Genomic DNA, 144179 nt, shown 5'->3' with positions numbered 1-144179 from the left:
CCATTCTCCCGAATTTCTCCCGATTTCCACCCGGACAACAATATCGGGGGCGTGCCTTAAAGGCACTGCCTTTAGCGTCCTTTCTCACCTATGGATAGCTCCGTTATCCATAGGTTTATCTATAACCCATAAAGTAGGCAGGCACGGAGCTATTTCTCAGCGTGTGTTTATTCCAGCCGGCACGTTAATACACTGACACACAACATCCGGATTCCCATCATGTATTGCTTCAAAACTACGGCAAGTAGTAATGTCCAAAAACAGAACAGAGACGATGCAGAAGAACGAAGAAGAGACAGTCATGGCGACGACGAGTAAGAAGAAGAAGTACGATGATTGGAAATAAGAATTTCAGTTCATCCAGGACAGCTCGAAGGGGAAGGGGTATGCTGCCTGCAAGATTTTTAACAAAGTTTATTCAATGTCAGGTTGTTAGGTGATTTGACCATTGAATTTTGGTCATTTTTCAACCAATAGTCTACAACACTGTCAAGTAGTGATGGGTCCGGCAACACCGATGCATCGGCGCATGCGTCGAGCTCATAGAGCAAAACCCTGTGTCGGTGCGCGTACCGCTTTTAGAAAGTCACGTGACCGATCATGAGCTGTTTTGGTCACGTGACCGATACGCGAACTGTGTCGCACTGACGCCTCCTCTGTGCCCTGTGAGCGGGTCTTTTCTACAGCCGGAGAAATAATAACTAAGAAGAGAAATCGTCTAAAATGTAATACGTCGGAAAAACTTTTTTTTTTTTTTTTATAAAAATGTGTAAAAAAAATAATATTAAAGAAATTCCCAGTCCACAATCATCCACAACACGTTCTCTTAGATTTCCATGTTATGATACATGTTCACATTATTTATTGACTGTATCTAAAAAAGATACAAATATATTTTTATTTAAATGAAGATATGAAATAATCCTAAATGAAATACAATGACTTGGTTTATATTAGCCCGTAAGGACCAGATCAGTCGCCCGCTGGCCTGTTCTAAAAATAGCTCAAAGAGCAGCACTTACCAGTGAGCTGCCTCTATTTTTTTAATTTTATTTATTTACTAGCAAGCTGGTCTCGCTTTGCTCGACATTTTTAATTCTAAAAGAGACAAAATTCAAATAGAATTTGAAAATCCAAGAAAATATTTTAAAGACTTGGTCTTCACTTGGAATAAGCGGTAGAAAATGGATGGATGGGTCTTCACTTGTTTAAATAAATTCATTTATTTTTTACTTTGCTTCTTATTACTTTTAGAAATACAATTTTAGAGAAAAAATACAACCTTAAAAATGATTTTAGGATTTTTAAACAAATATACCTTTTTACCTTTTAAATTTCTTCCTCTTCTTTCCTGACAATTTAAATCAATGTTCAAGTAAATTTATTTATTTTTTATTGTAAAGAATAATAAATATTTTAGCTTCTGTTTTTTCGACGAAGAATATTTGTGAAATATTTCTTCAAACTTACTATGATTAAAATTCAAAAAAATTATTCTGCCAAATCTAGAAAATCTGTAAAATCAAATTTAAATCTTATTTCAAAGTATTTTGAATTTCTTTTAAAATTTTTGTTCTGGAAAATCTAGAAGAAATACTGATTTGTCTTTGTTAGAAATATAGCTTGGTCCAATTTGTTAAATATTCTAACAAAGTACAGATTGGATTTTAACCAATTTAAAACATGTCATCAAAATTCAAAAATGTATCTTAATCAGGAAAAATTACTAATGATGTTCCATAAATTCTTTTTTTTATTTTTTCAAAAAGATTCAAATAAGCTAGTTTCTCTCTTCTTTTTGTCGGTTGAATTTTGAATTATAAAGAGTCGAAATTGAAGATAAACTATGTTTCAAAATTGTATTTTAAATTTTTTCTTGTTTTCTCCTCTTTTAAACCGTTCAATTAAGTGTTTTTTCATCATTTATTCTCTACAAAAAACCTTCCGTAAAAGGAAAAAAAAATGTACGACGGAATGACAGACAGAAATACCCATTTTTTTTTATATATATAAATTAATTTATTTAGCTATTCTTGTTTAAATCACACTTACGTGTAACTTACAAATGACAATATATTTATTTATTTAAGTGTGTATCAAACTGGTAGCCCTTCGCATTAATCAGTACCCAAGAAGTAGTTTTTGGTTTCAAAAAGGTTGGTGACCCCTGTACTAGGGCATCAAATCAGTGTCAGTTGAGTCGGTCCATAGGTTGCCTGTAGGGATTTTTAATGTCCAGCAGATGTCAGTATTTAGTGACACAGTATCGACACAGTATCAATACAGTTTTGCAATGTGTCGAAACGCTTCATGAGGCCTCATCAACCCATCACTACTGTCAAGTTATGTTTTGTTTGTTTGTTTTCTCCCCTAACTTGAAAAGGGTTTGACTTTTTGACCAGGGGTTTCACTGGGACTTCACTCTTTGTTTTAATCCAATGATGAGACAAATCTCTGTTTATCCTTTTATTTTGGACTTGATTGTCTCTTTTTTTTTCTTGAATAGATGTAAGGTGAAAAACCTTTGGAAAAAGGTGGACGAATACAAAAGCAATTAGGGACCAATATAAACAAAATTACAATAAACCATTTTTTAAAGTAAAAGTGTTTCCAAAAGTACACATAGTGACATTTAACAGCTTGGATTTGGCATTTAAACATTTAACAACCACTTGGCAATTAAAATAAATTCAACACATCAAATCAAAAACATCAAAATAATGTAAGTAATCTCACCGTCAGCCACCCTGGTCTCTTTAAACAGTTGTCTCTATTGTATTTGGCAAAATCTCATCGAGCAGTGTTTGTTGGCCTGAAGTCTGAGCTGGAGCTGCAGACTTAAAAAGAGTGGATTTGATTGCTTCAGGTGAGAGCCTTCCTGATTTCTGATGGTCTTCAGCTGTTGTAAAATGTTGTCTGTAATTCCAGTGCTGTCCTCTGGGGGGAAATGGGAGCCAAACTGACATTTGGACATGAGGCCCTTCTGCTTGGGTGAAGGCTTTGGCCTTATGTAGAGTTTGCCAAAACAAACACAAATACAACGTTGAAACAACACACTTTTTAACAACATTTATTCAATATCAGGTTGTGACGTTGATTTAACCATTGAATTTTGGTCATTTTTCAACCAAAATTCCACAACACAAATACAACGTTAAAACAACAAGCTTTTTAACAACGTTTACTCAACGTCAGGTTGTGACATTGATTGGACCATTGAATTTTGGTCATTTCCCAACCAATATTCTACAGCACAAATACAACGTTGAAACAACACACTTTTTAACAACATTTATTCAATATCAGGTTGTAACATTGATTTGACCATTGAACTTTGGTCATTTTTCAACCAATATTCTACAACACAAATACAACGTTAAAACAACAAGCTTTTTAACAACGTTTACTCAACGTCAGGTTGTGACGTTGATTTGACCATTGAATTTTGGTCATTTTTCAACCAATATTCTACAACACAAATACAATGTTGAAACAACACACTTTTTAACAACATTTATTCAATATCAGGTTGTGACGTTGATTTAACCATTGAATTTTGGTCATTTTTCAACCAATATTCTACAGCACAAATACAATGTTGAAACAACATGCTTTTTAACGACATATATCGAATGTCAGGTTCTGACGCTGATTTCACCATTGAATTTTGGTCATTTTTCAACCAATTTTCTACAACACAAATACAACGTTGAAACAACATGCTTTTTAACAACATTTATTCAATGTCAGGTTTTGACGTTGATTGGACCATTGAATTTTGGTCATTTTTCAACCAATATTCTACAACACAAATACAATGTTGAAACAACAAGCTTTTTAACAACGTTTACTCAACCTCAGGTTGTGACGTTGATTGGACCATTGAATTTTGGTCATTTCCTAACCAATATTCTACAGCACAAATACAACGTTGAAACAACACACTTTTTAACAACATTTATTCAATGTTAGGTTGTAACGTTGATTTGACCATTGAATTTTGGTCATTTTTCAACCAATATTCTACAACACAAATACAACGTTGAAACAACACACTTTTTAACAACATTTATTCAATGTTAGGTTGTAATGTTGATTTGACCATTGAATTTTGGTCATTTTTCAACCAATATTCTACAACACAAATACAATGTTGAAACGACAAGCTTTTTAACGTAATGTGGGCATTTCCCAACCAACAAGGTGGATCCAACGTTGGACACCAACGTTGCCTCAATTTAGAAATACAACTCATTTTGCAATGTCTTGTGCCTGCTGGGCAGCGCCACATTGAACATTATGTCGCTACTGGTCAGAGGTTTCCTAAAAATAATGTTACAAAACAACTTAAAGCCTTGTACTGACATATACTATTCATTTCTTTTCTACAACTTTTGCTGCAAATGAATATCGGCCTCCTTGACTACTAATAATTGGTATCGTATCGGTCCTTAAAAAACATATCCGTTTATCTCTAATCAGGAACCATCCCTACGTGTGTAACAGTTATAAAAGTTCAGCACATATGTTTAGAGTGTGATAACGTCCTTATCAGTCATTTGTCATCCAGTGTCTGCCAGGGTCGGTTTGACATTCTACTAAAGACAGCGCTAAACTTCTTTTCACTTTGACAGTTAAGACTGTGAAGCTTTGTGTTAAAGGCAACAAATCAAGTTATAGTAATACTGAATAATATATTTCATTATTATTTCATTCATATGTTTTATTTTCACAACATGCCGAACAGCAGGCTGAAAAAAAAAAGACATTCCCCGTCGCCTTGTGACATTTTGTCTTTGCTATTATTAAAGTGATGATTGTTTTCCCTGTATTATAGTCTTAATTTCAACATTTAATGCATTTTATTGCCGAGTTCTTTCTCACTGCCGGTTGGTTTGCATGGCTGACATAGAGTGGTTTCTTTTTTTTTTAACAAACGAGGACATTTTGTTGCCAAAATGAACTATTCTAGGATCTCGTCACATTTTAGCTCAAATAGAAACGGCCATGCTACATGCTTAAATAATAAAAGAAAACCTTGCAAAGGAAAAAAAAAAATCAGTTGATATTCGGACGCACTGTGCAGCAGTCTCAGCCTCTTCTAGCCGTCTTTAATTAAGTGTGTTTAATTTGCCGTGTCATTTATCACTTATGTAAGCGTGTGTCACCCTGTTGTGCCGCTGTCATTTATTTCTTCCAGCTCACTAATTTTCCCCGCCTGCATCTCTTCTTTCCGCCCGTTTCCACTTTTTCTGTTTGGTCTGCAGCTCGATGTGCGTTTACAGTCTGATTGTCACCAAATTAGCACTGCATGTCGAGTGGTTAAAACAACTATTTTATTATGTTGCATTTCAACGGGGGTGCCCAAAGTGCGGCCCGGAGCTCGTTTGTTAACGGGCCGTGGCACATTCTAAAAATACTGTTAAAAAAAACAAAAAGGTGTAATGTAACAAGAAAAAGTTGCAGTGTTGACTCTAAAATTACAAAGCTTCCATGCAGGCTGTTTTTTCACTTCAACGATGTCATTGCTCAAAAGTTAATAACGTATCAAAACCAATGTGATTATGAATTATTGACCTATTCAGGGCTCCAATTACATCACTTCAAATATTCCACTTTGAAATATTCTTTGGGGAAAATATTGCCAATTTTGTGTGTTTGCAATACAAAAAAAACAAAGTTGTATTTGACAAAAAGGGCATAAAACAAATAAATAAATATATAAACGTAGACAAATTATTAAAACGGATAAATCTGAAGTGGATTGGGAGACTTGAGTGTTTTATGAGTGGGGCCCTTTTGAATACAGAGAAATTTCAGTCGTTTTTTGTTTTTTTTTACTCATTGCTTAAAAATGTATGAATTATTTACCTATTTTAGGCTCCAATTTTTGATGGGAAAATATTGCATATTTTGTGTTTTTGACGTAAAAAAAAAAAGGATTTTCTTTTAGATAAAAGGGCATAAAATATCCACAGATAGACCTGATATATATATACAGGTATATATATATATATATATATATATATATATATATATATATATATATATTATTCAACGCTTAAATCTCTCTCTATATATATGTATATATATATATATATTTATATATATTATTCAACGCTTAAATCTCTCTCTCTCTATGTATATATACGCAGTATATATATATATATATATATATATATATATATATATATATATATACAGTATATATCTATCACTATTCTTCAACGCTTAAATCTCTCTCTCTCGATATATATATATATATATATATATATATATATATATATATATATATATATATATATTTATATACATACATGTGTGTATATATATATATATATACACATATATATATATATATATATATATATATATATATATATATATATATATATATATATATATATATATATATGTGTGTGACTTATTCTTAATATTTTTTTACTGAAACCCCTGCGGGTTCAGGGTCCAATCTTGAGAAAAACTCTATAGATTAACATACATACATATATATATATATATAAATTGAAGTTTGAAAATCAAAAATATAAAAAAAAAAAAAACTTTAATTTGTCAGTGTGTGGCCCTCTGTGGAAAAGTTGTGCCCCCCCCCCCCGCACTGGACAAAAATGCTTTGACAGAAATAATATATGAAGATAGAAAAGAATTGTATTCTTATTTCATATCCAGGCCACAGTAAAAACAATAAATAAACACATTTGTATGAGTTTAAGGAACATTTCTGGTAGTATCGCGTCTTCAGTTTTTGGGCTAGTGGTGGATATAAACAGACAATACACTTGCACAGAAGTATCTTAATAACAACATTTAAAAAACACAACAACTCAAACTGGAAATTATACATACCTAAAAAAATGGCTTGTCTTGTCTACTTGTCATTTTAAACAAGCTGTGGGTTTATTGTATTACTTTGCTGCAATTAAGAAGTTATTGCTTGACCTTATGTTGGCGAGGTGACACATTTTAGCCAACAAAATAAGACAAAGAAAATATATATTTTTAAATGAGCTAAATATGTTCATTGCAACCCATATGTTAAATACAGAGCACATGCACCGGAAGTGTTTCCAGCGCCGCGTTCAAGTTTCCTCGGAAAGTACACAACATATTGGCTTACCTTTCTCGTTCATTCGCCCATCGGAAGCAGAGTTACGAAATGTCACGAGTAAAATTCAGAAATAGTACATTAAATTACTCATTGTTATTAGGGGGCTTGTTTCGATAGGAAAAACATACCTGTGTTCATGTACAAATGCGCACGCGAGTGCCGTGAACGTCACATGCATTAAAAGTGTTCCCCAACGCCGTTAGAACTCAAAGGTAAACATATATATATATATATATATATATATATATATATATATATATATATATATATATATATATATATATATATATATATATATATATATATATATATATATATATATATATATATATATATATATATATATCCATCCTTTTTCTACCGCTTATTCCCTTTGGGGTCGCGGGGGGCGCTGGAGCCTATCTCAGCTATATATATATATATATATATATATATATATATATATATACATATATACATATATATAGTGTGGCTTTGTCATTTTACCACTCACATTTAAAGTTAAGATATACACACATATTATATTCTTATCTCAGAGGTTGACCAACTGTTTGAACTCTGAATTCCCGGTGCAACTTGAACGCACCATAAAAGCCAAAGGGGTTGTGCTAGCAACTGTTAGCTGTCAGCCGGTCCGAGTCGTCGTGTCAGGATGGAGGTGACACGCAAATGTAAGTTTCATCCTCACAAACTGTGTCTTTTTCCGCCCCCTTATGTTCACTAGTAGATATATTTAGGGAGGTCAAAGTAACATAGTGAAGCTTAAGAAGATGTGCGCGACTCCCTTTTGCTTTAGCGCGTGCGTATAGCAAGCTAGCATGCTAGCTGGCTAAGCTAGTAGCAATTAAAAAAGGCGAAGGAATTACTGCATCGATGCACTAACCTCCACTTTTTGCATCTTCAAGGTTTTAAGGACTGTTTAAACTTCGTGTACACTGCAATAGAGGAAGCTGACTTTCTTGCCATCGATGGAGAGTTTTCAGGTAAATGTTCCAACAATGCTCGCTGGAAGGGATCCACTGCTGATGTGCACGTGTGGTAGTTGTGTGCACGTGTGGTAGTTGTGTTGGTGTGCACGTGTGGTAGTTGTGTTGGTGTGCACGTGTGGTAGTTGTGTTGGTGTGCACGTGTGGTGGTTGTGTTGGTGGGCACGTGTGATGGTTGTGTTGGTGTGCATGGTTGTTTGTGTGCACGTGTGATGGTTGTGTTGGTGTGTGCATGTGTTTGTGTTCATGTGTGATGGTTGTGTTGGTGTGTGCATGTGTTTGTGTTCATGTTTGATGGTTGTGTTGGTGTGTGCATGTGTGATAGTTGTGTTGGTGTGTGTTTATGTGCATGTGTGATAGTTGTGGTGGTGTGTGCATGTGTGATGGTTGTGTTGGTGTGTGCATGTGTTTGTGTTTATGTGTGATGGTTGTGTTGGTGTGTGCATGTGTTTGTGTTCATGTTTGATGGTTGTGTTGGTGTGTGCATGTGTGATAGTTGTGGTGGTGTGTGCATGTGTTTGTGTTCATGTGTGATGGTTGTGTTGGTGTGTGCATGTGTTTGTGTTCATGTTTGGTGGTTGTGTTGGTGTGGGTTTTTGTGCATGTGTGATAGTTGTGGTGGTGTGTGCATGTGTTTGTGTTCATGTGTGATGGTTGTGTTGGTGTGTGGTTATGTTCATGTGTGATGGTTGTGTTGGTGTGTGCATGTGTTTGTGTTCATGTTTGATGGTTGTGTTGGTGTGTGTTTTTGTGCATGTGTGATAGTTGTGGTGGTGTGTGCATGTGTTTGTGTCCATGTGTGATGGTTGTGTTGGTGTGCATGGTTGTTTGTGTCCATGTGTGATAGTTGTGGTGGTGTGTGCATGTGTTTGTGTTCATGTGTCATGGTTGTGTTGGTGTGTGCATGTGTTTGTGTTCATGTGTGATGGTTGTGTTGGTGTGTGCATGTGTTTGTGTTCATGTTTGATGGTTGTGTTGGTGTGCATGGTTGTTTGTGTCCATGTGTGATAGTTGTGGTGGTGTGTGCATGTGTTTGTGTCCATGTGTGATGGTTGTGTTGGTGTGCATGGTTGTTTGTGTCCATGTGTGATAGTTGAGGTTGTGTGTGCATGTGTTTGTGTCCATGTGTGATAGTTGTGTTGGTGTGCATGGTTGTTTGTGTCCATGTGTGATAGTTGTGGTGGTGTGTGCATGTGTTTGTGTCCATGTGTGATAGTTGTGTTGGTGTGCATGGTTGTTTGTGTCCATGTGTGATAGTTGTGGTGGTGTGTGCATGTGTTTGTGTTCATGTGTCATGGTTGTGTTGGTGTGTGCATGTGTTTGTGTTCATGTGTGATGGTTGTGTTGGTGTGTGCATGTGTTTGTGTTCATGTTTGATGGTTGTGTTAGTGTGTTTTTGTGCATGTGTGATAGTTGTGGTGGTGTGTGCATGTGTTTGTGTCCATGTGTGATAGTTGTGTTGGTGTGCATGGTTGTTTGTGTCCATGTGTGATAGTTGAGGTTGTGTGTGCATGTGTTTGTGTCCATGTGTGATAGTTGTGTTGGTGTGCATGGTTGTTTGTGTCCATGTGTGATAGTTGTGGTGGCGTGTGCATGTGTTTGTGTCCATGTGTGATAGTTGTGTTGGTGTGCATGGTTGTTTGTGTCCATGTGTGATAGTTGTGGTGGTGTGTGCTTGTGTTTGTGTCCATGTGTGATGGTTGTCAATGTGCACATGTCATGGTTGTGTTGGTGTGCATGATTTGGTTTGTGTGAACTTGTGATGGTTGTGTTGGTGTGCGTGTTTGTGTGTGCATTGTTGTTTTTGTGTGTGTACTTGTGATGGTTGTGCCTGTGTAATGTGTTGGTGTGTAATGGCTGTGTTGGTTTGCATGGTTGTTTGTGTGATGGTTTTGTTGGTGTGCATCGTTGTTTGTGTGTGTATGTGTGGTGTTTGTGATGTTGGGCTGGTGTGAATGTGTGTTTGTGTGTGATGGTTGTGTTGGTGTGTGATGGTTGTTGCAATGTGCACACATGATGGTAGTGTCGATGTGCACATGTGATGGTTGTGTTGGTGCGTGATAGTTGTGTTAGTGTGCATGTCTGATGGTTGTGTTGGTGTGCATGATTTGGTTTGTGTGTACGTGTGATGGTTGTGTTGGTCTGGATCAGGTGTGTCAAACTCAAATACAGAGTGGGCTAAAATTTAAAACTGAACAAAGCCGCGGGCCAAGGTTGAACAAATTAACCTTTTAATAGGGACCCAAATAAGTTTTGCATTAAATATTGAACAAGCAAGGCTTATATAACTTTATAGTGACATGCAAAATCGAGTTTCAAATAATAATAATAAAAATTAAAAAAATATCAATGGCATATCAAATACAATTTAAATAAAAATTGAATGCCTCTTTTCTATTTGCAGCCTTCTGAGGTAAATATCCACATTAACGTTTTCCACAGGCTAATAAATTTGAAACTAAAATAATGAATAAACCAACCATTCAGGACTTTAAACGGCTCAGTTTGCAACACACTGATCTAATCTGATGTGCCCAAGCCAGATACCTGCCATCTTTTCTTGGATGCTAGTTCATTAACGTCGGGGCTCAGGCTTTGAGCTGAAGCATCTTTCATTGTCCAACGAAGGTGTTCATCAGTCATTATTTCTCGTATTCCACAGTCTTGGGGGCGTGCCTTACATGCACTGCTTTTAACGTCCTTTACGAGCTGTCGTCACGTCCGCTTTTCATCCCTTCTAACAACGTGCCCGCCCAGTCACAAGATATGAGCGGCTCCTGTACGGACACACGCGTAAATGCGAAGCATACTTCATCAACAGCGATACAGTTTACACTGAGAGTGGCCGTATAAGGAACTTTAACATTGTTAGAAATATACGCCACACTGTGAATCCACACCAAACAAGAATGACAAACACATTTTGGGAGAACATCCGCACCGTAACACAACATAAACACAACAGAACAAATACCCAGAACCCTTTGCAGCACTAACTCTTCAGGTGTTGTGCTGGATAATGCACCCCCGGCGTAGAATGGACCCCCTGGCGGGAGTGTTAACAACAAAAGCCCACACTTAAAGTTTCCATGTGCAAGATTAAATCTATTTAAAAAAGTTATTTAATAAGAAGCCAAAAGTGCAAAAACAATAATGTTCGTGTTGGAGGAGTTGTGAATGAATGAAATATGAAATCCGTGCTGCAGTCGCTGCTGGGCCACAACATTAGGTACACCTGCAGACTGCAGCACGGATTTCATATTTCATTCATTCACAACTCCTCCAACACGAACATTATTGTTTTTGCACTTTTGGCTTCTTATTAAATAACTTTTTCAAATAGATTCAATCTTGCACGTGGAAACTTTAAGTGTGGGCTTTAGTTGATATAACACTCCCGTCAGGGGGTGCATTCTACGCCGGGAGTGCATTATCCGGCACAACACCTGGACGCTACAATATACAGCCCCGCTACCTCCAAACCCCTGATGGTTGTGTTGGTGTGCATGATTTGGTTTGTGTGTACGTGTGATGTTGTGTTGGTCGGGATGGTTGTTAGTGTCCACATGTGATGGTTGTGTTGGTGTGTGATAGTTGTGTTTGTGTGCATGTCTGATGGTTGTGTTTGTGTGCATGATTTGGTTTGCGTGTGATGGTTGTGTTGATGTGTGATGGTTGTCAATGTGCACGTGTGATGGTTGTGTCAATGTGCACGTGTGATGGTTGTGTCAATGTGCACGTGTGATGGTTGTGTCCAAGTGCACATGTGATGGTGTGTTGGTGTGCATGATTTAGTTTGTGTGTACGTGTGATGGTTGTGTTGGTATGTGATAGTTGTTGGTGTGCATGGTTTTGTTGGTGTGTGATGGTTGAGTTGGTGTGCGTGGTTGTTTGTGTGTGCACCTGGGATTGTTGTTGGTGTGTGCGCCAGTGATGGTTGTGTTGGTGTCTATGGTTGTTTTTGTGCATGTTTGATGGTTGTCTTTGTGCTGCTGCAGGAATCAGCGATGGCCCCAGCGTCAGTGCACTCACCAACGGGCTGGACACGCCCGAGGAACGCTACACCAAGCTCAAAAAGGTAGGAGACGAGCACTTGCATGAGCAACAGTGATGTAACAGTTTTGTACATACTGCGGTATTGCAGTTACAAAATCTGCAGCTAATGGGAGCAATCCACTCTGGCTCTAAATCACTTTAAAAATGCATCCAAAAACCGCCAACAATACTTCATTTACGTTTTGTAACCTGTATAATAACTAGAGATGTCTGATAATGATATTCCGATATAGGTGGGGAGATAGGGGGTAGCGGGGGGTGTATATTGTAGCGTCCTGGAAGAGTTAGTGCTGCAAGGGGTTCTGGGTATTTGTTCTGTTGTTTGTTGTGTTACGGTACGGCTGTTCTCCCGAAATGTGTTTGTCATTCTTGTTTGGTGTGGGTTCACAGTGTGGCGCATATTTGACATAATAATGTCAAAAGAATTAGGGTAGTTTACACAGGCTTGAACAAGAAATAGCTTTCTTTCTTTACTTTGGCCGGGTGTCAACTCCAATCAGGTGCTGTTTTTGTTTCCAAAATAAAGCACTGAGGAGCAGTTTTGAGATTTGAGATGTTTTTTAAACTTATGATTAATAGTACGTAAATAATAGACTATATAGTACATCCATTCATACAATATATTACTTACATTTGTATTAATTGGAGAAAAAAAATGTTTTCATCGAAAAAAAACTTATGTTGAAGGTGTGGCGCCATTTATCTTGCAGTGGCAGTGCGCCACGATCATTTACATGTTGGGGAAACCCTGCCTTAAGAGCAGCGCTGGACAGTGAGTTAACAGCCAGGACCTTAGGTTGATTGGATAGCAGTGCCCGACTTAATAAGTGACTCTCAATAAATGGGTATGGCGACCACTGCTCTAAACATTTGGTGTCTTCCTTCTTTGTTCTCAAAAGCATTCCATGGACTTTCTGCTCTTCCAGTTTGGACTGTGCACCTTCAGCTATGACCAGAAAGAGTCTAAGTAAGTGATTTGTGTCGAACAGTCTGAATTCTTAGGTGCTTTTGTGTAGGAAACCGTCTGATGGGATTTTATAACTCACGGGTCAGTTCATTAGGAACACATGGACAACCGAATGAGAACGCAAGAACTGCATCAAAATGATATGCCTTGTACAAAATAATAATGTTACCTCTGAGGTATTAATTTAGCATTGTTTTTTTATTGTTGTTGTAGAAGTCTGTGTTAACCATGCATGTATTGGTGCTCATAAACACATAATACTCCTGGTCTGCTAGAAAATAAGAAGACAGAGCAGGAGGGATCAGTGTTACAATGGAACCTCGTAAAGTTGAACACAATTCGTTCATGGACGGTTGTTTCCATTTGGAATCCATTTGTCTTCATAGATAATAATTTAAATGGGAATAATCAGTTCCAGGGTCAAACTGTGGACATAGGCAACCTTTTTTAACTGCACCAGGGGTGTTCTAAAATTACATTTTACCCTTAAAGGGGAACATTATCACAATTTCAGAAGGGTTAAAACCATTAAAAATCAGTTCCCAGTGGCTTATTTTATTTTTCGAAGTTTTTTTCAAAATTTTACCCATCACGCAATATCCTTAAAAAAAGCTTCAAAGTGCCTGATTTTAACCATCGTTATATACACCCGTCCATTTTCCTGTGACGTCACATAGTGATGCCAATACAAACAAACATGGTGCATAGAACAGCAAGCTATAGCGACATTAGCTCGGATTCAGACTCGGATTTCAGCGGCTTAAGCGATTCAACAGATTACGAATGTATTGAAACGGATGGTTGTAGTGTGGAGGCAGGTAGCGAAAACAAAATTGAAGAAGAAACTGAAGCTATTGAGCCATATCGGATTGAACCGTATGCAAGCGAAACCGACAAACGACACGACAGCCAGCGACACGGGAGAAAGCGAGGCCGAATTCGGCGATCGTCTTCTAACCAACGATTGGTACCGTATTTTCCGCACTATAAGGCGCACCGGATTATTAGCCGCACCTTCAATGAATTACATATTTCATAACTTTGTCCACCAATAAGCCGCCCCGGATTATAAGCCGCGCCTACGCTGCGCTAAAGGGAATGTCAAAAAAACAGTCAGATAGTTCAGTCAAACTTTAATAATATATTGAAAACCAGCGTTCTAACAACTCTGTCCCAAAATGTACGCAAATGTGCAATCACAAACATAGTAAAATTCAAAATGGTGTAGAGCAATAGTAACATAATGTTGCTCGAACGTTAATGTCACAACACACAAAATAAACATAGCGCTCACCTTCTGAAGTTATTCTTCATTCGTAAATCCTTCGAATTCTTCGTCTTCGGTGTCCGAATTGAAAAGTTGCGCAAGCGTGGTATCCAAAATGGCCGGTTCCGTCTCGTCGAAGTCATCGGGAGTCAGTGTCGCTGTTGTTCTGTGAATCCTGCCTTCCGGAAAGCTCGGACCACAGTTGTGACCGAAATATCTGCCCAGGCATTTACGATCCACTGGCAAATGTTGGCGTATGTCGTCCGGCGCTGTCTGCCCGTCTTAGTGAAGGTGTGTTCGCCTTCGGAGCTGTGTGAAAAAAGCCACCCGGCCTCTTCGCGTAAACTTCCCTTAACCACTCGCTCATCTTTTCTTCATCCATCCATCCCTTCGAGTTAGCTTTTATGATGACGCCGGCTGGAAAGGTCTCTTTTGGCAAGGTCTTCCTTTTGAATATCACCATGGGTGGAAGTTAGCATGGCAAGCTAGAACCACAGTGAAGGATGACTTCTCATTCCCTGTGGTGCGAATATTCACCGTACGTGCTCCCGTTCCACAGTGCGGTTCACAGGAATATCAGTTGCTGTGAAATACGGTAGTAATCCGTGTGCGGATGGAGAGATTGCGTCTTTTTATGAACCGGATCCTTTTCGCTTAGTAGGAGCCATTTTGTGGTCTTTACAGATGTAAACAGGAAATGAAACGTACGGTGATATCCGCGCGTTTTTTCTTCTTCTTCCGGGGGCGGGCGGTAGCTTACAGTAGAAGAAGAAGCGCTTCCTGTTCTATGGGGGCGGGTGCTTACCTTGGCGGTTGCTTGCGTAGAAGAAGAAGCGCTTCCTGTTCTACCGGGAAAAAAGATGGCGGCTGTTTACCGAAGTTGCGAGATCGAAACTTTATGAAAATGAATCGTAATAAAGCGCACCGGGTTATAAGGCGCACTGTTAGCTTTTGAGAAAATTTGTGGTTTTTAGGTGCGCCTTATAGTGCGGAAAATACGGTATGTGTTTGTTTGGCATTAAAGGAAACTAACAACTATGAACTAGGTTTACAGCATATGAAATACATTTGGCAACAACATGCACTTTGAGAGTGCAGACAGCCCAGTTTTCATCAATTAATATATTCTGTAGACATACCCTCATGTCAGCAGGCCAGGGAAGCTAGGATCGATATTCTTCTCTTGATCATCTTCGGTGGCATAAGGGACGGTGTGAGCCAAGACATCCAGGGGGGTTTAGCTCGCTCGTCTGCGGGAACAAACTGCCGCCATTGCTTGCCGTGCTACCGAGCTCCTTTGTCCCTGAATTGCTCACACACTCCGGCAGATTCAATGGGGGTCTGGCGGCAGATTTCTTTGACTTTATCGTTGGAAATGCATCTGCTTTGAGTGTCGCAGGATATCCACACATTCTTGCCATCTCTGTCGTAGCATAGCTTTCGTCGGTAAAGTGTGCGGAACAAACGTCCAATTTCTTGCCACTTTCGCATCTTTGGGCTACTGGTGCAACTTGAATCCGTCCCTGTTCGTGTTGTTACACCCTCCGACAACACACCGACGAGGCATGATGTCTCCAAAGTACGGAACACAGTCGAAAAAACGGAAAATAACATAGCTGATTTGACTCTGTGTTTGAGAAAATGGCGGATTGCTTCCCGATGTGACGTCACATCGTGACGTCATCGCTCCGAGAGCGAATAATAGAAAGGCGTTTAATTCGCTAAAATTCACCCATTTAGAGTTCGGAAATCGGTTAAAAAAATATATGGTCTTTTTTCTGCAACATTAAGGTATATATTGATGCTTACATAGGTCTGGTGATAATGTTCCCCTTTAACTGTCACACACGTGTACAATCAAGCCAACCACTGTTAATATGAAAGCATGAAAACAATGTTACACTGTCTCTGTCTGCAGGTACATCACAAAGACTTTTAACTTTTACGTTTTCCCCAAACCATTCAACCGAACATCTCCCGACATCAAGTTCATCTGTCAAGTAAGTCGTCACGTCTTTTTTTCTCCAGGCTGCCATTTTACAATCTCATTTACAATGTCGTTGTTACAGTCGGTCCCTTTATGTAGATAACCCGTCAGTGTAGACAAACTCATCAAGTCCCAGTCCAGTGTGTTCTTCTTATCACTAAAATATTTAGTTTGTTTGTTAGTTTTGCTTATGTCGACGCCAGTCTGAGGGCCCTCACTATAAACGTGTTCCACTGTATTATTATAATTATTGTTGTTATTGTTATTCTCATTGCCATTATTAAGGGTATTCCGGTCCGATATCTGCAAAAAACAAGTATCGCATTGTTTGGGCTTGCATCTAAAATCTTTGATATAATCGCTGCGATACAAGCAGTCCTGCAGTTATTTACTTGACAGCCAGTTAACATCTAAATGTCCTCCAATTGAAGACAAAATTTGGTCTTTTCTTCTATTTTAGTCAAGTCATGTATTCTCGCAGCGACACAACAACTTAGCGCACAAGCCAGGCATATGAACACAAGACAAGAATGACTGTGCATGTGAGCTGTGTGCTTGGTATTTTTATGTATTTTATGTATTTTTATCTGTTATGTGTTATTATGAATTTGCACTAAATTAGTTTTGCTTACAATTTCGTTGTACAATGACAATAAAGATATATTCTATATATAAGTGCCCTTAATTTAACAATATTGCAGTCTAAAACAGCACAGTTGTCAATATGAGTATCAAATAATTACAGTTGCATATTACTTGCAAGTACAAAGTCTACTAAGGTATTAGAAAGTGTCCAGTAACAAACGTGTCCGCAGCATTCTATTTACTGTGTCATGATCTTAACCTAATTAATTGGACTACTAGGTTTCACTAAACCAATTACCACCCCACTAGGGCTGCAAGATTTTGAGAAAAAGACTATTTGCAATTGCAATTCAATTTGCTATTTTTATATTTCATACATTTAAATGCATAAAACTGCAAAAGTAACAAGTGAAGGAATACAGGTTACTGATAAGCTGTCAATTAAGGGCTGCAAATAACGATTATTTTGAAAGTCGATTAATCAACGATTATCTTAACGGTTAGTCGACTAATCGGATTTTGAATTAAAATTTATAATAATAATGCAAGTAACCATTTAAAATTATATAAACGTTTATTTCTCATTACTGTAGAATTGTATACCATTGTACTGTAATTGGAAGGTAAATAACGTTATCTTAAAGAAATACACAAAAAATAAAATGGACAAAAATGTAACTTAAATATTGAACAACTTAAAGTACTTTTTTTTATTTTTTCAGTTCGAAATACTATGTCGGGTAGTTACCATCACATGATCCCGGCATTCTCGCTCATTCGCCCGTGTTGATGGGCTCATATTGCCCATCCGATTTTGAAGCTGAAATGTTCCCACAATGGGACATTTGGCTCTGTAATCTTATTTTTTTCCTCTTCATTTTTGTTACTTTGCGGAACTTCTCAGTGAGTTGCGAGGAGCAAAGCTCTCTGTACGTGCTTCCTGTGTGTGTAAGCAGGCAGTCTTTCTCTCCGCCCACCAAGACAAAGATTGTGAATGACTGAGGAGAGGACTCACTGCGTTTAGTTAATTCTACTGTGAAATACACGTTTGACTAAGACAACCAACACATATGTACATAGCAGTTTATCGAGGCCGGCAAAGTATTTCGACTTAATTTTCTTTCTTGTTCGAGTGATTGACTTATTGACAATTGGCTCAGGCCTAGTCACCGTTAAAACCTTTTCCAAGGAGCTAGTTTGTTATTGGCGTACTGGCTGCCTCCACTGTAGCACACACAAACCCGCTGTTTCCTTAAACCCTTTTGATTGGCCAGCAGAGAAAGGACGCAAGTTGTTTCCAGATGGTTAATAATAAATATTTACCTTTCGTTCTTGGTGTGACTAATTCCACTAAATCGAACCTTTTCTAACGTTGCACACTACAGAATAATACAGTATGTATGATTCCTGTTGATATCGTATCGACCAATACTCACGGCTCAATTATCGGTATTGTAGCGGAAGTTAAAAAATGTCTTATTATTTGTGGTGATGTTATTTTATTATTTTAGAGTTCCAGTATTGACTTCCTGGCCAGTCAAGGCTTTGACTTCAACAAGGTCTTCTGTAACGGTGAGTAAAACTTAGCCGTTCAGCCACATTTGTTCCCATTTGGTCCAGCTCAGTTCAGTTTGGAATGGTAAATCAACACCAAGTACGCCAATGCGATTGTGCTAAAAAGTGTTTTTGCAATAGCAAACAAGTAACCCCTTAAAGTTGTGTTTTTGGTCCAATATATCTCCCCTTAGATCATATTAATGGGCATTGTATCGTATACTGTTGGAAAGCATGAATAGTCACAGTCACGACTAGGGATGGTATCGTTCACATTTGAACCAATATGGTTCCAATTCCCGATACCTGGGAATCGATACCGAACCAATTTTTGGTACTTTTGTGTGTGTTAGGTTAAAGTTAAAGTACAAATGATTGTCTCACACACACACTAGGTGTGGTGAAAATTTGACCCATCCCCTTGTTCACCCCCTGGGAGGTGAGGGGAGCAGTGAGCAGTGCCCGGGAATCATTTTTGGTGATTTAACCCCCAATTCCAACCCTTGATGCTGAGTGCCAAGCAGGGAGGTAATGGGTCCCTTTTTTTTTTTTTTATAGTCTTTGGTATGACTCGGCCGGGGTTTGAACTCACGACCTACCGATCTCAGGGCGGACACTCTAACCACTGGGCCACTGAGTAGTAAATATTATTTTTGATGATAAAAATCTATTTTTTTTATTGCAACATTTAAAACGAGTTGACTATAACTGCTGTCCAGTTTTATTGTATAATTTGCAAGTACAACATTAAGTTGCAGTTGCAAGTCCAAGAGCTAAATAGGCAGTGGTATATAGTTTATGGTGTTTTTCTGTTTTCTGTTGCACCCTAAAAAGTGTTGATACTGCAAGTATTGTACTTATTATGCACCAGCAGTTTGAATGTAACATTAGTTGTTGTTTTCATTATCACAATTGCAGGTGTTGAAATCGCTAATGCTAATAAGTAGCATGTCGGTAGCAAAGCCAATGTATATTAGCATCAAGCTAGCACATTTTTGGAAAAGTAGAACCTTACTTTACCTCGGTGGAGTGTTTTTTTTAGTTAATCACTGTATTGGTATTGAAAATTGCAACATTACCTGGAGGAAGTTTGGGCCAGGTCGCTCTCAGTGCTGCTGGAGTGATTGCCAGGGGCCAAAGTGCGATGAGCAGGGCGTGACGTCACGTGCAACCCAGGTACCGTAACATGGCACCGTTGGATTTTATGTGAATCGGTGGGATTCGATAGGTGCCAAAAATGTACAGGATTTGGTACCCATTTTTAGTTCCAACTACATGATCGTGTTTCTGTTGATTAATCAACGTGGGTAGTGCCCCTCCTGAAAATATGTGGCAAAATACTATTTATTATTTACTTTTGAGTCAAAATAACTGACAATGTCTGTTTTAGGAATTCCATACCTGAACCAAGAGGAAGAGGCCCAGCTGAGAGAGCAGACCGAGGAGAGGCGGAGTCAACAAGCTAACGGCGTGGGAACGCCCTCCTTCATCTCGCCGTCCTGCTCCAAAGGCCCCGCCCACATACCCGAAGAGCACAAAGACTTCATCAACAGAGTAGTGTAAGTTTGGAATGCGCAAGGCGGAGGCTCTGTTGCTTAGAAAGTCTCATTGCAGAAGGGATGTTGTCTTTTTTTTTGGAATAATGAAGTGCTTTTCCCAATTCAGGGAGAAGGTTGAGTTGCTTTTCTCAGGTGCAGAAAAGACTGTGGACTTGGAGTCATGCACCGGGTAAGATAACTGCCCTCTAATTGTACTAAATGAGAAAATCTAGTTCATGTCCCGAGTGATGCGTTGTGGTTGTCTACCACCTTGCAATTGTTTTCTTTTTCGTTGAATGTCTTTCTGATTTTTGGCAGTTTCCAGAGGAAGCTGATATACCAGACACTCAACAGGAAGTGAGTGTGCTTTTTTTCACCCCCGCTTCTGCTTAATTGGTTCGTCGGTTGTTTATTCCTCCTTTCTTGTGACTGACAGGTTTCCCAAGGGGCTCCATGTGGAAACCGTGGAAACAGACAAGGTAGGAACTAAGTATATAGCTGGAACTATTTTCTCATAATACAGCAGAACCCATTTATGTCAACATCCCTCGGACAGGTAGACTGACATTTACGTCATCTTAGCTTTAGGGATTGGTACTGAACCCGGTACTTTTATGGAACCAAACAATTCACGTAAAATCTAATGGTGCCATCTTTCGGTACCTGGGTTGCGCGTGATGTCACACCTGGTCGCCGACTTTGCACTTCTCTGTCACTCCAGCAGCACTGAGAGCTTAGACTTAGAAAATCTTTATTGTCTCCGAGGGGCAATTTGGTTTGCAGCAGTAGTCATTAAAGGGGAACATTATCACAATTTCAGAATGGTTAAAACCATTAAAAATCAGTTCCCAGTGGTTTATAATATTTTTCGAGGTTTGTTTCAAAATTTTACCCATCACGCAATATCCCTAAAAAAAAAAAAGCTTCAAAGGGCCTGGTTTTAACCATCGCTATAAACACCCGTCCATTTTCCTGTGACGTCACATAGTGAAGCCAACACAAACAAACATGGCGGAAAGAACAGCAAGCTATAGCGACATTAGCTCGGATTCAGACTCGGATTTCAGCGGCTTAAGCGATTCAACAGATTACGAATGTATTGAAACGGATGGTTGTAGTGTGGAGGCAGGTAGCGAAAACGAAATTGAAGAAGAAACTGAAGCTATTGAGCCATATCGGTTTGAACCGTATGCAAGCGAAACCGACGAAAACGACACGACAGCCAGCGACACGGGAGAAAGCGAAGACGAATTCGGCGATCGCCTTCTAACCAACGATTGGTATGTGTTTGTTTGGCATTAAAGGAAACTAACAACTATGAACTAGGTTTACAGCATATGAAATACATTTGGCAACAACATGCACTTTGAGAGTGCAGACAGCGCAATTTTCATCAATTAATATATTCTGTAGACATACCCTCATCCGCGCTCTTTTCCTGAAAGCTGATCTGTCCAGTTTTGGAGTTGTCAGCAGGCCAGGGAAGCTAGGGTCGATAGGGGGTTTAGCTCGCTCGTCTGCGGGAACAAACTGCCGCCATTGCTTGCCGTGCTACCGAGGTCCTTTGTCCCTGAATTGCTCACACACTCCGGCAGATTCAATGGGGGTCTAGCGGCAGATTTCTTTGACTTTATCGTTGGAAATGCATCTGCTTTGAGTGTCGCAGGATATCCACACATTCTTGCCATCTCTGTCGTAGCATAGCTTTCGTCGGTAAAGTGTGCGGAACAAACGTCCAATTTCTTGCCACTTTCGCGTCTTTGGGCCACTGGTGCAACTTGAATCCGTCCCTGTTCGTGTTGTTACACCCTCCGACAACACACCGACGAGGCATGATGTCTCCAAGGTACGGAAAACAGTCAGAAAAACAGAAAATAACAGAGCTGATTTGACTCGGTGTTTGAGAAAATGGCGGATTGCTTCCCGATGTGACGCCACGTTGTGACGTCATCGCTCCGAGAGCGAATATTAGAAAGGCGTTTAATTCGCCAAAATTCACCCATTTAGAGTTCGGAAATCAGTTAAAAAAATATATGGTCTTTTTTCTGCAACATCAAGGTATATATTGACGCTTACATAGGTCTGGAGATAATGTTCCCCTTTAAAAACGAGGTACAACAGTAAAAACAGGGTACAAATACATAAAATACATACAACATACAAACCATCATGAAGGCATTGAGCTAAAAACTAAAAACATTTGTAATACAATAAAAACTAATCATCACACGTCGCTTCCCACTAAAGTGACTGCGTAGCAGCTAAGCTTGTTTAAGAAGCTCATGTATAAAGTCAACAGCTGAGGGAACAAAGGATCTTATGTATCTGTTGTTTTTGGTATTTCTATTACTGGGGGGGCGTAACTGCATCCTGAGGGCAAGAGTCTAAACTCTGAGAAGAGAGGGTGCTGAGGGTTGACCAGAATGGCCTTTGCCTTCTGGATGACTGACCTGATAGATCTGGTTCAGGGGGTTCAAGGTAGTGCCTATGGTCTTTTGGCACACCTTGATTACACCCAATTATACCACCTAGTCTGTTTTTATTGGCCCCACTGAGGTTACCAAACCAGGAAGTGATAGAATAAGTTAAAATAGACTAGAGAGCAGACTCTGCTGAGCTGCCTCTAGGTAATGTTGCAATTTTCAATGCCATCAAAGAAACTGAATCAAAAATCGCTACAACGTAAGTAAAGTAAGGCTACACTTTTCCAAAAATGCGCTAGCTTGATTCTCATATGCATTGACTTTGCTATTGACATGCTACTGTTTAGCATTAGCAATTTTACATGTCGATTTTGACACCTCCAAGTTTGTTAATGATAACTACAGCTACGTTACAATCACAAACAGCTGGTGCGTAATAAGTACAATACTTAGAGTAATAACACTTTTAAAGGCGCAACAAAAAAACTAATCACATAAGCTATACACTACTGCTATCTAATGTCTTAGATTTGCAACTGTAACTGTGGTATCTCTTCTAACTCCATGCAAGTTACCTGATTGGCTGGTAGCTTGTCACTCCCACTCATCAGCAGTGTTGGGACTAACGCGTTACACAGTTACTGTAACGGCGTTAGTTTCGGCGGTAACTAGTAATCTAATGCGTTATTTTTTATATTCAGTAACTCAGTAATCGTTACTACATGATGCGTTACTGCGTTATTTTACGTTATTTTTTATGTAGTATCTGCTAGAAAAAGAAGATCTGAGTGTGTTTTATTGGAGCGCTGCAGTGTCGTCCTTCTGAATGTTCTTGTGTCACAAGCCGGAGGCGCGCTCTATGTGTGTCTGGGTGTGGGTGTGGGGAGGGGAGGGGGGGCGTGTCTGTGTTTACTAACAACGGAGCGGAGTGTCTTAACATGGAGATATTCTCACTTTTTTTTTTGTCGAGCACAAAGAAAAGAACATTTTAGTTAAATGTAAGTTGTGTCTTGGATCTAAGATCCGTCTACTGCCCATAACAACAATTCAAATCTGCCTGGTTAGGCTTTGTGTATGTCACGTGTGCCTTTCTTGGCTGAAGCCAGGTTTACAGCTATGTTGTTATTATGCTGTTTGTTACTTATGTATGTTATGTAGCAGCTATTTAAAATAGTTTTGTGAATTTGTTCTGGCCTGAAATAAATTGGGCCTTTGAAACATATCTTTGTCTTTGTGTATTGTATGTAGATCACATTGCTTTGCAGAGTTCAGTGATGCAAATGCATGTCAACAGATTGTATTAGTCTCCAGTGCAGTAACAGTACTGAAATGAAGGCTAAAAGGGCATTAATGGGAGATTTTTTTTTTTTTAAAGAAGGAAAAAAAAGGAACTAAATAGTTACTTTTCACAGTAACGCATTACCTTTTGGTGTAAGTAACTGAGTTACTTTTGAAATAAAGTAACTGTAACTAGTTACTAACCCAACACTGCTCATCAGTGATCACTTCCTGCGTTGCTCGGTTACCAGAGAGCGAGTGCCTTTGTTCATGCAACCGACCTTGCTTTCCAACTTCCGCTCTCTTCCGATGACCAAGAAAAAAAAGAATAGCGAGCGTTTTATCGAACACATTTTTTATTGATATCGATTTGTTTATTGCGATATATGTTGATATTGTTTTATCGCCAAGCCCTAACTAATCTTACTCTTCAGTTTTACTCATTTTCAATAATTATATCTAATCTACTTACAATTGAACAGGTGTAATCTTTGTCGAATTATATGAAACCATGCCTTAATCACAAAGATTATTATTTAACACGTAAAGCAGCACATACAACATTGCAAACAAGGATTAAATCAGGCTTATTAAAAAAAATCTAATATATAGCAAAAGAAGGGACTTCGATGAAAAATACGTTTGCATACAATTATTAATAATTTTTGTGCTTAAAGTGGAACTGCACTTTTTAAAAATGTTTGCCTATCATTCACAATCCTTATGTAAGACAAGAACACGTTTTCTTTTTTAATGCATTCTAAATAGTAAATAAATGCGATCAAAAGTCTGCTTAAAATGGAGCCTTTGGGAGTCCCTCTATTCTGCCTACAAAACTCTTAAAACATCCAAACACCTTCATTAAGGTTTCATGCTTTGAGTGTATATGTAATGCAGTAACATGCACATTCATAACGTAATATTTAAAGTTTTTTTGTAATATTTGGATAATTTTAAGCATTAATTTAAAAAACGCATCACGAATTTCACTTTTTTTTTTCGACAAAATTATTACTCACCACAGACTTCATGAGAGCCAACAACCATGATAAAATATCACTTACTGTACAAGGTCTGCTGTCATTAGGATGCCGACTGATAGTCTTATTATATTCCCATTTTTGATGAAAAATGACTCATAATCCTCGCTAAAAAAGGGGGGGTGGAACCTTTTTCGTGTCTTTCTCGCCATTCCAGGTCTAAATTGGCTGTCAAAGTGTACCAACTTGTCAGATTACGTCCTCATCTTTCTGCTATCAAAGTTATAGACATTCATATAATATCGGCAGGCTGATATTATCGGCCAATAAATGCTTTAAAATGTAATATCGGAAATTATCGGTATCGTTTTTTTATTATGTGTATCTTTTTTTAAATTTTATTTATTTATTCATTTTTTATTAAATCAACATAAAAAACACAAGATACGCTTACAATTAGTGCACCAACCCAAAAAATCTCCCCCATTCACACTCATTCACACAAAAGGGTTGTTTCTTTCTGTTATTAATATTCTGGTTCCTACATTATATATCAATATATATCAATACAGTCTGCAAGGGATACAGTCCGTAAGCACACATGATTGTGCGTGGTGCTGGTCTACTAATAGTACTAACCTTTAACAGTTAATTTTACTCATTTTCATTAATTACTAGTTTCTATGTAACTGTTTTTATATTGTTTTACTTTCTTTTTTATTCAAGAAAATGTTTTTAATTTATTTATCTTATTTTATTTTATAATCATTTTTTTTTAAAGGACCTTATCCTCACCATACCTGGTTGTCCAAATTAGGCATAATAATGTGTTAATTCCACAACTGTATATATCTGTATCGGTTGATATCTGTATCGGTAATTAAGAGTTGGACAATATCGGATATCGGCAAAAAAGCCATTATCGGACATCCCTATTAATTATGGTCTAGAATAAACTTTCACCAGCACCGAGATGAAGAAGCCGCTTACCAGCGGATGTCAACGTAGCCACACAAGTTAGTGATCATGGCGCCGCAATAGTTTGTCTGCGTTAGCGCTTATAATAACAATATTGCTAATACTTGGTTAATATTCAAGTTATGAAATGTAAATGGAGTTTTTTTGGCGGTTTTTGGATGTTTTTTATCAGGTTTTATGGACGGAATAGAGGACCTCCCATTGGCGGACTTTTATTTACGAGTAAAAAATGCATTAAAAAAAAAATTACATCCGTCTTTCATAAAGATTGTGAACGATCGGCAAAATTCCAAAATAAGTGCCGTTCCCCTTTTAACACATAAACCCGCACATACAACATTACAAACAAGGTTTAGGTCAGGCTTATTAAAACAAATATACTGTAAAATAAGGAACTTTGATGAAAAATGCATCTACGTAAAATTACCGGTATTAATTTTTGTGCTTGGGGAAACTTCTCTGACTTTTTCTCCAGAAAGTTACTGAGTGTCTTAAAGGGGAACATTATCACCAGACCTATGTAAGCGTCAATATATACCTTGATGTTGCAGAAAAAAGACCATATATTTTTTTAACCGATTTCCGAACTCTAAATGGGTGAATTTTGGCGAATTAAACGCCTTTCTATTATTCGCTCTCGGACACAACGTGACGTCACATCGGGAAGCAATCCGCCATTTTCTCAAACACCGAGTCAAATCAGCTCTGTTATTTTCCGTTTTTTCGACTTTTTTCCGTACCTTGGAGACATCATGCCTCGTCGGTGTGTTGTCGGAGGGTGTAACAACACGAACAGGGACGGATTCAAGTTGCACCAGTGGCCCAAAGATGCGAAAGTGGCAAGAAATTGGACGTTTGTTCCGCACACTTTACCGACGAAAGCTATGCTACGACAGAGATGGCAAGAATGTGTGGATATCCTGTGACACTCAAAGCAGATGCATTTCCAACGATAAAGTCAAAGAAATCTGCCGCCAGACCCCCATTGAATCTGCCGGAGTGTGTGAGCAATTCAGGGACAAAGGACCTCGGTAGCACGGCAAGCAATGGCGGCAGTTTGTTCGCACAGACGAGCGAGCTAAACCCCCTGGATGTCTTGGCTCACACCGTCCCTTATGCCACCGAAGATGATCAAGAGAAGAATATCGACCCTAGCTTCCCTGGCCTGCTGACATCAACTCCAAAACTGAACAGATCAGCTTTCAGGAAAAGAGAGCGGATGAGGGTATGTCTACAGAATATATTAATTGATGAAAGTTGATTGGCAACACTAAATTGGCCCTAGTGTGTGGATGTGAGTGTGAATGTTGTCTGTCCATCTGTGTTGGCCCTGCGATGAGGTGGCGACTTGTCCAGGGTGTACCCCGCCTTCCGCCCGATTGTAGCTGAGATAGGCTCCAGCGCCCCCCGCGACCCCAAAGGGAATAAGCGGTAGAAAATGGATGGATGAAAATTGGGCTGTCTGCACTTTCAAAGTGCATGTTGTTGCCAAATGTATTTCATATGCTGTAAACCTAGTTCATAGTTGTTAGTTTCCTTTAATGCCAAACAAACACATACCAATCGTTGGTTAGAAGGCGATTGCCGAATTCGTCCTTGCTTTCTCCCGTGTCGCTGTCTGTCGTGTCGTTTTCGTCGGTTTCGCTTGCATACGGTTCAAACCGATATGGCTCAATAGCTTCAGTTTCTTCTTCAATTTCGTTTTCGCTACCTGCCTCCACACTACAACCATCCGTTTCAATACATGCGTAATCTATTGAATCGCCTAAGCCGCTGAAATCCGAGTCTGAATCCGAGCTAATGTCGCTATAGCTTGCTGTTCTATGCGCCATGTTTGTTTGTGTTGGCATCACTATGTGACGTCACAGGAAAATGGACAGGTGTATATAACGATGGTTAAAATCAGGCACTTTGAAGCTTTTTTTAGGGATATTGCGTGATGGGTAAAATTTTGAAAAAAACTTCGAAAAATAAAATAAGCCACTGGGAACTGATTTTTAATGGTTTTAACCCTTCTGAAATTGTGATAATGTTCCCCTTTAAGTCACTCAGTAACTGACGCATTACTGCCACAAGTGGTGGAAAAGTGTATTGCTGCTGAGTACGGTTGCAGTCTATTCGAACCACAGCTGAGAAAGCGATATTTTTGCAGCCCAACAATAGTTAAGAAACATTGAACTACACATCACATACATGTTGGCAGCATGAAATGCTATATGAATGACATTAGTTACTAACAAATATTTTCTTCGAGTTCATGTGGAATACTGATTGTCTTGTGCAGAAGGAGCGCTTCATCCAGGTCAGTAAGATGGATGAAGAGGAGAGGAAAAAGCGGGAGCAGCAAAAACTGGAGCGAGAACAGGTCAGTAGAAAGAACTTGAGATGAGGACTGATTGAAGTTTGTTTTGACTTTTTTTATTTTTTTTTATTAATTAATTAATTTTTTAACTTTCTTCAGGAGGAGCTAAACGACGCAGTGGGTTTCTCCCGGGTCGTCCACGCCATCTCCAAGTCTGTAAGTCAGGTGCCTGGCGGTCCTCACTGCCTTTTAAGAAAGTGATTTCAGTCACATTGTTGATCTGGATTTTAAATGTCCTCTCACTTGCAGGGTAAGCTGGTGGTGGGCCACAACATGCTGTTAGACGTCATGCACACCATCCACCAGTTCTACTGCCCCCTACCTGATGTAAGTGCGCCTGCGCTCAAACAAAATGTTTAAACAAAATGGTTTGCATTATTTCCCCCCCCATGCTTTTTTCTCCAGGATCTTCAAGATTTTAAAGAGGTCACGATGTGTGTTTTCCCTAAGTGAGTTTGTTTGCCCTCATCACATGCTTACTTTTAAACATGAATTAGTATAATTTATGCATCTGCTTGCAGGCTTCTGGATACAAAGTTGATGGCTTCCACTCAGCCCTTTAAGGTAAACTGTTCCACACGGCTATGGAGCATCGGAAAAAAATTATTGATTTTACATTGTATTTTAAATTTCACGAGCGAAAAGCAAGGTACATTCTGGACAAGTCATGTAAACAAATTGTAAAATCACTTAACAAGTTATTAAAATGAAGGTACAAAAATAAGGAATACGTTAGAAATGCTTAATAAAGTGTAAGAAAATAGTGCAAAGTGTGAAAATGTAAACAGAGAGAAACCGGAGAAGAGCTATTTTCTGCAGGTTTAGTGACAGGAAGTTACGACTGTGCTCTAAAGGGTAAGCTTGGCTAAGGTGGTGTAGTATTACCGGTCTTGGTGGGGACGAGCGCCTTGCATCATTTACAGACCACATTGGTCTGACTACGGTCCATTTTTACAAAAATCCAAAAAACTGCCATACTGTCGACGTGACTTTTCCCGTTTTATCCACAGTTTCTTCATTTTGACTTTCTCTTTTCACTCCATGCAAAGATTCAACCGCCAGACAACAAGATGGCGCAATCAAACGTGATAGTTGATACTGTTACCTGATTGGCTGTTAGTGGGTCACTCCCACTGATCGGTGATCACTTCCTGTGTTGCTCGGTTACCAGAGAGCGAGTGCCTTTGTTCATGATCGCAACTTACACTTTCTTCCGACAAAAAAGAAGGGGAAAAAAGTATCAAACGTTTTATTGAACACATTTTTTAATTGATATCGATTATATGTTTATAGTGATATATATTGATATTGTATTATCGCTAACCTAGCGACATTGAATATTGACATCCGGTGTCTAAAATACTGTACTTGTCAGACAACAATTGCTTTCACCATAACAGCGCTGGAGAAGCGAGCTTTGTGTGTTAACCTTCCTGCTACTCAGACGCTTCTCCTACCTCAGTTCTAATTCTGATACTACCTCAAAAGCTGAGAAATTGACCCAAAAAAATCGATCATCTGCTAATAATGTCCATCCCTAATTTACATTAGGTTGAATTTAGAGATGTCCATGCCGATATTATCGGCCGATAAATGCTTTAAAATGTAATATCGGAAATTATCGGTATCCGTTTCAAAAAGTAAAAATAATGACTTTTTAAAACGCAGCTGTACGGAGCGGTACATATCCGGTAAAGTACGGACGTAGGGCTTACTTGCCAACCCTCCCGATTTTCCCGGGAGAGTCCCGAATTTCAGTGCCCCTCCCGAAAATCTCCCGGGGCAATCATTCTCCCAAATTTCTCCCGATTTCCACCCGGACAACAATATTGGGGGCGTACCTTAAAGGCACTTCCTTAAGCACCCTCTACAACCTGTCGTCACATCCGCTTTTCCTCCATACAAACAGCGTGCCGGCCCAGTCACATAATTTATGCTGCTTTTACACACACATATGTGAATGCAAGGCATACTTAATCAACAGCCATACAGGTGACACTGAGGGTGGCCGTATAAACAACTTTAACACTGTTACAAATATGCGCCACACTGTGAACCCACACCAAACAAGAATGACAAACACATTTCGGGAGAACATCCGCACCGTAACACAACAGAACAAATACCGTATTTTTCGGACTATAAGTCGCAGTTTTTTTCATAGTTGGCCGGGGGTGCGACTCATACTCAGGAGCGACTTATGTGGGAAATTATATCATGGAGAAGTTTCTTCAGCGCAGGAATTATGACTAAAGTGGTGAAACTGTACTTTTATCTGCACTTTGATTTTATTGACAATTTAGTTAAAAAACATATTTATTATTAATTTAGTTTATTTAACGTACATCTATTTTTTTAATCAGTTATTTATGAGTCCTTTTTTATGCAGTATATTTGGTTAGTTTTGTAATCAGCCTGACCCGTTGGATAAAACCTTCGCCTTTTTTTAATGAATACTTAGGCCTACTACGCTACTGTATTTAATATTATCAAATACATTTCCCCAAAAAATGCGACTTATACTCCGGTGCGACTTATATATGTTTTTTTCCTTCTTTATCATGCATTTTCGGCCGGTGCGACTTATACTCCGGTGCGACTTATACTCTGAAAAATACGGTGCCCAGAATCCCTTGCAGCACTAACTCTTCCGGGACGCTACAATATACACCCCCGCTACCACCAAACCCCGCCCGCCCACCTCAACACCGCCCTCCCCCCTCCACCACCTCAACCCCTTCTCCCGCCCCATCTCCCGAATTCTGAGGTCTCAAGGTTGGCAAGTATGCTCTAGTATACTCTAGACTGAAGCTGTGTGCATTCATTGTTTTTTTGTAGCTGTTGTTTTGAGGCATGTTTTAAAAAAAAAAAAAGCACTTTGTGAAAGTCAAAGTATAGTATTTCCCAAAGTTGTAATGGGTATCAGGATTATCTCAGGGAGAGCATGTCCCAAATTCCAAACAGTTTTGAGGCATTTAAAAAAAAATAATGCACTTTGTGACTTCAATAATAAATCTGGCAGTGCCATGTTGGCACTTTTTTCCATAACTGGAGTAGAAGTTCTTCTCTTATTTTGGAAAACCTTGTTTTTGATTGATTGATTGAAACTTGTATTAGTACGGTAGATTGCACAGTACAGTACATATTCCGTACAATTGACCACTAAATGGTAACACCCGAACAAGTTTTTCAACTTGTTTAAGTGTGGGTCCACGTTAATCAATTCATGGTAAAGTTACATTGTTTAATGCATCCAGCGGGGCATCACAACAAAATTAGGCATAATAATGTGTTAATTCCACGACTGTATATATCGTATCGGTTGATATCGGAATCGGTAATTAAGAGTTGGACAATATTGGATACCGGCAAAAAAGCCATTATCGGACATCCTGAGTTGAATTGTATCTTTTAGCTGATCAGTTGTACTTGTTGTATTTCTACCTTCCAGGAAATGATTAGCAACACTTCTCTGGCCGAGCTGGAGAAGCAGCTGAACGAGAGCCCCTTCAAGGCTCCTCGAATTGGTGTGTAAACACGCGCGTTTTCAAAAAGCACAACGTGTTTGTCAATGGCGATTGTTTCGCTCTCAGAGGCGGCAGAAGGCTTTCCCAGCTACAACACAGCCAAGGAGCAGCTGCACGAGGCCGGCTACGACGCCTACATCACAGGCCGCTGCTTCATCTCCATGGCCAACTTCCTGGGTAGTTCATTCACACGTTTCCATCCAATGAAAAGTCTTCTAACTGGTTCTCTCTTTTCAGGCTCCTTCCTGACTCCGCCCAAAGCGTACGTCTCAGCTCGCTCCAAACTCATCGAGCCGTTCTACAACAAGTAAGCAACATGCAGCTCTGCTTGTCTTTGTGTCGCTAGTCCAACCCTTATTCATCGCCATCTTTTTCCTTTCAAGGCTGTTCTTGATGAGAATAATTGATATTCCCTACCTCAACATCACAGGACCAGATTGTGAGTATTTTAGCATCCGACAATAGAATAGAGCAGGGATATCCAAGCTTTTTGACTCAGGGGTCACAACAAGAGTAAAGCGGCTTGTGTGATGGGTTTTTATACCCCTATAAATAGTGCCATCAAAGCCCTTCTCATTTACGTCGCCATTTAAAAAACAATTCATTACAATTTAAAGCAGACCGAAAAGTATTTCAAATATCAGCGCGTGCGAATACTTCCAAAGTATTAAGCTAATTCCGACTACTAGATGGGAGGAAAATGTGTTGATGTTCTAATGGACCATCTCTGCTGTCCCAGTGCAACCCAAACGGGACAACGTACTCTATGTCACCTTCCCTAAAGAATGGAAGACCAGCGACCTCTACCAGCTCTTTAGTGCCTTCGGTAAGAATCCCTCATGTCACGTCATGTGAGGAATTGTACTGTTTGTGTTTCGCTCACCTTTCTTGTCGCCTCGCCGTCCTTTCAGGGAACATCCAGGTCTCATGGGTGGACGACACCTCTGCCTTCGTGTCCCTCAGTCAAACGGACCAGGTTCAAATAGGTGTGTGTCTTTTTATTTACAGTGCCTTAAGTGCAAAAAGGACAGGGCTTGAGTTGAAAGTACTTGTGTATAAGAGGTTCATTTTAGTAACTCAATGATTCGACATACATTAGAATGAAGACAGGACACGATGTTATGTACAGCGGGTCCAATAACATCAGAAAAAATGCTAAGTTTTTTTATTTAGATTTTTTTTAATGATTTACAGAAGGGTTTTTTTTTTAACCTTTTTTGAACTCAAAGCCCAACTTTTCCACTACAGTGGGATCTGGGACCCATTCAAATATTAACAATTAATTAGTAATCTTACTCTTGGTTTTGATAGTACTCAATGACTCTTTAACCCACTTCGAGTTTAACAGGATAAGCATTGTCAAATGTTACGAAACCATGTGTTAATCGAAGATTAATATTTTTTTTTTTTATTATTACCGTATTTTCCGCACTATAAGGCGCACCGGATTATTAGCCGCACCTTCTATGAATTACATATTTCATAATTTTGTCCACCAATAAGCCGCCCCGGACTATAAGCCGCGCCTACGCTGCGCTAAAGTGAATGTCAAAAAAACGCTGCGCTAAAGTGAATGTCAAAAAAACAGTCAGATAGTTCAGTCAAACTTTAATAATATATTGAAAACCAGCGTTCTAACAACTCTGTCCCAAAATGTACGCAAATGTGCAATCACAAACATAGTAAAATTCAAAATGGTGTAGAGCAATAAATAGCAACATAATGTTGCTCGAACGTTAATGTCACAACACACAAAATAAACATAGCGCTCACCTTCTGAAGTTATTCTTCATTCGTAAATCCTTCGAATTCTTCGTCTTCGGTGTCCGAATTGAAAAGTTGCGCAAGCGTGGGATCCAAAAATGGCCGGCTCCGCCTCGTCGAAGTCATCGGATTCAGTGTCGCTGTTGTTGTGCAGCAGTTCTGTGAATCCTGCCTTCCGGAAAGCTCGGACCACAGTTGTGACCGAAACTATCTGCCCAGGCATTTACGATCCACTGGCAGATGTTGGCGTATGTCGACCGGCGCTATCTGCCCGTCTTAGTGAAGGTGTGTTCGCCTTCGGAGCTGTGTGAAAAAAGCCACCCGGCCTCTTCGCGTAAACTTCCCTTAACCACTCGCTCATCTTTTCTTCATCCATCCATCCCTTCGAGTTAGCTTTTATGATGACGCCGGCTGGAAAGGTCTCTTTTGGCAAGGTCTTCCTTTTGAATATCATCATGGGTGGAAGTTAGCATGGCAAGCTAGAACCACAGTGAAGGATGACTTCTCATTCCCTGTGGTGCGAATATTCACCGTACGTGCTCCCGTTCCACAGTGCGGTTCACAGGAATATCAGCTGTGAAATACGGTAGTAATCCGTGTGCGGATGGAGAGATTGCGTCTTTTTATGAACCGGATCGCTTAGTAGGAGCCATTTTGTGGTCTTTACAGATGTAAACAGGAAATGAAACGTACGGTGATATCCGCGCGTTTTTTCTTCTTCTTCCGGGGGCGGGTGAAGCGCTTCCTGTTCTATGGGGGCGGGTGCTTTCCTTGGCGGTTGCTTGCGTAGAAGAAGAAGCGCTTCCTGTTCTACCGGGAAAAAAGATGGCGGCTGTTTACCGAAGTTGCGAGACCGAAACTTTATGAAAATGAATCGTAATAAAGCGCACCGGGTTATAAGGCGCACTGTCAGCTTTTGAGAAAAATTGTGGTTTTTAGGTGCGCCTTATAGTGCGGAAAATACGGTAAGGCTAAGGTCAGACTGATTACAAAAAATAAATACTAATCAAATAGAATGCAAAAGAAGGTAGTTATTAAAATGTATTTAAAAAAGTATATACAATTACGCAATGCTAAAATAAATTCTAACTACCGTATATTTTTCAGTATTTTTCACCCATTAAATTTTAAAAGAAAAAAAAAGCCACATATATATACTTTGTGAAATTAGTCATTTACACAGAAAGATTTGTGAATGTTTATTTACATACCTGAATTGTTTCCAAACAGTGCCAGTAACACGGCAGTACAACGGCTGATCAAACAAAATAGAAGTCGTCATCATCATGAAGCCACTAGCTGGGGAGGCTAGCTTTAATAATGCAGACACTTTTAAACGTGTTAGCTTATTCGCTAATGCTAACAATGCTAGCTTCATTACAATATGATAGCACGTACAAATATGCATGAAAACACTCCTACAGACATCACACAGGGGACGGTTTAGTAAGTGAGAATAGTTTTAGTTATATTGTCAAACTTACAAACATTGCTTGGAGGGATGAATAAAGAATCCATACGAGTAGAAACGCTATGGACGTCTATAAGGCGGAATGGCACTTTTACTTCCTGTTGAAAGCTCAGTCTAAACAGAGGTGCACTGCAGAACTTACAGTGAGCGGATTTGTCCAAAAGATGGCGCCATAGCACAATCAATAACCCACCTTTTCAGTGTCTTTGTTTTTTGTTTTTACTATTGGCATTATAGCTGTCGGTGGGGGAAAAAACCCCATAAATTAGCCGTACTGTTTTATAAGCCGCAGGGTTCGAAGTGTCGTTAAAAAAAGTAGTGGCTTATAGTCGATGATAATAAAGGTTATCTGTCAATAAAATTAAAGTACAATTGAAAATACAACTGCTCCACTTGAGTCATAATTTTTGCGCTTAAGAAACTCCTCTATGACTTAAGCTCTAGATTTATTTTTGTTTGATATTGTCATTACTGCCACAATTGGTGGAAAAATGTATTACAACTGAGCACCGCTACGACCCATACGGACCACAGCTGAGAAACATATTTTTAGCGGCCCAACAATGGACTAAACGTGTTAGCTTATTCGCTAATGCTAACGATGCTAGCTTAATTACAATATTTGAGACTTTTGTGATTTAGGGCTATATAAATAAACATTGATTGATTGATTGATTGATTGAATATGATAGCACGTACAAATATGCATGAAAACACTCCTACAGACATCACACAGGTGTGGTATGGTTAAGTAACACTGATCTACGGGGCACTAACTATATGAAAAGTATCCATATTGGCATCATATTCTCTGTCAGATGGCTTCATGTTAGAGATGTCCGATATTATCGGCTGATAAATGCTTTAAAATGTAATATCGGGAATTATCGGTATCGGTTTCAAAATTATCGGTTTCAAAAAGTAAAATTTATGACTTCTTAAAACGGCGCTGTGTACACAGACGTAGGGAGAAGTACAGCGCGCCAATAAACCTTAAAGGCACTGCCTTTGCGTGCCGGCCCAGTCACATAATATCTACGGCTTTTCACACACACAAGTGAATGCAATTCATACTTGGTCAACAGCCATACAGGTCACACTGAGGGTGGCCGTATAAACAACTTTAACACTGTTACAAATATGCGCCACACTGTGAACCCACACCAAACAAGAATGACAAACACATTTCGGGAGAACATCCGCACCGTAACACAACATAAACACAACAGAACAAATACCCAGAATCCCTTGCAGCACTAACTCTTCCGGGACGCTACAATATACACCCCCCTACCAAACCCCGCCCACCTCAACCTCCTCATGCTCTCTCAGGGAGAGCATGTCCCAAATTCCAAGCTGCTGTTTTGAGGCATGTTAAAAAAAAATGCACTTTGTGACTTCAATAATAAATATGGCAGTGCCATGTTGGCATTTTTTTCCACAACTTTAGTTGATTTATTTTGGAAAACCTTTTTACATTGTTTAATGCATCCAGCGGGGCATCACAACAAAATTAGGCATAATAATGTGTTAATTCCACGACTGTATATATCGGTATCGGTTGATATCGGTAATTAAGAGTTGGACAATATCGGAATATCAGATATCGGCAAAAAAGCCATTAACGGACATCTCTACTTCATGTGATAAGTGTTGGAACACAGTTACGTTGCCATTTACTTTACGGAGATGGAACTAAAAGTTTCATTCACACATAGTCAGTCCCATTATAATGTGTTTTTGAGCAAAGGCAACCAATTGCGCCCAATGTGTTCTTGGTGGTCAACGTGTATCCGTTGCGGGCTGCCACAAATTAGACTGTCTTCGTCTTACAAAAGTTTTTTCTTTTCTTTTTTCTTCTTCTTAAAACAAAAGGTTGCCCACAGCCAGGGCTGTTAATAGAATCCTCCTGACACCGCTTTGTAGACCAAGCGCCGGGCAACAGTTAATTGGCGAAAGGTGTTAATTGGAGCCATCAGGACAGTCGCATGAGGTCTTATCTTTGCCGCTGTTGTTGTTGTGTTCAGCCATGAACACCAGCCGCTATGCAGAGAGCTACAAGATCCAGACGTACGCCGAGTACATCCGAGGCAAGCAGCAGGACAAAGACAAGATGGCTCACACTTCCAAATTCTGGAAGGAGGACTGCTGGGTAAAGCCTCACTACACCCCCTCTGGATACTCCCGGTATGACACCTTTTTTAAACTGATTTTCCACACAAACGCATGACTTGTAATCATGCTCCAGTATTTGTTGGTACTGTGGTCCATTGTCATGGAGCAAAACAAGCTGATGCCCATGTGTGTGTGTGGTCCAGGGCTCTGAAACGAAGCATCAGTCCCGTTCAGCTGGAACAAGGTGAAGCTGGCGCAGTTGACGGCTGGAGTAACTACTCTTACTCGGACAGCACGGCGGGCAAGAAGATGAAAACTGACGGTGTGTGTTTGTTTTTTAAGCCATTGTTGGCCATTGTCACAAGGTAAAGGCAAGAAATAGAACTAATCAGTTCCATGGTCAAACCTGTCGCCGCTATAGGTGTCTTGATGCAACTTTTTCACTACCGATAATGATACAATATCAGAAGGCATCATGCATACTTTTATTTTGTAGTGTGGAATTTAGGGGTGTGAATCTTTGCGCACCTAATGATTTGATCAAATTCCGATTCCTGGGGTGACTGTTCGATTCAGAGTCGATTCTCGATTTGACACGATTTTCGATTTGAAACCGATTTTGGTAATGTATAATAATTATAATGAAACTTCTTTCAGAACAGGTTACAGATTAGAAGAGCTCCTTCTGGTTGCATGGAGATGGCCTAAACATTTTTTTTTTTTTTTCAATTAAATCTCATTAAAAATAATTTTAAAAATTATATTTATATATATATATATATATATATATATATAATCTTTTTTATTTTATTTTTATTTTTAATTAGAAAATTATATATTATACATATTTTTTCAATTAAAAAAAAATTATATATATATATAATTATTTTTTTTATTGTTATTTTTTTTCAATAATTAGAAAATTATATATGTATGTATATATAAAAAAAAAATTTATTGAAAAAATATGTATATTTTTTTGTGTATATATATAAATATATATATGTATATTAGAGATGCACGGATAGGCAATTATTTCATGCGCAACCGCATCAGAAAGTCGTCAACCATCCGCCATCCACCCGATGTAACATTTGATCAGAACCGCACCCGCCCGTTGTTATATATCTACCGTATTTTCCGCACTATAAGGCGCACCGGATTATTAGCCGCACCTTCAATGAATTACATATTTCATAACTTTGTCCACCAATAAGCCGCCCCGGACTATAAGCCGCGCCTACGCTGCGCTAAAGGGAATGTCAAAAAAACAGTCAGATAGGTCAGTCAAACTTTAATAATATATTAAAAACCAGCGTTCTAACAACTCTGTTCACTCCCAAAATGTACGCAAATGTGCAATCACAAACATAGTAAAATTCAAAATAGTGCAGAGCAATAGCAACATAATGTTGCTCGAACGTTAATGTCACAACACACAAAATAAACATAGCGCTCACTTTCTGAAGTTATTCTTCATTCGTAAATCCTTCGTCTTCGGTGTCCGAAGTGAAAAGTTGGGCAAATTTACGATCCACTGGCAGATGTTGGCGTCGTCTGGCGCTGCCTCCTCGTCTTAGTGAAGGTGTGTTCGCCTTCTGTCTTCCATTGTTCCCACGCAGTTAGCAGTCTAGCTTCGAATGCCCTGTTGACACCAATATCTAGCGGCTGGAGGTCTTTTGTCAATCCACCCGGAATGACGGCGAGTATTGAATTAAGCGCGTAAGCGTGTCTCTCAATGTGCTGTTATGAGCTAGCAAATATAACAACTACACTACCCAGCATGCAACGATAGTTACGAGCATGCGCGGTAGCCCTGAGAAGTTCCCACGCAGTTAGCAGTCTAGCTTCGAATGCCCAGTTGACACCAATATCTAGCGGCTGGAGGTCTTTTGTCAATCCACCCGGAATGACGGCGAGTATTGAATTAAGCGCGTAAGCGTGTCTCTCAATGTGCTGTTATGAGCTAGCAAATATAACAACTACACTACCCAGCATGCAACGATAGTTACGAGCATGCGCGGTAGCCCTGAGAAGTTCCCAAGCAGTTAGCAGTCTAGCTTCGAATGCCCTGTTGACACCAATATCTAGCGGCTGGAGGTCTTTTGTCAATCCACCCGGAATGACGGCGAGTATTGAATTAAGCGCGTAAGCGTGTCTCTCAATGTGCTGTTATGAGCTAGCAAATATAACAACTACACTACCCAGCATGCAACGATAGTTACGAGCATGCGCGGTAGCCCTGAGACGTTCCCACGCAGTTAGCAGTCTAGCTTCGAATGCCCTGTTGACACCAATATCTAGCGGCTGGAGGTCTTTTGTCAATCCACCCGGAATGACGGCGAGTATTGAATTAAGCGCGTAAGCGTGTCTCTCAATGTGCTGTTATGAGCTAGCAAATATAACAACTACACTACCCAGCATGCAACGATAGTTACGAGCATGCGCGGTATCCCTGAGAAGCGTTGTTCTATGCTGGGAGTTCGAATGTGGTTATGAGCACGCTGTGAGAAAACGTTGAGAACTCAGTTAACACGCCTCGTCTGCATTATTTATAATTAGACAGACAACACACTTAATAGGAGCCATTTTGGGGTCTTTACATAAACACACAAATGGAAATGAAACGTCACATATCCCAGCATGCACCGCGCGCTTCTTCTACGGGGAAAAAAGATGGCGGCTGTTTACCGTAGTTGCGAGACCTAAACTTTATGAAAATGAATCTTAATATTTATCCATATATAAAGCGCACCGGGTTATAAGGCGCACTGTCAGCTTTTGAGAAAGTTTGTGGTTTTTAGGTGCGCCTTATAGTGCGGAAAATACGGTAATATAGACGATGCAAGGCATTAGTGAGGTTATAAAGCTTTTGCCTGTTAAAGAAAGGAGACTGATCCAATGCAGCACAGACATTCGCGTGCCACACTGTCACGACCCAGACGCACACCAGTGCGCAATCATATGGGAGCCGCGCTGAGCGCACCTCCAAGCACGTCTCGCTGCTGTCTATATCAACCAGGGTGAGCCCCACCCCTTTCGTGAGCGCACTGCGCGCGGAGTGACCCCTGTTACGCGCCCCCGGCAACAGGGGTGGCGGGCAGGTAAGCTGCGCGGGCGGAGCGCGCGGAGTGACCCCTGTTACGAGCCCCCGGCCACGGGGGTGGCGGGCAGGTAAGCTGCTTACCTGCTGCGCGAAGGCGGACGAGGCGGGGTGTCGGTGCGGTGGGCGCGGTGGTGACCCTGGACGTGCGTCGGGTCCTTCTTGCGGATCGCCTCAGCTACGGCTCCCGGTGGGGCCCTCTCGGGGGAAGGGGCCTCGGTCCCGGGCCCCGGCGTGGCGTCCCTTCTCCGCTCCGTAAAAGTGTCCATCTCTTTTTTTTTTTTTTCTTCTGTTGTGGCATATGCTGCAGGTGCCTGCTCGTTTTTCGTATGTGGGTAACAACATTTAACTATGTATATATATTTCCGAATTGGTTTAACTGCCACCCGCCTGAATCTATTTAAAATCTAATTTTTTTTTATTTCAACCACCCGACCCGCGGATAAAATCTAATTTTTTTAAATTTCATCCACTTGATCCGCGGATAATCCGCGGACTCCGCGGTTGTGCCCGCAAACCGCGCATCTCTAATGTGTGTATATATATATATATATATATATATATATATATATATAATTGTTTTTAATATATTTTTGAAAATTATGAATCGATTTAGAATCGAAATTTGAATATGATTTTTTTTAGTGGAATGCTAGAAAAGTTTTGATCAAGTGAAATCTATCAAACCGAGAACAATGTTAGGTATGAAAAACCCTAAACTATTTATTAACCTTCTGGAATTGACTTATGCTGTCTTGAAGTTGAAGTGGAGTGGTAATTGTTGTTGGCCTTACCTGGTGGCCACGATAATTTATGACGTTTAAGCCCACGACACAGTGAGCTGCATAATGTGGACACGTTTGTTACTGGATACTTTTTAATGCGATTCTGCCTTGGAGACTTTGCATGTGTAATTAATATACAACTATAATTATTTGATATTTGTTTATACTGACCAATGTACTGTTTTAGACTGTACCATTGTTTAATTAATTATTACGTATGTATAGCTTGTGTGCTTAGCTGTTGTGTAGCTGCCAGCTTTTTTCTTCTTCTTTTTTTAATGACTGAAATAGAAGAAAAGACCAACCTTGTGTGCTTATTGGAGAACATTTACATGTTAACTTTCTGTCCATCTTTGCACAAGCGCTTATATCGGATATTTTACATGCAAGCCCGTATAATTCAACGTTTTTTTTGCTGCTGTTGGACCAATATTGAATCGGGAAACCCCAGAGTCATAACACCGTTCAGGCGATATGGTAACATTAGGATTCAGATGTTTTGGAATATGGCCTTAATGTGTGCGCTTGGACTCTTTTGTAGAAGTTGTGGAGAGTAAGACATCAGAAGGATGGCTCAAGACCACGTAAGACACATCATTCGCCTTCTTTTCGTCTTGTTTTTTATTTTTATTTATTTATTTTTTTACTTCCATCTTGACAACCTGTCTCTCTCCGCGTGCGCTGCATCCTGCAGGGAGGCATCGCAGTCCCCCGGGTCGAGTCCCGTCCCCGAGGAGGACAGTCCCGGTACTCCGGATCACGCGAAAGACGCCGAGGGGACGCTCACCTGGCAACAGGCGGCCGCCGTACCTGGGCGCAAAAGTCAAAAGAACAAGAAAAAGTCTGAAGGTATGTTTTCCAGACTACAGAGCGCACCGGTATATTCCACACACCCACTAAATTTTAGGGGGAAAATATTTTTCCATATATTAGCCACACCGCAGATATATATGTTGTCAAATGAGTTATTTACAGAAAAATATTCTGTAAATGTTTATTTACATACCTTAGTTGTTTCCAAACGAGGTCTGTAACACGGCAGTAAAACGGCTGATCAAGCAAAACAGAAGTCATCGTCATGGACCCACTAGCTGTCGTAGCTAGCTGTCCAATCAGTTGAAAAGACTCAATAACTCCACGGTGAATTTTTTGTGAATTTACTGAGGAATTTGTGAAATTGAAACAATACAAAAATAATGCCATTGTAATGTAATAATACTAACACAGACCCTCAGTCAGAATAAGTATGGGGGAATACTTACCGCAACACAATTCATCCTTTGATTATATTACAGAAAAGAGCAGTGTGGATCATTCACAACGTTGGTTATTTAGAACATACTCATAATCTGTTTATGCAATCAAAGTTGCTCAAATTTGATGACCTTGTTAAATATAATACATTAATAATCTTATATAAAGCATTTAACAAATTATTGCCGCCTATTGTGGAATTAAATTATGGAATGGATTTAGCAAAGCAATCAAACAATGCACTAATATGATCCACCTTAAGAAACTCTTCAAACTTAAAGTGTTTACAAAGTACAAAGAAGAACCATGATAAACATTCAGAATTTATTTCATCCATCCATCCGTTCATTTTCAAAATAATCTTACTTATCTCACCATATGAAATGTAACTTACTTCACCGAGTATTTATTTCTTTATTTATTTTTATTGTGATTACTTATGGAGTATATTGTGAATAAATTGAGAACAGGAAGTGAACTAAATTTTTAGCAACTGTTTTGTAAAAGAAAAGGGGTAGGATTAAATAAGCTCTGCTTCTTCCTACTCCTTTTCGAACATGTTGAAAAGAGAAACTGGAAATTGTGATGTATCATGTTGTATGCTTGCATGTTCGAAATCAAACTCACACTCATAAAAGTGTTAGCATATTACCTAATGCTAACGACGTTAGCGTCATTACATTACGATAGCGCGTAAAAAATATGCATGAAAACACTCCTACAGACCTCACACATGGGACGATTTAGTAAGTATTAACAGTTTTAGTTATATTGTCAAACTTAGAAATGTTGCATGGACTGATAAAGGAAGAACCTATAATAGAGTAGAAACGCTACGGACGGCTAAGAGACTGAGCGGCACTGCACTTCCGGTTTGAGCAGATCTGGGCAAATTAAGGCCCGGGGGCCACATGCGGCCCGTTAAGCTTTTCAATCTGGCCCGCCGGACATTCCCAAATCATTTTTTTAGACCTTTAAGATGTAAAGTGTAGCTGCCATTATGATGTGCAGTGATGTTTTCAAATGACCGTAAGTCTTGAACTATACTAAGTATTTCAATGGTTGGAATCTGTGCTTTTGCATGATATACTAGTTACTATGGTCATCTAATTAGTTACTATGGTAATCTAAGTGGGCTTCACGGTGGCAGAGGGGTTAGTGCATCTGCCTCACAATACGAAGGTCCTGAGTAGTCTTGGGTTCAATCCCGGGCTCGGGATCTTTCTGTGTGGAGTTTGCATGTCCTCCCCGTGACTGCGTGGGTTCCCTCCGGGTACTCTGGCTTCCTCCCACCTCCAAAGACATGCACCTGGGGATAAGTTGATTGGCAACACTAAATTGGCCCTAGTGTGTGGATGTGAGTGTGAATGTTGTCTGTCTATCTGTGTTGGCCCTGCGATGAGGTGGCGACTTGTCCAGGGTGTACCCCGCCTTCCGCCCGATTGTAGCTGAGATAGGCTCCAGCGCCCCCCGCGACCCCAAAGGGAATAAGCGGTAGAAAATGGATGGTAATCTAAGTCACAGCAGCTCAGACGAGGCACTAAGCAGTGTGGGTGGGGAGCCTGAAATGCGGGTGTCGGACAGACGCTGAAGGAGATTTTTACAACAACAACACCCTTTGCGTTCATATTTCGCTGTTTTGTTGCATTTTTGTTGCATTTCGCTTCATTGTAAAATATGTTGATCGCGAGGGGGTGTGACGTTCATATATTGTCAATATTCAGTGTTTTATCGTTCATAGTTAATATTGTAAATCCCACATGCTTTATTGTCATGTACATTCTGGGTGTCTCATTCAGTAAAAAAACGTAAAATTCCATTCCGTTTTTTTAAGGCGGACTGTCATAACGTTTTTAGCTTTCAATCAGACATTATTGTGAGGTTTTGTATTAGTGTTCCTAAAAATCAGACATACCGGCCCCAAGGCACATTTTTTTCTCTAAATTTGGCCCTCGAGTCAAAATGATTGCCCAGGCCTGGGTTAGAAGCTCTACCGGTAAACGGAAGGACACTGCAGCAACTGCAGTGAGCGAACTCGTCCAGAAGATGGCGACATATCACAAACAAAACACATTCTCAAATGCAGTTGCTTGTTTTTTGGTTTCATATTATTTCCACCAGCAGGAAAAAAAATCTTTACATTAGCTGTTTCGTCTTATAAGCCTCAGGGTTCAAAGTATGAGAAAAAAGTAGCGACTTAATGTCCGGAATATGAATGAATTGTAGTTTTGATGGCTCACTTGACACTTGACATCAAAATACAGGCAATTGTTCCCTTTATGTGTTTTTTTGTTTTTGTGCAGCTGCTGGAACATCACCACTCTTTGAGGTTCCTCAGGTGTGGTAGCAGGAAGAAGAGGCGTGCCGCCGCCGCCGCTCTTAATGCTCCCCCCCCCCCCGAAGCACTTGGACTCTTCTGCGAGGTCGTTACATAGCTGGGGGCCTCCTCTTGGGCAGGTGTGGCCTGGTACTACTACTCAAATCAATACAAGCCATATGTGACAAGTCTTCTGGTTTAAACACACAATCTGAAATTGAAAATCATTTTGTTTTTCCAAGTTATTTTATACGTTAAGTGAGAATACTGGCATCGAGCGCCACAGCCCACGCTGGAGTCATTTTTATGGCGCCGTCCCCTTTTGACTCACGGTGTATTTTACTGTGTGCGTGTGTTCACACGAAAGATGAGCGTTAATGTGTGTGTGTTTGTTAATTCCATAAGCTGCCACTCGACAAGTTATGTAGTTTACAACATCAGGGTTTATAATGTGTATTTAAAAAAAATTCTTTTTTTTTTTTTTTTTAGAAAAAATGTAAAACGATCAACTTCTGTTTTATCCAGCATATATATATATATATATATAAATGTATCAACAATAATGTGATAATTTATTAGAGCTGTAATTTCACTCCTCCAGAGGTGCTTTTGTTTGTTTTTGTACAGATGTTTGTTTTTGTAACCAGCGTCTATTGAAAACGTGTAAATGTATGTTCTTTGGTAAAACATGTAAAAAAATCTCCTTGGAAAAAAAGGGGAAAAAATTAAAGAATTTTCTTACTATTTCTGCCTCTGCTTTATTCTGTGTCACAATAGCCTTAAATATGCACGGGTTATATTCGATAATATTTTATTGGAAAAGTGTTACTAATATTTTTCATTTTAATGTGTATTTTTAAACATGTACTTCCGGCTCGTGTGTGTGTATATATACATAAATACACACACACACACACATGTATATATATATATATATATATATATATATATATATATCTCATACTTGCCAACCCTCCCGAATTTTCCGGGAGACTCCCGAAATTCAGCGCCTCTCCCGAAAACCTCCCGGGACAAATATTCTCCCGAAAATCTCCCGATTTTCAGCTGGAGCTGGAGGCCACGCCCCCTCCAGCTCCATGCGGACCTGAGTGAGGACAGCCTTTTTTCACGACGGGAGGACAACAGGGTGACAAGAACTAAATCATCCAGACTAGAAATAAATTGTATTATTATGTTTATCTTACCTAAAAATGAATATATTTATTAATTTAAAAAAAAAGAAAAACTAAATACATTTTTACTATATTTTGCTAAAAACATCAAAATCAATTGTATTTTTATTTGTATTTTTTCTGACTCCTTATTACATCCAGGCATTAGAATTGTACATTAAAATAAACATATTTGAAATAATTAATTTTAAATTATCATAATTCATTTAAAATGACCATATTTAATTATTAAAATAATTGCTTGTTTATCAACAACTTTAGCATTTTATTCATTACATTTTGAAGCTCTCAGAAGCCAAGTTATGTTATATTCCTTAAGATTTATTTATGCAAGTTTGAAGTATCAATTATCCAAACACAGTTTTGTTTGCATATTTTCAGGATGTAGATATATATATGTGTGTGTGTATATATATATATATATATATATATATATATATATATGTGTGTGTGTATATGAAATACTTGACTTGGTGAATTCTAGCTGTCAATATACTCCTCCCCTCTTAACCACGCCCCCAAACACGCCCTGCCCCACCCCCGACCACGCCCCCACCTCCCGAAATCGGAGGTCTCAAGGTTGGCAAGTATGATATATATATATATATATATATATATATATATATTTATCATTATATATATGTGTATATAAGTGTATTACATTTTAAATGTAATTTATTTTTAGTCCTTAACTTTGTAGCACTCAAACGCGCTATGTGTTGGAAAATGTATACCTAGCCGCAAAAGTTTATCCGCCATTATTAGCCTACATGCTAAGCTAGCATTGTTGCTAACTCCTGTCGAGAGGACATCCAGCCGACTAGAAGAACTTTGATTAATATTCGTTTTTGCTTAGGTTACCTGGGGCTACACTACACGGGAGGACGTATTTCCTTTTTCACGGTGAAGATTTACGTAATTGGGCTCTTTTAGGAATTAGGATAGGATAGACTTTATTTATCCCGCAATGGGAATATTATGTGGTTGCTGTGCAGATTCAAAAAGTCCACCAAAATCAGCTGAAAACAAGAGGCAAACATCAAAGGACATGATTTTACATTAAAGGGGAACTGCACTTTTTTTTATTTTAGAATGTTGTCTATCATTCACAAACATGTAAGACTAGCACACTGTTTTCTTTTTTAAGCATGCTAAGTCGTAAATAAACGTTAGCAAAAGTCAGCTAACAATGGAGCCAATATATATATATATACAGTACAGGCCAAAAGTTTGGACACACCTTCTCATTTCAATGTGTTTTCTTTATTTTCATGACTATTTACATTGTAGATTGTCACTGAAGGCATCAAAACTATGACACCTGTGAAGTATAAACCATTTCAGGTGACTACCTCTTGAAGCTCATTGGGAGAATGCCAAGAGTGTGCAAAACAGTAATCAGAAACTAGAATATTAAACATGTTTTCATTTATTTCACTTTTTTTTTGTTAAGTACATAACTCCACATGTGTTCATTCATAGTTTTGATGCCTTCAGTGACAATCTACAATGTAAATAATCATGAAAATAACGAAAACGCATTGAATGGGAAGGTGTGTCCAAACTTTTGGCCTGCAAGTACATACTGTAAATATGTAATGTAGTACGAGGAACATTTATAGTTACGTATTTTGTGCATACTGCGACGCATCACAACATTCGCTTTTCCCTTCAACAACACTATTAATCATGGCAGACTTGATGATGGACAACAAATACTACTTTGGGACAAATTATGATCCAGAACCCTATTTTTTTATTTTTTATTAGCCTGAATACAAGCGGGATGAGCGACAGGTTTTAGAAGCTGTGCGCTAAACAGTTCCAAAGTTAGTGAAACCATGAATTAATTAACGTGGACCCCGACTTAAACAAGTTGAAAAACTTATTGGGGTGTTACCATTTAGTGGTCAATTGTACGGAATATGTACTGTACTGTGCAATCTACTAATAAAAGTGTCAATCAATCCCACTAAGCATCATGTAGTAGTATTGTTAAGTGCTAAACAAGATATACAAAACTACGAACATAAACCAAACACTTACTGTACAATGTCTGCACGCATTGGGTTGCCGACTGATGGGATGTTCATATCTTCCCGTTTAGATGAAGATTCAATCATGCAGGTTTAATAAAAGAAAAGAAAAAAAGAAGGGGCCTCATCAAGCGTCTTTTCGTGTCTTTCTCGCCATCTCTGAGTATAAGTTGAATGTCAAGATTGACCAACTTCTTGGTTTATGTCCACATTCTTCTACTATCCAGCTGAGAGGCGTGATTTATAATCTAGAATGAACTTTCACCAACTCAGAGGCGATGCAGCATCTCACTAGCTCAATATGTCAATATAGCAGCTCTCTGTGACCACGGCGCCGCTAAAAATAGACCGTGGGCTTAAGCGCTTATAATAATATCGCTAATAATTGGTGTGGAGAATGCATATATGTTTAAGAGTTCTTTCTGTATTCATAGCCATGTTTATATCATCTAGTACTTTTCCTTTGTATATTCTGTATACCAGTTTCTCTTTGTCTTCATAGGTCTGTTTAGTGTCTTAGACATTGGAATATGAATACATCCCCCCTCCTTGCCTTATCAGTGTTGGGAAAGGGAGAGGCATTCCTGTTCTGGGGGAGGGGGGGCCTGCTTTCTTCTTTAAAGAGTAGTTTTTTCCGTTTGAATGTTAGAACAAATTTAAGAAGTCGGTATGAATGTATTGGTCTAGGTGGTTCTCCTGAAATTTCAGTAAAACTTGATAATATTCCTATTCTGTCTTGATGGTCCTTCTTACTCAGCATATATGTCATCGAAAGAACTTGGGATTGACCAGTAACTTAGATTCCCTGGGAGGAAGAGCTGGTCGATGCAACATTGGTTAATATGCAGGACGTAAATTGAGTATTGTTGTTTTTTTAGAGGGCTTTATGGGCACAATAGTGTACTCCCCATTGTTAGCCACCTCCTATTTTAGTATGCATAAAAAAAATAAAAACGTGTTCCCGTCTTACATAGGGATTGTGAATGATGGGAAACATTTAAAAAAGTGTAGTTCCCCTTTAAAAAACACAGAGCTAAAGCACCATCTGCCACTTCAGTGGCGCAACAGCTACAAAAGTAAAACTACAAAAAATGAGCAATAAATAATACATATTGGACAAATAGGATTGTACCATGCATAGACAAACAACAAAACATTAAAAAACACACAATTTCAACACCTACATACACCTTTGGTGGCCTCTGCGGTGCTCCATGCCAGAGACAAGATCAGACCCAACTACGTCCTAGGCTGCCCACTAGCTCTCGGCCCATGTCCAGTCCGCGCTGATGAGCGAGAATCTCTCCAGGGAGATCAAAGTGTCCGATACATGCTCATGCACATAGGGCTCCGTGAAGTTCAACGCCAGCTCCGCAGCCCAGACTCTTCCTCTGCATCTCTGCCAGTATTTCCGCGCCGACTTTGGTTCTGCAGAGAGCCAGCAGCTGGTCCCTGGTGCAAGCCTGGCCCTGGGTAAAATGCTCCCTCAACCGAAACAGATCCAAAAGTGCACAAAAAGGCACCAAAAAAGCCCCACTGAAGTCATGAGAGTGCCACCACTTGTTGCGCGGTCCTGATAGGGGCCCGAACCATAAGGCAAAAAACCACATGAAAGCAGGAGGGAAAAATCAAGAACCGAAAAGAGCACGGAGCTCCTGCAACCAGCAGCCACTATAGCAGCGCCATATCCCCAAAAATGTATGTAATTTTGAAAATTATGAAGGTGTTAAAATGTTTATTGCTTCATCGAATTTAGCACATGTATATTTTAAAGTCTGTTACTATGCAAATGTTTTTAGAGATGTTACAACAGTAACGTGTCCCTCGAGTCTTTTATGAACACTACACGTGATAAAAATGAATCATGTCTCAACTTATTTGCTCGCTTTTGAAATTGCGAATTAAAAAAAAAGAAGTTTTTTTAACACAAACATATATATATATATATATATATATATATATATATATATATATATATATATATATATATATATATATATATATGAATAATAATAATTCAAAAAAGAAACTTTTGATTTTAATTAGAGATGTCCGATAATGGCTTTTTTGCCGATATCCGATATTGTCCAACTCTTAATTACCGATTCCGATATCAACCGATACCGATATATACAGTCGTGGAATTAACACATTACTATGCCTAATTTTGTTGTGATGCCCCGCTGAATGCATTAAACAATGTAACAAGGTTTTCCAAAATAAATCAACTCAAGTTATGGAAAAAAAAATGCCAACATGGCACTGCCATATTTATTATTGAAGTCACAAAGTGCATTATTTTTTTTAACATGCCTCAAAACAGCAGCTTGGAATTTGGGACATGAGGAGGTTGAGGTGGGCGGGGTTGGGGGGGGGGGGGGGGGGGGCGGGGTTGGGGGGGGTGTATATTGTAGTGTCCCGGAAGAGTTAGTGCTGCAAGGGGTTCTGGGTATTTGTTCTGTTGGGTTTACGTTGTGTTACGGTGCGGATGTTCTCCCAAAATGTGTTTGTCATTCTTGTTTGGTGTGGGTTCACAGTGTGGCACATATTTGTAACAGTGTTAAAGTTGTTTATTCGGCCACCCTCAGTGTGACCTGTATGGCTGTTGACCAAGTATGCATTTGCATTCACTTGTGTGTGTGAAAAGCCGTAGATATTATGTGGGGTCGGCACGCAAAGCTAGTGCCTTTAAGGTTTATTGGCGCTCTGTACTTCTCCCTACGTCCGTGTACACAGCGGCGTTTTAAAAGTCATACATTTTACTTTTTGAAACAGATACCGATAATTTCCGATATTACATTTTAAAGTATTTATCGGCTGATAATATCGGCAGTCTGATATTATCGGACATCCCTAATTTTGATTAAAAAAACTATCCTTCTGAGTGGACATGATACCTCCTCTGACCCGCCCCTAGCTAGACAAGCCCGCCCCTTGTATAAGCTCATGTATGTTTGGGAAATTACTTTACCAAAAATTTAAAAATTGCAAATGGAATTAAAAGGGAAAATAAAAAAAAACATAAAATATTTAACATTTGCAGTTGAGAGATGTTTCATGAGAGCAGAGTGTGTGTGTGTGTGTGTGTGCCTTTAAAAGGCAAATGAGTTTAGCTCAGCTGTGTATTACATGTTGTTTGCTGTGTGATGTTGCCTCCTTCTATTTGATATCACGTTCATTTTAGTGTGGTGCTGCTTGTCGCTTTCATCGGTAAAAACTTACTTCCTGCATTGAACTTGCTGGGCTTCCGACGCTGTCATGTTGACATACAACCGCAACAAAGTAGCATGCCATGTTACATTAAACGTATCGGTAACGGCGTTGCAACGTACCTAAAAGTCATTAATTCGAATACTTGTGACTAGTAAACATAACAGTGTTAGTAACACCGTTATTATAAACATTGACGGCCCCCCCTTTTTTAAATGCAAGCTTCGCTACACATCTTAAAATAAAGCCAACAGACCTGAGCCGTAAATTTGATCATGTTTTACTTTTTAGCAAATATTCATGACATTAAAATGTCAATGCAATGTTAGCACTTGAGCTAACGTTTGTGTACTCCTGTCCCACTTAATTATATTATATAATATTACATTGTTATATGCAATATTATGACATCTATTACATTGGGCAAGTGCACAGTTACAGTGTACATGTAAAAAGTGGATCTCAATAGTACGAGGGCTATGGTACAAAAGACTGTTTAATCGTACAATCTTACATCAACAATGTGCTGCTAATTATTTGCACCAAATTCCTTTTTGCATAATTCCATGACAGAATTGTTCAGAAACTGCTTAAAAATGCCTATAAAACTTCGGACGACTTTTGCTTGTACTCCAAGAAGCACAAACCAGGCGAAGAGTTGTGAGTGCTGAAGGAATAGAAGGGAAAAAAAACATCTTATAAAAACACACAAACGCCAGTACGGACGTGGCAAAGGTACGCACCTGGGATTTCCGAGCAGAACCACCGCAGACAAGGTGCATTGTGGGAGAGACGCGAATACTTTCCCCAGGCGGCGGTCCAGCTTCTTCATCATGCTCTCCTCTAGCTCCACCTCCTGCGAGTCAAACAAACAGGGTTCTTATTCTTACTACTTTCAAAGTCAAACTCCAGCCACTTGTGTCATAATACGATCCGTTTTCTCCCTGGTGGCTGCGAGGGGTATTGCGCTCACAAAAACGAATTTGGGTTAAAATATTTGCACAGTAACAAATAGGGGTGTAACGGTACACAAAAATTTCGGTTCGGTACATACCTCGGTTTAGAGGTCACGGTTCGGTTCATTTTCGGTACAGTAAGAATACAACAAAATATACATTTTTTGGTTATTTATTTACCAAGTTTGTAAACAATGTCATAACATACATATACACATTGCCAGGGTTAATGTGGTATACATATATAAAATAAAAACTAAATAAGATAAGGCTCAGAATGGTTTCTTAACAAAACCTTTCTACATATAAAGTGCTTTTTTAAATTAATTGATTGAGACTTTTATTAGTAGATTGCACAGTACAGTACATATTCCGTACAATTGACCACTAAATGGTAACAACCCAATACGTTTTTCAACTTGTTTAAGTCGGGGTCCACGTTAATCAACATTAAACTGCCTCAAGTTGTTGCTCAAAACCTTTCTTCTACATATAAAAAGTGCAACATTAAATAGAATAAAAGAGGTGGGGAAACTAAAGTTTCGAGCAATAAAAACAAACCCAGTTTGAATGATAAAAATAACAATTTTTACATGCTCCTCTTCGTCAGCAGCCCATGATGTCATGTGGGGCGGAGTCAGCGATGGACAGACGAGGAAGTTTTCCCTCCAAAGTTCTTCTGAAGCGCTGATGGCCACACCTTTCCCCTCTGGACTCTCAAACTCTATTAGGTAAAAAAATAATATTAATATTAAGAGTTAACTTCTTTTTACACTTGTATGACAGTGGTTGGAATGCTAAAACGTTACATAAGACATTGGCTGTACGCTTAATAAAGGTTTTAGGATGGCCGCAGCTTGACTCTGCGACAGATCATTCTAGTGTTTACCGTTTGTTTGTGGTGGCTACTTGCTCATAAACACATTATGATTAGAGATGTCCGATAATGGCTTTTTTGCCGATATCCGATATTCCGATATTGTCCAACTCTTAATTACCGATTCCGATATCAACCGATACCGATATGTACAGTTGTGGAATTAACACATTATTATGCCCGCTGGATGCATTAAACAATGTAACTTTTCTCGTTGAGGGGGCCGTGGTTTGGTGGTAGCGGGGGTGTATATTGTAGCGTCTCGGAAGAGTTAGTGCTGCAAGGGGTTCTGGGTATTTGTTCTGTTGTGTTTATGTTGTGTTACGGTGCGGATGTTCTCCCAAATGTGTTTGTCATTCTTGTTTCGTGTGCGTTCTGTCATGTCTGTGTGATCATGTTTTGTTTTTGGACTTTTTGTGCACTTTTGTTTTGTTTTGTCACCATAGCAACCATTAGTTTTCACCTGTCACGTCATGCACCTGTTTCACGTTTTGAGTCACGCACCTGCTTTCACTAATCATGTCTATAGTATTTAAGTTCATTGTTTTCAGTTTGTCGTTCTGGCGACATCCCGGATTCATACCCCTGTCACACTCTGTTTACCTCTGCGCACTTCATAGTCCATGCCAAGTAAGTTTTTGTTTATTAATGCCACAGTTAGTGTTTTTGTTTAATTGTTCACAGTTTCTGCCTATGTGCAGGTTTTGTTTTCAATAGCCTAGTTTTGTACCTCCGCCATTGTGCGCGCTTTTCGTTTGTTCCTTTTTGATATATAGTGTTAAAATAAACCATGTATTCACCTTCACGCCATGTCTGGTCCAAATCACTTGCAACTCGGGAGAACAAACCACGCCATAGTCCAAGTCGTGACACGTTCACAGTGTGGCGCATATTTGTAACAGTGTTAAAGTTGTTTATACGGCCACCCTCAGTGTGACCTGTATGGCTGTTGACCAAAGTATGCCTTGCATTCACTTATGTGTGTGTAAAAGCCGCATATATTATGTGACTGGGCCAGCACGCTATTTGTATGGAGGAAAAGCGGACGTGACGACAGTTTGTAGAGGACGCTAAAGGCAGTGCCTTTAAGGCACGCCCCCAATAATGTTGTCCGGGTGGAAATCAGGAGAATGGTTGCCCTGCGGGATTTTCAGGAGGGGCACTGAAATTCGGGAGTCTCCCAGGAAAATCGGGAGGTTGAAACCGATACCGATAATTTCCGATATTACATTTTAAAGCATTTATCGGCTGATAATATCGGACATCTCTAATTATGATGGGACTGTCTCTGAATGCAGCTTGTAGTTACCACATCATACAGCGGACGGCATCATAACTCTGCTTCTTGACAAAGGTCTGCCAGAGAATAAGAAGATGTAGCGGGAGCGATCAGTGTTGCCATATTAGCAACTTTATATATCTCTTTTTCAAAAAAGGAACTAGCGACACGTCTTCGTTTGGTCTCACTTGACACTTTTTGAGACTTTAACATGAAAGCATGTACCGTATTTTCCGGACCATAGGGCGCACCGGATTATAAGGGGCAGTGCCGATGAATGGTCTATTTTTTATCTTTGTTCATACAAAAGGCGCACTGGATTATAGGGCGCATTTAAGGAGTCATATTATTTATTTATTTTTCTAAAGTGAAAACACTTCCTTGTGGTCTACATAACATGTAATGGTGGTTCTTTGGTCAAAATGTTGCATAGATGATGTTTTACAGATCATCTTCAAGCCGCTTTCTGAAAGTCGCTTCCGGATGCGCCGTTTTGTGGGCAGTCATATTTACATGGCTCACCTTCGACAGCGTCTTCTCCCCGTCATCTTTGTTGTAGCGGTGTAGCGTGCAAGAACGGGAGTGGAAGAAGTGTCAAAAGATGGCACTAACTGTTTTAATGACATTCAGACTTTACTTCAATCAATAACGGAGCAGCATCTCCTCATCCGTGGCTCACTAGTGCAACAACAACAACACTGGAAATGTGTCCCGTGAAAAAACGTCCGACCGGAACTCTCTAAGTTCCTTGGGTGAATAATGTAAACTCACTACACCGGTATGTTTTAGCGCTTTCATGGCGAGTTTACTGACAGATATAAGTAAGAACTTTACACTACTTTATATTAGAAATGGCAACAACGGAGGATGAATGTCACTTAACAAGAAGATAGAGAAAAAGAATAAGCTTATCGACTACGGCGTCGCACGGACTACAATGGCGGACACGCGCAATTTTTCAGGATTTATGCAGATCCCAAATACTGATCAGCAGGTACCAGAAGGTAAGAAAAGTTGCTTTTGCATATTATTGTGAAGCAAAACGCCAGATAACACGTCTTACCTTATTCACACACCATAATAATACTCCTATGTTGAAGCACATCAAGCGGTGCGGCTTCATTGCTTACCAAAGTCGTACTAAAACATTTTGATAGATTTTTGAGCGCGGTGTAAAATGTTCTAAATTTTCAATGGAACATTTTGGTGTTGTTTACTTGAGTCATCTTGCAGTCTACACCTATCTCTTATGTGTGACTGCCATCATATTGCAGTTTACATGTATTCCTTATGTGTGAATGCCATCATATTGCAGTCTACATGTATTCCTTGTGTGACTGCCATCATAACGCGGTCTACACGTACCTCTTATGTGTGACTGCCATCATATTGCAGTCTACAAGTATCTCTTATGTGTGACTGCCATCATATTGCAGTCTACACGTATCTCTTATGTGTGACTGGCATCATCTTGCAGTCTACACGTATCTCTTATGTGTGACTGCCATCATCTTGCAGTCTACACATATCTCTTAAGTGTGACTTCCATCATATTGCGGTCTACACGTATCTCTTATGTGTGACTGCCATCATATTGCGCCCTACACGTATCTCTTACGTGTGACTGCCATCATATTGCAGTCTACACGTATCTCTTATGTGTGACTGGCATCATCTTGCAGTCTACACGTATCTCTCATGTGTGACTGCCATCATCTTGCAGTCTACACATATCTCTTAAGTGTGACTTCCATCATATTGCGGTCTACACGTATCTCTTATGTGTGACTGCCATCATATTGCGCCCTACACGTATCTCTTACGTGTGACTGCCATCATATTGCAGTCTACACGTATCTCTTATACATGACTGCCATCATCTTGCAGTCTACACGTATCTCTTATGCGTGACTGGCATCATCTTGCAGTCTACACGTATCTCTTTTGTGTGACTGCCATCATCTTGCAGTCTACACGTATCTCTTATGTGTGACTGCCATCATATTGCAGTCTACACGTATCTCTTATGCGTGACTGCCACCATCTTTCAGTCTACACGTATCTCTTATGTGTGACTGCCATCATATTGCAGTCTAAACGTATCTCTTATATGTGACTGCCATCATCTTGCAGTCTACACGTATCTCTTAAGTGTGACTGCCATCATATTGCAGTCTACACGTATCTCTTATGCGTGACTGCCATCATTTTGCAGTCTACACGTATCTCTTAAGTGTGACTGCCATCATATTGCGGTCTAAACGTATCTCTTATGTGTGACTGCCATCATCTTGCAGTCTACACGTATCTCTTAAGTGTGACTGCCATCATATCGCAGTCTACACATATCTCTTATGTTTGACTGCCATCTACTGGTCACACTTATCATTACACCATGCACCAAATAAAATTGCTTCGAGGTCGGTAAGCAAAACCAGAATTATTCCTTACATTAGGCGCATCGGTTTATAAGGCGCACTGTCGAGTTTTGAGGGGAAAAAAATACGATACCTCAACAGTTGCCCTTCCCGCATCTAAAAGCTTCGTCTCGCTTATTCCAAAACCAGAACTCTCTTCGTCTACTTACGTATGCACGCGTATCTTGCTCGTCTTCCAGGTTTAGCGGTCGTAAAGATTCTTTCCACAGCACCGAAGCGGCTGAATGTCTGCGTGAGCGTTTCCTCACACAACTCTGAAGAAGTCTTGGCAGGAAGGGACGCCGATGCGCCGCCGTTTATCTTCGCATCGGAGCGCTCCAACGTGTGTCCGTCACGCTTCCCGGAGACGCTGTGGGCAAAGAGCGGGTGGAGCTTGACCGCGTAGAGTCGTCGTGTGTTGAGTACGTCGCTCATCAGAGCATCCAGAGTCTCGTCAAAGTCCAGCGTCGACTCGTTTACTGGCCTTTGTACCTAAAAAGAGGCAATGAATATTAGGGCTGTCCCGAGCCGATAATGATATCGGTCCAATATCAGCAAAATAAAACAAGTATCGGATTATATCAGCTTGCATATGAAATGTTAAGTACATACTGTAACTCCACATGTGTTCATTCATAGTTTTGATGCCTTCAGTGATAATCTACAATGTAAATAGTCATGAAAATAAAGAATGAGGAGAACGCATCGAATGAGGAGAAGGTGTGTCCTTTTGGCCTGTACTGTGGTATATATATATATATATATATATATATATATATATATATATATATATATATATATATATATATATATATGTATATATATATATATATATGTATGTGTGTGAAAAAAATCACAAGACTACTTCATCTCTACAGGCCTGTTTCATGAGGGGTTCCCTCAATCATCAGGAGATTTTAATGGAAGCATTCACATACCATGGTTTATATAAGGCACAGAGTGGGTGGGTACAGGCTGGCGTAGGGGCGTGGTGATTGGCTCATGTGTTACCTAGGAGGTGTTTCCGTCTGTGGCGGCATGCTGATACAATTTCGCTGCGCTTGTTGAGGGATGACAGGTCTGGACGGTATATAATAAACAGTTTCTCTTTCAAGCATAGGTTGCATCTTTTATTACCACTATTGTAAGGTGTGCTGGATGCAAGAATTTGCCATGTTATTGAATATTCAACATTATTGTCTTTGAGGTCCCAAATGTGTTTGCTGAGTTCTGTGGTATTTCGCAGGTTTTGGTTCCTGAAAGAAGCCTTGGGATTGTTCCATCTGGTTTTAAACTCTCCCTCGGTTAATCCTACATATGTGTCGGATGTGTTAATGTCCTTGCGTGTTACCTTAGATTGGTAAACAACTGATGTTTGTAAGCACCCCCCGTTGAGAGGGCAATCAGGTTTCTTGCGGCAGTTGCAGCCTTTGTTGGTTTTGGAGTCGCTCTGCTCGGGGGCCGACGGCTCATTTGTAATTGTCGGCCCCCGAGCAGAGCGACTCCAAAACCAACAAAGGCTGCAACTGCCGCAAGAAACCTGATTGCCCTCTCAACGGGGGGTGCTTACAAACATCAGTTGTTTACCAATCTAAGGTAACACGCAAGGACATTAACACATCCGACACATATGTAGGATTAACCGAGGGAGAGTTTAAAACCAGATGGAACAATCACAAGGCTTCTTTCAGGAACCAAAACCTGCGAAATACCACAGAACTCAGCAAACACATTTGGGACCTCAAAGACAATAATGTTGAATATTCAATAACATGGCAAATTCTTGCATCCAGCACACCTTACAATAGTGGTAATAAAAGATGTAACCTATGCTTGAAAGAGAAACTGTTTATTATATACCGTCCAGACCTGTCATCCCTCAACAAGCGCAGCGAAATTGTATCAGCATGCCGCCACAGACGGAAACACCTCCTAGGTAACACATGAGCCAATCACCACGCCCCTACGCCAGCCTGTACCCACCCACTCTGTGCCTTATATAAACCATGGTATGTGAATGCTTCCATTAAAATCTCCTGATGATTGAGGGAACCCCTCATGAAACAGGCCTGTAGAGATGAAGTAGTCTTGTGATTTTTTTCACACACATACATATATTGCGCTCTACCACGGTATCGAGCACTATTTTTTGGATAACCTTATTAAGACATATATATATATATATATATATATATATATATATATATATATATATATATATATATATATATATATATCCAAACTTTCGGCCGGTACTATATATATATATATATATATATATATATTATTTTATTTCATTGTATTGAAATAAAATAATTATTTAGGAGGACATGTCAAGGAACCGTGTGGTGGTCTTTACCTTCAAGGTGTGTCCTTGCAAATGGATGCCATTTAAAGCTTGCAGTGCCAGCACGGCGCCTTCCAACATCTGGAACCTTACCAAGGCGTGAACCTGCGCAGGAAAACATCCCAAAGAAGTCAGCAGGGCAAAGACGAGGAGGTCCTCCTCATTCCGTGTCGTTCAACAGAAGAAGAAGCTGGAAGGAGGCATGTTGCGACACAGGCGTACCCGGTGTGTCCCGTTCAGCATTTGGACAGTCCGAACGTGTCCACAGCAGCGGAACAGTCGCCTCACTTCTCTCTCGGAGAAACCCCCAGGAAGTGGTCCAGCGAAAACCGCGCACATGTCCCGTAGGTGGGCACTCGCCTACAAGAACAACACACACATGGTGAGCACGACACACACACACACACACTTTGATCCATAACTCAAAGTCTTCACCTCGTGGTCCAGATTAAGATGCAGGTTCTGGGACTGCTTTGAAAAGGAAGACAAGTGAAGCACGGAGAAGAACGGAACCTTGGCCTGCCTCCTGAAAGTGGCCACGACCTGGAGAAGCAGCAAGTAACGATCGTATTTATTATTATTATTATATCACATTTTATTTGACTTTTTTACATTTTTTATGCAGAACAGGATAAAAGTGCAGATTTCTTTGGTTCATTTTGATTCTTTTGGATAGTTACCGGTACAGTCCGCTTGCATTAGGCAGACAGTGGCAGTGACCCAACAGGCTCCTGTGTTTGGGGGTGATGCACTACTACCACCTACAGGACTGGGGTGGAACTGCACTCTTCTAAGGGGTTAGTCTAGATCAGTGGTTCTCAACCTTTTTTCAGTGAATTACCCCCTGCAAATTTTTTATTAATTCAAGTACCCCCTAATCAGAGCAAAGCATTTTTGGTTGGAAAAAAATAGATAAAGAAGTAAAATACAGCACTATGTCATCAGTTTCTGATTCATTAAATTGTATAACAGTGCAAAATATTGCTCATTTGTAGTGGTCTTTCTTGAACTATTTGGAAAAAAAGATAGGTTTTTATTTATATTTATAAAGGATTTTTGAATTGTTGCTATTTTTAGAATATTAAAAAAAAATCTCACGTACCCCTTGGCATACCTTCAAGTACCCCCAGGGGTACGCGTACCCCCATTTGAGAACCACTGGTCTAGATCAGTGTTTTTCAACCTTTTTTGAGCCAAGGCACATTTTTTTCATTGACAAAACATTAAAGAATTAAACTCCGCAGCCGATATAGACAATAAAAAGTAATTCTCGCAATTGTTGGATATGACTAAACCATCACCAAGCATGCATCACTATAGCTCTTGTCTCAAAGTAGGTGTACTGTCACCACCTGTCACATCACACCCTGACCTATTTTGATTTTTTTGCTGTTTTCCTGTGTGTAGTGTTTTAGTTCTTGTCTTGCGCTCCTATTTTGGTGGCTTTTTCTCTTTATTTGGTATTTTCCTGTAGCAGTTTCACGTCTTCCTTGACCGCTATTCCCCACACCTGCTTTGTTTTAGCAATCAAGAATATTTCAGTTGTTTTTATCCTTCTTTGTGGGGACATTGTTGATTGTCATGTCATGTTCGGATGTACTTTGTGGATGCCGTCTTTGCTCCACAGTAAGTCTTTGCTGTCGTCCAGCATTCTGGTTTTGTTTACTTTGTAGCCAGTTCAGTTTTAGTTTCGTTCTGCATAGCCTTCCCTAAGCTTCAATGCCTTTTCTTAGGGGCACTCACGTTTTGTTTATTTTTGGTTTAAGCATTAGATACCTTTTTACCTGCACACTGCCTCCCGCTGTTTCCGACATCTACAAAGCAATTAGCTACCTGCTGCCACCTACTGATATGGAAGAGTATAACGTGGCACATTCTTAAAATATTTTTACAAAAAAAAAAAAAAACATAAAAAAGTTGAATAAAAGAACATAAGGAGAAAAAGTTGCAATATTGACTCTATTAATACAAAGCTGTTTTGCATGCTGTTTTTTTTCTTTAAAACTGTTATTATTCAAAGAAATAATACTGAATTGAAATCACTGTTGTTATGAATTATTGACCTGTTGAAGCTCCAATTAAATCACAGTGAATATTCCATTTTCAAATATTTTTTGGGAAAATATTGCAGATTTTGTGTGTTTGCCCTAAAAAAAATAAGTTTTCTATGACAAAAAGGGCATAAAACTAACTAAAAAAACTTCTTCTTTTTTTAAAAGTATAATCGGCAGATAGATCTGAAGTTCATCTAGAGATTCAAGCATTGAAAGTTTAAAAAAAAAAGAAAAATGAAGAATAATCTATGATCTAATTTTAACAGTGGGGCCCTTTTCTCTCCCTGAGAATCATTGATCAAAAAATATTAATGCATCAAAGTCAACGAATTATTGACCTATTTAAAGCTCCAATTATTTTTCACGTCAAATATTGTACTTTGAAAAGTTTTTTGGTGCAAATGTTGCATATTTTGTTTTTTTTAATATAAAAAAAAAACAAGGTTTTCTTTAACAAAAAAGGCATACAAAACAAACAAAAAAAATATTAAACTTTATATCGACAAATCTGAAGTTGATCTATCCATTTTCTACCGCTTGTCCCTTTCGGGGTCGCGGGGGGTGCTGGAGCCTATCTCAGCTGCATTCGGGCGGAAGGTGGGGTACACCCTGGACAAGTCGCCACCTCGCCACAGGGCCAACACAGATAGACGGACAACATTCACACTCACAATTGATCTAGAGATTGAAAAAATATATATAATTTAGGACTTTTAATAAATATATATATATATTATTGAGACCCTTTTGGGTCCCCGGGATTTCTATAGGTAAAAAAAAAATTATATAGGGTTTGATTATGAAAAAACTATCAAAATGCCCCACCGCCCCATGCTTTAATTTTTCAGTGTGTTTGGACACCCCTAGTCTAGTTTTTATAATTTATTTTGTATTTCCACCATAAAACATTGTGTTATCTGTATCATCCCATTCTTGGTAGCCCGGTGAAGTGGTAGTGCGCCCAAGGAGGCGGAGCTAGATACTCACTTCTTTGTCAGAGGGCAGCCACTGCTGATTGGCCGGGTGTAAGGTGATGTCAGAGCGCTTCCCGAGGTAGGAAACAGACCTGCCGAGTCGCTGTAACACGTCAGGAAACCTGTGCGAAATGAAAATAATGAAATAAAATAAAAAAGTGATGAAAACAAAGTTAAGAGTAGACGATAACTAAACAAAAGCAAAAACTATTATCTGTTGCTTAATTAAACCCTTTGGTTCTTGCCCTCAAAAACACAGGGAATTATTTTCAGAGTTTTTAAACATTGACAGTAACGAAAAATATTGACCTAACCACTCAGTGGCCTAGTGGTTAGAGTATCCGCCCTGAGATCGGTAGGTCGTGAGTTCAAACCCCGGCCGAGTCATACCAAAGACTATAAAAATGGGACCCATTACCTCCCTGCTTGGCACTCAGCATCAAGGGTTGGAATTGGGGTTAAATCACCAAAAATGATTCCCGGGCACGGCCACCGCTGCTGCTCACTGCTCCCCTCACCTCCCAGGGGGTGATCAAGGGTTATGGGTCAAATGTAGAGAATAATTTTGCAACACCTAGTGTGTGTGTGACAATCATTGGTACTTTAACTTAACAATTATCGATAGTACACTTAGTTACTTAGCACTTATTTATTGGCGTTAAAAGCTAGCTCAGCTATCAGCTGTTATTTGGTGTGTAAGATAGCCTCGTCCTCCAGTGATAATGCTACTTGATGATACTAAATATATGAAGAGATGCAGTTTATTTACCGTAATGAAGGGAATTCTTATAAGCTCAGCGGAGCAATTCCAAACTGTGTTTGGAGACACATGGTATGGTATGGCTATGTTCTCTACTTTTGTGTGTGTTAATAAATATTAATTGTTTTTAAAAAAAAGTATTTTTTAATGTAACATTCAAAATAAGATGATTATGATTAGAGATGTCCGATAATGGCTTTTTTGCCGATATCCGATATTGTCCAACTCTTAATTACTGATTCCGATATCAACCGATACCGATATATACAGTCGTGGAATTAACACATTATTATGCCTAATTTTGTTGTGATGCCCCACTGGATGCATTAAACAATGTAACAAGGTTTTCCATAATAAATCAACTCAAGTTATGGAAAAAAATGCCAACATGGCACTGCCATATTTATTATTGAAGTCACAAAGTGCATTTTTTTTCCCAACATGCCTCAGAACAGCAGCTTGGAATTTGGGACATGCTCAGAGAGCATGAGGAGGTTGAGGTGGGCGGGGTTGAGGTGGATGGGGGAGGGGGCGGTAGCGGGGGGGGGTGTATTGTGGCGTCCCGGAAGAGTTAGTGCTGCAAGGGGTTCTGGGTATTTGTTCTGTTGTGTTTATGTTGTGTTACGGTGCGGATGTTCTCCCGAAATGTGTTTGTCATTCTTGTTTGGTGTGGGTTCACAGTGTGGCGCATATTTGTAACAGTGTTAAAGTTGTTTATACGGCCACCCTCAGTGTGACCTGTATGGCTGTTGACCAAGTTTGCCTTGCATTCACTTGTGTGCAGTGCCTTTAAGGTTTATTGGCGCTCTGTACTTCTCCCTACGTCCGTGTACCACTCCGTACAGCGGCGTTTTAAAAAGTCATGAATTTTAGTTTTTGAAACCGATACCAATAATTTCCGATATTACATTTTAAAGCATTTATTCGGCCGATAATATCGGCAGTCCGATATTATCTGACATCTCTAGTTTAAATTCATATCCAACAATTGCGACAAAGACTTTTTATTGTCTACTGATATTCATTCTTTTATGATTTCTGGTGGTTGTGTGCCGCCGGATTTTTTCAAAGAAAAAAATGCGCCTTGGCTCAAAAAAGGTTGAAAAACACTGACCTAGAGACACATAATGACCTGCTAGCCACTTGTCTAACGTACCTTTTCACAAAAATCGGCCATTGATCGATCTCGGTAACGTTAACTAAACAATGTACATACCTGCTACTCGCCCTCGGCTCTGGTTCAGTCTGCGTGGACTCTTCTTGTAGTGTCAAACCCCAAAGTTCCTCCATGTGATTCTCAACAACCTGACACACAAGACAACGTGCACGTCACTTCTTTAGTACACCTGCACACTCTCTGAGCTTCAATGCAGGAAGTGCACAGTAGAACCCGCTCAAGTCGGTCCTGCTTATGTGGCCCACACGTCCGTGAGAGGCTCAAAATATCAGAAACTGTGATACAGTCAGAATTACACGTGTTGTATTGCATCTCTTTAGACCAGGGGTTTCCAAACTTTTTCCACACTAAAAAAATTAAACGTGCCAGGTAAAAAATGATTTTCAAGGTAAAAACAAAATTTCAAGGTAAAAAATGATTTTCAAGGTAAAAGTAGATTTTCAAGGCAAAAACTGATTTTCGGCTTCCGGTTTGATGAGGTAGAGGGCAGACGTGCGAGAGGAGGGCTCCGGTCAAACTTTTCATTTACTCTTTAAAGTCTAACTACTTTACGGTGTTTTTTTCTGGCTGACGCATCCCTTATTTTTGTGCGAAATAGTGTGGTTATTGAGACATAATGAGCAACTCGAAGACAAAACCGACAACAACAACAACTCGAGCAGCGAGCGTCTCAGCTAAGTTAGCTAACATGGCGGCCGCAGCAGCAGCTTCAGGGTCTGAAGATAAGAGAGCCGAACTCGAGGGTCAATCTGACCCAGTCACCAAGAACGACATTGAGGGTCTCCTCAATAAACAGCGAGATAGCTTCAAGGCGGACATGGCTTTTCTGATTCAACAGTCGACTGAGTCCCTGAAGCTGTCAGTCGATTTATTAGGACAACAGGTGACGTCATTTAACAGTCGTCTGACTAAAACCGAAGTCACAGTGGGTGAAAACTTTGAAAAACTCACCGAGATGGAAGCTGCTGTGAAGTCTTTACAGTCCCAAACTACGGTGCTCCTGGAACGAGTGGACGACCTCGAGAATCGGTCCCGCCGCTCTAATTTGAGGATTATCAACATCCCAGAGGGAAGCGAGAAAGAACAAGATCCGACCAAATTTGCGTCGGACTTACTAAAGGCGATAACGGGTCCTGATGTTTTCACCAGCCCACCGGAGATAGAGAGAGCTCACCGCTCCCTCGGTCCCAGACCACTAGATGCTGGCGCCGGAAAACCGCGGACTTTCATCGTTAAATTCCTCCGTTTCCAAGAGAAAGAAAAAGTACTCAGATGGGCCAGACAACATAAATTGGATTACCGCGGCACCGAGCTGAGAGTTTACCCGGACATCAGCCCTGCTTTGGCCAAGAAACGAGCTGCTTTCAACCCCATCAAAAATGCGCTCTACCTGAGAGGAATTAAATTCCGCTTGCTGCACCCTGCCCGTCTCCAGGTCTCCTTCAGAAATGAAAACTTGTACTTTGATTCTCCACAAAAAGCCCAGGACTTCTACGACGAACGCCTCGCTCCCACAGGTTAGTGGAAGATGACTTTGTATGGAAGACGTTTCAGGCCAAAAATACGTTGAAGAGGACATTAACGGGTGCGTCAGAAAAACAATGGACATTGTTTATCCAGGCTTGCAGGCAACTAATCATCCTGTTGTGCAACTTATTTGAGGTATGGTTATAACTGTCGGTCAATTTCTGCACTGCAACCTTTTTTCTTTCTTTTTTTTTTTTCTCCTCTTTCCCTTTTTTTTTTTTTCTTTTCTTTTTTTTTCCCCCCCCCTTTTTTGTTTTTTTTTGTTTTTCCTTCTTTCCCTATTTCTTAAAAGTTATGACTTACTTAAATATTGTAAATTGATATTTTTATTTCTCTATTTTCTCTAATTTTTCCAGTTTGAAACTGACACTTACCAGGGGTTACTTGTGTTATTATTATTATTATTATTATTATTATCATCATTTATTTATTTATTTATTTATTTTTTCCCCATTATTATTTTCTATATATAATTCTGTTGCCAATATGGTGCTTATTTCTATTTAAGTGGCACCCACTGTACATTATAGACACATTTGCAGATAAAGGAGCCCTATCCGCTCGGTGATATTAGTTCACGGATTAATGTCGTACGGAAGTAATAGAGTTTATGGAGTCCCGCTGCTAGTTCTAGTTCTTAGGACAAGCTTAGGGTGGTTTAGGAGGGTTTATTTGTTCCTCGTTTCTATGGGTTTTGTTTTGGGGTTTTTGTGTGTTAGGTCCTACAAATTTGTTTTTTCTTTCAGTCCTGTCTGTATGTTAATACCACTTCCTTCTACAAGGCATTGTGTCATCTCACCATATTTTTTACAAATGTGACTATGGCTAATACAAACAAAAAAGGGTTATCTTGCTTGAGATTTGTTTCTTGGAACGTTAAAGGGATCAACGGCCCAGTCAAAAGAGGTAGAGTATTTTCCCATTTAAAACACCTTAAAACTGAAATTGCTTTCCTACAAGAGACTCATCTGACCACTAAGGATCACCATAGATTAAAGGCCGCATGGGTTGGACAATCTTTTCACTCAAATTTTAGCAGTAAAGCAAGGGGTACAGCTATTTTAATACACAAAAGAACCCAATTTAGCCCAACAAATGTCATAACTGACCATCAAGGTCGTTTTGTAATAGTCTCAGGTTCTCTTAATAATATGTCTGTTGTCCTGGCCAACCTTTATGCACCCAATTGGGATGATGAAGCATTTATTAGGAAAGTGTTTTCATTTTTGCCAGACCTCAGTTCCCATCGTTTAATATTGGGGGGGGACCTGAACTGTGCAATAGACCCGTTGCTAGACAAATCTAGTCCAAGGCAGGGCCCCCCATTAAAAATGGCCAAAACAATTTCAAAACTCATGGGTCAAATAGGAGGTGTGGACCCGTGGCGTTTTCTTTACCCAGATAAAAAACAATTCTCTTTTTACTCCCAGGTTCATAAAACTTTTTCAAGGATTGACTATTTTTTCATAGATGATAATCTCCTTCCGGCTGTCGACAATGTAGAATATTCAACAATAGTGATATCTGACCATGCTCCATTGTTACTTGATCTTTCGTTTACACTCTTAAAAAAAACGCAGACTCCATGGAGGTTTAATTGCATACTACTCAATGATGACGGATTCTGCAAAACAATTTCCAAAGTGATAGATGATTTTCTTGTCACCAACAACTCTACTCCCATATCCCCGTCTTTACTCTGGGAGACATTAAAGGTGGTAGTCCGGGGAGAGATTATTTCTTATTCAGCAAGACAAAACAAATCGAGAAGACAAAAACAGGAACAGCTCATGGAAAGTATAACAGAATTGGACAGACAGCTATCAGTATCTCCACACCCTGAACTGGTTAAAGATAGACAAAATCTGCAAATGAACTATAATTTATTGTCAACACAAGAAACTGAAAAATTACTCTTACGATCGCGTGGCTTCCTGTACGAGCACGGTGAGAAGGCAGGGCGCCATCTATCACGCCAAATTAAAAGTCAGTCAGCATCTCGGCAAATTCGACAAATTAGAACCCCCACAGATGATCTTACAGTATTTCCTTCAGTCATTAATGACACCTTCAAATCATTCTACTCTGAACTATATACTTCACAATGTGCTGCTGATAAAACAATCATGATGAGTTTCCTGGATAACTTGAAATTCCCATCCATAACTACTACTCAAGAGAGCGCTTTGGATCAACCTTTAGTAATCCGGGAAATTGTAGATTCAATTAAACTAATGCAGAGCGGCAAGGCCCCTGGCCCAGATGGCTATCCTATAGAGTTCTATAAAAAATTTTCAGATAAACTGACTCCTCTCCTTTTAAATATGTACAATGACTCTCTGGACCGGGGTACCCTGCCTCGAACTCTCACCGAAGCGTCAATAACTTTATTACTAAAACCGGGCAAAGTAGATTCCGATTGTAGTTCTTATCGTCCCATCTCTCTCTTAAACGCTGACTATAAGATTTTAGCTAAAGCACTGGCCCTTCGCCTTGAATCAATTTTACCAAACATCATATCACCTGACCAAACTGGGTTTATGAAAAACCGGCACTCTTTTTCCAACATTCGTTGCCTTCTTAACATTATTTTTTCTCCAGCATCCGAGGAGACGCCAGAAGTGGTGGTCTCTTTAGATGCGGAGAAAGCTTTCGACAGGGTGGAGTGGGGATATTTATTGGAGGTCTTAAAGAGGTTCAACATTGGGTCCAAATATATATCTTGGATAGCACTTCTATACTCTTCTCCTAGGGCTGCTGTAAGCACAAATGGGATGTTATCCCAATTTTTCACACTTGGCAGAGGTACACGCCAGGGGTGCCCTCTAAGCCCATTGTTATTCGTTACTGCAATCGAACCCTTGTCCATTGCCCTTAAAACGGCTGGCATCAGTAAAGGAATCCATAGATGCGGTCTAGAACACACACATTCTCTATACGCTGATGATTTACTATTGTTTATATCTGATCCAATCTCTACCATTCCAAAGATTATTGAATTGCTAAACAATTTTGGATCATTCTCTGGCTATAAACTCAATTTCGCTAAGAGTGAATGCTTCCCTGTGAATAATTTGGCCCTTGAGATCCCTGATGGATATTTCCCATTTAAGATGTCCAGGAACAGCTTCAAATACTTAGGTGTACATATTTGTCGTAAGTTACCAGCTCTCTACAAGGACAATTTTCCACCTCTAATCGACAAACTTAAATTAGATTTGGAAAGGTGGAATGATTTACACATAACTATAGCTGGCAGGGTAAACTGCATCAAAATGAATGTGCTTCCTCGATTTTTGTACCTGTTTCAATGTTTGCCTATCTTTTTACCCAATTCCTTTTTTTGCATAATAAACAAACTAATTTCATCCTTTATATGGAAAGGCAAGAATCCCAGGATTAGGAGAGAGTTCCTGCAAAGGCATAGGTCCGTAGGTGGTTTATCACTCCCTAATCTAAAATACTACTATTGGGCAGCTAACATATACAAAGTGACTCTCTGGATCCAAGAACCTGAATTAATCTGGTGCAAGTCTGAAGCTAGTTCCTGTTCTACCTCTCTCCTGGATCTGCTTACATCAAAATTACCTTATCGACCATCCCAATTTACTTGTAGTCCAATTGTCATTTCTACCCTTAGAATCTGGTCTCAATTTAGAAATACTTTCGGCCTGCAGGGCTTATCCAACCACAGCCCCATTCATAATAACCACCTCTTCCTCCCTCCCAACACAGATGTAGCGTTTTCTCTATGGAAGCAGTCAAGCCTTAGCAGGCTAAAGGACTTATATATTGGTGATGTCTTCGCTAGTTTCAGTGAACTGTGTGAAAAATTTGACCTACCAAAATCTCACCTATTTCGATACTTTCAGGTTCGTAATTTTGTTAAATTAAATAGTTTCTCTTTCCCTAATACTCCACCTAATTCGCTAATTGACTCAATCTTAGATATTCCCACAAATCAGAAAGGCCTAATCTCCAAAATCTACATCTTAATATCCCAGTTTGGTAAAACGTCTCTTGATAAAATCAGAGGGAGTTGGGAAGAAGAGCTTGGCAGATCTATAGATGATGGAGATTGGGATTCTGCCTTAACCCAAATTAATAACAGTACATCCTGTTCAAGGCTTAATTTAATACAATTTAAGGTTGTCCATCGTATTTATTTTACTAATTCCAAACTCTCCAAAATATACCCCAATATCTCGGATACTTGTAACAGATGTTACATGTCACCTGCAAATATGACGCACATGTTTTGGTCTTGTCCCCATTTGCTGGATTATTGGACAACTATTTTCAAACACCTTGCTAAGGCATTGGATTTAAATCTGACACCATGTGCAGAAATGGCTATTTTTGGGACGGTATCAGATCCCCAAATAAGGAGAAAATGTAAGGATAGTATCGCCTTTGCATCCTTATTAGCACGTAGGAGAATTTTGCTGGAGTGGAAGTCACCAGTCTGCCCCAAAGCCTCCTTATGGCTTAAAGACCTTATGATGTATTTAGATCTGGAGAAAATAAAGTTCAATCTTAGGGGGGCACCTGGGAAGTTTTATTCTGTTTGGGGCTGTGTGGTTGACTACATAGCTAAATTAAAGACGCTACAGGACACATGAAAAGTTCACCTTTCATAAACCAGCTTCCTTTTTGGTAGTTTTTTTTTGTTTTGCTTTGTTTTTATTTATTTATATTTATTCTGGGTGTATATTTACTATCTGCCTATGTTGAGAAGAAAGTGATGTACTAATTATTTTCCATTTGTGACTGTACCTTTAACTTACTGTATGTAGGACCTGGGGGAGTGGGGGCTATGTGTGTATGGGGTATGTGTCGGGTTGTTGTTCTTGGAAGTGGGTGGGAAAAAAAGGGGAAAATGTGACTACTGTTCTATTGTATATTGTAATACCTGTCAAATTTAATAAAAACATTTATTAAAAAAAAAAACTGATTTTCAAGGCAAAAACTGATTTTCAAGGTAAAAAATTATTTTCAAGGTAAAAACTCAATTTTAAGGTAAAAACTCAATTTTAAGGTAAAAACTGATTTTCAAGGTCAAAGTTGATTTTCAAGGTAAAAAATTATTTTCAAGGTAAAAAATTATTTTCACGATAAAAGTTGATTTCAAGGCAAAAACTGATTTTTAAGGTAAAAACTGATTTTCAAGGTAAAAAATTATTTTCAAGGTAAAAACTAAATTTCATGGTAAAAGTTGATTTTCAAGGTAAAAAATGATTTTCAATGTAAAAGTTGATTTTCAAGGCAAAAACTGGTTTTCAAGGTAAAAACTAAATTTCAAGGTAAAAAATTATTTTCAAGGGGAAAAGTTACATTTTCAAGGCAAAAAATGATTTTCAAGGTAAAAAATGATTTTCAAGGTAAAAGTTGATTTTCAAGGTAAAAAATGATTTTCAAGGCAAAAACTGATTTTCAAGGTAAAAAATTATTTTCAAGGTAAAAACTCAATTTTAAGGTAAAAACTGATTTTCAAGGTAAAAGTTGATTTTCAAGGTAACAAATTATTTTCAAGGTAAAAAATTATTTTCACGGTAAAAGTTGATTTGAAGGCAAAAACTGATTTTAAAGGTAAAAACTGATTTTCAAGGTAAAAAATGATTTTCAAGGTAAAAACTAAATTTCATGGTAAAAGTTGATTTTCAAGGTAAAAAATGATTTTCAAGGTAAAAGTTGATTTTCAAGTCAAAAACTAAATTTCAAAGTAAAAAATTATTTTCAAGGGGAAAAGTCAAATTTTCAAGGCAAAAAATGATTTTCAAGGTAAAAAATGATTTTCAAGGTAAAAGTTGATTTTCAAGGTAAAAAATGATTTTCAAGGTAAAAGTTGATTTTCAAGGCAAAAACTTGAAGGTAAAAATGATTTTCAAGGTAAAAAATGATTTTCAAGGTAAAAAATGATTTTCAGGGTAAAAGTTGATTTTCAAGGCAAAACATGATTTTCAAGGTAAAAAATGATTTTCTAGGTAAAAAATGATTTTCAGGGTAAAAGTTTATTTTCAAGGTAAAAACTAAATTTCTAAGTAAAAACTGATTTTCAAAGTAAAAACTAAATTTCAAAGTAAAAAATTATTTTCAAGGTAAAAGTTGATTTTCAAGGTAAAAACTGATTTTCAAGGTAAAAACTGATTTTCAAGGTAAAAGTTGATTTTCAAGGCAAAAACTGATTTTCAAGGTAAAAAATGATTTTCAAGGTAAAAAATTATTTTCAAGGTAAAAACTAAATTTCAAGGTAAAACCTAAATTTCAAGGTAAAAACTGATTTTCAAGGTAAAAGTTAAAAATGTTCAAGGTAAAAAATTATTTTCAAGGTAAAAAATTATTTTCAAGGTAAAAGTTGATTTTCAAGGCAAAAACTGATTTTCAAGGTAAAAAATTATTTTCAAGGTAAAAAATTATTTTCTAGGTAAAAGTTGATTTTCAAGGCAAAAACTGATTTTCAAGGTAAAAAATTATTTTCAAGGTCAAAAATTATTTTCTAGGTAAAAGTTGATTTTCAAGGCAAAAACTGATTTTCAAGGTAAAAACTGATTTTCAAGGTAAACAATTATTTTCAAGGTAAACAATTATTTTCAAGGTAAAAACTAAATTTCAAGGTAAAAAATGATTTTCAAAACCAAGGCAATATATCGAATTTATTAGCCTTTAGAACTCCGCTCAAGTGTGGCCCCAAGGACTCGAAAGGGTGTAAGTCAGAACAATGTTAAAAATAAGTCATATGTTTTTTTTAAATTATGATTATTATTATTCAATGGTTAAATCTGTACATCAGTTGTTGTCACCAAGTACCACCTTGGAAAACACTTGGCTCTTCAAGTACCACCATAATGACCAAAATGTAAATACAGTAGCGTAGTAGGCCTGAGTAGTCATTAAAGACAAGGGAGAGGTTTTATTTAACAAGTATATTACATTTTTGTTGGCCACAGTAACATTACACATAGTTTGAACAGTAACACTGTGTTTAAACCACTGTACTTGAATCAAGTGAGTGATTCTTCGGTGTACCACTAGATGGAGCCCGAGTACTGCAGTTTGAGAATTAGTACTCTAGATCAGTGGTCCCCAACCTTTTTGTAGCTGCGTACCGGTCAACGCTTGAAAATTTGTCTCACGGACCGGGGGGGAGGTTATGGTATTTTTTTTTTATTTTTTTTTGTCAGAAAGAAATACAATCATGTGTGCTTACGGACTGTATCCCTGCATACTGTATTGATCTATATTGATATATAATGTATATATTGTGCTTTTATGTTGATTTAATAAAATAAAAATAAAAAAATATTTTTATTTTTTTATTTTTTATTTATTGTGCGGCCCGGTACCAATCGGTCCACGGACCGGTACCGGGCTATTGCCCGGTGGTTGGGGACCCACTGCTCTAGATCAACTTGAAGATCTATCTGTCAATATAAATTTAAAAATACCCTTTTTTTATGGCAAAATCACAAAATATGCAATAATCCCCTTACCCCCAAAAATGTCAAAGTGGAATACTTGATGTGAAGTAATTGGAGCCTGAAGTCATAACAACATTGATTGAATTCATTATTATTTTTTGAGTTTAGACAGTTTTTTAAAAATCCTACTAAAATTTTTGGCGATCTAAATAAATCCTCTAAATAATACTAATAGGCCTTTTTTATTTTTTTTATTTCACCCCTTAAATCTCTGGATCAACTTCAGGTCTATCCATCACTATAAAGTAAAATAAAATGTTTATGTTTTACGCCCTTTTTGTCAAAGAAGATCCTATTTGTATCACAAAATAGCACAATTTTACCCCCAAAAAATGTAAAGTGGAAAATTGTATGTGATGTAATTCTTTAAAAAAACAGCCTGCATGGAAGTTTTGTTTTATTAGTGTCAACATTAAAAAATGTTCTCGTTACATTTAATCTGTTTGCTCTTTTATTCCACTTTTTATGTTTTAATTTATTTTTTTGGAACAATGACAATTAAAAAAAATCTTCAGCATCCAAATGGGCCACACTAATCAAAGTGTTTAAAGCTTTTTTTGTTTTTAACTTTCAACACGTAAGTCTTGAGATCAACTTCAAATCCATCCGTTGATTTTAAGGATTTATTTTTTTTATAATTTTTTATTCCTTGTTTGTTTTATGCCCTTTTTGTCATAGAAAACTACATTTTTTATATGGCAAACATAAAATATGCCATATTTCCCACCAACATTATTTCAAAGTGGAATATTTGATGTAAAGTAATTGGAGCCTTGAATAGCCCAATAATTCATAATAACATTGTTTTTGATTAATTATTATTTTTTGAGCAATAACAGTTAAAAAAAAACAGCCTGCATGGAAGTTTTGTTTTTATTAGTTTTATTCATTTTAGATTGTGTCACGGGCCGTTAAAAAATTAATTGCACACTTTGGACACCCCTGCATTAAATTGTACAGTTTTTTTGTTTTTTACATTTGAATAGAAAGTGTTGTTACCTGCAGAGGTCCACTTCTTATGAAGTACTGAGCCAGCTGTAATGCCGCCAAAGCGTCCTCAGTAGGGTCGTGACCATTCTTCTCACCCGTTTGGATCTGCCTCCTAATGCAGGAGTAGGAATGATGACGGAAGCAGGAAATAAATGACATAACAAATATTAACAAGCGACCTACTGGAGCACGGTCCCGGCCAGAACCTTCAGTTTGAACATCTGTCCGAACTCTCTCCTGTACAGCAGCGAGGTGTCAATCACGTGAGGGTGGATCAGCTGCAACGGGGACGATCAAAGTGGGAGCTCAGAGTGTTGCCACGGCAACGACATGAGAAAGTACTCGACCAACTTTGAGGGCCTTCAGGTCATTATTGACGGAGTGCCCCACCAGGACCGCGTCTCTGGGCAACAACCTCCTCAGCTCAGCTTGGACATTGCGAAGCGTGGTTCGGACCGGCCGCAACATGGCCGCCGTGATGCCGGAAAACCTGCACGCAAAATATTACCGTAGTCGTTGAGATTGGGTTTTTAATCCCATTTCTGAATCAATATTTTACATTACATTCCAGGGCACTTTTTAATTGGTTCTCGTTAGGGATGTCCGATAACATCAGACTGCCGATATTATCGTCCGATAAATGCTTTCAAAATGTAATATCGGAAATTATCGGTATCGGTTTCAAAAAGTAAAATGTATGACTTTTTAAAACGCCGCTGTGTACACGGACGTAGGGAGAAGTACAGAGCGCCAATAAACCTTAAAGCATAAAAAGTGGAATAAAAGAGCTGTCACCATCTTGAACTCTAACTTATAATAATAATTCACCCCTATACAATAGCCTACCCTAATACCCTACTGTGCAATATTACCCTTCGAGTGCAATACATCCGACACTGATTGTTATTCATTACTCCGGTACTCTTGTCTTGTTCTGTATATTGTACAGTATTTTGTATTTCTACAGTGTTTTGTATATTGTACAGGATTGCTTATTATTTTTATTGGATAGTAGTCTGTTTATTTCAATTGTTAGTTCCCACTACCGCACCTTAAGTTGGAGTCCTTAATCTCGTTAAATGCAAATATAATGACAATAAAGTCCATTATATTCTATTCTATTATATTGTATGTAATTGTTAAGTGCCCAAAGATTCACCCCCCTAAAATGTAACTATAAATATTTGATAATTGTTTATATTGACAAATGTCTGTTTTGTTCAAGTAAGGACACTTACAAATTTCTAGCTTGTGTGCTATTGTGTGCTTAGCTGTTGTGTAGCTGCTAGCTCCTAGTAGCCTATAGCCTAGCACATTTACCCTTTGTAAATAGGGACGGCGTGGCGAAGTTGGTAGAGTGGCCGTGCCAGCAATCGGAGGGTTGCTGGTTACTGGGGTTCAATCCCCACCTTCTACCATCCTAGTCACGTCCGTTGTGTCCTTGGGCAAGACACTTCACCCCTTGCTCCTGATGGCTGCTGGTTAGCGCCTTGCATGGCAGCTCCCGCCATCAGTGTGTGAATGAATGGGTGAATGTGGAAATACTGTCAAAGCGCTTTGAGTACCTTGAAGGTAGAAAAGCGCTATACAAGTATAACCCATTTATCATTTATTTATTTAAATGACTAAAATAGGTGAAAAGACCAACCCTATGTGTTAATTGGAGGACATTTAGATGTAAACTGGTAAACAGGTAAACACTCTGCTTTATTAATATCCCATTTCATTAAAATTGTTTTAGACTGCCATAGCATTTATTTGACTTATTCTTGTTTTCATTGTGTTTCCATTTATTTTAACAGAGTTATTCAACTTTTTTTTTTAGCCCATTTTAGGCACCCGGTAGTTTTCGTTTAATGGATGATGTGTGCTTACCGCGTGACGTAGTCGAGTATTTTGTTGTCAGGTTTCACCAGCTGGTCCAGCACGCACTTCCCCTCCGAGTCCACCAGGGAGACTCTGGTCAGCTCGTTGCCTCGCACTGTGCAACACTGCCGACACCAACAGTGAGGAAACACCAGGAAGCGGGGGGGTTAAACACAGGAAGTGGTCTTTGCCATCTCACCATTTCGCAGTCCAGTCCAAACAGGGGACTGGCGTCTGTGACATGGTCATCGCTGTCGGTGCAGGTGAACTCCTCGAAGCCCGGCATGCCTGCGGCGAGAGGCGAAGAACGGGAAGTGAGAGGTTGACGGTGATGACGAGGAGGAAGAGGAGAAGAGGCTTTGACCTTTGACCGGGTAACGTCGCTTGATCATCTCCTGCAGTGGGAGCAGGTAGGCCGTCAGACCGAGCCTCAACGTCCCAAACTTGGTCACAACCGGGTGAGCCATCATCACTAACACACAAACAATAAATAGAATGAGATGTTTAAGGGTTCGCCAGCAATGTTAGTGATGTTGAAGTGTAATGATCATCTCTCATCTTCTCATTTACCAACAATAATGAGCGCTATTAATCGCTCTCATCATTTCACAAATGCTCTTAATGTGCGGGGGTAAATGTGTTGGAACACTTTTCAAGCAAAAATGTCTGCAACTTGTGGACAACACAGCAGACAGCAGACAAAAAGGAAACCTTTGGTTGTGTTTCTTTCTGTAATTTTTAGTTATGAAGGGTGGAAAGCCATCTCTTGCCCTATGTGGAGGAGTTCAAGTACCTCAAAGTCTTGTTCACGATCGTGAGATCGACAGGCGGATCGGTGCGGCGTCTTCAGTAATGCGGACCGCTTTTTCCCACTAATTTTGGCGGTTCTTGAACTCACCGTAGTTGGTTTACGTGTCCGTGTACGCTGCCACAGAAAGACGTGTTTTATGCCACTCCTTCTTTGTCTCATTTTGTCCACCAAACGTTTTATGCTGTGTGCGAATGCCCAAAGGTGAGCTTTGTTGACGTTATTGACTTTCGTGGAGTGCTAATAATCCATGCTAACATGCTATTTAGGCTAGCTGTGTGTACATACAGTTGTGCTCATAAGTTTACATACCCTGGGAGAATTTATGATTTCTTGGCCATTCTTCAGAGAATATGAATGAAAACACAAAAACCTTTCTTCCACTCATGCTTAATGGTTGTGTGAAGCTATTTATTGGCAAACAACTGTGTTTACTCTTTTTATATCAAAATGACAAAAGAAAGTACCCAAATGACCCTGATCAGTGACTTTGATCTGATAACATGCACAAAAAAGCCAGCATCTGTGATGATATGGGGGTGTATTAGTGCCCAAGACATGGGTAACTTACACATCTGTGAAGGCGTCATTAATGCTGAAAGGTACATACAGCTTTTGGAGCAACATATGTTGCCATCCAAGCAACGTTACCATGGACGCCCCTGCTTATTTCAGCAAGACAATGCCAAACCACTTGTTACATCAAAGTGGCTTCATAGTAAAAGAGTGCGGGTACTAGACTGGCCTGCCTGTAGTCCAGACCTGTCTCCCATTGAAAATGTGTGGCGCATTATGAAGCCTAAAATAGCACAACGGAGACCCCCGGACTGTTGAACAACTTAAGCTGTATATTAAGCAAGAATGGGAAATAATTCCAGTTTAAAAATGTGTCTCCTCAGTTCCCAAATGTGTACTGAGTGTTGTTAAAAGGAAAGGCCATGTAACACAGTGGTGAACATGCGCTTTCCCAACTACTTTGGCACGTGTTGCAGCCATGAAAAGTTCATTATTATTTGCAAAAAATAAATAAATAAAGTTTATTAGTTTGAACATCAAATATCTTGTCTTTGTAGTGCATTCAATTGAATATGGATTGAAAAGGATTTGCAAATCATTGTATTCCGTTTATATTTACATCTAACACAATTCCCCAACTCATATGGAAACGGGGTTTGTATTAAGTCTCACCTTCGAGAAACTTGCTGCTCTCTTTCTCTGCTCTGCCCACACAGGATCCATCCAAAGTAGCGACGTCACTGCTGAATATCCCAGAAAGCAGGTTGCTGTTGGACGGCGTGAAGGTGACTCTCTGAAGCAGTCAGCCGGAAACATTGTAAACAAGGCGCTACATTATGTCCATTTGCACTGTAAGCTGTACTTACAGTGGTGTAGTTGGTCCTCAGGCGCCTCAGAGTGACGTAGTGTTTGTAAAAGTCACTTTGGGTCACGCCCTCCACCACCACCACATTGATGCCTTCAACATTCCCGGACAGACGACACCAACTAAAAGGGAGACAAATAGGTGAATTAATTAGCTCATTGGCTTTTGCAGGTTTTACAACAGGGGTGCCCAAACTTTTTCCACTGAGGGACTAACAAATCAAATTACCCGGGGACCATTTTGGTATTTTTCACCTTTAAAAACCAGTAAAATATATAGATTTTTTCCACAAACGATTAATAGTGCCTAACTTATTTTTACACTTGTCTGACTGTTAAAACGTTTTATGACGACAATGACAACTAGCTTATTTCTTGCAGATGAAGCAGGCGATGATAACCTGGGCTGTTTTATGCTGTTTGTTCCCCGCAGAGCAGCGTAATGCAGTAGCTCCGTCAGCTCCTCCCCCGAGATAGGACGCTGGAGGTGGTCGGGCAGCACGGACATCGGCGGCCCACGTTCCCCATTTTCACCAACTTCATCTCGCCTTCCGTTTAGCCTCTTAGCCGACCCATGGCGTGTGTTGCTTTTCCTTTTCTGTCCCTTTAATGGCGCTGATGTTGAGGACTCCATGTTAGAGCAGGCCCTTGTGCTGGATAGTAAACACAATATTTATTTGCAAATAATTTAATTTAATGCAATAGCATGCATAACTTTTCAGCTACCAATATATATATATACCGTATATATATATATGTGTGTGTATGTATACATCCATCCATCCATTTTCTACCGCTTGTCCCTTTTGGGGTCGCGGGGGGTGCTGGAGCCTATCTCAGCTGCGTTCGGGCGGAAGGCGGTGTACACCCTGGACAAGTCGCCACCTCATCGCAGGTCCAACACAGATAGACAGACAACATTCACACACTAGGGCCAATTTAGTGTTGCCAATCAACCTATCCCCAGGTGCATGTTTTTTGTATATATATATATACAAAAAACATGCTGTTTTTCTTGGGAATATATATATATTTTTAAATATATATATATATATATGTGTATACTGTATATGTATATATATCTATCTATATATATATATATAGATATATATATATACATATACAGTATACACACATATATATATATACATATATATATATATATATTTAAAAATATATATATATTCCTCCCACCTCCAAAGACATGCACCTGGGGATAGGTTGATTGGCAACACTAAATTGGCCCTAGTGTGTGAACGTGAGTGTGAATGTTGTCTGTCTATCTGTGTTGGCCCTGCGATGAGATGGCGACTTGTCCAGGGTGTACCCCGCCTTCTGCCTGATTGTAGCTGAGATAGGCTCCAGCGCCCCCGCGACCCCAAAGGGAATAAGCGGTAGAAAATGGATAGATGGACGGATATATATATATATATATTTAAAAAATAATAATAATAAAAAACATGTTTTTTTTTTTAATTTTGAATTTTTTGTTTTTATGTACTTTCATGTTTTTTTATTATTTGAAAATTAATTTATGTGTGTATATATATATATATATATATATATATATATATATATATATATATATATGAAAATGTATTTATGTGTGTGTATATATATATATATATATATATATACACACACACATAAATTAATTTTCATATATATATATATATATACACACATAAATTAATTTTCAAATAATGAAAAAACATGAAAGTACATAAAAACTAAAAATTCAAAACCAAAAAAAAACATGCTTCATTCATCAAATTAGTGTATTTTGAGGGCTCGAAGGCCAAACAGCTAAAACAATTTAAACCATAAACCCATTCATCCATTTTCTACCGCTTGTCCCTTTTGTCTCAAAGGGCTGCACAAGCCACAACGCGTTACATGATACACTTATACGTCTCATAATATAATATTTTGCAACTAATAGTGCTTTTCATTCAGAAGTCTTGGATTGATAACTGATCATGGAAATATTACCCGTACTAAAACATGACCATTATTTAGAATAAAATATACGCAGGAGTATGGTACAAAAAGTTCAATTACCATGATATGACCTTTTAGCGACTCCAAACACACATCATTACATCGTTGACAACATATTTTAGCCATGCGTGTGTAACCCTGCATGTGTCGGTAGGGTACTTCCTGTTGCCGTAAACCGGGGTATAATTTCCGTTCTGTTATTGTCAAAATAAATATTATATGAGACACATCGATAAAGATGCTTTTGTCTTGTAATCTATTTTTGGATTAAAAAAATCTATATTTTTGTAGTAAAGGTCGTTTTATTTGTTTAAACTGTACCCCGCCAGATTAGCAACATCGACCGTAACCTGCTGAGTTTTATTCAGAAAGCACAACCGGAAACGCGAAGGCAGCCTTTTTTTTTGAACGAGTCTGCTGGTCTTGTATGATTTATTTTAGTGGACCAAACAAGTCGAATAAAGAGAAATGGATGCCAAATATTTTAAAAGAAAACGCGGTTCTGCTACATTTTAAACAACCTTCATTATTATAAGAAATATATTTTTAACAGTATCCGAGTCGAGTTCCAACAAGTGGCGGATATGTCGACAAAGAAGTTAGCCAAGTAAGTAGCATAGCATCATGTTTGCTAAATGGCGAGTTACTTCAATAACATTAATTACTATAATTTATTTGTTTGGATATTTTAACTTTTATTTGTTTACCTCCTCAGAGAATTGGGACTGCTGAGGCAGCGCAGTCAAACCTCCATTGGCTTGAAAAAGACTCTGTTGTCAAGTTAGCACCAATACTCAACATAATACACATTTGCATTGTGGGCATTTTATAATATTTCACCAAATTCTTGTTTTCAGATCAAGTGTTTTCATATCTGATCGTCATTGACTTTGAGTCCACTTGCTGGAGAGAGAAAAAGAACTCCACTCAAGAAATAAGTAAGATTCCAATGAAAACTCTCCAATTACAGTACTATAATTATTACTATTATTAAATAGTAACTTTTCTTTCGTTTGTGACGCAGTTGAGTTCCCCGCTGTTCTTCTAAATACATCCACGGGGGAGATTGAGTCTGAGTTCCACACTTATGTTCAACCTCAGGAGCATCCAATACTGTCAACCTTCTGCACTGAGCTCACCGGCATTACACAGGTAACAAAATATTCACGTTGACGTGGTAAAACCGTACATAAGAGGAAGGAAAACTCTTTGGATCGACCGATTATCGTATATCATATCACCTTTTTTTATCGATTTCAGCCATTTTTCTTTATTTTACTACCACAACCGAACGACAATGGCTGATACAATAAATACTCATGATTAGAGATGTACGATAATGGCTTTTTTGCCGATATTCCAATATTGTCCATCTCTTAATTACCGATTCCAATATCAACCGATACCGATACATACAGTCGTGGAATTAACACATTATTATGCCTAATTTTGTTGTGATGCCCCGCTGGATGCATTAAACAATGTAACAAGGTTTTCCAAAATAAATCAACTCAAGTTATGGAAAAAAAATGCCAACATGGCACTGCCATATTTATTATTGAAGTCACTTTTTTTTACATGCCTCAAAACAGCAGCTTGGAATTTGGGACATGCTCTCCCTGAGAGAGCATGAGGAGGTTGAGGTGGGGGGTTTGGGGCGTAGGGGAGGTGTATATTGTAGCGTCCCGGAAGAGTTAGTGCTGCAAGGGGTTCTGGGTATTTGTTCTGTTGTGTTTATGTTGTGTTACGGTGCCGGATGTTCTCCCGAAATGTGTTTGTCATTCTTGTTTGGTGTGGGTTCACAGTGTGGCGCATATTTGTAACAGTGTTAAGGTTGTTTATACGGCCACCCTCAGTGTGACCTGTATGGCTGTTGACCAAGTATGCATTGCATTCACTTGTGTGTGTAAAAAGCCGTAGATATTATGTGCCTGGACCGGCACGCAAAGGCAGTGCCTTTAAGGTTTATTGGCGCTCTGTACTTCTCCTTACGTCCGTGTACACAGCGGGGTTTTAAAAAGTCATAAATTTTACTTTTTGAAACCGATACCGATAAGTATTTATCGGCCGATAATATCGGCAGCCCGATATTATCAGACATCTCCACTCATATAACCAGAAATCATGACCATAATTAAAGATACGATTATTTTTTAATACATTTTTCCTAAATAACTAAAAGTATTCATATTCTCCTCATGTCATATTATGCTCCTTCCAGTGCTGTTGTTTTTAGTTTTAGTTTGTATCCAATCAGAATTCAGATAGCTTATGTTGCTATGCTGTAGAATAAACAATGCAGGCGTCCGTGTACAGTAAGCGAACAGGGACATACAGTTGATAGACAATTGCGATAGCCAATCAGATCACAAATTGTTGTCAGTAAGGCCTTCTATATGGCCTCTCGTTGAACGTGACATTTACGCGTCCTGTGACGGATGAATTTAAGAACACACAGAGTTGAGAGACAGTTGCGATAGCTAATCAGATCACAAGTTGTTGACAGTAACTAAAAGTTGTAAACTTTTGTTGTTAAAGTGTGTCATGCTTGTCATTTAATTAACATAGTTACATGTGTATTTGTCGCCTTCATGTGGTCAGGGCAGTTAATATACCTATGAGAAGTGTGTACTTTGAATCAAACTTTATTGACCGGAAGTTGCATAAGCCAAACAGAGAAATTTACGGAATATGTTACGGTTAATTTATTTTTAAATGCGCCAGAAAATAACCCGTTTTGTACACTGTTGACGTGATCCAATGCACAGTAGGGTGTAAATGTGTTCCTGTATAGTATTTCTGCAACAATGATCATGTGGTGACATCAATTATGGTATTTTGAGAGGTAATCGTTGAAGTCGGAGATCACTGAAGGCCTAGGTGGGAAACGCTCTGCCCGCCACTGGTATTTAGTAAATAAAAAATAGTGAAGTAGATACTAATAATGCCAACCCGTTTTCCAATGAATGATACATGAGACTACAAATGACTATACAATTGTACTCTTTGTGTTTGCACGAAGTGTGACTTTTGCCGCGTGTCTTGTAGATGCAAGTTGAAGCGGGGGTCCCCCTCCAGATCTGTCTGTCTCAGTTCAACCGCTGGCTGCACAAGCTGCGGCTGGAGAAAGGGGTGGTCTTTCCCGCCCGGCAACAGAGCTCTTCCACTCCTCCGCCTTCCCAAAAGCTCTGCGCTTTCCTCACGTGGTCGGGTAAAAGATGAACACATTACAGCTGCACTGTATGCGTAGCTTGGAGCTAAACAACATGTGTGTCCTGTGTCAGACTGGGATCTCGGGGTGTGTTTGCACTACGAGTGTAAACGCAAGCAGATCCACAAGCCAGATGTGGTCAACAGCTGGATCGACCTGAGGAGCACATACAGGGCAAGTGCATCTTATTTTATCTTTATTTCACACGGACAAGTGAAGTGAAGTGAATTATATTTATATAGCGCTTTTCTCTAGTGACTCAAAGCGCTTTTCCATAGTGAAACCCAATATCTGAGTTACATTTAAACCAGTGTGGGTGGCACTGGGGGCAGGTGGGTAAAGTGTCTTGCCCAAGGACACAACAGCAGCGACTAGGATGGCGGAAGCTGGGATCGAATCCGAAACCCTGTTGTTGATGGCACGGCCACTCTACCAACCGAGCTATACCGCCCCCAAAGTAAGCAATTAATGACAGCAAATGAATCATTAGAATCGTTCATCCATATTAGAGTGATACAATCAAGTTCTATTTCCTCAAAATATTTGTGGTTGATGTTTATAAGCTCTGATGAAAAGTCCTTGGTTTGGATTTAGATGAACAATAGAAGGTCATTGTGGTTTTAGTTATTGTGTACTATTGACTTTGTTTGGCCCAAACAATTGTATGCAATAAAAGAGAATAAGGAACTAGTTTGAATATTGTTACACTGTTGATAGTACTCACCATAAGTACATTGACACATTCAGAGATAATACATGTGATCGGTATTGATATCGGCCTAATTTCTTTCCAACCATAAATGGAAATTTTGTTTTACTTCTTTATTAAAGTGCTGGCACTCACAACTTTCTTAGGCCCCATTATTGGTCGTATGATAACTGGGACGGTATGCAATTATTTTTGTCAAAAACCGAATGATACAGAGAGTGCGGTGCCACACACGGTATGTGTTTCACAAAAACGGTGAGACAAGGACAACCAATAATACAATGAAACTAAAATCATAAAATTGTGACAATAAAATACCATATTTAATGAGAAAAAAATATGCAATTTTGCACACACACAAAAAAAAACACCCAACACTTTCTAAGGAGAAAAGAATGGGAATTTTACAGAAATAAAACGGTAATGTTAGGGGGAAAAATTGGGTAATTTTGTGACAATATGTTAGTGAAATTGTTATTTTATAAGCATCGACATAACTGTTGTTCAATATTGCGACTGTCTTTTGCAATATAAACCTACACATACTGTATGGGAAAAACGTGCTATTTTGTTTGACACTTTCTTACAGAAATAAAGTTGTAATATTAAGAGACAAAAATATCTTAATTTTGTATGTAGAATATTTTTGTTGTTTCAATTTTATATAAAATTTTAATTTTTGTTGTATTATTACAGGCATTATAACTGTTATTCAATGTCTGTCGTTAGCTATAAAATTGTACATCTGTGAAGAAAAACGTGCAATTCTGAGAGATGAAAACTTATTCAAGTTAGAAAAACATTTTTTAATCATTTATGTAAACAGAAAAAAAATCTAAATGTCAAAAAAAAGTCGCAGTATTAGGAGAAAAAAAAGAATATTGTGAATGCAAATGTGTTGAGTTGTTTTAATGTTATGTAAACAAACTTGTAAGATGAGAAGCATAGAAGACATAACTGTTCTTTTGTGTTACAGTCTGTCGTTTGTAGTAAAGTTCGACATTTGGAGGAAAAAGTGTTATTTTGCTAGAAGGGGAAAACAATCTTAATTTCAGAGAAAATTAAAAAAAATATATAATTACAATTATTATTAATAATCAATTTATAGTAAACAGCATTATGACAAATTCAGTAGTAATAAAGTATTCTTTCAGAAAAATTATGTAATTTGTTCTGAATAAAATCGGCATATCTTTAGAAAAAATGTTACATTTGTAAATTGGTCAGTAAAATAGTTTTGATGTTTGAATAGTAATTTTGTAAGCATAAACATAACTGTTGTTCAATATTATGACAGTCTGTCAGTTAAGTTCTAAATGTATGAGAAAAATGTGCGAAAATGTTTCGAAAAAATGTTTTAAATGGGAATTCAAATTAAATGGTAATATTAAGAGAAAAAAATATAGTCATTTTGTGAGTAAAATCGTCTTGTTGTACGCTTACCTTTTCATTTAGTAGCACCGGTGCTAATTGTAATTTTGCTTGGAGGGAAGAAAACTATTAAGAATTTAACAGAAAAAAAGTTGTAATATCGGGAGAAAAATATACGGTATTATTGTATACAGCAGAGGTCTTCAACAGGGGTCGGGGACCCCAAAAATCCGCAGAAGTACTGCAGGAGCGTCATGAAATATTTAATTGATTGGACTTCTTTTTTTATGATAACATATATTGTATTAAATTATTGTTGCTAGCTATACCACACTACACGGTTTTGTTTGTATATCTTAGTATTTGCATAGTAACAAGGTACCTTTTCATCCGATTCAAACCGTTCCAACTTCAAACTGTTCAGCCTATTCAGGAAGCGCGGGCTTTCCCTTGACAACTTAAAACAATTCCCAGATTTCCCACAATTCCATGTTTTCCTGGACATTTTCCCATTTTTAATGAATTGGCCATTTGTCAAACTTCCACTATTTACACATTTTTCAACCGATTCATACCATAGGGTTAGGGTTAGGGTTAGGGTTACCCTACGCCATGGATGTCAAACTCTGGCCCGCGGGCCAAATTTGACCCGCCGTGTAATTTCATTTGGCCCTTGAGGCAATATCAAATTAACATTAGAGCTGGCCCGCCGGTATTATACAGCGGCGGTGCCGCTGTAACACCGCATTCACCGCTAATTCTCATACTTGCCAACCCTCCCGATTTTCAGTGCCCCTCTCGAAAGTCTCCCGGGGCAACCATTCTCACGAATTTCCACCCGGACAACAATATTGGGGGCGTGCCTTAAAGGCACTGCCTTTAGCGTCCTCTACAACCTGTCGTCACGTCTGCTTTTCCTCCATACAAACATCGTGCCAGCCCCTGTCACATGATATATACGGCTTCTACACACACATAAGTGAATACAATGCATACTTGATCAACAGCCATACAGGTCACACTGAGGGTGGCCGCATAAACAACTTTAACACTGTTACAAATATACGCCACACTGTGAATCCACACCAAACAAGAATGACAAACACACTTTGGGAGAACATCCGCACCGTAACACAACATAAACACAACAGAACAAATACCCAGAACCCCTTGCAGCACTAACTCTTCCGGGACGCTACAATATACACCCCCCGCTACCACCAAACCCCGCCCACCTGAGCCCCGACATGAATGAACTAGCATCCAAGAAAAGATGGCAGGTATCTGGCTTGGGCACATCAGATTAGATCAGTGTGTTGCAAACTGAGCAGTTTAAAGTCCTGAATGGTTGGTTTATTCATTGTTATTTTATTTTCAAATTTATTAGCCTGTGGAAAAAGTAATTGTTGATATTCACCTCAGAAGGCTGCAAATAGAAAAGAGGCATTACATTTTTATTTAAATTGTATTTGATATTTTTGATATATTATACTTTTTGATATTTTTTAATTTTTATTATTATTATTTGAAACTGGATTTTGCATGTCACTATAAAGTTATACAAGCCTTTCTTGTTCAATATTCAATGCAAAACTTATTTGGGTCCCTATTAAAAGGTTAATTTGTTCAACGTTGGCCCGCGGCTTTGTTCAGTTTTACATTTTGGCCCACTCTGTATTTGAGTTTGACACCCCTGCCCTAAGCCTAACCCATGTTCCACCATCCTGGAAATTCAAACTAGCTTTTTTTCCAAGTTCAAAACAAGTCCAGCATTTTCCAGAATTCCTGTTTTTTCAAAGCCCTATTGCCATCCCTTTTTCTGTCGACTACGCCTTCCACATTTTTCAACCCACTTCAATCGTTGCACCGTCAAAACATTCCTCTTAATCAGGACAAAAAACAAAGTTGTGTTTTGAACTGGAAAAATTCCCGGTTTTCCCCAAATTACAGGAATTCCGTATTACTCAATTCCACATGTTACTACTTCAACATTTCTGGACCGATTTGAACAATTCCAACACCAACCAATTCAGCTCATTCAGGACATTCATGCTTTTAATCATTTTCCAAAAAAATCCCGCTTTTCCCAAAATTCCCAAATTTCCAGGAACTTCCCATTGAAATGAATGGGACATTTTTCCAAGTTGCACAATTCCCACATCTTTCAACCTATTCAAACCATTCCAACATCAACACATTCCACTCATCCTGGACACCAAATTCCGGTTTTCCTGGAAATTCAAACTACCGTATTTTTCATACTATAAATCGCAGTTTTCTTCATAGTTTGGCCGGGGGTGCGACTTATACTCAGGAGCGACTTATGTGTGAAATTATTAACAACATTACCGTAAAATATCAAATAATATTATTTAGCTCATTCACGTAAGAGACTAGACGTATAAGATTTCACGGGATTTAGCAATTAGGAGTGACAGATTGTTTGGTAAACGTATAGCATGTTCTATATGTTATAGTTATTTGAATGACTCTTACCATAATATGTTACGTTAACATACCAGGCACGTTCTCAGTTGGTTATTTATGCCTCATATAACGTACACTTATTCACACTATTATTTATTTTAAATTGCCTTTCAAATGTCTATTCTTGGTGTTCGGTTTTATCAAATAAATTCCCCCAAAAAATGCGACTTATACTCCAGTGCGACTTATATATGTTTTTTCCCTTCTTTATTATGCATTTTCGGCCGGTGCGACTTATACTCCGAAAAATACGGTAGTCAACATTCAAACTATTCTTACATTCATGCTACATTCTGTCAGCATTTCACTTCATTTTCAGCATTGGAGCATTCACACGCAATTCCTTCAGGAATTGTCTCATCTAGTTCATTTTCAAACATTTTTTCTTGTCATTTTACTTCTTTTGAGGCGACTCCTTTGTGATTCATAAAGACTTTCATCTTTTCATATTCTTCATCTCGTTCCAGATTTTTTACAGCAGGAAGCCCAAAGGGTTGAACGGAGCGCTACAAGATCTGGGAATCCAGTTCTGTGGGAGAGAACATTCCGGTGGGTTGACAAGATTTGGGTCCGTTTGACGGAGGAGATTCTCACGACCTTGTTTGTCTTTCGATCAGGCGTGGACGACGCTCGCAACACCGCTCACCTGACAGCGAGGATGATGAGGGACGGCTGCGTGATGAAGCTCACTAGACGCTTAGAGAGGGTGAGTGGCCGTCCAACCACGGAGCCCGATTCCTCCAATCCTCATTTCCTGCTTCCTGTCCAAGCATGCCTCCGAAGAATGTGAAATGTGTTTATTTTTTTATTCTATTTAATAAATTATTTTTGCTCGTCATGTTTTTAATGTAATAAAAGTACAATACAATTACAACAGATGCTAATTTACCTGGTGCATACAGCACGATACAGTTAAAATAGGTATATATTCACATGGTGAGTAATACTAGTATTTGACATGTAAACTGTTATTAATCAGATATTTTTTTAGCAGTAAAATATTCATAGTATTTTAGGAATGGAAAAAAAAATCAAACAGTTACGATAAATTTGAAGTCCATACATATAAAAATTCTATAAATATATTTAGGTGTTTTGAAATGAAAACGGTAATTATAACATATAGAAATAACCTATTTAATCATGATTGCTAACACATGGAGCTTAACTTTTCCAAATCGCTATCATTAGCTACCCAAGTTCCAAAAGGCCTTGGGGAGCCGGATCTTGAAGAGCCGTTTCTTTTAAAAAGACTGACTCGTTGTTATTATAGCTATTTTTTTCATCAAAAAATTACTAGTATCAGTTATACAATAAGATGTAGATAATAATTTAATTTACACAAATATTACTCTGTTGGTGGGAATTATTCTGAAATATTGGCTATGTTTGTATTTTTTGTTGGTGTTTTGTTGTTTATTTAAAAATTTTGGCAGGGACATCACTAGTTAAAAAAATGTGTGGCATTTTAACAATATAGAAAAAAATACACAAATAATAAGTAACGAGAAAATGCATTAATGGATATTAACAGTATAAATAAAACTACAATAAAAAAATAGGATGTAATACAAATGTGAGTGCAAAATTGTACACCCTTTCCTTGTGTGTGTACACTTGAATTATGAACCTGAAAAGTCAGTACAATTAAAAAAAAATAATAATACAAACGTAAAAAATAATAAGATATGAATGTGTATGTATTTCTTTATTTTTCCGAGAAACTTTTAATTATCCTAAATAAGTAAACAAAAAAATCAAATCAAATGGACTCTCAACCTCTGTTACCAAACATTGCACTCCAATAAATATATAACAATTATATTGTATTAATATGTTTATGCTGGCTATGTGGCACTATACTGTATTATTTGTATATCTTCCATACATAATAACAAGGTACCTTAAGGACCAGTTAAAGTTAAAACACAATTTTGTACAGGATATATAAGCTCCATCTCTCCACCAGTTTAGGGGTCCTTTCCTGGAGAATGTTGAAGACCACTGGTGTACAGTATTATTGTTTTATTGCCATAATGACGCATTATTTTAAGAATATGATTAATCTTATGAAAATAAAATCGTAACATTACAAGATAATTTTGTCGGAATAAAAATGTGATATTACAAGTCAAAAAATCTGACAATTTTAATTCTCGTATAATTAATAACAGCTATTTAAATAGTTTTAACATTATTCTTGCAATAATTTATTTTCAAAAAATTTTCTTGTCATTTCATAAAAATAAATAAAATTAAAGAAAGAAAAATAAATACAATTTCAAAAATTATACAAATAAAAAGAAAGTCAAAGAATTATATATATATATATATATATATATATATATATATATATAGATATATAAAATAAGGTGGCGACTTGTCCAGGGTGTACCCCACCTTGCGCCCGAATGCAGCTGAGATAGGCTCCAGCACTCCATGCAACCCCGAAAGGGACAAGCGGTAGAAAATGGATGGATGGAATAAAAATAAGTAAAAAAATAAATCAAATTAAATGGACTCTCAATATCTTTTGCCAAAAATTGCACTCCAGTAAATATAGGACATCGTGAAGTGAAGTTGTTTTTTTTGTTGCTACAATATTTGTTACTTTGAACTGCTTCTCACTAGCAACTAGCATGTAGCAAGTAGCGAGGTTTTGTCTGTGCTTAAGCTAGTGGGCTCACTTCCACTCACAGAGACAAAGATTGTGGCTGACTGTCTGCGTTAATTCAATCCTGCTCTGGAATAAAAGTGCCCAGGGGCTGAGAGCGACGCACAGAGTGAACCCTCTTGCACCCTGTTTAAAAGCGAGAGAGGACGAAATGTTACATTTCAGGTTCAAACACTGATGACATCTATTAAACAAGACAAGAAGCAAGGAATCAAACAGAGACGGAATTAAATTTGTCTCAATGAGGAGAGCGCGTACACCTGTACCCTTGCATAGTGTCTCACCATGCTCTGACGAAAGATCGTACGCCTCCTCTTTTATTTGGACTTTCCCTGATTACATGGCAACAGCTGTTTCTAAGGGAGGGGGGTCGTAAACAGCCATCGCCTTTGGTTACAAAACAGTTCAAAGAAAAGGTCCCTGGAGCTTGCGTCAGGTCCTGCTTCCACTCCGCTTTGTAGATCTCGGGTCAAGACAATATCTTTCTGTGGATTACAATACATCAAAGAAACCGAACTCCTCCCATCGTGCACAGTGGAGTTTTACAAGCCTTTTGCTTGGTAAGATCAAAGACAGCTTTTGTCCTCTCGCCGGGAACTCATTGAAACACTAAGTTTTGTGATAACTTAGATACAATTATTCTGACATTACGTGATTCTTCTTAGTGTTTCGGAAGTTAGCTCGACTCATTTTGCCTTTTTTCCTCACAGACGCCATCAGGGCTAAGAAACAAAACGGAAGCAAACAGGCCAACATTCTCCACTGTGTCTGTTGCAAACACCACTAAAGTCCTAAATCCAGAGGACAAGTCCAGCCCTAAGGTGTCAGTCCCGGTCTGTCAGAGTCTGGTGTCACCAAAGACTCTCCTCAACGATACGACGTCACCTCCCTGGGCTCCCCGGAGTAGCAGGACGAGGTGCAGCACAGCAGCTCACGTCTCCTCCCCACACTTGAACACCAGCCTGCTTCTGTGCTCCACGGTCCTCGGAGGCCTCCAGCAGCACCAGGATACAAGACCCGGACCTGGACTCGCAGGACGGGACGAGGAGCACGTGGAGGAGTTGGCGGCGGAAGACGAAGACAGGTGCGGGTCCTACGACGAGGTGGCGCTGGATGACGTCGGCGTGGACTCCTCGGAGGAGGGGACATTGGAACTTGTCTCGGACTATGACAGCGGGTGTTACGTGTGGGGGGAACCTGAACAACCCCCCACTGATCCAGTCCCTTTAGGAGAAGATGCAGGACATGTCTCTGGTGGACCACATGCTGACTTTGCAGTTCCTCAGGCGCTTCCTAAACATCATATCCATCAAGTTCCAGCATGGACTAAAACCATGAAGACCCCCTCCCTTTTTATGTCCAAGACCTTCATCCCAGAGAGGACGTCCACCCCTATTGCCGCCATTTTCCGTCCCAAAAAAGGCATGTCCTTCACTGTTCTCGCCGACCCCGTGACGAGGGTTGCGGCTTCCGCCTCCCGCAACGTCGCCAAGACCGTCCTCTCCTCGCTATCCGTTAACGTCCCCCGCGGGGGGAAGATGACGTCGCCGCTGTGCGACTGCGGCCGCCGCTCGAAGCGTCTGCGGGTGTCCAACGGCGGTCCCAACCAAGGCCGGGGCTTCTACTGCTGCGCCGTGCGGCGGTCGGCCCAGAAGGGCTGCGAGTTCTTCAAGTGGGAGGCGGCCACGTCCGTCTCGCTCCGTCACGCCGACAAAACGCTCGGCCCGCGTTTACCTCAGAGGAAGAGCTGCTAGCTTGAGTTCATGTGAGGGGCTCGCTCTTGTTGCTAGGCAGATTTCGGAATGTGAGATAGTCACAAAGCCAAGAAAGAACAGGGAGAGCAGGCATGAGTTTACACATTTTTAGCGACTTGTCCAGGGTGTACCACGCCTACTGCCCGAATGCAGCTGAGATAGGCTCCAGCACCCCCCGCGATCCCGAAAAGGACAAGCGGTAGAAAATTAATGGATGGACTTGACAAAAAACACAAGAATGATGAATTTACTTCTTTTAAACACACATTGTTTTTAACAGATTATCTTTGAGCACAGTGCCATCTGCTGGATCAGGTCATGCACTGCAGAATCATCACTTTTTACTCATGAAAAGAAACACAAAGGCATTTTAATTAGTACAGCAATTTTATTAATTATAGCTATTGTTAAAACTCCCCGGGGGTGTCCGTACCTGATATTGATATCGCCATATCGGTCCCATATCAGCAAACGAAAAATGTCGGATTATATTAAAAGTTAAAGTTTCAAAGATAGTCTCACACACACACTAGGTGTGGTGAAATTACCCTCTGCATTTGACCCATCCCCATGTTCACCCCCTGGGAGGTGAGGGGAGCAGTGAGCAGCAGCGGTGGCAGCGCTCGGGAATCATTTTTGGTGATATAACCCCCAATTCCAACCCTTGATGCTGAGTGTCAAGCAGGGAGGTAATGGGTCCCATTTTTACAGTTTTTGGTATGACTCATGACCTACCGATCTCAGGGCGAACACTCTAACCACTAGACAGTGTCGCATACTGAAATGTGTGATTAAATAACCGAATGATTGTCTTTTATTATATGCAATTGTTTGAGCATAACACAGTTAATGCAAAACAAGTCATTTTGCATTTTACCTCCAAAAACCTCCCTTATTGCCTTAGTTTGTAAAGAAAATGTAAATATGCAATGTAAACATAGATATTTGTGAAAGTTGTTAGAATAATTATGTATATATTATCATCATAACTTTATGCTTAAGGGCCGTTGATATAAATTATTGTCAATTGTGCTGAAGTGGTACTTTTGTATCTGTGCAAAGCTGGCAGTCCAAAAGATTGCCAGCTGTCTTTATCAGTGTTGTGTCCAGACTCGGCCTGCTGACGGCCAAGGCCGAACACCGCCGTGACGCAGACAGAGCAGAGACAAGGCGATATGACCTGCGTCAACTAATTTTCATTTATTGTATAATCATATATTGTGCCTAACTGGAGTTGTCGAGGTTACTCCCTTCCCTCAGTGACAGCTTCAGTGATGTAACAGGGACCTTCCAAATAAATAGAGGAGGCACATGGGCTGGACTTTTAGAATGTTGTTTGGATCTGTAACTAGAATACAGCCCAAAACATGTGTCTCCTCATTGAGCCAAATTGAACTCTGTCTCTGCATGATTCCTTGCTTCTTGTCTGATTAATAGATGTCATCAGTGTTTGAACCTGACATAAGTAAACAGAAGAAAACTGAAAAATATCATGCTAGTATCGGTCTGATAGCGATAATAATCCACTTGATATCGATATTTGGCTAAATCCCCACTACCGCTTTTCGCCTGTGATGTGCGATGCCATGGATTTTCTGTCTGATCCGATATTGAGTCAAATACAGGCTGGAATCGGCGATACTTTGTGCTAATATACTTCATGTGTGCTAGAACTAGTGTAAAAAAAAAAAGTAGTGTATTTCAAGTGTTGGGGAATCAATCATCTTCAAACGATATAACAAATGTTATCGTATTCATCATCAACTGCATGTTGTGTCCCCAAATAAAATATGATTCATACACTTGCTGATTTATCATTTTATAATTTTAATCGCCACCGAAAAATGAAAGCATGTGTGGACTATTTTGATAATTTTCATTTTCAAAACCAAATACAAAATATAGATGTTTTTTTATTTTATTTTAGAGCTCCCTTCAAGTTTATGTTCTCAGTCATAATTTTTTTTTAAATAAATAATGTATTATTTATATTTTCTTCAACGCCTAAATATCTATATCAGTTTCAGATCTATATGTCGATATAATGTAGTTTTTTTTATGTGTTACAATGCATCTGGAAAGTGCTTATAACGTGTCACTTTTTCCACATTTTATGTTACAGCAGGGGTCCCCAAACTTTGGGGACCCCTGTATTACAGCCTTATTGCAAAATGGAATAAAGTAATTTTTGTCCTCAAAACTCCACACACAATTCCACATATTGACAATGTGATAACATTTTTAGAATTGTTTTCAAATGTATTATAAATAAAAAGACACATGTTCAGAAGTATTCACAGACACAAGCAATATATATATATATATATATATATATATATATATATATATATATATACACACAATACATATATATATATATATATATTGTAACCATTAGGGTTTCCCTCAATTTTGTTGACTGTTAAAGGTCCCGGGGACCCAAAAGGGGGTCAGTCAATAAAGTGTTAAAAATAAGTCATATGTTAATTTTTTTTTATTTTTTACTTACGACACTTAAATATCTACAGATTAACTGCAAATATATATGTTAGCATAAAGTTTTAAGATGTTCATGCGCTTTTTGTCAAAACCCTCTTATAGGAAAACACCAAATATGCAATATAATTTACCTTAAATAGGTAAATAATTCATAGTAACATTGCTTTTGAGTCATTATTATTCTTTGAACAAAGACAGTTCAAAATCTGACTAAAGGTCACTCATAAAACTCTTAAAAGTGTTAAATAAGTCATATATTTATTTTATTTTCAACGCTTAAGTCTCTAAACCATCATTAGGTCAATCTGTCAATTATGATTTTTTTTTTTTTGAGCATAGACAGTTTTAAAGTGTTATTAGTTTGCAACAGGCAGCACGGTGGCAGAGGGGTTAGTGCATCTGCCTCACAATACGAAGGTCCTGAGTAGTCTTGGGTTCAATCCCAGGCTCGGGATCTTTCTGTGTGGAGTTTGCATGTTCTCCCCGTGACTGCGTGGGTTCCCTCCGGGTACTCCGGCTTCCTCCCACCTCCAAAAACATGCACCTGGGGATAGGTTGATTGGCAACACTAAATTGGCCCTAGTGTGTGAATGTGAGTGGGAATGTTGTCTGTCTATCTGTGTTGGCCCTGCGATGAGGTGGCGACTTGTCCAGGGTGTACCCCGCCTTCCGCCCGATTGTAGCTGAGATAGGCTCCAGCGCCCCCCGCGACCCCAAAGGGAATAAGCGGTAGAAAATGGATGGGATGGATAGTTTGCAACATTTTCTCGTTACATTACACCTGTTTGCTTTTTACCCCACTTTTTTCAATAGATTACAATAATGTCACAACCCTCCAGTCTTTTGATCAAATGTGATCCTCTACTATTTAATTGAAATAAATTTGAAGAAAATATACGCTTTTTTAACTCACTTTTTTTTCTCCGACAACATTATTCCTCTCTCCCACAGCAAGCTGCAAAAAATTATGCAAATGAGACGATGACGTCATCTAGTGACTATTAGGACAGCCAATAGTTACTTTCCTTACTGAAGAGTGGGCAACTGCACTCGTTTTGTCCCTCCTGCCACTCCGTAGAAGACCTGTACTAAAACATGCTGTTTGTGACTGAATGAATCGTCTCTCGGTGACTTAAGTTACACTTTTTTATTATTCGAACGCACGTTTCCAAAGGCGCGTAAAACCCATAAATGTGTCATTATTAATATATATTGATTTTATTTTCAACGCTTAAGTCTCTAGACCAGGGGTCCCCAAACTTTTTGACTCCGGGGCCGCATTGGGGTAAAACAATTTGGCTGGGGGCCGCGCTATATATATATATATATATATATATATATATATATATATATATATATATATATATATATATATATATAATATTTAAATGTGTGTGTATATATGTATATGTATATGTAAATGTGTATATATGTATATGTCTATGTATATGTATATGTCCATATATATATATGTATATGTGTATATATGTATGTACATATATATTCCTCGCGCACTAATTGAATTAAAGAGTGCACTTGCTGCATGTCACATTATCGATGGTAAAATTCATTTTTAGACAATTTGATTTGCCTGAGTGGCTAGGAGACGGTATAAAATGGACTAGTAAGGACAAATAAAAAAAAAAGAAGTAATAATACAAAAAAAATAAAAATTATTATTTTTAGTTTTTTTTAACTTGGGACTTCCCGCGGGCCGGATTTTGGACGCTGGGGGCCGTAGTTTGGGGACCCCTGCTCTAGACCATCATTAGCTCAATCCGTCGATTATACGTTTTTATTATTTTTTGAGCATAGATGGTTTTAAAGTAAACAAACAAACAAAAAACAGTGTAGCGGGCATGTTTTGTGTTATTAGTTTGCAACATTTTCTCGTTACATTACACCTGTTTGCTTTTTTTATTCCACTTTTTTTCAATGGATTAGAACAGTGTCACAACCCTCCAGTCTTTTGATCAAATGTTATTCCCTAATATTTAATTGAAATAAATTTAAAGAAAATATACGCTTTTTTTTAACTCACTTTTATTTTCTCCGACGTTATTCCTCTCTCTCACAGCATCCGCTGCAAAAAAATTATGCAAATGAGAGGATGACGTCATCTCGTGACTACTCGGACAGCCAATAGTTACTTTCCTTACTGAAGAGTGGGCAACTGCACTCTTTTTGTCCCTCCTGCCACTCCGTAGAGGACATGTACTAAAACATGCTAATGTTTGAGACTGAATGAATCATCTCTCGGTGACTTAAGTTACACTTTTTTTTTAATTTAAACGCACGTTTCCAAAGGCGCATCCAACTACATTGAGTGGTCTTTTTACGTCCTTTATATCGTAGCCTGTCGCCTTAAAGCCATTTTCGCGCTCACGAGGCGGCTAAGCTAGCTAAGCTAAGCTAGTTAAACGCAGCTGACACTAATATTACTATTAATTGCTTGATTATTAGGCGTAATGTCGGCCGTGCAGCAGGGAGAAGGGAGGAAGCGGAACAAGAAGCACTATGTCGGCCAGCCGCACAACAAACGGTGGAGGGGCGGCAGGGAGCTGGAAGTGGGCATGGAAGGCATCCTCGTCACCTGCAACATGAACCAGAAGAAGTGCACCGCCGAGGCCTTCGACCTGCTCAACGAGTACGCCGATAAACTCTACGGCCCAGAAAAGGTCGGTGCCGTTATTTATTCACTCAAAAAACATTTTTATTGTGTCGTCATGAAATATAATAATCCTTTGAAGAAGTTTGGTGCATTTAGACCCCGGATGTTTGTGTTTTCAAGACCCCGGATGTTGATTGATTGAAACTGTTATTAATGTGTACAGCTCCACTAATGGACATTGGAGTGTTACTTTCAAAGGCAAAACTAAAGTATTGCTAGAAACATAATTTCTGTATGTATTCCTGGGTCACCAACTTGCATTGCATGTCATACTGGACCATACTTGCCAACCTTGAGACCTCCGATTTCGGGAGGTGGGGGGTGGGGGGCGGGGTTAATATATATATATATATGTAAGAAATACTTGACTTTCAGTGAATTCTAGCTATATATATATATACATATATATTTTATTATATATATATATATATAAATAAAAGAAATACTAGAATTTCAGTGTTCATTTATTTACACATATACACACACATAACACTCCTCTACTCATTGTTGAGTTAAGGGTTGAATTGTCCATCCTTGTTCTATTCTCTGTCACTATTTCAGAACACACACATTATACAAATATACATTATAAAATCAATAAGAAAACGGGAGCTCTAATTTAGGAGTCTGAATTAGGATCAGAAGTTCCTATATAAACATTGCGTACTCACGTCGCCATTTTGTATTGATTACTGCAGCTGTGCACTGGATTCATTCACAAATACAAACTACAACTCACAAACACTTTAGAGTTAGGCTCCACCATCAGAATGTGTGCTTAAACTTATAAAGATCACATGGATATTATTCAGTGAGTTGATTCACCAAAACTAACCTGTTATACAGGAGGAAAAAGCACACAGGACGTTTCAATTGTTCACAGACTGGTCGCTCTCATCAGAATGACAAGACACTTCCGGTCTGCAGGTGATAGCATTCAATTGGGAAGAAACGCCCTACTGCCCCCTACTGACCAATGTGAATACTGATAAATGTGTAATGACAGCTCCAAAAACGAATTCAAACCACAAAATAAACTAAATAAATCAACACAAAAATGTGACACATTATGAGTGGGTCACATGTGCATGTACAACAGGCTGTCAACACGTCACTCAGGTCCGCATGGAGCTGGAGGGGGCGTGGCCTCCAGCTCCGCCTGAATTTCGGGAGATTTTCGGGAGAAAATTTGTCCCGGGAGGTTTTCGAGAGGGGCGCTGAATTTTGGGAGTCTCCCGGAAAATCCGGGAGGGTTGGCAAGTATGTACTGGACATATTACCATCTACATAAGGAAAGTCCTACATGGGTGAAGCTGGAGACATTCTTGTGGTTCTGCTTCCTTAGCAGCCCTAATGGCTGCAGCTTTGCCTCTATCAGTGAAGACAATTAATATTAATCCTGTAGTAAGTCACTCGCTCAAAATATACTGTCAATTTCGAAAACATTTTTACCTGCAAGAAATGAGCCTTTTCAGTCCAGTAGCATCAAATCACTGCTTTCCACCTTCAACACTTGACACAGCTTTTAATATGTGGCATCAAAGGGGTTTGAAATGCTTCAATGATCTTTTTATAGACAATATATTCGCCTCTTTTACGGAGTTGTCCAAGAAATGTAATCTACCCAGTTCCCATATATTTAAATATTTCCAGATAAGGGATTATGTTAAAACAGTTCTTCTGCAGTTCCCTAACAAACTCTCTAAATCAACCACAGATGAAATTATGTCTTTAAATCCAATAAAGAAGAGGGCAATCTCACATATACTTAATTTACTCTCAGGATTAGAATGCACTTCCATGCTAAGAATCAGAAAAGCATGGGAACAAGACCTCCAAACATCAATAGATGACGTAACCTGGGCAAAAATTGAGAAAAGGGTTCACTCATCTTCAATGTGCGCACGACACTCACTGGTCCAATTTAAAGTGATACACCGGGTGCACTTCTCAAAAGCAAAAATATTTCCCCATATTAACCCATTATGTGATGGATGTAAACTAGATAACGCAACATTAATACACATGTTTTGGCTTTGTCCGAAGCTAAAGGGGTACTGGAAGTCCATCTTCGAAGCACTCTCCACGGTCTTAACAATTCAAATCGATCCAAACCCTTTAATTTCTGTATTTGGAATCATTCCTGAAGGGATGGAACTACGGTACCTGTCGGGGGTCACAAAATAGTTGCCTTTACCACTCTCCTCGCACGCCGCCTGATATTGTTGAAGTGGAAGGAGGCTGTCCCACCCTTAGTCTCCCACTGGATAAGGGACGTACTAGCAAACCTGAAGCTCGAGAAAATAAGATATACATTACGGGGCACTGAAAACAAGTTTTTTAAAGTGTGGAGACCTTTTTTGACTTTTTTTGACCAATCTTCTGCACAAGTGCATGAAGAGTCCTAGATATGTACCTAAATATGGCCTTGTCATGCTGCGTCTACATTATGTTTCAGTTTTCAATTACTTTGTTTTAAGTGCCTTGTACTGAACTTTATTTATTTATTTATTTTATTTTTTTTACTCCTGGTACTTTTGTACTCTTACTTTTGTTTTTTGTTTTTGTTTTGAGTGACAGCAGGGATAGGGGATGAAGAGGGTTTGAATATGTTGTGAATGTGAAATCAATAAAAAGAACTATGAAAGAAAGAAACATAATTTTATATGGGACTTTATTGTATTATATGTATAGTACCGGTACATGTTCCAAAAAGAAAAAAACATAAAACACCACCAGAATTAGAGCTATTACAAGTCAAAGTGATGAAGCTTAGTGTTACGCTTATGACTTGGTGTAACTAAACATTACTCTATAAGATGAAGGCAATTGCATTTTATTGATATTTGAAATGTATTCAATGTTTATAAATGAATATTTAAATATACTAAATGTAAAAAAGGGAATACATATTCAAAATAAGATCATTCAATGAAATCTAGTTTGGTTACGCCATCATGAGCGCAACACAAGGTTGTAAAAGTTTCAACTACAATTCTAAATAAGATGTCAAAAGCAAACTGAAATCAAATACACACAGCTTAAAGATTGATCAACACCTATTTAAATTTAGTAATACATAAATATGATGATTTATCAAAATATGAAAGAAATATACCTGAACAGAACGCTCATGATGGTTACACCAAAAGGTAACGCTATGAATCGCGTTTTTCCAAGTTTTTGGGGCATTTTTATGCTATTTCCAAGCATTTCCTTTTTATTATTGTTGATTTTAAATGGTCAAACTAATGCATATTATATATGCATGCCCTAGTAAACAAAACAAAAAAGTAATATTTATTTTGATTGTTACATTTTGAAGTACATTTGTGCAGGTGGGTGCGAATGTACCCATTACCAGAGCTGTACACTAGTAGATTGCACAGTACAGTACATATTCCGTACAATTGACCACTAAATGGTAACACCCCAATAAGTTTTTCAACTTGTTTAAGTCGGGGTCCACGTTAATCAATTCATGGTTAACCCAGGAAGTCATGTGAAAGTGTAACTACCTTGCTATTTAAATAATACCAGTGAAGTTGGCACGTTGTGTAAATGGTAAATAAAAACAGAATACAATGATTTGCAAATCTTTTTTAACTTATATTCAATTTAATCGAGTCATACCAAAGACTATAAAAATGGGACCCATTACCTCCCTGCTTGGCACTCAGCATCAAGGGTTGGAATTGGGGGTTAAATCACCAAAATGATTCCCGGGCGCGGCCACCGCTGCTGCCCACTGCTCCCCTCACCTCCCAGGGGGTGATCAAGGGTGATGGGTCAAATGCAGAGAATAATCTCGCCACACCTAGTGTGTGTGTGACAATCATTGGTACTTTAACTTTAACTTTAACTTTAATAGACTTGAACTGAGAAGCTTTTTTTTTTTTGCAATTAATTATTAACTTAGAATTTAATGGCATTGCAAAAAAGTTGGCACAGGGGCATTTTTATTTTATCACTGTGTTACCTGGCCTTTCCTTTTAACGACACTCGGTATACGTTTGGGAACTGAGGAGACCAATTTTTGAAGCTTTTCAGGTGGAATTCTTGCCCATTCTTGCTTGATGTACAGCTTAAGTTGTTCAACAGTCCGGGGTCTCTGTTGTGGTATTTTAGGCTTCGTATTGCGCCACACATTTTCAATGAGAGACAGGTCTGGACTACAGGCAGGCCAGTCTAGTACCCGCTCTCTTTTACTATGAAGCCACGCTGTTGTAACACGTGGCTTGGCATTGTCTTGCTGAAATAAGCAGGGGCGTCCATGATAACGTTGCTTGGATGGTAACATATGTTGCTCTAAAACCCGTATGTACCTTTCAGCATTAATGGTGCCTTGACAGATGTGTAAGTTACCCATGTCTTGGGCACTAATACACCCCCATACCATCACAGAGGCTGGCTTTTCAACTTTGCGCCTACAACAATACGAATGGTTATTTTCCTCTTTGGTCCGGAGGACACGACGTCCACAGTTTCCAAAATCAATTTGAAATGACGGCGTGGCGCAGTGGAAGAGTGGCCGTGCGCGACCCGAGGGTCCCTGGTTCAATCCCCACCTAGTACCAACCTCGTCATGTCCGTTGTGTCCTGAGCAAGACACTTCACCCTTGCTCCTGATGGGTGCTGGTTAGCGCCTTGCATGGCAGCTCCCTCCATCAGTGTGTGAATGTGTGTGTGAATGGGTAAATGTGGAAGTAGTGTCAAAGCGCTTTGAGTACCTTGAAGGTAGAAAAGCGCTATACAAGTACAACCCATTTATCATTTATTTAAATGTGGACTCGTCAGACCACAGAACACTTTTCCACTTTGCATTAGTCCGTCGAAGCCGGCGACGTTTCTGGGTGTTGTTGATAAATGGCTTTCGCTTGTGCCAGCTTTTATGAAACATGATGCAGGCATCAAATTCCAAATGAGCTAATCTTTGCAAAAAATAACAGTTTTCCAGTTCGAATGTTAAACATCTTGTCTTTGCAGTCTATTTAATTGAATATAGGTTGAAAAGGATTTACAAATCATTGTATTGTTTTTATTTACGATTTACACAACGTGCCAACTTCACTGGTTTTGTATAGTAGTGAAACTTGTTTTAATGTCTCATATTATAATATATTTCAACAATGAGTCTGTAAAGGTCTAAACATAGTCTAACCTCGATGCTGGACTAATAGTGCTTTTAAAAAGCCCGACTGGGAACACACTGGTTTGTCTGGAGCTTTAATGCTAGTGATCTGTGTGTTTGTCTCTGGCAGAATGTGTGTTTTTAAGATGCACTGTTGTGTAAAGTGGAACCGCAATGTACAAACTGGCTCTTGAACGCCATTCATAATTGGAAAAAAGTTTGTACAGTGAAGCAAAGTTCTTCATTATAAACAATGTAAATATGAATAATGGGTTCCAGCCTCGATTAAAAATACTGTATTTTAATGAATATTTGTACACTTTGAACATAATATGAAGTGCTATACAGTACTGTATATCAAACAAACATAACAAGGAGGTGATGGATCAGTTTTCTTTTTTTATTAAGAAGCGAAAACAACAAGCTGCTGTCATCTGCATGCGCTGCTCTGCCAATACACATAGAATAGAGTTTTATTGTCATTATTACAGTGAACAGGTTCAAAGAACAACGAAATTGGAGCAGATCCCCTAAGGTGCAACTGCATACACAATAATTTAGTGATATAAATAGTAAAAAAAAAGATTAAAAAAAAGAAGATATGTACCGTATTTTCCGCACTATAAGGCGCACCGGATTATTAGCCGCACCTTCTATGAATTACATATTTCATAATTTTGTCCACCAATAAGCCGCCCCGGACTAAAAGCCGCGCCTACGCTGCGCTAAAGTGAATGTCAAAAAAACGCTGCGCTAAAGTGAATGTCAAAAAAACAGTCAGATAGTTCAGTCAAACTTTAATAATATATTGAAAACCAGCGTTCTAACAACTCTGTCCCAAAATGTACGCAAATGTGCAATCACAAACATAGTAAAATTCAAAATGGTGTAGAGCAATAGTAACATAATGTTGCTCGAACGTTAATGTCACAACACACAAAATAAACATAGCGCTCACCTTCTGAAGTTATTCTTCATTCGTAAATCCTTCGAATTCTTCGTCTTCGGTGTCCGAATTGAAAAGTTGCGCTAGCGTGGGATCCAAAATGGCCGGTTCCGTCTCGTAGAAGTCATCGGGAGTCAGTGTCGCTGTTGTTCTGTGAATCCTGCCTTCCGGAAAGCTCGGACCACAGTTGTGACCGAAATATCTGCCCAAGCATTTACGATCCACTGGCAGATGTTGGCGTATGTCGTCCGAGGCTGTCTGCCCGTCTTAGTGAAGGTGTGTTCGCCTTCGGAGCTGTGTGAAAAAAGCCACCCGGCCTCTTCGCGTAAACTTCCCTTAACCACTCGCTCATCTTTTCTTCATCCATCCATCCCTTCGAGTTAGCTTTTATGATGACGCCGGCTGGAAAGGTCTCTTTTGGCAAGGTCTTCCTTTTGAATATCACCATGAGTGGAAGTTAGCATGGCAAGCTAGAACCACAGTGAAGGATGACTTCTCATTCCCTGTGGAGCGAATATTCACCGTACGTGCTCCCGTTCCACAGTGCGGTTCAGTTGCTGTGAAATACGGTAGTAATCCGTGTGCGGATGGAGAGATTGCGTCTTTTTATGACCCGGATCGTTTAGTAGGAGCCATTTTGTGGTCTTTACAGATGTAAACAGGAAATGAAACGTACGGTGATATCCGCGCGTTTTTTCTTCTTCTTCCGGGGGCGGGTGAAGCGCTTCCTGTTCTATGGGGGCGGGTGAAGCGCTTCCTGTTCTATGGGGGCGGGTGCTTTCCTTGGCGGTTGCTTGCGTAGAAGAAGAAGCGCTTCCTGTTCTACCGGGAAAAAAGATGGCGGCTGTTTACCGAAGTTGCGAGACCGAAACTTTATGAAAATGAATCGTAATAAAGCGCACCGGGTTATTAGGCGCACTGTCAGCTTTTGAGAAAAATTGTGGTTTTTAGGTGCGCCTTATAGTGCGGAAAATACGGTATCTATATATATATATATATATATATATATATATATATATATATATATATATATATCCACACACATGCACATATCCATATCCATACATATGCATATATATACATATACACATATAACATTATTGCACATTATAGTTTGAAAAAAATAAAAAGCCATGACACATGAGGACATGACGGACACATTGTGCTCACTCAGTGCCTGTTTAATGCTAATAACACTGATTGGCTGTTATCATGTCACTCCCACTGAACAGTGATCACTTGCTGCGTTGCTCGGTTACCAGAGAGCGAGTGCCTTTGTTCGTGCAACCAACCTTGATCGCAACAAAGAAGAAGAAGAAATGATCGAAAGACTTATACAAACTTTAATGATCCACAAGGGAAATTGTTCCACACGGTAGCTCAAAGGATGGAACGTGTAAGGATGGAAAGGACAATGCAGGTATAAAATAGACAAACAATGTACCGTAGTAGCAATATAAAATATAACATATATGTAATATTTACACAATATATGTAAAAGCATTTACTGATATCGATTACATGTCTATCGCAATATATATTGATATTGTTTTATCGCCCAGCCTTATCATTATTATTCACGATTCAAGCATATAATGTATCATTGTTACAGAATGTAAAGAATTGTGTTTTTAATGCAATTCAAATGGGGCCAAACTGGTTTTGAAGATAAAAGTGCTCGATATTAAAGATGTGTAGCAAAGATTGTTTTGTTATTGTTTTTTAACAATTTTTGTTGCGTTTTGAGCGCCTTTTTCTCAACAGTGGAGCAAGCGAGTGAAGGGATGATTCATTTTTCTCCTGTTTGGTGCTCATAAACATGATATAATAATGTTACAACATTATTATTAATAAGTCACTTTTGCATAACCTTTAAAACCAGTTTAAATGTGGTTTTCACACCGTTGGACAGTTTCCAGGGGGCGAGGGGAGCTGCCCCGACGAAGACGTGGACGATGCGCTGAAGAGGGAAGTGGCGCAGCTGAGAGCGCCCCCTGGTTACCAAGAGCGGCGTTTCCAGGCCCTTGAGAGCGGCGCCAACAATGTCATCTTCATCAGAACCCGCAATCTGGGTAAACCTTGTCATTTGAGCTGGACTTCAATGTTTTATCATACTATGTAAAGATCATGGTTATCTACAACTGGGGCGGTACTGCTCGGTTGGTAGAGTGGCCGTGCCAGCAACTTGAGGGTTCCAGGTTCGATCCCCGCTTCCGCCATCCTTGTCACTGCCGTTGTGTCCTTGGACAAGACACTTTACCCGCCTGCTCCCAGCAGAGGTGGGTAGAGTAGCCAGAAATTGTACTCAAGTAAGAGTACTGTTACTTTAGAGATTTATTACTCAAGTAAAAGTAAAGAGTAGTCACCCAAATATTTACTTGAGTAAAAGTAAAAAGTATGTTGTGAAAAAACTACTCAAGTACTGAGTAACTGATGAGTAACATACCGGTACACACACATATCATATATATATATATATATATATATATATATACACACACACATTTATATATATATATATATATATATATATATATATATATATATATATATATACAGTATATAATTTATATTTATTTATTTTGCCGTTTTTGTTTACATGTTAAAGGTGTTTTAATGAATATACATGCATGTTTAACACATATAGATTCCTTTCTTTCATGAAGACAAGAATATAAGTTGGTGTATTACCTGATTCTGATGACTTGCATTGATTGGAATCAGACAGTAGTGCTGATAGCGTCCACGTTTTCAAATGGAGGAGAAAAAAGTTCCTCCTTTCTGTCTAATACCACATGAAAGTGGTTGATTTTTGGCATCTTATTTGTCCAGCTTCCATATTCGTTTTTATACACTTTACAAGAAATACATTGGCGGCAAACTCCGTAGCTTGCTAGCTTGTTTGCGCAGGCTTTCGGAGACTCTTGTTTTGAAAGCGCAGGCGCGATGGAGCGGCACTTTTATTGTGAAGACAGGAACTGTGCAGTCAGTCTTTAGGCTTTTGACGGGATGTACGGTTGAAATAAAAGGGTCTTTTTTCCTTCACACTTTTGATTGATTGATTGAAACGTTTATTAGTAGATTGCACAGTACAGTATATATTCCGTACAATTGACCACTAAATGGTAACACCCCAATAAGTTTTTCAACTTGTTTAAGTCAGGTCATGTGACCCCTGGCTCTGTTTGATTGGTCCAACGTCACCAGTGACTGCATCTGATTGGTGGAACGGAGTGAACGTCACCAGTGACTGTATTTGTTGAAACGCAGGCACTATGAAGGTCTGTCTGACAGACCAAAACAAACAAAGCGTGCATTAACAGATCGATAAAAAATAGTAGCGAGCTGAATGTAGATAAATGTAGCGGAGTAAAAGTAGCGTTTCTTCTCTATAAATATACTCAAGTAAAAGTAAAAGTATGTTGCAATAAAACTACTCTTAGAAGTACAATTTATCCCAAAAGTTACTCAAGTAGATGTAACGGAGTAAATGTAGCGCGTTACTACCCACCTCTGGCTCCCAGTGCCACCAACACTGGTTTAAATGTAACTTAGATATTGGCTTTCACTATGTAAAGTGCTTTGAGTCACTAGAGAAAAGCGCTATATAGATATAATTGACTTCAACTGTGCAGAAATAGTCCTAAAATGTCTTTTGTTGTGTTTTTTGCCTTCTGGTGTAGAGTCAGACAAGCTGGTGCATCACATCCTGTCAGATCTGCACGCCACCAAGAAGAAAAAGACGCGCGTGATCCTTCGAATGCTGCCGGTGAGACGCCAGAAATATTTGTATTTATTTATTTTTCTTAGCACATTGAATTGCCAAATTGTCTTTTGTTCATGTCCAAATTTGGAAGTATCGAGGAAATAATCTGTTCCAGGATCAAACCGTGTCCACCATGAAAGCTTTATTAAGTGCTTCAATTCACTTTTAGTATGAGTGTCCTGATACAGCTTTTTTCTCAATCAACACAATACTGATATTAGAGCCTTGAGTACTGGGTGACACCGATATTGATCCGATACGATATCAACAGGAACCACACATACCGTATGTTTCCGGACTATAGAGCGCTCCGGCATATAAACCGCACTAAGGATGTTTGATAATATCGGATTGCCGATATTATCAGCCGATAAATGCTTTAAAATGTAATATCGGAAATGATCGGTATCGGTTTCAAAAAGTAAAATGTATGACTTTTTAAAACGCCGCTGTGTACACGGAAATAGGGAGAGGTACAGAGCGCCAATAAACCTTAAAGGCACTCCCTTTGCGTGCCGGCCCAGTCACATAATATCTACGGCTTTTCACACACACAAGTGAATGCACGCATACTTGGTCAACAGCCATACAGGTCACACTGAGGGTGGCCGTATAAACAACTTTAACACTGTTACAAATATGCGCCACACTGTGAACCCACACCAAACAAGAATGACAAGCACATTTCGGGAGAACATCCGCACCGTAACACAACATAAACACAACAGAACAAATACCCAGAACCCCTTGCAGCACTAACTCTTCCGGGACGCTACAATATAACCAACACCGCCCACCTCAGCCTCATGCTCTCTCAGGGAGAGCATGTTCCAAATTCCAAGCTGCTGTTTTGAGGCATTTAAAAAAAAAAAAAAAAGCACTTTGTGACTTCAATAATAAATATGGCAGTGCCATGTTGGCATTTTTTTCCATAACTTGAGTTGATTTATTTTGGAAAACCTTGTTACATTGTTTAATGCATCCAGCGGGGCATCACAACAACATTAGGCATAATAATGTGTTGATTCCACGACTGTATATATCGGTATCGGTTGATATCGGAATCGGTAGTAAGAGTTGGACAATATCGGATATCTCTAATTATAATAGGATTTGAAAATGATTTTGCAGCAGTTTTAGCATGCGAGCGTCTCTTCCAGTTAAGAATGAACAAGAATCATTGGGGTGTTTTTCCTCTCGTCCCTTCTCCCAGGTGATGGGGACATGTAGGGCCTTCCTGGACGACATCCTGAACTACCTGTCCAACTTCTTGCAGCCCTGGTTCAAGAGGCCCAACACGGCCACCTACCAGGTGGTCTACAAGGCCCGCAACAACAACCACAGCAAGAGGGAGGACGTCATCAAATCCGTCGCAGGTAGACTTTCCGTCCTGCTGGTGTTGGACTTCAACGCCACACGCCCTTAATTTGGAATGTAATTAGCACCGGCTGTAGGCAACCCCCTGATATATGTATGTATATATGGTAATATACATATTACTATACACATGAAAATCTTCAAAGTACCTACAGTATGCTGTGGAACATTTAGGTTGTCAGCCATCTTGATTTGAAAGTCCATTTGGGTATTTCTCTACGGGAATCACCACATATTATGGGTGGGTGTATCCTTCTGATTATTGATACCAAGGTGAGCATTGATAATGGATCAATACTTTTCTTACATTTTCTCTTCCATCCATCACATTTTCCTGTCTCCTCTTTCTCTCTCTCTTTATGCCTTTCTATCTGTCTCTTTCTTTCTCATTCTCTTTTTTCTGTCTCCTTTCTATCTTTTTTCTGTTTCCTTCTCTTTCTTTCTCTCTATTTCCTTTATTTTCTTTCTCTTTCTTTTTCCTGTTCTCTATTTCTTTCTTTCTCTGTCTCTCTGTAGTTCTTTTATCTTTCTCTCTGTCTCTGTCTCTCTCTTTTATCTGTCTCATTTTCTTTCTTTCTCTCTCTCTTTAGCTCTTATCTGTCCCTTCTTTCTTTCTCTTTTTTTATTTCCTTCTTTTCTCTCTCTCTCTCTTTCCATCTCTTTCATTCTCTTTCTTTCTCTCTTAATTTCATCCATCCATCCATTTTTACTGCTTCTTGTCACACTTTATTTCTTTCTCTCTCTTTTTTCTTTGTCTTTATCTCATTTTTTTTTCTTTATTTTTTTTCTGTTTTTCTCAATTTCTCTTTCTTTCTTTGTCTATTCTTTCTCTCTGTTTCTTTCGTTTTGTCTCTCTCTCTTCTTTCCTTCTCTTTCTTTTGCTCTTCTTTCACCCTGTGGACGTTGCTTCCTCGCAGTCCCACTGTCAGACACGGCACAGGAGCCCAGCGTGCAGGTTTTAATAATCATGTTTTAGCACAAGTTTTCTCTCCAGCAGGACGCAACTTTTCAGCCACGTCCGTAACCTTTCTCCCCTCCTGCTCCCAGCCGCTTCCTGTTAAAAACAACAGATGATTAGATTAACATGTACTACCTGTGAAATCTAATCACCTGCCAGCTGTGTCTCGCCGTCAGCACTGCCACACCCCCGTCTGATGGTGCTCTGTCCTCAGCACCATGGACAGAGGCGGTGACCTTTGCTCCTGCAGGCAGCACTGGCCACACCTCCCTCCACACACCCTTTCTTATATCTTTCTTTTTTCTATGTCTTCTTTCACTTTCTTTCTCTTTCTGTCTTTGCTCCTCCCCTCCCTGCCATCCGGACTACTGGCGTAATTTTTCACAAATATCGGCGTGGAATGTTGGAAGTTGTTTTGTTTACATTTTTGTTACTGCACATTGTTAGTTTTTTTGTGTTTTTGTTTTGCGGTTACCACTTTTTCCATCAATTGTCTGCAATACAACATAGTAAAGGAAGTGATTTTTTTTTTTACATTGTTTACTTTTACATTGTTCATGGAATATTTTCCTGTGTTTTTCCAAGCATAATCGACTAACTAACCACTTAATTAGTTAACGATGCTGACATTTCAAGTCAAACGTTTTGGTATCCGTATTGGCGATAACATCCTAGCTATTTACAGCAGTGTTTCTTAACTTTGTTGGAGGTACCGAACCCCACCAGTTTCATATGCACATTCATCGAACCCTTCTTTCTTGAAAAATATACATATATATTTTTTCTAATTCAAGACAGTTATGTTTTTTTTTACCGGTGCACAAAATGAACCATGCGCAAACATCACCTTGTTCGAAGAACAAAACCAACACACACAACAAATGACACACCTGCAAATCAGTGTGACTTCTGCTGTTGATGTATCCATAATACGCCGATAGGGAGAAGTTTTTATTTACACGATGAGTCGGATGTGTCTCGCCCTCCGCGGCGGAGGGTCCGCCGAACCCCTGAGGCCGACTCACCGAACCCCTAGGGTTCGATCGAACCCAGGTTAAGAACCACTGATTTACAGGGTATTGGAGCGATACCAAATTTCCATTACCACCCACCACCTAACACAAATATACAACCATCTTTTTTTGTGTTTTGTTAATTTCAGGTATACACACACCTTTTTTTGCTGAGAATTAATGTCTTCTAATTGACTGGAATTGCCTAATGTTGACCACAGTTTTTTAAATAAATAGTTAGATTCAAAGCTATCAACATTTCAGCCTTTTGTATTCACATGTCTACCAATTTGCTCTATTTTTCACATTTTAAAGTATTTTTTTTAATTATTCCAACAATGTGCAGCAGACCAATAAATAACAGACAACAAGCCGCAATTTTAGTTTTCAACACATCCAAGTGGGTTGGTTAGCAGAGTAACAGAAACACCCAGCAGATGGCACTGGTGTTTTAAAACAAACATGCAGTTTGTAGTTGGCGCCTTACTTGTTAGCGCCGCCTACAGCACGGGAGTGGAACAACAGCCACAACTTGTGTTTTGTCTTTCAGGCCTGGTGGGGAAGATGAACTCCAAGAACAGAGTCAACCTGTCCAAGCCGGACCTCACCATCATGCTGGAGGTCATCAAGGCGGTGTGCTGTGTCAGCGTGGCCAGAGAATACACCGTGTACAAGAAGTACAACTTACAGGAAGTGGTCAGAGACGACCCCCCCAAGACGGAAGACGGCCCCAAGACGGAGGAGCCTGAGAAGGCAGGTGACAAAGCAGCAGAAGAGGGAAAGGAAGACGACAAAGCAGCAGAGGAGGGAAAGGAAGACGACAAAGCAGCAGAGGAGGGAAAGGAAGACGACAAAGTTGAAGAGATGGAAGGCGACAAAGTAGAAGAGAAAGAAGGCGAGAAAGTAGAGAAGGAAGACGACAAATCAGCAGAGAAGGGAAAGGAAGATGACAAAGTAGAAGAGAAGGAAGACGACACAGTAAAAGCGTCAGAGGAGGAGAAGGAAAGAAAAGCGGTAGAAGATGGTGTAGAGGAGCAGAAGATGGCAGGTAAAGGAGACGTGGAGGAAGAAGAGAAGACACAGGACTGTGACGATAAAAAAGATGGAGAGTGAGTTTTTGTTTTGTTTTTTTCTTACATGGAAGCTTATTTTTAAGTCCATAACCCATCAGTCAAGTTCAGCAAAAATAACAGTATATGTTTTTATGTATTATGCTGTTTTCAATCTTCAACATTTTGTTTTTTTATGTATCTTAATTATTTTCCTTTAATTTTCATATTCATCAGGTCATCCTGTGTCACACTTCTGTAAAGTTCCTCCATTAAAAGTCGCCCTTATGTGTTTTGACTCATTTCATTCAATTAAGATGACTTGTGTTGGGACTGTTCGTTGCAGTTTTCCGCCACACCGCTAAGTGGCGCCACTGATAAGCATTCTCCCGAGCAACGCAACCATTACGTTTAAAGGAAATCTTCGGCATATTAAGAAAAATGTACACGACACGGAATAAACAAAAAATCAGAAATATATATCCTACTATTCACGCTAAAGAGTAAAAACAAACCACGAACTGACGGAAGTTTACCAGAAAAAGTATGGAGTCGCTTGGCTTTGTTTATCCCTCCTGAACTTTGACCTCGATAAATTGGACATGCGCAGAAGCCAACTACGAACTTGTCAATTAAGTCACAATAAAACGTGGCTTTTCCCTTGTTTTCTTTTAATCCTTTCTTTTAAATACATTCCTGAAGCAAACATCTCTTTCTACAGGTAAGAATGACTAAACATTTGTGATAAACTGGCCATGCTAAAGTTAACATGTTTAAATGTGTTCTGGGATATTATTCTCCGCAAGGCAGCAATGCTAATAAATGCTAAATATATAATATGTTATTTTAGTGTGGCCGTTTTATTTAATGTAATGTACAAATAACTCAATTATGATGCGACTGGTAGCAAGCTAACTTATTTAATTACAATCTTTTTTTAAAGTCAGGACGTATGTTTGTTAAAAATAACAATGTTCTGTTGACAAATATGTTGAACAATGAAAAACGTTAGCAAAGTCACGTTAGCAACGATGCTAATGCTAATATTACACAACAGCACATATTCCAAGTATTAATATAAATGTAGGTGGATTAACTGTGCTAATCTCATTTTTGGGCTATTTGTTTCAGATTAAAACGTTTTTTGTGTGTATTTCGGTGAAAATCAAACATTTTTTTAAAAAGCAGCACTGATGCTACCAAGCTAACTCCCTAGTGCTGGCTTATGTTTAATTTAAAGGGGGACTGTACTCTTTTTAGCCTAATGTGGCCCCCAAACCCAAATGTGTGGACACCCTCTGTTTTACACTGTCTTCCTGTTAATGACTCAGAATCAGAATTACTTTAATAATCCCTGAGGGGAAATTTAAGCTTTTCAGCACAATTCCACTCAAGATCAGACAAACATTACAGGGAGACAGAACAGGATTGCTGACGGGTCTGCCAATTTCTGGCGGCCCTTACAAAAACGGCCAATAACTGAAGTGATTAAAATATTGATATTTTGAATTGAGAATCGACATTGGTGTATACATATCTTTTATCGGTGTTACGTCATTAGTCGGCAGATTAGCTGTGTTGATCCTGTTTGTTGGCTTTGTTTTAGATCAGAGGTCCCCAAACTTTTGGGGCCGCATTGGGTTAAAACAATTTGGCCGGGGGCCAAGCTGTATATATATATGTACCCTGCCTACCGCCCGAATGCAGCTGAGATAGGCTCCAGCACCCCCCGCGATCCCAAAAGAGACAAGCGGTAGAAAATGGATGGATATATATATATATATATATATATATATATATATACGTTAGGTCAGGAAAAAACACAGAGGCTATTTCATCCCTACAATCCTGTTTCACAGGTTTTCCTGCTCTTCAGGGGAGTTTAAACTATAAAATTTATATTCCATAAACTTTAAGTAATAAACTCCCCTGAAGAGCAGGGAAACCTGCGAAACAGGCTTGTAGGGATGAAATAGCCTCTGTGTTTTTTTCCTGACCTAACGTATATACCGCTCTACCCCGGTATTGAGCACTGTATTATGGATAAACACAGTAACCTGACCTCAACGGTGTATATACTGTATGTTTATATATATATATATATACATATATATATATATATAAACTCTTGAACGCATCATAATTAAATTCAATTATCCGCTCAACTCCCCCCAAAATGGATTAACTCGCTGGAATTAAAAAAGACAATATAACATATATATATATATATATATATATATATATATATATATTCCTCGCGCACTAATTGACTAAAAAAGCGTGCACAATGGGAAAATGCATTTTTAGACAATATGATTTGCCTGAGCAGCTAGGAGACACCAAGTGTAACAAGTGGTAGAAAATGGATTAGAAAGGACAGATTTAAAAAAATAAATAATAATACTAATATTTTTTTTTTCTACTTGGGACTTCCCGCGGGCCGGATTTTGGACGCTGGCAGGCTGTAGTTTGGGGAACCCTGTTTTAAATAAAAAAATTGTAAATATATTTTAATATTTTGTAAATTTGTGAAAACCAAACATCTCTGAACAGTGACCTTAGCACAGATGCTAACAGGCTAACTACAAATTAAATTTGTGTATTGTTTTGAGTTTTTTTGTTGTTTTTTTTGCTAATTGTTGACTTTTAAGTGTTGGCCTTTTAGTTGTTTCTTTTTCCTAATGATGTTTGAGAACAGTCACGTTAACACGGACGCTAATGCTAACAGTTGGTGATTGATGTATAATTTTTCCAAGGTTATTTTAAGCTATAAATAAAATAATTGTTTTTAGACTATTTTACTGTTAAATCCGTGTTTTTTTTAAAGTTTTTTTTTGCGATTTGTTGACTTTTAAGTGTTTGCTTTTTAGTTGTTTCTTTTTCAAAATGATGTTTGAGAACAGTCACGTTAGCACGGATGCTAATGCTAACAGTTGGTAATTGATGTATAATTTTTCCAAGGTTAAAACATGCTTTTTACATTGTGAGTTGGGGCAGATTGTCCCTTATTTTCCGCCCAAAAAAGCTGATTTTGTGAAAATGTGCAGTAAATAAGCCATGTTGTTTTTTCTCTGGGCGCTCATTACGCTTTTACCTGCACGGCTGCTGACCCAGCGTTCGTTATCTCTGCCATGCTTACCTGCGACTCTTCCCCATTGCGTTACGGAGGGGCACCAATCAGCGTGACCCGCAAACAGCCACGTGGCGGTGTGTTATTTATTATCACGCGTGTGATGCCAATTAGACGTGACTTGACTGGGCGACGGCTAGCATACGCGGTGGGGTTTTTAATGACCGTGCTAATGGTTAGCGCCACTTAAAGTACCGTGGCGAGAATTGCTGCTGTCCAAATGTAGCGAGGGGGAGAATATTTACATTAAAAATGGCCCCCGAGGCGACGTCTAATTAAGCCTCGGAGCCCAACTAGGAGGAAGACAAACATCCACAGTGTTTAAATGTCAGCGTCGCTGAAACAATGGCGTCCTCAGGCCAGCGTGCACGCCGTCCCCGGGGTCGGGATTAGCCGCGCGTGCCGCTGTGGCTCCATATTTGACCTTTATGAGCGGCTAAGTAGTGATCTCCTGGGTCTCATTTGTCTCACTTTAGCCAAACAATGGCCGCCTCTTCTCCCATACAACCTGCACAATTTCCTGCAAAAGGACGACTTTACGCGTTGCCGGAAACTTCTTTTTCACATTCCTTCCACATCGTTCGCCATAGGGAGTCGATGGCCATAGAAATGATCTGTTCCGGGGTCAAACTGCTACCTTGCTAAAGAGCATATCAAGCTTTTTCTTCTGCTTTTTTTTTTTTGTTGTCACGCCGCAATAACAGCAGAGCAGTGATGGCAAAGTGTGATGCCAATAGGAGAAGGTATTTATGTGAAGAGACTCGCCTCCCAAGCACTGGTCGACTTATTTTTACATTTGAATGTTGTTGCTGCTTCTAAGCATACTTGCCAACCTTGAGACCTCCGAATTCGGGAGATTGGGGGAGGGGCCTGGGCCGGGGTTAAGGGGGAGGAGTATATATATAGCTAGAATTCACTGAAATTCAAGTATTTCTTATATATATATATATATATATATATATATATATATATATATATATATATATATATATATATATATATATATTACATGTTCTCCCCGTGACTGCGTGGGTTCCCTCCGGGTACTCCGGCTTCCTCCCACCTCCAAAGACATGCACCTGGGGATAGGTTGATTGGCAACACTAAATTGGCCCTAGTGTGTGAATGTGAGTGTGAATGTTGTCTGTCTATCTGTGTTGGCCCTGCGATGAGGTGGCGACTTGTCCAGGGAATAAGCGGTAGAAAATGTATATATATATATATATATATATATATATATATATATATATATAAATAATATAAATACTTGACTTTCAGTGAATTCTACCTATATACATATATATATATTTATTTATTTATATATATATATATATATATATATATATATATATATATATATATATATATATATATATATAAAAGAAATACTTGACTTTCAGTGAATTCTAGCTATATATATATATTTATTATATATATATATATATATATATATATATATATATATATATATATATATATATATATATATATATATCCATCTTCTTCTGCTTATCCGAGGTCGGGTCGCGGGGGCAGCAGCCTAAGCAGGGAAGCCCAGACTTCCCTCTCCCCAGCCACTTCGTCCAGCTCCTCCCGGGGGATCCCGAGGCGTTCCCAGGCCAGCCGGGAGAGATAGTATTCCCAACGTGTCCTGGGTCTTCCCCGTGGCCTCCTACCGGTCGGACGTACCCGAAACACCTCCCAAGGGAGGCGTTCGGGTGGCATCCTGACTAGATGCCCGAACCACCTCATCTGGCTCCTCTCGATATATATATATATATGTATATATATATATATATTTATATATATATATATATATATATATATATATATATATATATATATATATATATATATATATATATAATAAATACTTGAATTTCAGTGTTCATTTATTTACACATATACACACACATAACACTCCTCTACTCATTGTTGTATTTGAAAGTGCAATGCTTTGCAGCCAGTAGCACAGCCTTTGAAGAAGCATTTAGGTATGGGCAGCATCTGTGAAATGTAATTTGCAGGAAAGGAGTGAGTTTAGGGTTGAATTGTCCATCCTCGTTCTATTCTCTGTCACCATCTTTCTGACCATGCTGAACACCCTCTCTGATGATGAAATTCTTCTTTCCACTCATTTTGGAACTTGCAAGCGTACTTCTTCTTCTTACTCGTCTCTTCTTCGTTCTTCTGCTTCGTCTCCTTCTTGTTGTGTGTGCAGTTGTGCACTCGCCAAAAGCCGTAGGTGTTATAACGTGACTGGGCCGGCACGCTGTTTATATGGAGGAAAAGCGGACGTGACGACAGGCTGTCTCCGCTCGGGATGGTTCCCTGCTGGCCCCACGATGGACTGGACTCTCACTATTGTGTTAGATCCACTATGGACTGGACTTTCACAATATTATGTCAGACCCACTCGACATCCATTGCTTTCGGTCTCCCCTAGAGGGGGGGGGGCGTATGCGGTCCTCTCCAAGGTTTCTCATAGTCATTCACATCGACGTCCCACTGGGGTGAGTTTTTCCTTGCCCTTATGTGGGCTCTGTACCGCGGATGTCGTTGTGGCTTGTGCAGCCCTTTGAGACACTTGTGATTTAGGACTATATAAATAAACATTGATTGATGAGTTGAATGACTGTCCTGACTCAGGTCCACATGGACCTGGAGGGGGCGTGCCTTAAAGACACGCCCCCAATATAGTTGTCCAGCTGGAAATCGGGAGAAATTCGGGAGAGTGGTTGTCCCGGGAGATTTTCGGGATAGGCACTGAAATTCGGGAGTCTCCTGGAAAATTCAGGAGGGTTGGCAAGTATGCTTCTAAGGCAGGCCTGGGCAATTATTTTGACTCGGGGGCCACATTTAGACAAAAAATGTGTCTGGGGGCCGGTATATCTATTTTTATGAACACTAATACAAAACCTCACAATAATGTCTGATTGAATGCTAAAAACATTACGACAGACCGCCTTAAAAGACGTAATGGAATTTTAAATTTTTCTTTGAAGGATAAAACACTGAATATTGACAAAATATGAACGTCACACCCCCTTTCGATCGACACATTTTACAATCAAGTGAAACACAACAAAAATGCAACAAAACAGTGAAATATGAACGCAAAGGGTACAAAATAAACCCACCTACAATCTGATATATCTGATGCATGGGCGGGGTTGGAGGAGGGGGAGGGGGATGTAGCGGGGGGTGTATATTGTAGCGTCCCGGAAGAGTTAGTGCTGCAAGGGGTTCTGGGTATTTGTTCTGTTGTGTTTATGTTGTGTTACGGTGCGGATGTTCTCCCGAAATGTGTTTGTCATTCTTGTTTGGTATGGGTTCACAGCGTGGCGCATATTTGTAACAGTGTTAAAGTGTGACTTGTATGACTGTTGACCAAGTATGCTATGCATTCACTTGTGTGTGTGTGAAAAGCCGTAAATATTATGTGTTTGGGCCGGCACACAAAGGCAGTGCCTTTAAGGTTTATTGGCGCTCTGTACTTCTCCCTACGTCCGTGTACACAGCGGTGTTTTAATAAGTCATACATTTAATTTTTTGAAACCGATACCGATAATTTCGAAACCGATACCGATAATTTCCGATATTACATTTTAAAGCATTTATCGGCCATCTCTAATATATATTATAAAAAACAAATAAAATGTATTAACATACACATAAAACTGACAATTAGTACTGGTATCAATTCCCAGGCACCAGTTATTGGTACAGTATCAGTTCAAATGGGACTGGTACCCATCCCTACACTTGCATGAAGTCAGCAATGCTAAAATGCTACGTTGACCCCGGAACAGATTATTTTTCCACGGCGGCGGGAAATGTCCCAAAGCCAAACAAAAGGTGCGCCATCTCCGAGGCGCCACCGTACTTGTTGGCAGATGAGTGTAATTGTCATGCAAATGAGGCGGCGTCGTAAGGCGTAATGAGGTTTTTGGTGATCCACTAAAGTCTGGACAACAGCGAGTCGCCATGTTTGCGTCCTCACGTGCCAAACTGGGATTTAGCGGCGAGATGTTTTTTGTTTTTTTGTCCTCCTGGCCCCCCAGGCAAGGTGCTGCCACACACACACACACACACACACACACACACACACACACACACACACACACACACACACACACACACTCACACATCGAAGAGATGCATTTGTTTACTTCCAATCACTGTTAGTCAGGATGACGGGAAGTGTTTAGGAGAGTGTGTGTTATAATAATAGAAAGTGCTTATCAAACCTCTGCAGCCAGCTATTAGCGTTCACCTACAGGTGGAACACACATTGCAAACATTCCCATTGGTCCCCAGCTGACGGATTTAGTTGATTGGGATTACGGGGAAGTCATTTGCGGCCGACACAGTCCGGGCGTTGTGAAAGAGCTATTATGAGCTATTAGTGGTGAGGCGAGGAGTTTTTCTGAATACCTGTCACTATTTAGGTAAACCTTTATGTGATTGGACAATCTGACCTAACCCCACATCTCTAAATAATGTCACATGACTTCTTTTTTTTTTAACGCTGATATTGTTATCCAGATGCCTGAATTGTTATGGTAATAAATGTCACGGTTAAGTTAAAGTTGAAAGGGAACCTATTATGCAAAACTAACTTTTCTTACCTCTTAGTACCTGTTTTTGTGAATTTGGGATCTTTGGGAAGTCCCAAAAATGTGAAATCAAACCATGGAGGCATGGCAGAGATATTTATAGAACGATCTTGCCTTCCTTCATTTTCTACCGCTTGTCCCTCATAATTTTGACAAAATAATGGAATGGGAAATGACACAATATGTTACTGCATACGTCTGCAGACTAATTAGGAGCCTTTGTTTGTTTACTTACTACTAAAAGAGCAGTTGTCTAGTGCAGTGGTTCTCAAATGGGGGGTACTTGAAGGTATGCCAAGGGGTATGTGAGATTTTTTTTAAATATTCTAAAAATAGCAACAATTCAAAAATCCTTTATAAATATATTTATTGAATAATACTTCAACAAAATATGAATGTAAGTTCATAAACTGAACATCAAATCAAGTAGGCTATTCCATTCATTACCATAAACCCAGAGTTTCCCCCATGCCATGATGGTTTGACCCTCACTAAAATGTCTGTCAAAAAGAACTGTGAAAAGAAATGCAACAATGCAATATTCAGTGTTGACAGCTAGATTTTTTGTGGACATGTTCCATAAATATTGATGTTAAAGATTTCTTTTTTTGTGAAGAAATGTTTAGAATGAAGTTCATGAATCCAGATGGATCTCTATTACAATCCCCAAAGAGGGCACTTTAAGTTGATGATTACTTCTATGTGTAGAAATCTTTATTTATAATTGAATCACTTGTTTATTTTTCAACAAGTTTTTAGTTATTTTTATATCTTTTTTTCCAAATAGTTCAAGAAAGACCACTACAAATTAGCAATATTTTGCACTGTTATACAATTTAATAAATCAGAAACTGATGACATCAGTGTGTGAATGTGTGTGTGAATGGGTGAATGTGGAAATACTGTCAAAGCGCTTTGAGTACCTTGAAGGTAGAAAAGCGCTATACAAGTATGACCCATTTATCATTTATCATTTATAGTCCTGTATTTTACTTCTTTATCTCTTTTTTTCCAACCAAAAATGTTTTACTCTGATTAGGGGGTACTTGAATTCAAAAAATGTTCACAGGGGGTACATCACTGAAAAAAGGTTGAGAACCACTGGTCTAGTGTGTTCACTATTTTATTAAATGCCAAAATTCTTCTTTGATTGCAATAAAGTTAAAAAGTTCAAGTTAAAGTACCACTGATAGTCACACACACACTAGGTGTTGTGAAATTACTCTCTGCATTTGACCCATCCCCTTGTTCCACCCCCTGGGAGGTGAGGGGAGCAGTGAGCAGCAGCGGTGGGCCGCGCTCGGGAATCATTTTTGGTGATTTAACCCCCAATTCCAACCCTTGATGCTGAGTGCCAAGAAGGGAGGTAATGGGTCCCATTTTTATAGTCTTTGGTATGACTCGGCCGGGGTTTGAACTCACGACCTACCGATCTCAGGGCGGGCACTCTAAGTACAGATATGTACAGGTATTATGGCTAAAAACTGCATCACAATATACCGTAATTTTCGGACTATAAGGCGCACTTAAAATCCTTTCATTTTCTTAAAAATCGACAGTACGCCTTATAAGCCGGTGCGCCTAATGTACGGAATAATTCTGGTTGTGCTTACTGACCTCGAAGCAATTTTATATGGTACATGGTGTCATCATCATCATCGGCGGTCACTCAAACGAGTATGACGATCCTCCTGGTAGGGGTGTATCCCTTTATGGAGGATGCCTGTGCGTGGCTTAGTTTAGCGTGGGGAGACGGGTGCACAGACAGTCACCACACCATCCTTGACAGAATCGGGTCCAAGACGACTGTGGACCCTTTTCTGCTGCAGCCTTCATCCGCCATCGCAGCCGTTGTGGTAGTTCTTAAATCTACCGTCTTCCGCTATCTCCGCCGTTGAGGTCTTCACCGTATCCCTGGCTAGGGGGCAGTCAGGTACTAGGCCTTTGCCAGGGGCCACCTGGGGTAACAGTAGTATAGGGGTTGCCCCAAGACCCCATAGAGGAGCCTCCACTGCCGGATGCACTAGTGACACATAAGAGATACGTGTGGACTGCAATATGACGCCAGTAAACAATACCAAAACTTTAAATGTTCCATTGAAAATAAAGAACACTACACACGGCGCTCAAAAATCTGTCAAAATGTTTTAGTACGACTTTGAAGCCGCACCGCTTGATGGATTGTTGGCGCATTACTGCTACCGTAGTCAGAGATACAAGTATTTCTATGGTGTGTGTATTAGGACCGCAAAATGGCACCGATTAGCAGACATATTATCTGGCGTTTTGTTTCACAATATTATGCAAAAGCAACTTTCCTTACCTTCTGGTACCTGCTGATGTGTATTTGAGGTCTGCATAAGTCCTGAAAATTTGCGCACGGATTACAGCAAATTTTCAGGACTCATGCAGATCTCAAATAATTCAACAGTAATTAAATGTATATACTCTGATGATTAACTTGTGTGATGACTGTATTATGCTGATAGTATATATTTGTACCATGAATTGATTAACGTGGACCCCGACTTAAACAAGTTGAAAAACTTATTGGGGTGTTACCATTTAGTGGTCAATTGTACGGAATATGTACTGTACTGTGCAATCTACTAATAAAAGTTTCAATCAATCAATCAATCAAAAAAGTCACCATGACGTCATCGCACAATTTGCATCATCTGTGATTATGTGAATCCTGAATTTGATTTTCTTTAGAAAGGCCCATAAATGTATACATACATTTAAAACAAATCTTTAATTAGTATTAACATATATTTTTTATGCCGTTTTGTCATATTTTCAATTATTGCTGCTTATTGTGCTTTGAGAATTTTTTTTTTTTTTTTTTTTTTTTTAATTAAAAATGACTTGCAACAAATTTAGCATCTTTTTCTGGTGTTATTATAGAATGTACTCATGTTTAGAGACTAAAAAAGCTAATACGATTGTGTTGCGGGCGGTTAAATAATTAGCTACGGGTTGACTTTGGACAATAATGAATTAATTGCGAAAAAAAAAAAATATATATATATATATATATAACGAATATATATGTGTTTTTTAATACGTAAACATATACTGTTTATTAAAAAGTTTAAGTTTCCCTTAACTCTGACTAATTTTCTAGTCCAGTCGGGTGGCACGCAAGCGCAGAGTGGGCAATTGCAGACGCTAAATTTGAATGTCCATTTTCTACCGCTTGTCCCTTTTGGGGTCGCGGGGGGTGCTAGAGCCTATCTCAGCTGCATTCGGGCGGAAGGCGGGGTACACCCTGGACAAGTTGCCACCTCATCAAAAAATTTACAAAAACAGCTCCCAAACAAACGGCTCACAATTGGGATCCGGTTCCCATTGCTCATTTAAAAAAGCCATTCAAAAGACTCAATTCGTTCGCGAAAGTCACATCTCTAACATGTACCATACCTAAAAACAGGCCCTAGCTTTTTGGTAAGGACTTTATGATACTTGAGTCGCGATACAATACAGTATTGTGATTAAGGATGTCCGATAATGGCTTTTTGCCGATATCCGATATTCCGATATTGTCCAACTCTTTAATTACTGATACCGATATCAACCAATACCGATATCAACCGATATACAGTATACAGTCGTGGAAATAACACATTATTATGCCTAATTTGGACAACCAGGTATGGTGAAGATAAGGTACTTTAAAAAAAATTAATACAAATAAAATAAGATAAATAAATTAAAAACATTTTCTTGAATAAAAAAGAAAGTAAAACAATATAAAAACCGTTACATAGAAACTAGTAATTAATGACAATGAGTAAAATTAACTGTTAAATGTTAGTACTATTAGTGGACCAGCAGCACGCACAATCATGTGTGCTTACGGACTGTATCCCTTGCAGACTGTATTGATATATATTGATATATAATGTAGGAACCAGAATATTAATAACAGAAAGAAACAACCCTTTTGTGTGAATGAGTGAAAATGGGGGAGGAAGGTTTTTTGGGTTGGTGCACTAATTGTAAGTGTATCTTGTGTTTTTTATGTTGATTTAATTAAAAAAAACAACAACCCGATACCGATAATAAAAAAAACAGATACCGATCATTTCCGATATTACATTTTAACGCATTTAATCATCTCTAATTGTGATATATCAATTAATCAAGCTTTATTACAGACACCAATGTCTAAGTAGACATACAATCACATATAGTACATAAAACAAACACAAAAATACAGTATAAAAGGCATTATCACATAATATTAAAAACAGTGCTTGTGCATATTCAATAAAAGGCATCTAATAAATAAATAAAAGCAGCAAAAAAACCAACAACAAAAAAACATTTTATATATATATATGTATGTGTGTGTGTGTGTGTGATGAGGTGGCGACTTGTCCAGGGTGTACACTGCCTTCCGCCCGATTGCAGCTGAGATAGGCTCCAGCACCAACCCCCCCCCCGCAAAAGAGATAAGCGCTAGAAAATGGATGGATGGATCGATATATATGTGTGTATATATATATATATATATATATATATATATATATATATATATATATATATATATATATATATATATATATATGTAAATATATACTGTATATAAATTGAATAAATCACAATTCTTAATTGATTCAAAAAGTTTAAAAATTGTTTTTTTTTTAAACGTGTGAGGCGATATTGTACCGAAAATGATTTTATATATATATATATATATATATATATATATATATATATATATATATATATATGTATATATGTATATATATATATATGTATATATATATATATATATATATATATACATATATACTTTAAAAATGCATCTACACATTCTATAAAGTGCACATTGTGGCATATTGTGACATGCTGCATTATTCTACATAGTTCAGTGGTAAATATACCTACTCAATGGCCTAGTGGTTAGAGTGTCCGCCCTGAGATCGGTAGGTTGTGAGTTCAAACCCCGGCCGAGTCATACAAAAGACTGTAAAAATAGGACTCATTACCTCCCTGCCTGGCAATTAGCATCAAGGGTTGGAATTGGGGGTTAAATCACCAAAAACGATTCCCGGGCGCAGCACTGCTGCTGCCCACTGCTCCCCTCACCTCCCAGGGGGTGAACAAGGGGATGGGTCAAATGCAGAGGACACATTTCGCCACACCTAGTGTGTGTGTGTGACAATCATTGGTACTTTAACTTTAACGTAAATGTAAATTAAAATGTATATGTACTGTATGTAATAATTCAGTAGACAAACTGACACAGACTATAATCATTTATTGCAATTGGACAGAAAGCTTGCCACTTAAATGTAAACAAATAGTCTGCTACTTCTTAAATGTCCACTTCTTGTACTGCCTTTCACAATTCTAAACTTGTTTTATAGCTATTAAAAACATAAAAAAATCAATACTATATCGTTAGAAAAAGCATTGCGATATTCCAAAAAAGTTCTTCCATAGGTATTTTGTCCACTGAGAGGTTTGATTTTTGTTCCCTGAAATAATGCTCTTACTCTTTTCCTTCTTCTGTGTCGTTTTGACGGAGGCTCTCGTCGGATTGTCCCGCTGACGTCACCAGCAGCTGCTGTAGAGGACCACGGCCAGGGTGACGGTGCAACATGTGCATTATTGCACGGGAGGGGGGCTCCTGAGGAGGACAGCGCGGCCCCCTAACAGGATTTGGGAGCGGTACCCACCAGCTGGAGGCGGGCACGCGGGGAGGGGTGACCGTCGGCCGGGGGAGGAGTGAGTGATCACTTTAGGGGCGGGGTTTAAAGTTGCGCTCGCTTTCAGAATGCATCATCAAACGCCGGCGACTCAGCAGGGGGCCTTGGGGTGCGCCCGTCTGAAGACAGGGTGGCGCCGTATGTTTGTACGTGTCCATCTGCGGGCGGAGGATAACCAGCGGATGTGGCGAGTAAGGGAGGCTTGACTTGGTGGGATGTGTTGAGGGGGTGAGGGGGGGAGCTCCTTATGCTCCATATTTCCGCCCCCTTTCAAACGCAGGCATCCTCAGTGGTCCAGCCCAGAGGTCCTTTGAAGCTCCTCGACACCGCTGCGTGATGATGTCATACGGCGAGAGAGCCCGGGGAGGCGAAGGAGGCATGATCAAAGCCGAGAAAGGGGAGGGATGGTAGATGGGGAGGAGAGGATATCCAAGACAACAACGGGACAAAGATGGCGCCTGCGACGGGACGTCCGCCCGCGTACCTAAACGTCCGGATCGCCCGGCGGTGGCCTGGGCGCTCGACGGTCCCCATTCATCCACCCCCCCTTTGTCCCTGCAGGATGACCGCCGACATGACACGCCGGAACCACCAGGCCTACCACCTCCGCCGCCGCCGCCATCGCCACCAGGCTAGCACGGTAAGCCTCTCCTCTTCTACCGTCGCGTGGAACCATCAAACAACCACTTCCAAGCGTCCCCGTCTTTCTAATAACACATTTTCTCTCCTTTTCTTTTGCCAATCCCTTTCATGCGGCTCTTTGGCCGCTAATATCGGCCTCTCTGTGCCATCAAAGGCAGCACATCAATTGCCTTGACTCCCAAGTGTATGTGTGAGGGCGAAGGAGAGGAAGGGGGGGGATAAAAAAAAAAAACAGATCAACGCCATGTTATCAGAGATCAAGGCTCGCTTTCATGCCCGGCCTCGCTCGGGTTCTGCTTTCCGTCATATCCCGTCCAGAGGCGGCGTGGCGCGGCGCTCCTTGCCATCCCGCGCCGTCCCTCGACGAAAACCTCCAGAATTCGCTCGGACACCTTTGTCTGGTTTCGTTTCTTTTCTGATTTTCCCCAGGAATATTTCCCGTGCAGGCCCCGCCGGGCCCGATGATGACAATACGTGAAACAATATTTGAATAAGCAGCAGGAGGGCGGCCGGCTAATCCAGTGTGGCTAATCCAGCATTGGTGCCGGCCATATTGGTGGCTGCGGTATTCAGCGGCGTCACAATGCACATCAGCGGGACGCCATGGCAGATATACTGACACTCTTAGTGGTGGTCCGCGCTGGGAAAGGCCCAGCGGACGGACGCCACGACGGCGGAGAAATAGACAGACAGATCGTCGTCGGAATCGTCGCAGGATTCCCGGGGATCGACTCGTGTGTTTCTAGTCAAGCCTTCCACCGACTAAATGTCAACGTCGACAATTGGGCACATCCTCCCGGTCTTTTGTGGAGGCTAAAGCAAAGCAAATACTGAAGGAGCCAGAGGTCCGCTGCTCTTTTAAGCACCATATAATGAAGATTTTACTCTAAATGGCTCTTTGTGCCGGGGAGGGCCCCAAAGAGATAAGCCTGCTTCTGACAGGCCTCCGTACGGACGGCCCAAATCTGCAGTGGCAGCTGGAACAAAGGAGCCCCCACCCCAACGCCGCAGCCATCTCCGCACTTTTCGGGCTGCCTGACTCAATTCCAGGATTCCGACGTCTGTCTTTTTTCGGGACGGGGTTGAAAAACACCAACAGACAAGTTTGAAGGCGACACCAGTTTTAGCCCTCGTTTGTTTACTTTATGAGTCCAGTTCTTCTCAAATAGTGGCGCCGCGCGATACCCCCTGGTAAACATGCTTTATCAGTATCATAAAACGAAAAGCTCTTTTTATCAATAACCTCTGTCTTTGTATTTATCTATTTATTTGCTGTCTTTTTAAATTTTTTAAATCTTTTTTAATGATCAATTAGGGACTACGGTTGCAAATGAGCGGCATTGCTATAATCTGGCATGTTTACAAAATTTAAACTTTATCAGTATCATAAATCGAAAAAATTTGCACTGCAACAACTTGCTCATTGTCGCCATTAATCTGGACTTCCTCATTTTGATTTCTAAAAAAAATCAACAAACATAGTTTTATTAATTTTTGTTCTGTAGGTTAAAGTGTTTTATATATTGTGCTCCTGAGTTAATGTTGCTGATAAATTTAGAATGTATTATTATTTATTGAGTTTTTAAAAATGATTTTTTTCAGTCACAAATGAGTCCAAAAATGTTTATAGTTAAAATAAGGATTTTTTGGGGGGAATTTCAGGTAAATTGATGCACTATAAATATTTTCTGTTAGAGGCAAAAATAATAATAATAATAATAATAATAATAATAATACAGTTATTAATTGTTGTAAGTTGATCTATATTTAAAAAAATAAAATAAAAAATAAAAATTATATAGCGCTTTTCTCTAGTGACTCAAAGCCATACAGGTCACACTGAGGGTGGCCGTATAAACAACATTAACACTGTTACAAATATGCGCCACACTGTGAACCCACACCAAACAAGAATGACAAAACACATTTCGGGAGAACATCCGCACCGTAACACAACAGAACAAATACCCAGAACCCCTTGCAGCACTAACTCTTGAAGTGAAGTGAATTATAATTATATAGCGCTTTTCTCTAGTGACTCAAAGCGCTTTACATAGTGAAACCCAATATCTAAGTTACATTTAAACCAGTGTGGGTGGGCACTGGGAGCAGGTGGGTAAAGAGTCTTGCCTAAGGACACAACGGCAGTGACTAGGATGGCGGAAGCGGGGATCGAACCTGGAACCCTCAACTTGCTGGCACGGCCACTCTACCAACCGAGCTATACCGCCCCATATTTCTCTCGTCTTTTATTATTATCTTTAACGTTAATAAAGGATACAGTGTTATGCAGAGGTGTACTCATAACAATTTTGCAGACACATGATACTATTTATAGTCGCGGCAAACAGTGGGGGTGGGGCACAAAATGTTTTCTTCTTCCTGGAAGGGAGGGGGTAACAGAAACTAATTGAGAAGCATTGGCTTAGTCCGTGATTAGATATTAAAGTAGTTGGCTGTTTTTAGTCTTCATGTGAAGAGACTCGCCTCCCAGGCACCCGCAGTCATAGTCATGTGCACTTGTTAACTCATTGTAATACTTCAGGGTTCAGAGTGCTTCCAATTAGAGATTGGCGACAGAGCCTAAAATATATATTGCGATATATATTGCAGCCACCTGCGATAACGATGTATCATTTGGCATACAGTGCATCTGTGCTTCATTTTTGCCACATTTTGTTATGTTACTGTCAAGACAGGGACTATGGGGTGTTTGTTTTCCCGAGATGCAAGAATAGTTGGATCGGACATGGCTTGGAGGTAAATACATGATTTAGTTTAAACACAAACAAAAGGAACAAACAAAAGGTGCGCATAAGGCGGAGGTACATACTTGACTATGAAACAGAAACTTACACTTAACGTAGACTAAGGACATGAAACAAAAGAACTGCTAAACGTGACATGAATAAACAAAAACTTACATGGAACAAGCATGGAAACGATCATGGAACAATGGCATGGAATGAACGCATGAGTGACAAGGGTAACAGCAGATAATGTCGCCAGGTCGACCAACAGAAAAAGACACGCTTAAATAACAGTGACATGATTAGTGACAGGTGCGTGAATCAAAATGTGCAACAGGTGAAACTAATGGGTAACCATGGAAACAAAACAAGGGAGTGAAAAAGCAGGAACTAAGTGACCAAAAACCAAACAGGACATAACTAAAACAAAACATGATCAAAAGACATGACAGTTACAGCCTTATTCCAAAATGCAATACGTTTAAATTTAGTCCTAAAAATTCTACACACAATAACCCATGATGACAATGTGAAAAAGTTTTATTTTTCATTTTTTCCAATTAAAAAAAATCAAATAAATACAAGTCACATATTCATAAGGACATTAACGTAATTGTCCTGAAGCCATTCCTTTGTTGTCCTGCTGAAAGATGAACCGTCGCCCCAGTCTCAGTTCAAGAGCGCTCTGGAGCAAGTTTTCATCCTGGATGTCTCTGTATATTGCTGCATTCATCTTTCCCGCTGTCCCAACTAGTCTCCCAGTTCCGAAAAACCATCCCCACAGCATGATGCTGCCACCACCATGCTTCACTGTAGGGATGGTATTGGCCCGGTGATGAACGGTGCCTGGTTTCCTTCAAACATGACGCCTGGCATTCACGCCAAAGACTACAAACCTTGTCTCATCAGGCAAGAGAATTTAGCTTATCTCGGTCTGTAAGTCTTTCAGGTGTATTTTGGCCAACTTTTTCCATCTGGCCACTGGTCCCTCTGGAAGATTCTCCTCTCTCCACAGAGGAATGCTGTAGCTCTGACAGAGTGACCATCGGGTTTTGGGTCACGTCCTTGACTAGGGCCCTTCTTCCCCGATCGCTCAGTTTACTAGGAAGAATCCTGGCTATTCCAAACATCTTCCATTTACGGATGATGGAGGCCACTGTGCTCATTGGGACCTTCAAGGCAGCAGATATTTTTCTGTACCCATCCTCAGGTGTGTGCCTCGAGACAATACTGTCTCAGGGGTCTACAGACAATTCCCTGGACTTCCTTCTTGGTTTGTGCTCTCCCATGCACTGTCAAGTGTGGGACCTTACATATAGACAGGTTTTAGCCTTTCCAAATCATGTCCAAGCAATTGAATTTATCTCAGGTGAAATCCAGTTAGGCTGTAAGAACATCTGAAGAAATGATTCGTTAAAACAGGATGCACCTGTGCTCACTTTTGAACTTCATGGCAAAGGCTGTGAATACTTATGTGATATTTTTTTCACATTTTCATTATGGGGGGTATTGTGTGTCGAATGTTGAGGACAAAAATTAGTTTATTCCATTATGGAATAAGGCTGTAACATAACAAAATGTAAACAAGTAAAGCTCTGTGAATAATTTCCGGACGCACCGTATAAATGATAATAAAATCATTACGAAAGCTGATGTGCAGTAACATTGTGGTAATATTTTCTTAAAACTGTTAAACTACTTGTTAATTTACTCTTAATACTTTATGTTGACACATGGTTCAATCTACACTTTAGTTAAAATCTAATAAGCAGATATTCTTCTGTTGTTTGGATATTTGACATAAGTTTTGTGCGATACTACAAATGTAGGTATCGATCCAATACCAAGTAGTTACAGGGACAGTCTTGATCAGACCAATACTGATACTGACAAGTTCATTAAATGATTACATTTTTATCACAGTTATAATCAGACAAAAAAACACAGGATATAACAATATCAAAAAAAACAAAACAGAATATTTCTACTATTTGATCTGATTGAAATACGTTGGTTTATGGTAGGCGTCGGCAACCCAAAATGTCGAAAGAGCCAATTTGGACCAAAAATACAAAACTAAAATCTGTCTGGAGCCGCAAAAAATTCAAAGTCTTATAAGTGTTATAATGAAGGTACACATGATGTACAGTAAGTGTCTGTATTAGCTGTATTAGCCTACTGTCAAAGGCTGACGCAAATATTCGTTGACAGAAATGTTGTATTTTAATTTTTATTCTACACATTTTTGCAACATTGGAAATCATTAGTAAAATGGAGGCTTCTCACAGGATGAGATAACTTCTGGAAATTACTGGCTCAGAATGGCCAAAGGTATAGATGTGTGTGTCCAAGTTAGAGGAAACGGCAGGCTCTCTTCTTCTAATGGTTTTATTACAGTCTGTGCAAGCTGGGTAACGTTTGCTGTGGTCTGGAACACATGGCGGACAAACAACTATGAAAAATGCAGCCAATATTACCTACAGATAATGTGTCATGGGACATGCAAATATAAATTAAATACACAGAGGACATAAGTAAAGGAAATAAAATGAGCTCAAATATACCTACAAACGAGGCATAATGATGAAATCTGTACTTTCAGCTAGCCTAAATAGCATGTTAGTATCGATTAGCTTGCAGTCATGGATTGACTAAATATTCCTGATGAGCACCCCAGCAAATCAATAAAATCAACAAAGCTCACCTTTTTGCATTCACGCACAGAATAAAACGTTTGGTTGACAAAATGAGACAAAGAAGCAGTGGCACAAAACCCGTCTTTCTGTGGCAGCATCTGAGATATTTGTACATGTAAACAAACTACAATGAGTTCATGGATCGCTGAAATTAGTAGGACAAAACGGTGCTTGCCAAATACTCTCATCAGTGAAGCATGTTTAACATAAACAGTGGGATTTCTAACATTTAGGAAGGTTTGTGTCATGTTTGTTCTCCTACACAAACCATCTTAAAACACTTTTTTTTTTTTTCTTCAACTTTTTCCATTTTCACACATCTCTGAAAGAGGTCCAGGGAGCCACTAGGGCGGCGCTAAAGAGCCGCATGCGGCTCTAAAGCCGCAGGTTGCTGACCCCCGGTTTATGGCCTTAACACCCTCTTGTGCCCATTTCCATTATTGCCCATTATTTCATGATTATAAACAATTTTTGTAAAAAATATCTATCTATAGTAGTATTGACCATATGCTGATACTATACTCGCTATCGTTACTGTCGATTTTTATATCGATCCACCCAACTTTTACATTCAAGATCTCTAGCTCAGTAATTAGCATATCCGTCACTGTTACTTTGCTGAGTAACTAATTACTCTCACAATGAGATAACTGAGTTTCTAACTCGGTTACTTTTTGGGAGAAGTAATTTGTAACCGTAACTAATTACATTTAAAAACTAATATTACCAAAAAAAGTGGAATAAAAGAGCAAACAGGTGTAATGTAATGAGAAAATGTTGCACTATTGACTCTAATAACACAAAGCTGCCATGTAGGAAGGTTTTACTTTAAAACTGTCATTGCTAAAAAAAAAAAAAGTATAAAAACCTGTTATCGACGGATAGCTCTGAACTTGATCTCGAGATTTCAGCGTTGAAAGTGAAAATGATATACTGTATTTTGCGAAAGGGACAAACGGTAGAAAATGGATGGATGGATATATGACTTATTTTTAACATGTTTACAAGTGGGAGCCTTTTCGATCCCTGAGACCTTTAGTCTGATTTTTTTTCTGAAATAATCAACCAAAAGCAATGTTGGAATGAAATATTTTTCTATTTAAGGCTCCAAATACTTCACAACAAACATTACACTTTGGAAATTTAGGGGGGGAAATATTGCATGTTTTGTGTTTTTTTCTAATAATATATTAATAATAATGAATGGATGGACGGATAATAAATAACAGTAATAACAATGATATGGTGGTTTTATTTTTAAGATAGGGACAGTGCACAATAATGAGCATCGATATTTATATATTTTTGCAACCATGCCAGATTATAGCAATGCTGCTCATTTGCAACTGTAGTCCCTAATTGAAATTGAAAAAGACAGCAAATAAATAGATGAATACAAACACAGAGGTTATTGATAAAAATGGCAAAAAACATAAAAATAATTGAAACTTTATATCAAGGGATACATCTGAAGTTGATCTGTTTAAGTAAGCACTGAAAGTACAAAACTCCAAAACCAGTGACGTTGGCACGTTGTGTAAATTGTAAATAAAAACAGAATACAATGATTTGCAAATCCTTTTCAACCTATATTCAACTGAATAGACTGCAAAGACAAGATACTTAATGTTCAAACTGAGAAACTTAATTAACTTAGAATTTAATGACAGCTACACATTGCTAAAAAGTTGGCACAGGGGCATTTTACCACTGTGTTACATGGCCTTTCCTTTTAACAACACTCAGTAAATGTACTTTTCAGCATTAATGGTGCCTTCACAGATGTGTAAGTTACCCATGCCTTGGGCACTAATACACCCCCATACCATCACAGATGCTGGCTTTTTAACTTTGCGCCTAGAACAATCTGGATGGTTCTCTTCCTCTTTGGTCCGGAGGACACAATGTCCACAGTTGGCAAAAACTGTTTGAAATGTAGACTCATCAGACCACAGAACACTTTTACACTTTGCATCAGTCTATCTTAGATGAGCTCAGACCCAGCGAAGCCGGCGGCGTTTCTGGGTGTTGTTGATGAATGGCAGTAGAGTTTTAACTTGCACTTACAGCTGTAGCGACCAACTGTAGTTACTGACAGTGGTTTTCTAAAGTGTTTCTGAGCCCATGTGGTGATATCCTTTACACACTGATGTCGCTTTTTGATGCAGTACCACCTGAGGGATCAAAGGTCACGGGCCTTGCCGCTTACGTGCATTGATTTCTCCAGATTCTCTGAACCTTTTGATGATATTACGGACCGTAGATGGTAAAATCCCTAAATTCCTTGCAACAGCTGGTTGAGAAATGTTGTTCTTAAACTGTTGAACAATTTGCTCACACATTTGTTCACAAAGTGGTGACCCTCGCCCCATCCTTGTTTGTGAATGACTGAGCATTTCATGGAAGCCGCTTTTATACCCAATCATGGCACCCACCTGTTCCCAATTAGCCTGTTCACCTGTGGGATGTTCCAAATAAGTGTTTGATGAACATTCCTCAACTTTCTCGGTCTTTTTGCCACTTGTGCCAGCTTTTTTTAAACACATTGCAGGCATCAAATTCCAAATGAGCTAATATTTGCTAAAAATAACAACGTTTTCCAGTTCGAACGTTAAGTATCTTGTCTTTGCAGTCTATTCAATTAAATATAAGTTGAAAAGGATTTGCAAATCATTGTATTCTGTTTTTATTTACTATTTACACAACATGCCAACTTCACTGGTTTTGGGTTTTGTAAAGAAATAATAATAATATATGACTTTTAACACTTTAATGACTGAGACCGTTTTGGGTCCCCGGCACCTTTAACGTTCACCAAAACTGAGGGAAGCATAAGGTGTATTGGTTTTGAAAATGATAAGCATCCAAATGGCCCCCGCATGCTTTCATTTTTCAGTGTGCGGACCACACAGGGAAAAGTTTGGACACCCCTGGACTAGACAATATAGAAAGACGAGAATGGTCCGTTACAGGACCAAGCTGTGGCCATTGTATAAAACCTTTATTCGGGAGAAAGTTGAAGTCGCATTTTCACATTCCTACCTGTCATACAGGTGTAAAAAGAAGCCAAGTGACCTAGTTGTCACCGCCCCTTGTGCTGCAATAAAAAAAGAGGCAAAGTGGCATTACAACAACATGGCCATTCAAATGGGAGGTTCCACTTCATTGTATGTATATAAGGATGTATGGATGGTTGCCAGGTGTGTTCATGCCCCCTCGTGCGATGACCTTTCTTCAGCTGAGAGCTCAGACATCTACAGAACACACACACACACACACACACACACACACACACACACACACACACACACACACACACACACACATACACACACACACACACACACACACACACACACACACACACACACACACGGAGGATGCTCATTATAGATTCATAAGTAGCAACATGCCCTCAACCCTTCCTCACCAAGACATCATAAAGGTCAAGTTCACCCTCCTCAGTATTCTGCCTTTGTCTTCTCTTCCTCTCTCCTCCTTGTCTCCAGGGGCAACTGCAGCAAACAATAACAACACCAGCAACAGCCTGTTGCAGCCTGTGCGTGTGTGTGTGTGTGTGTGTGTGTGTGTGTGTGTGTGTGTGTGTGTGTGTGTGTGTGTGTGTGTGTGTGTGTGTGTGTGTGTGTGTGTGTGTGTGTGTGTGTGTGTAACCTCTGCCATCATTATGCATAGCATGTAAATGGAAATATTCATGTGCCTGATGAGTAACCTAATATAATGTTGTTTTCCATATTCTAGGCTATGCTTGGACCAGATGGAGAAGCCGTCGGTCCAGGACTGGACCAGGACTCGGACTGGTGTGTGGACCTCACCTGAGCCACCACCGCACTCCGCCTCCTCCACGTACCAACAGGGAGGCATGGTGAGCGATTTGGTATTTTGATGGTTCCGTATTATAGTGTTTTTTATCCATTTTAAATAAGTCCCAGAGGTGCCACAACAGTGTATTGGAAAGGTGTTGTTTAAAAGTGGGAACTACTGGGAACACGTGTGTGTGCGTGTGTAGCTTTAATGCTAAAGAGCTGAATGTGTGTGTTATTGTGCGCTATTGTGCACTTTCACACTCTAACTCTTCTTCAATGTAATAGATGCCATATATCACATACAACAACAGAACAATAAGGAGTTGGACAGGAGCGCACAAACGTTATCAACACTGGCATAGATACGTATATGATGCTAAAGTGCTAACATTACACTCACATTTTATCAGCAATGATAATACTACCGGTACCCTAAATACAACATTGTAACATTAAGGAGTAGGACAGGAGCACACAAACGTTAGCAACACTAGCATAGATATGTGACGGTAAAGTGCTAACAGTACACTCACAGTTTAAAGGGGAACATTATCACCAGACCTATGTAAGCGTCAATATATACCTTGATGTTGCAGAAAAAAGACCATATCTTTTTTTAACCGATTTCCGAACTCTAAATGGGTGAATTTTGGCGAATTAAACGGCTTTCTATTATTCGCTCTCGGAGCGATGACGTCACAACGTGACGTCACATCGGGAAGCAATCCGCCATTTTCTCAAACACCGAGTCAAATCAGCTCTGTTATTTTCCGTTCTTTCGACTGTTTTCCGTACCTTGGAGACATCATGCCTCGTCGGTGTGTTGTCAGAGGGTGTAACAACACGAACAGGGACGGATTCAAGTTGCACCAGTGGCCCAAAGATGCGAAAGTGGCAAGAAATTGGACGTTTGTTCCGCACACTTTACCGACGAAAGCTATGCTACGACAGAGATGGCAAGAATGTGTGGATATCCTGCGACACTCAAAGCAGATGCATTTCCAACTGGACTGGACAGATCAGCTTTCAGGAAAAGAGAGCGGATGAGGGTATGTCTACAGAATATATTAATTGATGAAAACTGGGCTGTCTGCACTCTCAAAGTGCATTTTGTTGCCAAATGTATTTCATATGCTGTAAACCTAGTCCATAGTTGTTATAGTTTCCTTTAATGCCAAACAAACACATACCAATCGTTGGTTAGAAGGCGATCGCCGAATTCGTCTTCGCTTTCTCCCGTGTCGCTGGCTGTCGTGTCGTTTTTGTCGGTTTCGCTTGCATACGGTTCAAACTGATATGGCTCAATAGCTTCAGTTTCTTCTTCAATTTCGTTTTCGCTACCTGCCTCCACACTACAACCATCCGTTTCAATACATGCGTAATCTGTTGAATCGCTTAAGCCGCTGAAATCTGAGTCTGAATCCGAGCTAATGTCGCTATATTTTGCTGTTCTATCTGCCGTGTTTGTTTGTATTGGCATCACTGTGTGACGTCACAGGAAAATGGACGGGTGTATATAACGATGGTTAAAATCAGGCACTTTGAAGCTTTTTTTAGGGATATTGCGTGATGGGTAAAATTTTGAAAAAAACTTCGAAAAATAAAATAAGTCACTGGGAACTGATTTTTAATGGTTTTAACCCTTCTGAAATTGTGATAATGTTCCCCTTTAATAGCAATGATAACCCCCTAAATGCGCCATAAATCAAATACAACAATGTCACATTAAGAAGTAGGACAGGAGCACACAAACATTAGCAACACTAGCATAGATATGTGATGCTAAAGTGTAGGGGTGTGGGAAAAAATAAATTCGAATCGTGATTCTCACTTTGTGCGATTCAGAATCGGTTCTCATTTTTAAAAAATCGTTTAGTTTTTTTAAAATTTATTTATTTTTAAATATTTTATTATTTAAAAAAAAAATGTTTTAATTAATCAATCCAACAAAACAATACACAGCAATACCATAACAATGCAATGCAATCCAATTCCAAAACCAAACCCGACCCAGCAACACTCAGAACAGCAATAAACAGAGCAATTGAGAGGAGACACAAACACGACACAGAACAAACCAAAGGTAGTGAAACAAAAATGAAAATTATCAACAGTATCAATATTAGTTACAATTTCAACATAGCAGTGATTAAAAATCCCTCATTGACATTATCATTAGACATTTATAAAAAAATTAAAAAAAAGAACAATAGTGTCACAGTGGCTTACACTTGCATCGCATCACTTAAGCTTGACAACACACTGTGTCCAATATTTTCACAAAGATAAAATAAGTCATATTTTTGGTTCATTTAATAGTTAAAACAAATGGACATTATTGCAATCAGTTGATAAAACATTGTCCTTTACGATTATAAAAGCTTTTTACAAAAATCTACTACTCTGCTTGCATGTCAGCAGACTGGGGTAGATCCTGCTGAAATCCTATGTATTGAATGAATAGAGAATTGTTTTGAATCAGGAAAAAATCGTTTTTGAATCGAGAATCGTGTTGAATTGAGAAAAAAAAATCGATTTTGAATCGAATCGTGACCCCAAGAATCGATATTGAATGAAATCGTGGGACACCCAAAGATTCACAGTCCTACTAAAGTGCTAATATTGCACTCACATTTTACCAGCAATGATAATACTAATACTCTAGATGCGGCATATACGACATACAACAATGTAAAATTAAAGAGTAAGACAGGAGCACGCAAAAATTAGCAACACTAGCATAGATATGTGATGCTGAAGTGCTAACATTACACTCACTTTTTAACAGCAATGATAATAATAATACCTTAGATACGGCATATACGACATACAACAATGTAACATTAAGGAGTAAGACAGGAGTACACACATGTTTACAACACTAGCATAGCTGTGTGATGCTAAAGTGCTAATATTACACTCACATTTTAACAGAAATGATAATAATAATACCCTAGATGCGGCATATACGACATACAACAATGTAACATTAAGGAGTAGAACAGGTGCACACAAACATTAGCAACACTAGCATAGATATGTGATGCTAAAGTGCTAACATTACACTCACATTTTAACAGTAATGATGATAATAATAATACAGTAGATGCCATATATCGCATACATATAACATGAAAAAGTAGGACAAAGAAAGCAAATGTGAGCAATACTAGCATAGGTATGTGAGCTACATGCTAACAATACCCCCCATTTAAAAAAACTCAATGATAATACAATACTGTAGATGTCATTTATCACATACAACAACATAACATTAAGGAAATGGACAGGAAGAAACATATGTTAGCAACATTACCATAGCTATGTAAGTTACATGCTAACATTATGCTCACAATTGAGGAGCAATGACAATAATAATACAATAGATGTCATACATTATCATATACAACAACGTAACATTAAGGAGTGGAACAAGAGGTCACAAACGTTAACAACAATAGCATTGCTATGTGAGCTACATGCTAACAGACATTTTAAGAGAAATGTTAATTATAATACAATCAATGCCATACATCACATACAACAACGTAATATTTACGAGTAGGAATACACAAAAGTTAGTAACACTAGCAAAGCTACGTAAGCTACAAGCTAACATCATACTCACATTTAAACAGCTATTATACCAATAATATAATAAATGCCTTATATCAAATACAACAACGTAACATTGAGGAGTAGGACAGGAGCACACAAACATTTGCAACACTGGCATAGCTATGTGATGCTAAATTGCTAGCATTACACTCACATTTTAAAAGCAAGGATATAATAATACAACAGATGTCATGTATAACATACAACAACGTCACATTATGGGGTGGGACAGGAGGACACAAACGTTAAACACTAGCATAGCAGAGTGAGCTAAATGTTTACATTATACTCACATTGGAGAGGCAATGATAATAATAATAATACACAAAATGCCATACATCACATTAGGGTTGCACATCTCTCTCTGATAAACGATTCGATATGCATCTAGATACACAGGTTACGATTCGATTCAAAAACGATATCCTTTTATTACAGACCGATTCGATTGGATTCGATTCCGAACGATACGATTCGATTTGACGGTTAATATTCAAGACTCCAAATCCCCAAGCATTATGGCTTTATGGCACTGGCAAAAAAAACAGAACAACAAAATCACATGTCAATGAATTTATTTTTAGACATGGACCAAAAAAAGTCTGGCTGAATTGTAGGATGGGAACTCCAGAGGTAAAAGTAGCACAGAATAGTAACAACAAAGTGCAATATTTCAGCCTGAGCATAGTTTTGAACACTAGAGGTAGGTAACAAAGATTCAATATTTCAACCTGCTGCCAGTGTACGTCAACGATGCTCGACACAATTTACAAATAACATGGCTTCTGTCGAGCTTCCCTTCCTTCTTATAAAACCCAAAAACTTTCCACACTTTGGATTTCTGTCTCCCCGATGCGTTGAAAATCTTTCTCGGTCCATTATCACCTTCGGTCAGACTGACGCTTTCGTTCTCCTCCTTCATTTTCCGTGTTGTCCCTTGTTTATCACTCGTGCTAATACTAGCTAGGCGGCTACCGCGTTTGGCGAGTAGCTTCAGCTCCCGCGTTGTTTTAGAGACGCTGGTGCATATTGTAATCTAGCCAACCCATGCAAAGTCTCGCGATAACCGATCCATGACTCTATAACCGATTCAGCTAGGAATTCATGAATTATTCGCATTGATTGAGGAGTCTGCTACCGATGCAGCCTAATCGCTCACTTGTTGAATCGAATACTCGGTCGCATCGGTTTATCGTTCACAACCCTACATCACATACAATTTGATTGAAACTTTTATTAGTAGATTGTACAGTACAGTACATATTCCGTACAATTACCACTAAATGGTAACACCGGAATAAGTTTTTCAGCTTGTTTATGTCGGGGTCCACGTAAATCAATTCATGGTACAAATATATACTATCATCATAATACAGTCATCACACAAGTTAATCATCAGAGTATATACATTGAATTATTTACATTGATATCAGCACTTCAGTCATCAACAATTGCATCATCAGAGAAATGGACATTGAAACAGTGTAGGTCTGACTTGGTAGGATATGTACAGCGAGCAGTGAACATAGTGAGTTCAGAAAGCATAAGAACAAGTATATACATTTGATTATTTACATTTGATTATTTACAATCCGGGGAGGTGGGATGTGCTGGGGGAGGGTGTTAGTCTAGGGTTGGAGTTGACTGGAGGTGTTCTTTTAGTGCGGTTCTGAAGGAGGATAGAGATGCACTTTCTTTTACACCTGTTGGGAGTGCATTCCATATTGATGTGGCATAGGAGAATGAGTTAAGACCTTTGTTAGATCGGAATCTGAGTTTAACGTGGTTTGTGGAGCTCCCCCTGGTGTTGTGGTTATGGCGGTCATTTACGTTATGGAAGTAGTTTGACAAGTACTTCGGTTTCAGGGAGGTGTAGCGAATTTTATAGACTAGGAACTTTTTTCATTCAAGACGTCATGAAAAGCCTCAGCAAGAGATTGGGCACCTATTGTACTATTAATTAAGGTTTTTTTGAAGGCCATTGTTTGACTTCGAAACAGATGATTTTGATTCGTATCATTTCCGTGAGAAACATAGTATAAGTTTCAAACAGCACAATGAATAGAGTATCTGCAAAGCTGGTAACATGCATTTTATTCTATTCTCACACTTGCTCTCCTCTCCACACACACACTTTCTCTCTCTCTCTCTCTCTCTCTCTCTCTCTCTCTCTCTCTGTCTCTCTCTTTTTTTTTTTTTTGCTTACCGGTGAAGGCTGGGTGCTCCCGACTGACTGACAGCCGGCTGGATGAGGAGGGTGACAGGCGGGACGCTCGGGCGCTGCTGCTGGTGAAGTGGACATGTGAACCACTTGACTGCAGGTTAGACACCTGAGGTAAGACTATTATCTTGCTGGATTTATTTTCATCAGAATGTATTTTTCCTTCGCTGAGCAGGCACGCATTTAGTCCGTGTCACCGATCCTTTCTCTGTGCACTTCCAAAAAGTACCAGCAGATTGGTGAGAAGCGCTCATTTATTATATTAATGCAGTGTTTTCACATCATTATCAAGCTGTCAACGGTGTAATTACCAGCATCCACCAACAGGGGCGCCATTAGGGCGTAACTTTGCTACGTGAACATAGAAATGCAACACAAAGACAAAAACATTTGTATTCTTTTTAAACTAAACACAGTTTCCCCCGTGATTATACATCATTTTAGGTATTGATTGCATAAGATTTTTACGTGACAGTGACTTTTCCTCACTCGCATTTGTTATTCAAAGGAAACACTTAATTAAAACAACTAATTTATTGTAAAATCACATTATTAATTATTGTTTTGAAAATGATGTTCAAACATTGTTAGAATTATTTAAATGATTAGATAGTTGAATTACATTTAAAAATATGAATTCTATACGGTTAAATAATGATAAATAAGTATTTGTTTAAAATGTATTTAAATCTTACCAACCATTAAAAAATGCAATTTTTAAACGTATTTCTATTCAAGGATTTACATATTTATGTTTTCCGACCAATAAAAACGTTAGAAATTACACTGAATTTAGTTTTTATTTTCTATCTTACAGAATTGTACCTTTGACTACAAATGCTATTCAGACCTATTGATGGAATTGTTTTATTATTATTATTGTTGTTGTTATTATTATTTATTTACTGTTCAATTGATCCACAAACTGTAATAATGATAAAATGTTTAAAAACTTCCTGTATTTTGAATTGAGTTTAAACTATGTCAGAAACATTTAATGAATTATTTGTTTATTTAATTTTAAATAAATTAAAACATATGAATTTTATACATTTTAATGATGATAAAAAAATATTTGTTTAAAATGTATTTAAATTTTACTAACCATTCAAAATGCATTTTTTCAAACATATTTATATTCAAGGATATGTTTTCATACCAATAAAAATGGTAAAATTACATCCAATTTAGTGTAGATTTATTGTGATCTACAAACTGTACATTAATAATAATATGTTCAAAACTTCCTTTTTTGAAAATGATATTTAAACTATTTTAGAATTATTTAATGAATTATTTAATTTTTAATAAAAAATAGGAATTTCATGCATTTTAATATTGATAAATTACCAATCATTCAAAAATAAAAAAAAATGTAAACTTAATTATATTCCAGGATTTACTTATTAATGTTTTCCGACCAATAAAAATGTTAAAATTACACTGAATTTAGTTTTTATTTTCTATCTTACAGAATTGTACATTTTACTACAAATGTTATTCAAACCTATTGATAGAATCTGTTATTATTACTGTTATATTAGTATTGTTGTTATTATTATTTATTTACTGCTCAATTGATCCACAAACTGTACATTAGTAATGATAAAATATTCAAAAACTTCCTGTTTGTAAAATTAATTTTAAACTATGTCAGCAACATTTAATGAATTATTTGTTTATTTAATTTTAAATACATTCAAACATATTAATGTAATACATTTTAATAATGATTAAAAAAAAAAGTATTTGCTTAAAATGTATTTAAAATTGACTAACCATTCAAAATGCATTTTTTCAAACATTGATATTCAAGGATTTAAATATAAATGTAAAAAATGAAATGAAAAAAACAACTTTCTGTTTTGAAAATGATGTTTAAATTATGTTAGAATGATTTAAATTGGGGTTGGATACATTAATCACATTGAAAATATTTATTTAAAATGTATTTAACTTACATTAACATTTTTATTAGTATTTGTAGTCAAAGATTTACAAATAATTATTTAAAAATGACATTTAGATATGTTGTTTGTATAAATTTGACTAACCATTCAAAATGCATTTTCCATCCATCCATCCATTTTCTACCGCTTATTCCCTTCGGGGTCGCGGGGGGCGCTGGAGCCTATCTCAGCTACAATCGGGCGGAAGGCGGAGTACATTTTTTCAAACATATTTATATTCAAGGATTTACATATAAATGTCATACCAATAAAAATGGTAAAATTACATTAAATTTAGTGTAGATTCATTTTGATATACAAATAATAATAAAAAAATTCATAACTTCCTTTTTTGAAAATGATGCTTAAACTATTTTAGAATTATTTAATTTTAATTAATATAAAATGTGAATTTCATACATTTTAATATTGATGAATTAGTATTTGTTTAAAATGTATTCAAATCTTACCAACCATTCAAGAATGCATTTTTTAACATATTTTTATTCAAGGATTTACATATGAATGTTTTCATACCAATAAAACGGTAAAATTACACTGAATTTAGTTTAGATGTATTTCTAGTTTGCATAATTTGACATTTTACTCCAAATGATGATCAAACTTACTGAAAGAACGTGTTACTATTTTTATTTTTTTTACTTCTTAAATGATCCATAAATCAATCGTACTGTACATTAATAATAGTAGGATTGAGAAAAGAAAAACAACTTTCTGTTTTGAAAATTATGTTTAAACTATGTTAGAATTAGAGATGTCCGATAATATCGGCAGTCCGATATTATCGGCCGATAAATGCTTTAAAATGTGATATCGGAAATTATCGGTATCGGTTTCAAAAAGTAAAATTTATGACTTTTTAAAACGCCGCTGTACGGAGTGGTACACGGACGTAGGGAGAAGTACAGAGCGGCAATAAACCTTAAAGGCACTGCCTTTGCGTGCCGGCCCTATCACATAATATCTACGGCTTTTCACACACACACAAGTGAATGCCATGCATACTTGGTCAACAGCCATACAGGTCACACTGAGGGTGGCCGTATAAACAACTTTAACACTGTTACAAATATGCGTCACACTGTGAACCCACACCAAACAAGAATGACAAACACATTTCGGGAGAACATCCGCACCGTAACACAACACAACAAATACTCAGAACCCCTTGCAGCACTAACTCTTCCGGGACGCTACAATATACACCCCCCGCTACCCCCCAACCCCGCCCACCTCAACCTCCTCATGCTCTCTCAGGGAGAGCATGTCCCAAATTCCAAGCTGCTGTTTTGAGGCATGTTAAAAAAAAAGCACTTTGCGACTTCAATAATAAATATGGCAGTGCCATGTTGGCATTTTTTTCCATAACTTGAGTTGATTTATTTTGGAAAACCTTGTTACATTGTTTAATGCATCCAGCGGGGCATCACAACAAAATATAATAATGTGTTCATTCCACGACTGTATGTATTGGTATCGGTTGATATCGGAATCGGTAATTAAGAGTTGGAGAATATCGGAATATCGGCAAAAAAGCCATTATCGGACATCTCTAGTTAGAATGATTTTAAATTGTGGTTGGATACATTAGGGATAGATCGATACGCCGACTCAGTG

At 38.9% G+C, this 144179-nt stretch overlaps 4 protein-coding genes and 1 long non-coding RNA gene across 5 annotated transcripts; 4 read left to right on the top strand and 1 right to left on the bottom strand.

Moving 5' to 3' along the window:
- The first annotated feature begins 7646 nt into the window (after positions 1–7646).
- On the top strand, positions 7647–45170 carry parn (poly(A)-specific ribonuclease (deadenylation nuclease)). The gene is made up of 26 exons (XM_061984156.1): positions 7647–7800; positions 8035–8112; positions 12114–12193; positions 13071–13138; positions 16324–16405; positions 18489–18549; positions 19922–20090; positions 20197–20259; positions 20388–20426; positions 20506–20548; positions 28013–28093; positions 28190–28246; positions 28340–28417; positions 28496–28539; positions 28612–28654; positions 31542–31617; positions 31684–31794; positions 31855–31924; positions 32001–32056; positions 32357–32443; positions 32529–32603; positions 36880–37039; positions 37171–37289; positions 41397–41439; positions 41550–41704; positions 44413–45170. Exons 1-26 carry the CDS (start codon positions 7782–7784, stop codon positions 44454–44456), a joined length of 2001 nt encoding a protein of 666 aa, XP_061840140.1. The 5' UTR covers positions 7647–7781; the 3' UTR covers positions 44457–45170.
- A 5975-nt stretch (positions 45171–51145) lies between these two features.
- LOC133621793 (RNA exonuclease 5-like) lies at positions 51146–79927 on the bottom strand. Its single transcript, XM_061984155.1, has 19 exons — positions 79817–79927; positions 78157–78408; positions 77758–77878; positions 77564–77684; positions 75932–76039; positions 75767–75855; positions 75577–75692; positions 74053–74191; positions 73885–73979; positions 73711–73813; positions 63746–63834; positions 61783–61891; positions 59177–59284; positions 58964–59101; positions 58754–58846; positions 56565–56886; positions 52415–52545; positions 51609–51721; positions 51146–51532 (listed from the first exon to the last, which is right to left on the bottom strand). Exons 2-19 carry the CDS (start codon positions 78387–78389, stop codon positions 51466–51468), a joined length of 2295 nt encoding a protein of 764 aa, XP_061840139.1. The 5' UTR covers positions 78390–78408; positions 79817–79927; the 3' UTR covers positions 51146–51465.
- A 108-nt stretch (positions 79928–80035) lies between these two features.
- eri2 (ERI1 exoribonuclease family member 2) lies at positions 80036–93357 on the top strand. The gene is made up of 9 exons (XM_061984154.1): positions 80036–80363; positions 80472–80536; positions 80614–80694; positions 80781–80908; positions 82805–82967; positions 83041–83141; positions 88002–88083; positions 88152–88240; positions 90919–93357. Exons 1-9 carry the CDS (start codon positions 80341–80343, stop codon positions 91960–91962), a joined length of 1776 nt encoding a protein of 591 aa, XP_061840138.1. The 5' UTR covers positions 80036–80340; the 3' UTR covers positions 91963–93357.
- A 3281-nt stretch (positions 93358–96638) lies between these two features.
- Positions 96639–111664, top strand: thumpd1 (THUMP domain containing 1). Its single transcript, XM_061984153.1, has 5 exons — positions 96639–97139; positions 105122–105281; positions 106893–106978; positions 108189–108351; positions 110874–111664. Exons 1-5 carry the CDS (start codon positions 96930–96932, stop codon positions 111434–111436), a joined length of 1182 nt encoding a protein of 393 aa, XP_061840137.1. The 5' UTR covers positions 96639–96929; the 3' UTR covers positions 111437–111664.
- A 13281-nt stretch (positions 111665–124945) lies between these two features.
- Positions 124946–140707, top strand: LOC133622032 (uncharacterized). Its single transcript, XR_009817739.1, has 3 exons — positions 124946–125481; positions 134689–134812; positions 140586–140707. It is a non-coding gene; the product is annotated as an uncharacterized lncRNA (long non-coding RNA).
- Positions 140708–144179: the final 3472 nt, after the last annotated feature.

Source organism: Nerophis lumbriciformis, linkage group LG25 (genome assembly GCF_033978685.3).
Source record: "Nerophis lumbriciformis linkage group LG25, RoL_Nlum_v2.1, whole genome shotgun sequence".
Lineage (NCBI taxonomy): Eukaryota > Metazoa > Chordata > Actinopteri > Syngnathiformes > Syngnathidae > Nerophis > Nerophis lumbriciformis.
This window is presented reverse-complemented; position numbering and strand designations above follow the sequence as displayed.

Coding starts and splice junctions, on each gene's coding strand:
- parn (XM_061984156.1), top strand. Junction 20,260..20,387: donor GACTTGGAGTCATGCACCGG/GTAAGATAACTG, acceptor GATTTTTGGCAG/TTTCCAGAGGAAGCTGATAT. Junction 31,795..31,854: donor CTCCATGGCCAACTTCCTGG/GTAGTTCATTCA, acceptor CTCTCTTTTCAG/GCTCCTTCCTGACTCCGCCC.
- thumpd1 (XM_061984153.1), top strand. CDS start 96,930: ATGTCGGCCGTGCAGCAGGGAGAAGGGAGGAAGCGGAACAAGAAGCAC. Junction 97,140..105,121: donor AACTCTACGGCCCAGAAAAG/GTCGGTGCCGTT, acceptor ACCGTTGGACAG/TTTCCAGGGGGCGAGGGGAG. Junction 105,282..106,892: donor CATCAGAACCCGCAATCTGG/GTAAACCTTGTC, acceptor CTTCTGGTGTAG/AGTCAGACAAGCTGGTGCAT.
- LOC133621793 (XM_061984155.1), bottom strand. CDS start 78,389: ATGGAGTCCTCAACATCAGCGCCATTAAAGGGACAGAAAAGGAAAAGC. Junction 73,980..74,052: donor ATGACCTGAAGGCCCTCAAA/GTTGGTCGAGTA, acceptor TCCCCGTTGCAG/CTGATCCACCCTCACGTGAT. Junction 61,892..63,745: donor GAGCCGAGGGCGAGTAGCAG/GTATGTACATTG, acceptor CATTTCGCACAG/GTTTCCTGACGTGTTACAGC.
- eri2 (XM_061984154.1), top strand. CDS start 80,341: ATGTCGACAAAGAAGTTAGCCAA. Junction 80,909..82,804: donor AGCTCACCGGCATTACACAG/GTAACAAAATAT, acceptor CGTGTCTTGTAG/ATGCAAGTTGAAGCGGGGGT. Junction 88,241..90,918: donor TCACTAGACGCTTAGAGAGG/GTGAGTGGCCGT, acceptor TTTTCCTCACAG/ACGCCATCAGGGCTAAGAAA.